Source organism: Colossoma macropomum, unplaced genomic scaffold (genome assembly GCF_904425465.1).
Source record: "Colossoma macropomum unplaced genomic scaffold, Colossoma_macropomum, whole genome shotgun sequence".
NCBI lineage: Eukaryota > Metazoa > Chordata > Actinopteri > Characiformes > Serrasalmidae > Colossoma > Colossoma macropomum.
This window is the reverse complement of record NW_023494799.1, coordinates 9,960,579-10,104,757: the sequence shown is the minus strand read 5'-3', so window position 1 is coordinate 10,104,757 and position 144,179 is coordinate 9,960,579. Positions and strand designations below refer to the sequence as shown.

Sequence of the window (144,179 nt, the reverse complement as noted above, 5' to 3'; positions counted from 1 at the left end):
AGACGGCAGCAAGATAAAGAACAAAATGAAAAACCTACTCAGTTTGGCAATATGCAGCCGTCATGACGAATTGTTCACTCACAAGGAAGCCACCACAGAAGTGCTGAGTCCCTGCTTGGAGAGACACCATGTAGGGTCTGGAGTGAGGTTCAGCCTCTACATGATTCAGTACACCAACCTTAACACTGGCTGGGAACAAGAAAGTAATTCCAAGCTGATTATATCTACAGTTATGCAAACATTAATGTTATAGATGTAGTGTATGTATCCACTGTGCCTCAGGGTACCTTTTGGGGTGGATGTTGTGTGCTCCACTGCGTGTGAACTTGGTGAACTGTGAATGTTTACGTACTGGGTAGAGCACCAGACGTCTCCTTGAAGGCCTCCTGAAATGTACACATATCCGTGGTGATAGATTATCAAGTGGGCTCAAAAACGATGATAAATGAAATAGATAGACTAAGAGGAAAATGGGGCCCATAGAAGGGCCCAGTTGTTTTTTAAGGAAGTGCCAAGAGGCCCATATGTAAGGTGCTGACGTCAGAAGTGGCTGGGCCAATTTGATTGGTAAAACGGTGTAGAACAATGCATTTTGAGAGGAGACAGGAACCTTGGTATGGGAGGCAAATCCAGCCAAAAAAGAAATTAAAATTAAAACCATAAAATGAAAATGCAAACCTCTTTTTGCCATTTCTTTTTCCAAACATCTGCGCAAATATCCTGCCAAAATTGAAAATGAAATGAAATGTCTACATTTGCAATTTCATTTTTCACATGAGCACGAGCCATTTGTGACAAAAATAAAAATAAATGCAAAACAGCTATTTGTCATTTCATTTTAGTCGTTATTCTGGTTTTTCATGGCCAAATCTAAAATGAAAAAGCTAATAGAGAAAAGAAAATCCAAGCTTCACTTTGGCTTTGGCTTTTCTTCATGAAATGCAGAATACGTGTCAAAACTAAAATCAAAATGCAGTGCTCACATTCTCATTTCTTTTTCACAGCAATCGGCTGCAGATCTGACAAAATGAAAATGAAAATGCAAAACGGATAAATCAACAGCAAAGTGACAGTTTGTGATTTAGTTTTCGGTGTGGACGTGCTTTAAGTGTCAAAATGAAAGGCAAATGCAAACGAACATCAGCGCCACCTGCTGGACATTTACTTTTCATTTTCCACTTTTCGATTTCGTTTTCAAACTGACCAACATGCAAATAAATGTTAATTAGCACTAGGCAGGGCTACGGGGTACATTTTAGGACATCCTTAGACCTCTGAGTCAAAATGGCATCATTCCTCAAACTCAGATCTGGTGAAACTAAACGTCAGCATTCTGGGTGCATTCTGTGCAGACTGTGTTCTCCATCTCTTTATGACAATAAAGTGATTAAAGCAGTAAAGAAAACTTCTTTGCACTTGGGGCATTTTTGAGTCCTAAATGGAAAAAAACCTCTCAAATCACACATTTCGAAGTCTCAGTTGTTTAATTATATCGACAACTAACAAGATTTGAAAGTGAACACACTTGCATCACTTTTTGTGATATATTGTGAAATGTACATTTTAAATCAAATAACTGGACATCTGAATTTTTTTAAATATACAACATGAGCTGGAGAATAAGAAAACAGTAACTCATACATATATGTAAAAGTTTGAACACTCCTGATCATATTGTATGTTTTGTTGATTTTTTTAAGTGAAGGGAACAAACTTAAAAATGGCACTTCAGTACACAGTTTCTATTTATTTGCTGAGTTTCGCATATTGGAAAAAATAAAAACGTAAAATACAAAATCTGCCATATCTTTATAACTTTGCACAGGCCACATTTTAACCCATTATGTTTAATTGAGGAAATAAACAGTAATTGTCCATTGAAATGTACTTCCTCTGCATCTTAGAACAAAAAAAGTGGGTGCCTTTTTAGATTTGTGTTTTATTTACAGCCAGATTGAAATGTGTCTTAAAATAAAGCCTAAAAGAGGTTTCTGTCTGTATCACCACAATTCACTGTGGTACCTAATGACGCGTTTGGTGTATATGTGCAATATGATGAATGTTTCAATATATGCCAATATATGCACAAATATGTGTATATATTGAAATATAGGCTTAGATATAGATGAAATATATATGGAAATATATTTCCTTTGCATATTAGAAACTTCATTTAATAAAATGTAAAAAATGGAAATCGGTGAATTCAATTATAAAGCCATCCCTGGAACTTGAAATTGCCTGTAGCTGCAGAAACACCCTTTAGTGGTCAAAGTTAAAACCAAAACCAGAGATCTAATGAGATACCTTCATTGACCATGTTAGATTTGAATCCCAGCCGCTGTCAGACTCTATAACAGTCACGGCACTCAGTAGACAGTAGTTTACAATTACTTTCCATGTGCAAGAACTCTCAACATCACTGCCATAGCACTTTACTGTGTGCAATATCTCAATCCACCATGCGTAGTATATTCACTGCGGGTCATTGTCAACATGTTTACCACCATTATGTGCAATTATGTCAAGTGCAATATTTCTCCATTTATTTACTGTTTATTTATTTGCTATTTTAATCATTGTGCAATACTCACTACAATACATACATTTCTACATTTCTAAATTTAAATTTAATACTTTGTATATTTTTCTTATAATCTTTGTACATATACACATATATCTTTATACTTTTATTGTTTATTCTATTTAAATATTGTTTGTATATTTCCTGCTGCTCTGTCTTCTGTGCTGCTGTAACACCACAAATTTCCCCGTTGTGGGATTAATAAAGGATTATCTTATCTTAAACAGAACATCAGAGCCAGGGTTGTGCTCACCTGCTATAATAGACAGGAGAAGCTATGCGTAGGTGACACTTACCAGAGTGGCCCAGCTGTGGCAGCAGAGCAGCCAGAAGGAGCAGAGAGATGAGAGCCATGGTTCTGTAGTGAGAATTACCTCAGTGAGGGTGAAGATTTTATTTAGCACAGTGGGTGAGATAAGTTCACCACAAATGGTCCCTATCATCAGGCAGCAAGTGCTCTTCCTCAAAAACCCTGCCTTTTCCTGTTTACCACATAGTGGTTTGTTTTCACAGAGATAATATCTGTAACAGACAGCATGTCTGATGTCAGCAAGCTGATGGATCTGACCCCTAAACTGTGGGTCAGTTAGGCTCTATAAAATGTTTGTTTTTTTTCCGTTTTCAGATTTTAGAGAGTGCATCGTTCAAATCTCAAAAAAGCTGAAGTTACCAAAACAGACAGGAATAGCACAAGACAACTCATTTTATTCATGAATTAATGATTAATTATTAATTTTCTTGTTGGGTTAATGACAATCGACAAATTCTAATTTACAATCTCATCAAAATACTGAAATCCTAACCTCTTACTCAGAATTGAAAACTGATGTAGTCAGTTTTATCATCCAGACCACCAGTCAACAATTCTTCATTCGTTCTTAGGTTGTACATTGTTAAAAGAACAACAAAAAAAAAAATGTTAGTTATGGGACTGCCTTAAAGTTTAGAATTAATTGAACTTACAATAATAACTTTACACTTAACAGAGCAAGAATCTGTGTCTTACGATCTGTCAGATTATTATTTGAAGATCAGTTAACTCAAAATTTTAAGGCAGAAAGAGTAACTAACTTAAATCACCAGATTAGATTTTTTAATGCCACTCTGTCAGCCATGGTCATCTTATACCATTGTACCATACGAAAAGAGCACTTTTGGATGTCTATTATGTGCCATTTTGTTCTTTTGCACATGATATTAGTCATTTTAAAGGCCCTTCTGTGCTCCAAAGCCTGTCAAGTCTCAAGCTTTACCCATATGCCTTCAACAGTCTCACAGCTGTAGATGTAAATCTAATGAGTATTTACATTCTCAAAATATATTTAGTTGCACAAAAGTCTGGTGTGCTTCACAACGTCATCGCAGTAACAGTCCAAACCATCCTCACTTATGTGTTTGGATTACACTGCCCTGTGACCAGTTGACCAGTGCAGCCACCCCATTTCACATAATGATGTTTAAAAAGCTGGCAAACACAAAATCTAGGGGAACAATGTGCATTTTGTAAAGCTTTGGCTTGCTGCTTAACTGACTGCATCGCAGGCATTTGACATCACAAAATGCTTTAATACAAGCTGATGTCTGCAAAAGTTTTGGTATCCCTGGTCATTTTGTAAGTAACACATCCTCTACAGAGAACACACTTCTGGACATTTAATACACAAACACAGATTGTTTTCTGAATATAACATATGCAATATGTTAAACTCTGTAAATTGTCATTGTAAATATTTAGCTATGTTCACTGTAGAGGATGTGTTAACTTTTCACTTAGAATATTGAAGCATTAGGGCACCATTTTTGTCAAATTCTACAGGTTTTCCAACACCCACCTCCATATTTCTGTTAGTATTCTAGTATTGTTCTGTCATGGTTAGTTTGATATTCGGCATGGAAATCATTACTGCAGTTTGTGATTTGTGATGACTGTAACATGCTTGCTGCGTGCGCTGATACCACTGATAACACAGCGATTCCCACTGTGCTTCATTTAGCTCTGCTTTTGTAGAAGAAAGGATATTAATGCAGCTTCTTTGCAAACCACTCGCCCCCCCAGTGGGTTGCAACCCACAGTTTGAAAACCTCTGGCCTAGATTACTCAGTACCTCATCTGCTCAGATAAGGGCTGAAGCTGTACAGAACTGAGCTTCCTGCTTTTATATGTGGGGTAAAAAGTTAAAGTTTTGGGTACTGTACCAAAATTAAAAGTGGGTCTTAACAAAAATATACTAGAAAGGATCAACATTTAAACATAGTCATGTATAATAAAACCTGTCCAGGGTGTTTCCGGCCTTTAGCCCAATCAGTGCTGGGATAACTCCACACACATTGCACATTCCTAACACATCACACTCTCCACACACAGCAAACTCCAAGCACATATTATACATTCCAAACAATATACAATCACACCCCACACATCCTGAGACTTTCTCACTCTGCATATCAGACACTGCACATACATCACACATATTACACATACTCCACAAATACACACGCACAGGCACTAGACACATCACAAACTCCTTACATACACCTAGCAACCACCTGGGATATGATAGCAGTGGCCTAGCTACACTTAAATTACATGGGAAAGCATAGCAAAGGACGAGCAACATCTTAGTAACCACCTTGACTACCATACTATAGCAACCAACTGGGGCACCATTGCAAAGGCCTAGCAGCACATTAACAATCACCTGGACCAGCATAGCAACAGCCTAGCAACACCTTCACAAACAACTGGGACACCATTGCAATGGCCTAGCAGCACCTTAGCAACCACCTGGGATAGCATACCAATGGTGTAGCAGCACTTCAGCATCCATCTAGAAAACCGTAGCAGCTTCCTAATAAAACCATAGCAACCCCATGGGATAGCATAGTGATGGCCTAGCAACACCTTAGCAACCACTTGGGATAGCCTAGCAGTGGTTTACAACTTCTTTAACTTTTGAAATGTCATTTGCTGGATTTTTCAAGCCAACTTAAAGCTTATTCACTAAATTGTTAGTGTACTGGCTAAATCTACAGACTCAGTAGCAGGTAGCAGCTTAGCATGCTAATATAATAGCCTCACACACCACAGCACAGTTTTTATTGCTCCACTGACACAAGTTTAGAGAGCAAATACTCAAATCTGAATAAGTGAACTGATGCGTGAGAGGCTATTAGCTTAGCTACTCTTTTTCTACTTTTAGCATTACTACTGCTATAGTTCGAGTTTAAAAGCTCTTAAAAATATAACAGCAGTGTTAAAATGTTTTATGCTGGATTCTTTTACATTAAAAATGTTTAAGCATTTATAAACTATGATTTTACTCAAATGCTCCAAATCAACCCATTCATTTTGGACTCACTCGGGAGCGCCCTCTAGCGTTTGAGAAGACCGGAAGACATTGCAGAGTGGTAATTCTCATCTCTACAAGTTCTCTGGTAGCACATACTATTTCTTATATAATCCTTAGTTACTAAAGTAAATCTGGTTAAGATCAGTTAATCTGGATCTGTGCCCAAAAGGCTTCCCAGCATTCTTAGCAGTTCTGTTGGTTTCTGTTAATTAATTCTTATTTTCTAATTTATAAACATATTTTTTGCAAGATGTCATTTTTGCGTCATAGCATACTCTCATGCTAAATGTGAAGTTTTTGTCATTCTCAGCATGAAGGTGTTTTGAATTCAGGTTTATCAGCTCAGCCTGTCACTATGGATGCCAACAAAATGCCAAACATGGTGACATGCTGAAATGAGTGATTCTAGTCTTATTTAAGCCATTTAGTTATTAGTGTGCAAAACAGTCCATTTAAAATGATGAAGTTGTTACAATAAATTACACAATGAAGAATATTTGATTAAAGTTAACCCTGGGGGGCGCCACATCTACAAAAATGGTGGGGCAAAACACAAAAAAAGCATCTGGCTGAGTGACGCATTGCAATTAGGTCACTGACTAAAATTGCCTTTCATGTCATGCTGTCTTAATGAACCTTTTCAGAGCTGGGTAGTAACTAGTTACATTTACTGATGTACATGTACTTCCATAAAATATTGATGGAAATACTCTCCTGAGTATTTTCAAATCATATTACTTTTACTAACGTGAGTAAAGGAATCTTTTACTCTGTTACATTTTAGCCATTCAGATTTAGTTACTAATTCCATTTTTTGTGTTTGATTTCAATACGGTTTGCTGGTGGCAATAATTGTACTGCATTGACTTTACTAGTTTGAGGGAGTTTCCAAGTCATTGTCACAAAACAGGCCAAGGTCAAATCCAAAACAAACCTAAATAACAAAGTCCAAGGGATGAGGCAGAAAGGCAGAGTCAAAATAAATTGGCAAATGGTTATTAAACAGAAAAACAAACCGGAATGCAAAATGAAACTGCTCAGTAGCTCTTGTGACAGAAGCAATACCTCACAATGTGTCTAAACTAAAGCCCGGGTTTATAAAGCCAGCTAAACATTTCACATGATGCACAGAACAGGTAAGAATAATCAGTAGTCAGGTGAGGCTGATCTCAGATAGGTTATGTGTTGTGGAGTCAGAGCCACATGATCATCCAAGGGGCTCTGGGAATTGGAGTCCCTGCTGGGGAGATGCGTGACAACATCTCTGAAAAAATCCCAAAAAAGAGAAGAACAAAGCTGCACAATCTTCAGTTCCTATGCTGGTAAGTGCAGGATGTAGTAAGAAGTTCCACTGCCGTACTTAGTACTGAAGTAGATTTTTGACCTGCTTCTTATTTCTGCTGAAGTTGTTTTGGGGAAGGTACTTTTACTTCAGTACTGATTTAGGCTCCTCTACAAACATCTGATCATGAACAGTGTCAGTGTTTGTTTTGATGCTGCTTCAGTAGCTGCAGCCTCAGATAGCAGTATTTGTTAGCTAACATCTCTGAAGAACATCAGGCTGTTTTCATACCTAGTTCATTTTCTAAAGTCCACAGCTTTTTTTTATAATATTGTATCTCTTTCCTTTGGTTTGGATGGTGCACTGCAAGGGCTAAAGTGGACTAAATTACACACGTGGATGTTTGTTTATTGATCAGAAGTATTGCGGATGCAAGCGCTCTGTTACTCTCACGTTCAAAGACAGAAAAACAGATTTGACCAGCAAGAGGTGGTTGTTTTTTTCCCTTACCCTTCAGGGACCAGGTGAAAAAATATTGGGGAGCTAAGTGGCTAACAATTTGCATGGGAATGACTATAATTTGGCATGATTTTGACCTGGACCCTGAAGGGTAAGGGAAAAAGCTCCTGCCCCCTGCTGGTCAAATCTGGTGTGTTTTTTTTAACAGGTGAAAGAAATGTTGAAGGAAAGCAATTTTCCCCCCAAAGTAGGGACAGTTCCATTTATTTATAATAAGAGTCTTCTGTTAGAATGCAGGACACTTAAAATGACATTTTGACTATTGTAAGAATTTTAATCATAGGGGCTTTGACCCTACTAAAATCTGCAGTACCATTTAATTTTCTAGTGCAATATTACTCTAAGACATTCAGTGGAGAAGAAGACTCTGAAACATTTATTACAGCTTTATTTTTTGAGAATTGAGACATCTTTTTTATTTATATGATAACTCAGTAACTTTATTTAAGGGTAAAATGAGTTACTATCACATTCAATACATGCAGTTAATTCCAACATCAGGAAAAACTCTTAAGCACCTTTCTTGATCACTTCATCAATCCAGGTTCTGTACTTTGAAATCCGAATGTAGACAGGGGTCACATTCAGATACAATCTCTATTATAAGTGAAAGAGATGATGCTCACTGATACATCACTGCAGCAAAGGCCCACCAGAATCACCCATAAACTTTGCCCTTTTTTCCTTCTGGCCTGCAAATTTCTCAATGACATTCTGGTTAAAGTCAGTCATCTCAGTCATCTCTTCTAAATTGACCGCATGGCTAATGCGTACAGCCTCTCCTGGGTCATGGTGTTTCTCAGAGAAGTCTTAATTCTTAAAGGTTGAGAAGCAATCTCTCCCACTCAAATTAGGTGAAGTCATATGACAAATTTTTCAGAACCTATAAATTTGTCTCTGTGTTTGGGGGAAGTGGGTTTTTACATTCAGTAGGCATATTTCATAAGTCATGGAAATTCATCTTTTAAAGATATGCTTTTTATTATTCTGAGTAAGGGGCGGCACGGTGGTGCAGTGGGTAGCGCTGTCGCCTCACAGCAAGAAGGGCCTGGGTTTGATTCCCGGCCGGGCAACCGGGGCCCTTTCTGTGTGGAGTTTGCATGTTCTCCCCGTGTCTGCGTGCGTTTCCTCCCACGGTCCAAAGACATGCAGTAATTGGAAATGCTGAACTGCCCCTAGGTGTGAATGCGTGCGTGATTGTATATGTATGTCTGTCTGTCTGACCTGCGATGGACTGGCGACCTGTCCAGGGTGTATCCTGCCTTTCGCCCAATGACAGCTGGGATAGGCTCCAGCACCCCACCGCAACCCAGAAGGATAAGCGGTTTAGATGATGTATGTATGTATTCTGAGTAAAAATTAATGAAAAATACTCAGGAGCAAATGTTTAAATAAATGCTTCCACTTGTGAGTTTTGTTACATTCATTCAGGATCATGCTTGTGAGAAGAGAACTTTTCTTTTATGGCTGTGCCCTGCGCTCGTCCTATCGGCAGTGTTCGGGGTTCGAACACTGCCAAGGGTTGCGAGTGACGGTGGGAGGAAGAGAGCAGCCGCCAGAGACGGGAGGAGAACAACGATGGCCATGAGAGGCGCAAAGGCCCAAACTCCGCTGCCCAGGTCTCGCCTCTGCAGCTACGTCGCTTCACTAGACCCCACGTTTGATCCAGGATCCGGGCTACGGGACCAAAGGTGCCATAATAAAGTTGTGACAAAAACCATTCAACACGTTTTCAAAATGTTTCAGGAACATTATTTCTGTGACTTTACAGCCTGACCTCCTTGGAACCTTTTATAAATGTTGCTGAATGTTGTGGTGATGTTCTCTGTTAATTGGGGAGGCTGTGTGTTACTGAGATTGTATCACAGGGAAGGGTGTTCTTAGGCACGAAGCGAAGCGGAGTAAAACCATAGACTGTATATAAGAGTGGACAGTATGGCTGTGTCAGAAATGGCAGACTTCCAAACTAAATAGTATGCCAAAGCAGTATGTTAGAAGTTAGCAAAAGTTTTAAGGTTTTTAAGGTTCAAGTTAGAGATGATAAAATGAAAAAAAAAGTCAAATAATCAGACTGAGGAACAGAAGATGCCCATTTGGTGGAGCTGGGAAATGGTTGGTGGTCTTCCTCTTGTCACCACTCATGTCCTAAATGAATAAACAAATGTTCATAAGATATAAATTAAAACAACACACAAAACTAGAGTCAAGCTAAAGAAAAAATATTTTCTGTTGAGTTTCTTTGTGTTCTAGAATGGCTAAGTTGTACATACCTGTGTTGTAGAACTCTTTTCCTGCATGTTCTTAAAGAAGGTTCAGTTTAGAAAGGATGTAATACAGAAGATAAACATAAACTGCAGAAAAGAATAAAACAAGACTGAACAACAGAAGAGGCCCATTTGGTGGAGTTTCGAGGTGGGCGGTGGTCTTGACTCAGTGGCCGGTTGTAATGAAATAAAGCTGTAACTGATCCAGCAAAGGCAGATAAAACACGTTATTTTGGACCACTTTTTAAAATCTAATTTTTAAAGAGTATTAACTGACATATTTAAGTGTATTGACTTGACTTCATTTGATTTGTTGCTGCTGTGATAATAAATGAAAGCTGAAATCTAAATGGCAAGTTGACTTCAGAATAGATAGGCATGTGGGCCAGAACTGGGCCAGATGCTGGACAGCTGTTTATGGTTTTAACTCATGTCTACATTTAAGGGCCAATTATGGCATGAATATTGTGGCCCAACAGTGTAGATGAAAGAAAGAGGGCCACACGTTTATACTGGAGCAGATCAGTAATCGGTTTATTTACGCCTCAGTACTTTTGGCTCAAGTCTGGCATGTTATAAGTGGCCCATTACTGAAGTTACAGAAAACAACTGATGTTCACCATTTAAGGGTAAAAACCCTCATTTAACGAACTTCCCCACCCATTTTCAAATGGACAAGCCAGCAGGTAACCTAGGTTTGAAGAGAAGACAACTGGAAGAGGGCATTAAGAAGGTAATTCACTTTAAAAAGCACTTTTACATACAGTAACATTATTTGTGATATGTGAGTTCAGTTCAGTGAGATTAGCTATTAAAAATGATAAGGTTCCAGTAGGGAAAATGAAAAGGTGTAACTGTAGCTAGCTAACAATACCATTATGGCATAGCACTTGAAAAGCACAGGCTAGCTAGGTTAATGAAATGAGTCAGTTCAGGGTTTAGTTACGTTACCCTTCATTGCTAATTCGTCGTGACTAAGGTCAACTTATTCCTTTTTAATGTTCAGAGTAGTTAGCTAACGTTAGCTCGCGGCTAGCGCGTTCCCTCAGAGCTAACGCGCTAACCCGAGATGATGCGCTAGCTCAGAGCTGAAGTGCTAACCGCGAGCTAACGTTAGCTAACTAGTCTGAGCATTTAAAATAAATAGGCTGTGCTTTTCAAGTGTTTAGCCATAACGGTTAAAAGGCGTCTAGCATCTATGGTACAGTTCGCGGTTTGCACGTTAGCTCGAGTCTAGCACGTTAGCTCGGGTCTAGGGCGTTTGCTCTGGGTCTTGTGAGGGCAGTAACATCTCCTCTCATCTGCACAGACATCATCCTTCTGTGTAACTCAGCAGAACTAAAACAGTTTACAAACTGCTGTGGTTGTTAAACTGAGGCGATATTTCCTGGTTCATATGAGGGTTCAGTGTCAGGAGTGCTTTACTTTAGTTCAACCTGTAAGTAGCTTAATTTATGGGTTTCTTAATGTTTGTTAGAGCAAAACTTTCTTGTTGTTTACAGAGTTTGCAGTTGTGGAGTTTTTTCCTCATTGTTCAGTTTCTAAAGTTAAACCCATCTATTACAGACAAGCTGTTATTGGAGTTCTGTGACTGCTTACAGTGGAAAAACCTCCAAACGCATTCAGTCTGCAGAGGGATCTGCTGGAAACGCTGATTGTGGTGTTGTTCCAGATTGTCAGGTAAATGGATTTTTGTACAGTTTGACACAAAAACTGTTTTACGTGGAAATGAGTTAAAGATGTAGTTAAATGATAGCTGAATGCTTTTCCTCTTTCCTCAGGCATCAGGAAGTGGACAGGTTTTGAAAGATGTAGAATTTTAGTATTGTTTATTGGTAAATTTTTAACTTTAGAACAAGTATTTTGAACACATTATTATCATTTTACTATTCTTATTAAGGTTGCTAAATAACATCTTTTATTTTAATTAGATATTTGAAAAACAAATTTCAAACTTATGTTACTATTATATGTTACTATAGGTTATGCAATTGACAAAAACTATGATTATTATATTAATAATATCATAATATATAATAACATAAAAGATAAGAATAATTAATCCTTTGCTTCTAATTTTTTGGTACAAAAAATGTTGCTTGTTAAAGGTTCATCTACACTAGACCAAAACATTTCTTTTTTATGTATTTGCTTTTGTGCATTAATATTTTTTTTTCCTTGGAAAATATTTAAAATTTGTGATGCAAAATGAACAATCTGACTACATTATAAATGTTTTTGCTTTTTTTGTTTAAGGGATTCTGCACTGGTGAAAATGAATGTATCTGTGAATGTGCTCATGATGGAAACAGTCTACGTATAACTTCTTAGGTTACTACCACACATTCCAGAAAGGGCCCATGGTTAACATATTACAGGATAAAATCATGCATTTAAAATCATTAGCAAAATGGCAGTTTAATCCAGTTTTGTATTGTTTTCTGTGGAAAACATAGTACTTTTTAACCCAAGGCATTTGTTCTGCAGAATGGCCAGCTGCATATGTCCTTAAAGATGTACAGACAAAGACTGCAGTCAGTGACCTGTCACAAAGATGAAGGCTTTTTCCTTCATGGATGTATTGTTTATTTAACCAAAATCAAAAGAAGAAATATTATTAATATCTTGCATGTTCTACAGAAAATGAGTTTTGCATATATCAGAGTGGACCTGATCATTTTTGCTAACTGGACAGTCAGATAAGAAGATTTTTACCAGTTAAAAAAATTAAACTGATTGATCTCTATTCCCTTGAGCTCTTGTACATCCAAATGTAATTAAATTCATGTATTATTAAACACAGGAAGAGAGGGAGAGAAAGAAGCTGAAGGAGACTGACAGGACTGAAGGAGCAGGTCTGATAGAGGTTAGTGATCAGTAAGAAAGTGAGGGAGAGTTAGTTGTATAAGCATTGGGATAAAATTAATACTGAATTTAATTTAACTGAGGAAATATAATATTTGTCACCACAACCATGAAATTGTCACCTAGCTTATTAAACATGCGTACAGAGCAAAGTCATGCTATTTCTGATTGCACCAATTGAGACTAAACTGATCTGTAATCAATGTATTACAGCTTATCTAAGTGAGAGGAGATCGCACTGCTTGACTTCAGTACCTTTGCTTGATCTGTGCCTGTTGTACGTGGATGATATAGTCATACATACAGAGACACAAAGAGATTTACTGGGAGCCCATTTTGTGATATACTTAACGTGGCTGATGTACTTGACATTTTCTGACTGTTGCTACTCTAAAAGTGCATTATAAACATTTTGGAGCCATTAAAAAATTCTCTTTGGGGACCCCCAGACCCACCTAGTACCTCCCTTCTAGTGACGCCCCTGATGCCTCTAGTTACATTTCCTATCTCCTATTTTACCTTCTCTCTCTCGCATGTTTGTCTTTGATTTTTAAAATGTATTGGTTTGTACTATGGTTTAATTTTCAGTGAATGCACCAAATTTGCACCAAAAATATGTGGTACAGACCTGTTGTTGAATGTTGACAGTCATCTTAAACATTTTAAGATTTTACCCAAACCTAAAAGAAAAGGGACTGTGTTCTTTTTGGGCACTCAGTGAGGGCATTTTTATTCTACAAATGCAGAAGCTGTGTCATCCTAGTTTTATGTATTTTCTCACACATGAAACAGCAACTATTTGTTTGAATTTACTTTGTATTCTATATGCAAATTACATATTACATATTAAGCATGAGATACAAACAAACAGTTGTATATCTGTTCATTTTCGAAGTGAAATAATAAATCAGTAAATAAATTGTGTAAAGGTTCCTCATTAGAGCAATGATATGTTCTGGTTAACCATTTTCCCTGAGAACATTCCAACATTTGCCATGTTCAGCGCAGTCAAAGGCTTGATTTAACTGTACATGGAATGGAAGATGAAATGAAGATGAACGAGGATTCACACCTGTTGCAAGAAACATCATTAACCTTCTATATGTAGATGAAAGGATGATCACAATTATGAGGAAAGTTAAGATGAGATTTCATCACAGCAAATGTAATGACAAAGGGGAATGCCCCTAACCTTACTAGTGATGGTGTGCATATGGAATTGTAGGTTAAGAACAAGGATGAAGAAGAAAATTAAGAAAAAGAAAATATCGTTAAATGTAGCAGTGTTTCTCTATAAGACAAAGATCAGAACTGTCCAGGCTCTGGTCTTTTTACTGTTTCTTTATGAAAGTCAAACCTGGGCAATAAAAAAGCTGCGAAAAATACTGATGACTTTCAACTTTGGTGTTGGTGAAGACTTTTGAGAGTCAGACAAATGGATCGTTCACCAATTCATATCTCACCTCTCGCTGGAAGCCCAGCCAACCAAACTTAAGCTCTCATATTTTGGAAGAACAATTTCTTTGGAAAAGACCATTATGCTTGGAACAGTTAAAGGTAAAAGAGTTGGAGGACAGTCACCAACAAGATGGATGGATAAAATCAGAGGAATCATGAACCAGCCATTAAGAAGTCTGAAGACCCAAACAGTAGACTGGTTGTTCTGGAGCAACACTATTCATATGGTTTTCAGTAGTCATGATAGAAATGACTTGTTATGAATAATAATAATAAAAAAGAAAATAAAAATAAATAATAATAATAATAATAGATAGTGTTCGACTGACGTAATCCTTTTTACTGAGTCTGACTAAAGAAACTAGAGTAAAATTGAAAGTCAGTGCTGATGTCATTCACTTGTGTTTCGCTTAAAATTGTGACCACTGACTTAACAGTTAACATGCGAGTTTGACTTATGACTGTAATGATGTATATGAGAGGTTGTGTGAGGAAGGAAGCACAAAAATGCTGAGGGAGTACAACATTTTCTTTAGAAGGAAATGTGTTTGATTACTTGTGAAAGCAGTGTCTTGCAGCGTGTCACTGTGGTCTTAAATTTGAGATTCAGGTTTGTACATTACTTTTTTAGTGTTTATTAGTCAAGTACACACTCCATAATGTCTCCTACGACAACCTTAATCCAGGGCAGAAATCACTGACGTTGAAGCAATAAGATCTAGACCAAGTTGAATAAAACACTGTAAGTTGATTATTTATATATATATATATATATATATATATATATATATATATATAATAAAAACAACGTACAATTTATCATCAGTGGGAAGTGACCACTGTAGTGCCAATGCTGACCTGTTGTTATTTGGGTGGTGGACTATTCTCAGCACAGTGACATTGACAATATAGTGGTATGGTAGAGTATGTCGTGCTGAGGCATCAGATGCGGTGATACGGGGATCCTCAACTCAGATAACAAATTCTGATGAAGTATTTTATGATGCAAATGAAGTGCAAACCTCAAACAAGATGCTTGATGCTGATATTGATTTGAACATAGATGCTAAAATGTTTGTGATCATGGCTTTACACATCAGAAAGATGCTCTTTCAGCAGATTTTCCCAACAAGACCAACACTCCAGATCTAAATCCAGATATGGGACCTGCAGCAAAAAGCAAGTAATAATTCAATAAAGGTAGAAATGCATAAGTAACAACCAAAGGAGAAATATTCATATACGTAACCAGTAAAAACAAACAAGCAAGTTATTTTTTAACTATTACATGATAATGCCTTACACCTGGAGTAGACAAATATTAAAATTTGCCAAGCCACTGAATCTTGAGGCCAGAATTCAAGCTGGCAATGTACTTCAAATAATGTAAGAATGAAATGAAATTGAATTACTGTTTAATAGGTGAAGCTCGCACCATACAAACTCAAACCACAACATTATTTCAGCCAAAAAGATGTTGTTTTGCTTTGAAACATTGTTTTGTTGATTTTTCTGCTGGCTTGAGAATCTGTGGCCAGAATTATATAAGCATGTTTATCATATATAAATTGTATTTACAATTAACAACCAAGCTTCAGTACAAAGAGGAGGTGTTTGAAAAGCATTACATTCACTACATAGCGTGTAGTGTCAATAGATGTTTACACAACAAACCACAGGCACTTTTCAAATAACTTTTATTTAATAGATGAAAAGTACATTGACTAATTCTTGCCAGAAATAAAATATTTATTTAAAATAATTACAAACAACTCATATTTGTGCGCAAACTGGTTTCTGTGCCAGCGCTTCTGGCTTCTGCCATTTTTTTTATCTGAATTGCAACAGTGCTGACAGGATTGTGGGAAGTGTAAGGCAGTCCATACATCTACCTTTAAAATATAGTCAAATGGAGGAAACTATGCAGTGTTGATTTTTTATTTATGGCATTAAAAAGGCAGGAGGACGTTCTATACTCTTTTATTTTTTGTTGTATAATACTGCATGTGCCTACACTTTCAGCACTTAGTTGTTTGGCATTCATGGTCCCCAAATAATCAACATCTGGTTTATTTCATTGCCCTGGCTGACAGCAAAAGAAAGGAAAATTTAGCTGTTGATGGAATGCTCTACTGAACGCTGCGGTATGCTACCCTTGCTGCCAGGGGTGGCAGAATTTTTGACCACTACTTCACTGAAAACACTAGAATGTCCAGTTCGCCGTCAACCTTCTACCATCAGAATATAAATGGAGCATTAGTTTGGATTTATGGTTTATGGTTATGGTTTAAAAAAAGTCTCTGCAAACTCTCACATCTTATTCATTGAAAACCTCTTTAGGGAACCAAAGTGGTTCATTTCAGGCATCACCCCAAAAAACCCTTCTCGAGAGTGTACTGACTTGCATGTAGGCCTTCTCTTTGATAAAAGCCTTAGTTTTGCCCAGAAAGCATTCCAGTTATTCACAAAGTCTAAGACTGGCTTTACACATTGAAATGCCCATGCAAGTTTAGTTGCTTGAAACTTACATGAAACTAAATTGCACACAAGTTGCATAATGTAAAGTGTCTGGAAACTCCCTTGAAATTCAGACAAAACAGTTCTAAGCATCTGAACTCTGTGAAACAAATTTCATGAAACAGCCAATCAAAGCAGCAACAGGACTTGATGCAATCACGTTGAACAACATGATATTAAAGCAGTAAGCCACGAGAGGCTGTGGGTTACTGCGATTTTATCATGGGGAAGGGTGTTCTTTGGCACAACATGAAGTGGAGTGCCTAAAGCCCCTTTCTCCGTGATAAAATCGCAGTAACTCACTGCCTTGAGTGGCTTATTGCTTTTATAAATCGGCGGCCAATATAAAATATATTAAAATACACAATGTTTTAGATAATTACGTAAGTTATTATTAATAATAATCGACATAAACAAGTATTCCGCCAAAGAAATGTAGTTCCTTTAGATTATGGTATCGTTGCTAAGCAGCCATTGACCACTGAATGAAGAGAAGAGCGTTTGGTTGCCAGTCACTGTAAAATGCAAACATGATTTTTAAAGCATTTTTCTATAACAGTGAACATATGATAACACAGCACTGTTCAGTGCAGTTACTTTCAGTTTATAAGTACTTTTCGGTCACCACATTACAACCGTGAGTTGTCTTCTGCCAGTCTGACGATGTCACTTTTCTCACGCTGGGGCTGAATCTCAAACAGCTTCCTGCTCCCTACATAGTGCTCTAGCTACGTAGGAATTTAAATACTCCTGCAGCCCAACAATGCAAAATATCGCTAAAAATTTATGGATTTAGGATTCATCCACATTCATACTTGACAAGCAGTGCACTATTTGACTGCAGAAGCGAGCTAATTTCTAAACTTAATGTTACACAGCACACTATTTAGGGAGTATGGAGCCGTTTGGGATCCAGCCTGGGTTTGATGCTACTTCTGACTGAAACACGGACATTTGAAGAGTGTAAGCCATTCAGGTGACATTCTTTAGACTTTTATATTGCCGTTTTTCAGTAAATCATATTGTGAGTACTTTAATTCAGGCCTGTGATATTAATGATGGAGTTGTTTAGCATGTTTGCTATCTTTTAGCCTGTTGGTTAGCTGACCAGCCTAGTTCTAGTTACGTGAATAAGTTTTCAGCCCCTCAGAACAAAACAGAACTGGGTTCTTACCTTATCAGTACACTCTGTGCTCCGTGCGAGCAGCATTAGAGTCAAAGATTGTTTCATTAACAGCAGAAAGGTTTTTCGTGCCGTGGCGCAGTGATAGAGTTCAGTTGTTGTGAGGCGGTCACAGCCGTGGTATATTGTGGATTTTACAACGGCTTCGAACGCGGCTCAGCCATTTAGATTTTAGGACTGGAACTGTCTGTTTTAGAATAAACAATTGATTTCACCAGATCAATGGCTTTGGCTAAAACACAAGTGCCATGAAAATATGAAGTAAAAACTGTTCAGATCGAAACCGCTGCAGTAATGAGCTGCACAGATAGAGTTCTAGCAGTTTGTATTCTCAGTGATTCATTTTATTTAATGGCATAGACTAAGTACCATGTTTACTTGCAACTAGCTCAAAATAGAGACTGAGACGAGGTTTAGTATATTTACTATGTTCATTAAAATATTTATTTAATTTAAATATACAGTTATCTTTTTATAGGCTTTGGTAAAACATGATATCAAAAAGTATGTTTTATTCTTTTTTTGTGAATTATACAAAGAATTGCATTTAGCTTTTGCATTTGGCCCAGCTCAAGGTAAGATATTCTTAGCATGTCAGTTGAACCTGTTTTTGATGCATTACCGCTATGAGCTTTTGGTCCTGATACCGAATAGTGTACATTTGTTCCCTAATTAGAGAACGTGCACAATAACACACCCAAGTACACAGGATTTCTTCAAATAAACAAAGTTAAATGTGAGTGTTTCACCAGCTATATCTAACAGACTAACACACTGCCCTGATATCTGGACCATTCTACTGAATTAGTTTAAATTGCAGGCCCACAGTAAAAAAAAAAAGAACATTTGACAAACAAATGTTCAGACCCTAGATATTTACAAAGATTATGTTCTGATCTATTTAAATCCAATGCATTAATTGAGTTAGTAATAAGCTAAATACATACAAAATCATCACTTATAGAGTGCTTTCTATTGGGAAGTGTCTGTCCCAAACCCGAACCCCTACATTTCAGCTTGTGAAAACAAAAATTAAAATTTTGCATTTTGTTTAATGTTGTTTTTAAAAGATCTTTTTTTGATTTATTTTAAAGTGAAATTGACAGATTTAGATTTATCATGAGTTGAATTTTTAAGTGAAACAGCTTAGTCTATAGGTGGAGCCTTATTTTAGCCACACCCCTGCATTTCAGAGCAGGAAGTGAGACTGCATCCCTGTCCCTCATGGCCACATTGTGAGCAGTTAGATCCCATTGTTTTGAAATGTCTCTCAATGTCTGAAAAAATCAGTGTGGAACATTAAGCATTGTCACTACTGAAACACATACTTTGTGCTTAGTAAACTTTTGTGTGTTTTATGAAAAATATTATGACTGTATGTTTGCCAGTCATGTGCTGGCTAGCATGTTTGAGTTCTACTCAAAATGAGTTTGAATTGTCAGTACCGAAACAGTCACTACCTTAAGATTTGGGAAAGTTTTGGTTCTGTTGTGATTGTTTTGGTAGTGATAAATTGAATGTTCAGTTAGTAATTTTAATGAAATAAACAGAATGAAACAAATGAAACACTGTTTCTGAATGATACTGTATTTGTCAGAAATATCTTTTGTATATATATATATATCATTTTGAAATGTCCCTTTTGTGAAAGGCAAAAAAGAAAATAGTACATATTTATTTGTACATAAACAAAGTTTGAGATAAATTGTAATGTCCAGTGACATTTGAACACAGTGTAGTAAATCATGCCTTGATTACTATAATAGAACACAGTCACACATAGGAGGGACAGTAGATGATGTTCTGTACATTCAATATTATCCCTTATCATTTTGATTTTAGTTCTAATCATGGCTGAGATGCATTATGAATAAGAGGGTAACAAGTTGACATCAGGGCTGTCTGTGCAGTGATGGTGGGAGCTAACTGGTGAGATGTTGTTGAGAAATTGTGAGTCATGGGTGGACATGTGTGTCAGTATCTGTATGAAGGAACCAATAAAGATTTTAGGGACCCAGTACAATTGTACCCCCACCAGGCAGGTAGTTATGTGTCGCTGGCTGTAGCATGACATGTATAATGCATAAGCAGGTATGCAGCATTTCTGTCTTACAGCATGTCAGAGAGCCAATAACATTAACAGTATTACTAGTTCATACATAAAATAAGCAACCACAGATCTGCATTCACAACTGATTTTAATGCAAATCAGGTGCTTTATTTTTAATGAAAGAACAAATTTACTAATGTAATGTACTCATTTTCTTTCCATACTTGGCCAGTTTTCAAACTTTTATTTGCTATCAAGAAAAAGGTGATATAAAACCTTTATAGCCAGTCAAACCTTTTTTACTGTGAAATTATTTGTTATGAATCATGAACCACAATTTTATGGTCAAGCCAGCCCCAGTGAACCATTCACAATGCTAACTATTTAATTCTACTAATTATTCCTCTGATCCAGGGCAGGAATCCAGAAATCTTGGTGTAGCCCTGTGGTGCTTTGGAAGTTACACAATTCTTTTCATTGAAGGACATGATTCCGACTGCAGTATTATTACACACCAAAGGACCTCCACCGTCTCCCTGCAACATACAGGTACAATCTTAGCACACTGCTGAGCTGACCTTTATAAAGCTACTGCTAAAAACTGCAAATTCTAAATGTAAAACACTGAACACTGAATGTAAAAGTGGATTCGACACATTTCACAAGCAAAAATCTTCTGTGCAAAAAGCTTTGCCTTATTTATCAAAAAACAGGTTAAGAATCTTAAGAAAAACTTTACCACGCAAAATCCACGATGGGGAGCATCTGTACACAGTGTATTGTTGAATTTCCACCAACGTTTGCATTCCTTGCTGCTTAACATCGTGACATTCGCCTCCATAAGAACATCACTTAGACGTCCACTGTTTTTCATGCGTCCCCAACCAGCTATACTGCAAGTGGTGTTTTGCTCCAAGTCTTCGTCTTTTTCTGGGATGGAAATCCAGGAAGCATTTACAACTGGCTTGGCTAGCTGTAACAAAATCATCAATATTATTAGCAAATGCAGTAAACAGAACTGAATATGATCAATAAAGAGCTGCACATGGTTTGATCAGGTTGTTACACTACAGGGCTCCAGATCTTTTTTCAGAACTGTCCCAGAATCGTCCCGAAAAATATCGCCAGCCACACCAAAGTAAAACTTAACCATCAAAAATATTAAATGGTTTTGTTTACATTACATTTCTTTCTGGAATTATCATAGTACTACCATATTACGATTGCCAAAAATGACAAATTTCAGATAATAGTGCACCAAATAAAAGCTTTAAGCAGTTGTTTTGCAAACCCCCCCCCCAGAATTTTTTTCTATTAATCTGTAAAATATGCAGTTGCTACTTTTTTAGTTAATATAAGGATTTACACAGCAATGAAGTGTGCAGCGATTCAGCAATGGTTATTGGGTCTTCTTAAAAAAGGAAAAGAAACCACTGGGCAGAAAGTGTAAAACAATACCAATAAAACAGAGATCTTCCTCAATGATGCCATTATTAAAATTTCCTTTCTTTCTGTATCAATGTCTTCTACACCCCTCCTTTCTAGTCAATTCAAACCTTGAGAGGAACCAAGAATCAAAAGGGGAACCCATCCTCCTCTGGTCGACACTGGATAGCAAACAGCATTAGTATAAAATATTAGAATACAAAATGGGAAAACAGGTGGAGTAGTGGTTAATTAGATAGACTTTCTAAAGTCCTGCTAGCACATAAACATTTTATCTACAGTTTTTAGATATTTTAAAAGCTGAATAGTAATAAAGTAAAACTCTTCTTGTCTAAAGCCCGACAAGAAACAAAGATCATACAAACAAAGCATTCCATCAGTGTTGTGCCCTCTTATTAATATTACTATTAGAGGTCTGCAGCCTGACAGGCCGGCAAACTCTCAGGCAAACAAAATCAGGCTCGGTTTCAGATGAGTGATTTCTTGTGAACGAGCCGATGTACTTACTTTTATGAGTCAAAATGATTGTTTCATAGTCGACTAAATTTGCCTTTTTACAGAGATTTCAGGCACTCAGGTATTAGGTATTTTCTCCATTGCACTCTGATGTATTGTTGAGCCGGGCTTAAACACAAATGTAAATTCATGCTGTGGATTTTTTGCAGTAACTACTAAAATTACTATATATATATGCTATGCCATGGAAGAAATTTGCAAGATTTTTCTTGTTCTCAGGAATTCTATTTAAATTAAATTTCAATAGAATTACAACCCCATTTCCAAAAAGGTTGGGACGCTGTGCAAAATGTAAATATGTAGCCTGTGTAGTAGAACACCTTCAGCTGCTGCAGAACAGATGTTTTTGGCCAAATATGGCCCAGGACACAGAACAGTGGTGCCAACAGTGTTAAAGATGTGTGGTGGGAAAAGCAGTCCAGCCCAAAGTTCGTGCATATCGGGAGAAAACATTTTAATCTTGACTGACATCTTCACCAAGTATACACAAGCTGTCCCTACTAAAGATCAGCGGGCAAGTACTGTGGCCCAAGCATTGGTACAGCATTGGTTTCATTGATTCGGTACCCCAGCTCGTATACACTCGGATCAAGGGCGGAATTTTGAAAGCACGTTGACTCAGAAGTTGTGTAAAATGTATGGCATACAGAAAAGCAGAACCACACCTTACCATCCCCAGGGGAATGGACAGTACGAACGGTTCAATCATACTTTACACAACTTATTGCGAACATTACCATTGGCAGAGAAGAGACACTGGCCGTGCCACCTGCCCCAGCTGACCTTTGCATATAACACTACCCCCCACCAGACTACTGGGCAGACACCTTATTATCTTGAGTTTGGTTGTCATCTAAGGCTGCCTGTAGGTTTTCTGTTGGGGACTGGAGAAACCATACCAAGTACTGACTTATTGGAGGAATGGATTCGGAAACATCAACAGAGTCTAAGGATGGTCCAAGAGCATGTAAGACAGTGACTGGAGAAGCAGGCCCGCAGGCGTAACCAGAAGAACAATGATCAAGTGAATGATCCTGGGTTTAAAGAAGGGCAGCTCATCTATTTGCAGAATCACGTATTGGGCCGGAACAAGATTCAAGATTACTGGAATTCCTGTGTGTATCGGGTAGTCTGGAGTCCATCAGGAATGGGGGTCGTATATTCAGTGGCTCCGGCTTACGAAGAAGGACCAGTTTGACAGGTGCACCGGTCTGAGCTGAGAGCAGTTCCAGAAGGACAGCAACCCAGGATGGGAGGAGCCACGTCTATGGTTGATAGGGCGGACTCACCAAGTTCACCAGTCCCTGAGGAAAGTGCATCAGGAGATTCAATAGTCCTGTACTGGGAGACGGAGCCCCAAGAGGTACATGAGCCGGTCAGGTCACCTATTCCTGATGAAGATGTCTCGCCTACACACGTTCCCCTACGACGTTCAGCCAGATCCACTGCAGGCCAGCACTCAAACCCACACAGGATCCCACGAACAGCTGTAATCCAGAGGACTGGTGAGGGGGAGCTACCTCTTGACCATTGATATGCTGTGGTAGAAGCTGCCATCGTCAGGCAGCTGAATCGTTTGGAGGGGGTGGATTGTAGCCTGTGTAGTAGAACACCTTCTGTTTGTTTTTTTTCTCTGTGGGGTATGTCGGTAATTAGGATGGGAGCAAGAGCGAACAGAGCCACCTGGGGTCCTAGGGGCAGGCATATATACAAACACCTTGGGGTCTTGGTAGCAGTTTCGGTTCATTGCTGCTAGGCTAAGCCGGCGAGTGTGTTGGAGTCAGCATTCCTTGATGTTGGAACCGTGGGTTCGGTCTTTACTACATAAAGGTATGTTGAGTTGTATATTGCCTACTTTGCTCCTGCTGTAATGCTAGTATTTAGTGATTTAAAGTAAGTTTCTCCTTGGCAAGTGTTGAGGTACCGGTGGACAGGCACAGCTGAGAAGCCTTGGGTCCTGTTAGGTTTAGCCACTTGGAGCTAAGCTAGTGCGAGTGGCGACAGCGTATTAATTGATTTAGTGTGCAATAAGGTATGCTGCCGTGTTCCCCGCCTCATTACTGTGGTCTCTGTTGGTTGAGCCATGGCCAGTAATGTGATGTTCTGTTTGTTCCGTTAGTACCTAGTCAAGTAGCAGGGTGAATCTGGAGCAAAGCCAGCACCAACTGTAGCATCCAATTTACATCGTCGACCTTATTAGTACCCCATGTCAAACTACATTCTACATATAACAACAGCATTGCTCCGTATTAAAAGAGTCCAGGTGCTAAACTGACCAGCCTGCAGTCCAAACCTGTCACCACTGAAAACATCTGGCACATTATGAAATGAAAAATATGACAAATGAGCCCCCGAACTGTTGAGCAGCTGAAATCCTGTATCAAACAAGAACTTTCTAAACTATAGCAGTTGGTTTGGTCTCCTCATTTCCCAAACGCTTACAGAGTGTTGTTAAAAGAAGAGGTGATGAAACACAGTGGTAAACGTGCCCCCGTCCCAACTTTTTTGGAATGTGTTGTTGGCATCAAATTCAAAATGGGCATATGTTTTTCAAAAAACAATAAAATTTCTCGGTTTCAACACTTGATATGTTGTCTTTGTACTATTTTCCTGTAAAAATATGGTTTACTTGATTTGCACATCATTGCATTCTATTTTTATTTACCGTCTGCACAGCATCCCAACTTTTTTGGAAATTGTTTTTTTTTTATTCTTTAACTGTATATTTAAATGTTTAAATGTTTTTTTTTTTTACCTTTTTACTAGTAATACTGTCAGTTTCACATATGTAAAGTGTTGTATTGTTATATTGTTTTATAAAATCCATTATTGTAGCATCCCACTACTGCCTATATGGCAGTACAAGTTTGGGAGGCGTGGCTATGTGAAAAGCCACATGAGGAGGCTCATAGAAGGCACGTGCTTTCCGAAAAAAAGGACTTCTTAATGTTATGTTGTTCGTCCGTTAAAGTTGTGATTTTTGTGCTGGGCGGTGGAGTTAGTTAGAGTGGGTTTGCATGCTTGCCTGCTCTCCCTGTCTGTGTTGTGTGCCTTTCTGCTGGCGTTTCCCTTAAAAAGCACTATTCCAAGCAGAATCATTGGCTCCCCAGTGTCTCACTTTATGCCGACGCTACAATATTATTGAAAGCTAAAACGGCTTGTAATATTATCACTTTAAACACGTAATTAAAATCATGTGAAATTAGTCTTCACTTATTTGGATTCCAACTTCCAAACCCACTTTCCACACACAGGAGGGGGATTCACTAAATATGGAATTAGATCCATTTGTTGCATGTGGGGTGAAAAATGTTTGAAAACATTGTAGAAAATATAATTTAATACATGCGGGCCTCTTAACGGGGAAAATTACAGTTGAAGTGGTTCAAGGGCTGGTCCCATTGGTTTTTTGTGGGATTGTGTTCTGCAAAAATATATTTTATGAATACTTGTGTACTTATTAGGGGTGCGGGAAAAAATCGATTCTTAGATGCATCGCGATGCGGACGTGAACGAATCTGAATCGATTCACAAATGTCAAAAATCGATTTTCAAAATTTTAAATGATAATGTAATGTTGACGGAATGCAAAAGACGGAACCTGGAAGTGCGGAAGTGCAGCGCCCGGACAGTCTGTGGTGCGCACACAACAAAGATACAAAATGGAGGAGCGGGAAATCAAACCAGCTCCCTCTGCATTAAAAGCCAGCGTATGGAAGCATTTTGGCTTCTATGAAGTTGAAGGGAAAAAGGACCTGGACAAGAGCCACACTGTATTCAAGGTGTGTCACACTAAACTAAGATATTTTGGAAACACGACAAACATGCGAAACCACATTACACGTTTTCACCCGGAGGAGGAAGAAAAACGCCCGGTTGTAGCTGCTGCGAACCAGAGGACCATCGAGCAAGCGATGTCAAAGCTTTCACCCAACTCGGAAAGGGCGAAGCGAATTACAAGCTCTATCGCAACTTTTATTGCCAAGGATTTGCGTCCGTTCTCAGTTGTTGAGAACCAGGGCTTTCGTGCTATGTTGCACACTTTGGAGCCGAGGTACAGCGTCCCGTCTCGAAGATATTTCACTGACACAGCGATCCCCACTCTCTACAACAACACCAAAACTGAAGTTATGGAATCGCTGAAGAAAGCAGGTAGGATAGCTGTAACGTGATGCATGGACATCCATTGCCACAGAATCTTATGTCACCGTAACTGCGCATTTTATCACAGATGAGTGGCAGCCAGCGTCTCATGTGCTCCAAACAAGAGTAGTGAACGAGAGCCTCACAGGTGCTAATATGGCTGAGCTGTTAAAGAGTGTTGCAGAGGAATGGCAGATCACTAAGAAAAAATTAGTTTTAGTTACTGGTAATGCACCCAACATGGCTGTTGCTGCTGAACTGGGTAAATTCGTACATGTGAAATGTTATGCCCACACACTAAACCTGGCCTCTCAGCGAGCGCTCAAGTTGCCCACTGTTTCAAGGCTACTAGGGAGAGTAAGACGAATTACTAAGTTTTTCCACCGTAGCCCCACTGCCAAACACCAGTTTGAAGAGAAGCAGAAGCTACTTGGTCTGCCTAGACACAAGCTGAAAACAGATGTGAGTACTAGGTGGAACAGTTCGTATGAGATGGTGAACAGGTTTCTGGAGCAACAGCCTGCAGTCTGCGCTGCCTTACTGTCTCCTCAGGTAAGGAAAGCAAAGTCTGACATCTGCACTCTCAGTAAAGCAGACATTTCAAATGCAGATGATATTATCAAGGCCCTAAAGCCCATGAAAGATGCAACTACTCTCTTGTCAGAGGAGGGCAGCCCCACTATCTGTATGATTGCTTCGTTGCAAGCTCAACTCATCCAGGACACTAAGGACAGTATTGGAGAGTCATCAATGGTCCGGGAGATAAAGCTGGCAATCAATGGGGACCTCAGCAAGAGATACATTAGTGAGCAGGAGAGAAACATTCTTTTGACAGCCTCTGCTCTGGACCCACGATTCAAGGGCCTTCCTTTCATTTCTGAGGAGGAGAGAGTGGAGACGTTTGGAAGAGTGACTGCTGAGGCTGCATCACTAGAGGTAATTCTGCCATTTTTCTTCATGTACAATGTCAGTATGGGCTTTTCATTATTCAACTTTAACATAAACATAATTATTTAACAACTGACCACACTGATAACAAATGTTCCACAACAATACAAGGTTTTTGATAATGACTAGAACAAGTAATTTTTGTTTTGTTAATAATTTTGTTCAAATGTGCTGAAGATATTGACACGGTGATTTAAAAATGTAAGGCTTTTGTGTTTACCTGTTCTTCTCATTGTGTTTACCTACAGCAAGAGGTAAGAGTAGAAGAGGAGGAGAACCCAGAGGACAACACTTTAAGGGAAGAAGGCACCCTGACCACTGAGGAGGAGGAGCACCAAAGCCCTGCTTCCAAAAGAAGGTCGCCATCATCATCTCTGCTAGAGAATCTGCTGGGGCAGACCTTTACTGATGCTAGAGTCCAGCAGCAGCCCATGTCTGCCTATGCCAGAGCTGAGGAGGAAGTGACCAAGTACTGCAGTGCTCCTTCACTCCCTCTCTCTGAGGACACTCTTAGCTGGTGGAGTAAAAATCAAGAGACATTTCCTCTGATTTCCAGGTTGGCCAAGAGATATTTGTGTATTCCCGGCACCAGTGTCTCTGCAGAGAGTCTTTTCTACAGCAGGAGATATAGTAACTGCACAGCGGCGCACACTTGCATCTGAACATGTAGACCAGCTCCTGTTCTTACACAAGAACTTGCACATTAGCACTCACTAGCTAAGCACATTTGCACTGCCATGCACTAGCATGATTTCTTTGTGGCCTTTTTGTATTTTTTGTATGAGAGCCGCTTTCTGTATTGTTTAGCTTTGACATCAGTAAACAGATTGGGAAGTAAACCCAGAGTCTTACGTAGTTTTACTGTACTGCCCTCCACAAAGTATATCAGTGCAGCCATTTACAAAAAGTAAAGACTCGAGATTTTGACTCTCCTTTCTGCAGATGTTTATTTAGTGCCCGAGATCTTTTTTGTATGAAAGCTGTTTTTGATAGTGGCATACAGCAATTTTTTTTTCTTTTCATTTTTTTTTTGTTTTAAATCTGAGGGGTTCTATGCTCAGGATTTTGTTAAAAGTCAGAAGTCTTGCACTCTTTTGTGTATAATGGCAGCTTTTTATGTTATTTATTCAGAATATGCTGATGTCCACAGGAATTATTTCTGTATGGCAGCTGCTGGTATAGAATTCTATAGTTTTGTACGATAGCGGTTTGTGATTTTGGTACAGCAAAATTTTTTTATTTATTTTTTATTTTTTGTCTGAGGGGTTCTATGCTCAGGATTTTGTTTGAAATCAGAAGTCTTGGACTCTTCCATTATTTATTTGAGTATAAGGGCAGCTTTTTATGTTGTTAGTTATTCAGAATATGCAAAAGTCCACAAGCATTATTTGTGTATGAGAGCTGCTGGTACAGAAATCTATATTTTTGTATGAAAGTTGTTTGTGATTTTGGTACAGCAAAATGTATTTTTTTCATTGCACATAACAGGAGGATGTTGGTTAGCAGTTGGATGCTATTTTATATGTTAGTGTTTCAGAATATGCTTAAGTCTGCATTCATTTACTACAAGTATGCTGCTACAGACACACTTTTCCAGTTGGTTGTTTGCAGTTATGGGATATATGCTGGCAAATGTAACGTTCTAGTTGACTTGCCACATTGTTTTATTTAATTTATTAATAAAAGATATTGGAAGTAAATTGATTATGGATCATTACAAATACTTTGCTTTAAAAGTACCAAGCTGTAGAATAAGAAATCCTGTAAAGAAAAAAAAGATGCATCAAGATGCATCGATAATCATTTTATAATCGCATCGCAGCCCTCTGAATCGTAATCGAATCGAATCATGAGGTGCCTAAAGATTCCCACCCCTAGTACTTATATACTTATAATATGTATTTTAGAAATACATTTAACAAATGCATTTTTGGCCATTTTCCTACATTGCAAAAACATTAGATAAATACATGGTATATTTTTTTTCCATATGGGTAAAGTCATAAAGTGTATAGTGCTACCACACTTAACCAGGTCACAGAGAGACCAGGAATGTGGGACATGGGGGTACTGAGGGTGCTGCAGCAATTTGATTTCAGGATAATAATAGTAAAATGTTCTGAACTAAATAATTATTTGAGTTTAGTAGACAATCAAACTGAAGCACTCTTATTTTGAGCATATTCTGTTTAAGATTGCTGTGCTGTTTTTCCTCATCTTTACACATCAGCTGTTCAATTTAACTTTCATATCGTCTTTATTTGCAACTGCCCGCTGTGGCAGTAACCTGTGTTTTTGGCTAAAATAATTATCAGGTTTAAGTTTGTACATCTTTACCTTTGTGTGTTTAACACTGTACATCCCATCCCAAGGGCGGCACGGTGGCGCAGTGGGTAGCACTGTCGCCTCCCAGCAAGAATGGCCTGGGTTCAATTCCCAGCCGGGCGACCGGGGTCATTTCTGTGTGGAGTTTGCATGTTCTCCCCGTGTCTGCGTGGGTTTCCTCTGGGTACTCCGGTTTCCTCCCACAGTCCAAAGACATGCAGTCAGGCCAATTGGACATGCTAAAATTGCCCCTAGGTGTGAGTGTGTGTGTGTGTGAATGTGTATGTCTGTCTGTCTGCCCTGCGATGGACTGGAGACCTGTCCAGGGTGTATCCTGCCTTCCGTCCAATGACAGCTGGGATAGGCTCCAGCACCCCACTGTGACCCAGAAGGATAAGTGGTTTAGATGATGTATGTATGTATGTATGTATGTATGTATGTATCCCATCCCAAACTTAGTTTTGTCCTCATCTCTGTGTAGAAGTTTTGTCTGTGCTGAGCAGAAGGTGCTGCAGTGTTAGCTTTCTGATTGGCTGCTATTGTTTTGTGTCAGGGCAGAAGTGTTGGAATATGTAGGATAATGACTGCACTGATGTTATGAACAGCCTATAGCCGGATGACACTGCAGAACATTAGCGCATTGTGTGTGTGTGTGTGTGTGTGTGGAGTATGAGCTGGTCTGCGTCATGTAACTCCCAGTCTGAAAACCTACTCTGGTCCTGGCCTTACTTAAGGGAAGCACTTGTTATGTTGTTCAGTATTGAAATCAACATTTTTTTGGTAGAGATTTCATTAATTTCCATCTCAAATTCTTGTGAAGGAAATCAAACATGTAAATGTGTTTGAGTGCTCATGACAAGCGGATTTTTGTGGATGATGCCTGCAGTTCTAGTATAAATCATTGTGTGCTTAGTTTGATGGATGTGTACCTCCAATCCTCAATAAAAGATATGTTTAAAAATGAAATAGAAATGATTTTTAAAGAAATACTTTTACTTTTTTACTTTAAGTATATTTATGTGCATGTACTTTTACACTTCTATTTGAGTACAAAATCTAAGTCATACTTCAACTGTTACATGAGTGTTTTTTCACTAGATTACTAGTACTTTTACTTAAGTAAGAGACGTCCCAGAGAGAGACTGTAAAAATCCAACAAACAAAATAAACTGCTACCTAAATGTCTGTAACAAGCTTTAACTGGAAATATATAGCCTTAATTTAAGTACTCTCGAAACACCTAATCCAACTTATAAACGGTTTAAAATTAGCTTTTGAGTTGAATCAGGTGTGTTGAGGTGGGGTTAGGGGGTCCACAGAGCTGGAGTTGGACCCACTGTTTATATTGGAGCAAACATGGCCACTGTGTGAATGAAGCTAAAAAGTAGTGACAACTTTTTGCCCAATGGTTACGTTTAATTTTTTTTTTCACCAAATATTTTAGAGAAGTAGAGAAAATACCCCAGGTCAAATACTAATACTGAAGATTGCCAAATACGCTTCAGAGAAAGGACTGCTGGGATATGTAGTTTTTTGTGAGATTTGGTTAAATGTAGGCATGAATGAAGTACTTTAAACTTGTGTTGCTATTTTCAACAAAAAGCCTCTAAGGGTTAAATTGGAAGGTTGAGATTCTGCTTTAGGCCATTTAAATAACACAGTAAAAGCTTTGTTTGAGTAATTACTGCATTTACCTTAAGCATTTCATCATGTTTTACCAATTTTTCCTTGCACAGATTAATAAACCCAACAAAAATAACTTGGAGTGATCGTTTACCTTCAGCAGCATGATGTTATTTTCTGGGTATTTCTGGTCATTTGTAAAGTTTGGGTGGCTGTAGTGCTCCATCACATGTATGCGCTCAGGGTCATTGTTCGTCAGATTATGAGCTCCTATCACTGCTGTGATATTTCTATTTACGCTGCCAAGAGGAATCAACAGGTAATACCTTATTGTTGTGTATTAAATGTGCTTATTATCTATTGAAATAATTAAATATTTAAACTGTGTTGAATTGAGATCTTTAAATAAAAAAAGTTTTATTAATAACAATGTATGACAATCATTATCTCACCAATTTAGTCGTCTCCAATTCCACCCGCTAGTTAGGACTCCCCCAGTCACACGATACTATCAACGCTAGGAGGGCGAAGGCTAACACAGGCTTCCTCCGAGACCTGTGAAGCGCCACCGCTTCTTTTCGAACTGCCGCTCACGCAACGTCATTGGACAGCTGAATCCGCTCGGAGGAAAGCGCCAACCGCCAGATCTGTTACATCAGTTAGCAGACACCTGCGCTGGCTAGCATCGCGTTAAGTGATGGGGGGAGAAGGAGGGGCCATCCTACCCACCCAGAGAGCGAGGCCAATTGTGCTCTCTTGGACTCCCGGCTACAGATGGCTGTAGCATCACCAGGGATTGTATTATATTTTAAAAATCACATGATATCAAACATAAGCCTGTCTGTACAGAACCCCTTAAACACTTCCTAATTAAATTACTGAATAATTTACTGAGTTATGGAGATTATTGTCTGAAAATAAAAGAAGTTAAAATGCACTGATATTAAGTGTATACCAGACTCTTTCCTACTTGAAGGGGAATTCCACCATCTTCATAAATTTTTTGCAGTTTGATGATTGAGATGCAAACAGTCATTCAGAGTGGTTTGATATAAAATGATGTTTTATAGAGAAATTTACCAACTCAAATTTCTTTACAGTGGTGGTGATAGGAACCAGGGGTCATATTGTCTACAACGCAACTAGAACCATTTTATTTACTATCCAGAATCTCCAGGGAGTGGGTCTTCTGAGTTTTTATATTGATGAAATACCGCTAAAACTGAAAAGGTGAGTTTTCTTTCGGGATAATTTTGCCCTGCCTGTGCTCGTCCACAGGCAGCAATTACAGGCCTGGGAACAACAGAGAGCTGCCCCCTCAATATATCATTGTAAACATAACTATATAATTCTAAAGAACTTGTGCTGATTATAGACGCCAAAATATTAGTTTAAGTTTTGAAAGACACTGCGTTCAGTACCATTACAGAGCGGCGGTTTAAGAAAGGTACTGTCCAAAATTATAGTATTTCAAGAATACTGCACCCAGAAAGTGGAATAGGGTTACATAATGGAGAAAACACAGCGATCAGCACTCATGTTTGCGATATTTATGTGTAGATATGGCCGTGTGGTTGGTGAAGCAAGGATAACTTGGTGTACTTGTTTCTTCTCTGGATTTATATTCAGCTTTTTTCTTTTAATAACCTATGCAGGGGATGGTAACTTGATGTGAAGTAATTGTATTCATTTATGTCATCATATATAACTCATCGGATCTCAGTACACGTGTACTTTTTTTTTTTATTGTTTTTGAATGGATCTTGACCACTCCAACTCCTTATTGGCTCAGACAGAGAACAACAGACAGCACGGCATCTGTGTATTTAAATCTATTACCCAAACACCCTTCGGTGTCCCCTCTAGGAATTGCTTCCTATAATATATAACATATTATATCCGCCCATGTGCTCCTCCACCACAAATGGATTTACAAATATGTACGTTTTAGCTAAAAAGCTTTTCTCAAAACTACTGTAAAACAGGCTTCAGGCAAAGTATTTAAAAAAATTCATGTAATAACTGTATGTGACAAGGCATACAACTCTTCAGACGTCTGAACAATTCTGTCTCACTTTCTGGAGAATGGAGCATTTTACACCAAACCACTCTGAATGACTTTGTTTACTTCTAAACCATTTAATTCTCCACAAAATGTAAAAGATCTGTAAAATTCGTCTTTAATGACTGTCGACCGAAGGCATAGCAAGCAAGACTTGCTCTTGATAGTGTCTGCATTAGAACACTGTGACAGTAACACAGAGAAAATGTAGAAGTTATTTGTTCCCAGTATTATTTCTAGTGCTGGATGACCTGTAGCCCTGCTTCATTACTCACTAATCAAAGACAAATCAAAGACAAATCATTGCTTACTTTAGAATGTTTGGTGAAGCCATTCACAACGCAACAAAGAAGCAACTAAAGACGGCAGCAAGATAAAGAACAGAAATGAAAAACTTACTCAGTTTGGCAATATGCAGCTGTCATGACGAATTGTTCACTCACAAGGAAGGCACCACAGAAGTGCTGAGTCCCTGCTTGGAGAGACACCATGTAGGGTCTGGAGTGAGGTTCAGCCTCTACACGATTCAGTACACCAACATTCACACTGGCTGGGAACAAGAAAGTAAATCCAAGCTGATTATATCTACAGTTATGCAAACATTAATGTTATAGATGTAGTGTATGTATCCACTGTGCCTCAGGGTACCTTTTGGGGTGGATGTTGTGTGCTCCACTGCGTGTGAACTTGGTGAACTGTGAATGTTTATGTACTGGGTAGAGCACCAGACGTCTCCTTGAAGGCCTCCTGAAATGTACACATTATATTATATGTGGTGATAGATTGTGTTTTAATGTGACGCATATGGTGTGAATCATATTAGGTTCAACACATCTGAGTCAAAAACTCTGATGACCCTTAAGGCCTTAATTGACTGTGTTGTATTTAGATTTTAATTAAACAGAACATCAGTGCCAGGTTTGTGCTCACCTGCTATAATAGACAGGAAAAGTTATGTGTAGGTAAGACTTACCAGAGTGGCCCAGCTGTGGCAGCAGAGCAGCCAGAAGGAGCAGAGAGATGAGAGCCATGGTGCTGTAGTGAGAGTGAAAGTTCCCCTCAGTAAGGGAGAAGATTATATGTAGCATGGTGGGTGAGATAAATTCACCACAAACGGTCCCTGTCCTTAGATCAAGCAGCAAGTGCTCCTCTTTAAAAACCCTGCTTTTTTCCTGTTTACCATAAAGTGGTTTATTTTCACAGAGATAATATCTGTAACAGACGGCATGTCTGATGTCAGCAAGCTGATGGATCTGACTCCCGGCCTGTTATTAGAAATGGCAAACAGTTTTGTCTGCATTGGAGGATCTGTTGCTAAGGTTAAAAATATCATAGCTTCTGGCAACGAAACATATATTGTATACAGTGAATTCTTACACTAAGGATCATTTTTTGCCTATCCACTGGCAACAAATACATTTGGCATAAATGTAGTTGATGGTTTGCAAAATTGGCTTTATAGAGAAGAAAGTCTGCTTGATAGCATATGAGAGCAAATTTGTTGCAGTTCCCCTATTGCACTGTGACTGAAGCGGCTGGACTTTGTTGTTTGTGTGTCTCCATATGTTTCGGGGGGGTTAGGGTGAACAGAATTATGTACCTCTTGGTAGAATTTATTCAAGAGGAAACAACCAGTCCATTACCCAAAGATTGAGTCAATGATAGCCTTGCATGATCGCCCTCATATGAGGACCAGTCCAAGTTCCTGAAAAGTGTCAGAAATAGAGGTTCGACAGGCAGAAGAAGGGTGGACGCAGCACCAGATCCGGGTTCTTTATGAATCAGGTAAGCTGAAAATGCAAAACATACACACTCTTAAAACTTGTTCTTAAGGCTAGACGTTAAAATATCAAAACAGGGTAAACATTCAAAGGCAACATGCGTCCTCTACACGACGCACCAGGTTTCAGCACTGTAGCTTATATGGTTTTTGAAATATCCTTTGGGGACTTGTGTCCCCCACGGAGGACAAAAATGAATTGCCAGGTCTCACAAGAATACATTACTATAGGTTATATAATTGACAAAAAAGTACTATGGTTATTATATTACTTAAATTAATCACTTGCTTCTAATTTTTCGGTAAAAATTGTTGCTTGTTTTATCTTGTGTATTCACTAGGCATTGTTAGAGGTTCATCTACAGTAAACCAAAACATTTCTGTTTTGTGTATTTGCTTTTGTGCATTGGCATGTTTTTTTTCTCCAAAAATGTCTGCTTATTGTGCTTCACAATTATAATCTGACTACATTATAAATGTTTTTGCTTTTTGTTTTGTTTAAGGGATTCTGCACTGGTGAAAATGAATGTATGCAAAACAAAGCATTATAATCATAATATACCCACATAAGCTCATGATGAAAACAGTTAAAAGTCTCCGTATAACTTCTTAGGTTACTACCACACATTCCAGAAAGGGCCCATGGTTAACATATAACAGGATAAAATCATGTATTTAAAATCATTAGCAAAACAGCAGTTTATCCAGTTTTGTATTTGTTTTCAGTGAAAAAATCCTCTAGTAGCCATACTAATTACTGCATACAATGCAATAGCCCTGACTCTACACACTGCCCTCTGCCATCTCGACAAAAAGAACACATGTGTGAGAATGCTGTTTGTGGACTACAGCTCAGCATTCAACACCATCGTGCCCTCAAGACTCGACATTAAGCTTCAGGATCTGGGTCTGAACAGTTCTCTGTGCAGCTGGATCCTGAACATTCTGACGGGCTGACGCCAGGTGGTAAGGATGGGCAACATCACCTCCTCCTCACTGACCCTTAACACTGGAGCTCCTCAGGGCTGTGTGCTCAGCCCTCTCTTGTACTCCCTGTACACCCACGACTGCTCAGCCAGACACAGCTCCAATGTCTTCATCAAGTTTGCAGATGACACCACAATTGTGGGCCTCATCTCCAATGACAACGAGGAGGCCTACAGAGAGGAGGTCAGTTTTCTGACACTCTGGTGCCAGGAGAACAACCTCTCTCTCAATCTCAAGAAGACCAAGGAGCTCATAGTGGATACCCCCATCACCATCAACGGAGCCACTGTAGAGAGGGTCAGCAGCTACCTCATCCACATTTCATCAGACTCACTCTGATCTTACTGCACCTTCAGTCTAGCAAATCTGCACATATAGATTGACATCTTGTACATCTTATATCCATATCTTGTATAATCTGGAAGATTTCTATATCAGAATTCTATCCCTGTGTTCCTGCATCTTATTTATTATCTACCCAAGACTAGCTGCACATACGGAAATGTGTACAACAGTACATTTCATGTTTTTTTCATAACTTATTACTGTACAGCTGTACATTGGAATAGTGCAATACTAGTGTATATTATGCATATACTTCAGGGACATACATAACTGTTTTGATTCCACAGACCGCTTAAGTATAATTTTTCAGACATTTTTGTTGTCTCTAATTTAAAATAAAATGTCTGAAAAATTACATTCTAAACCACTTAAACAGACCTTCAACTAACATGTCAGATTTAGCCTGTATTTCAGTGGCCTCTCCACTCAAGAATTTTTTGCCCAGCGTGGTTTAAAATTTGTCCAAAAATTTTGTGAAAAATTTATTTATTCATGTGAAAAACATAATACTCTTTAACCCAAGGCATGTGGTCTGTGGAATGGCCAGCTGTGTATGTCCTTAAAGATGTACACACAAAGACTGCAGTCAATGACCTGTCACAGAGATGAAGGCTTTTTTCATTCATTTACTCTTTTTGTTTATTGAACCAAAATCAACATCGTTCTGAATTATGTTGCTTATTAAGAAGAAACATAAACATTTTGCATGTTCTGCAATAAATGAGTGCTGCATACTCAGGGCCACATCTGGGCCGAGGACCAAGGTGGGTACTCAGCCATAACTGTGTGCCATATATGGGCCAGATCTGGCCCACACCTTTTAAATACAGTCACATTACAGTGTATGAGCCAGACCTGGACTACAGCTGTTAAACATGCACACTTTACAGTATATGGGCCAGATCTGGGCCAGATTCCTCAGTTTCAGTTACTTACTTTACACATCTATTAGTTCTTCTTATTTTACAGTATATGGGCCAGATCTGGACCAGAACACAACTAAGGATGTGTCCCACAAGTGGGCCAGATCATTTTTACTAACTGGGCAGACAGATGAGAAGATTTTTACCAGTTAAAAAAAAAATTAAAGTAATTGATCGTTATTTCCTTGAATTCTTGTACATCCAAATTTAATAAAATGAATGTGTTTTTAAAGAGGAGAGAAAAAAGCTGAAGGAGCAGTCCTGATTGAGGTTAGTGATCAAGAAGAAGGTGAGGGAGTTGTATAAGCATTGGGTTAAAATTATTCCTGAATTTCATTTAACTGAGAAAATGTAATAATGTAATATAATAATATATAATATATTTGTCCCCACAACCATGAAATTCTGTCACCTAGCTTATTCAACATGCCTACAGAGTCAGCAAACTCATGCTCTTTCTGATTATACCAACTGAGACTGAACTGATCTGCAATCTGTGTGTTTATATAATATATTTAGGACCTTGCAGCATATCCTTTCATCATTTTCCATGGTTGGCAGAGCTAAAGGCTTTACAGTAGCCACCCAAACACATGTTGGCTTCTTTGGCTTTTTCAGTTATCTCGTGCATCTCTCTTGTCCTTTTGTCAAAAGACAATGGGCAAAGTAAAAAAAAAGAACAAAAAAACAAAATAAACAAAAAACCCCCAGAAAATACAGTATAGTATAACATCAATGCACCAATATCTACAGCATTGAATATAAGATTTTATAAATGCATAGGAGGATATTTTGGGGTAATTTAACGTTGGTCTAGAAATGATTTTGATACTCAACATCATGCAGTGCAAAATAGGACAAAAATATGCAGAGAAACAGATGGACAACAGTCTGTAGAACTACAAAGTGCACCTATGTGTTAAGGGTTGCTGAACAAATGGACAAATAGTGTAGAAACAAGGGGGTGTACTTCGTTCCATGTTTAAATGTGTTCTCTGTAGAGGATGTGATACTTATTTTCACTTTAATTTAACAGAGCAAGTTATTTAAGCAGGGATGTTCAAACTTTTGCACTTCATGAAGTACACCATATGCTAATAGAAGCAGGACTGGAGGAAGAAATATCATTAACCTATATGTGGATGACATAACAATCACGATCGAAAATCTACCGATGATGTGCATGTAGAATTGTAGGACAAGAACAAGGATGAAGAAGAAAAATAAGAAAAAGAACATTTCTTTAAATGTAGCAATGTGTCTCTATAAGACAAAGATCAGAACTGTCCAGGCTCTGGTCTTTTCAGTGGTTCTTTATGAAAGTCAAACCCAGGCAATAAAAAAGCTGCAAAAAATACTGATGACTTTCAACTTTGGTGTTGGTGAAGACTTTGAATGTCACACAAATGGATCCTTCACCAATTCATATCTCACCTCTCACTGGAAGCCCAGCTAACCAAACTTAAGCTCTCATATTTTGGAAGGACCATTTTATCGAAAAAGACAATTATGCTTGGAACAATTGAAGGCAAAAGAGTTGGAGGACAGTCACCAACAAGATGGATGGATAAAATCAGACGAATCATGAACCAGCCATTAAGAAGTCTGAAGACCCAAACAGTAGACTGGATATTTGGAACAACACTATTGATAAGGTTGTCAGTAGTCATAGTAGAATTGACTTGTTATGAATAATAGTAGTAGTAATAATAATAATAATAATAATAATAATAAAATTGTGTCAGACTGATGTAATCCTTTTTACTGAATGTGACTAAAGAAACTAGAGTAAAATTGAAAGTCTGTGCTAATTCACTTGTGTTTTACTTAAAATTGTGACCACTGACTTATAACAGTTAACTTGCGAGTTTGACTTATGACAGTTATGATGTATATGAGAGGTTGTGTGAGGAAGGAAGCACAAAAATGCTGAGGGAGTACAACATTTTCTTTAGAAGGAAATGTGCCTGATTACTTGTAAAGCAAGGTCTTGCAACATGTCACTGTGGTCTTAAATTTTAGTTTCAATTTCGTACATTACTTTTAGTGTTATTAGTGAAGTACTCACTCCATAACAGCTCCTCCAACAACCTTAATCCAGGGCAGAATTGTGTGTGATTTTGGAAACTGGATTGTTGAGCACTGATGTTGATGCGATCAGGCCTAGACCAAGTTGAATAAAACACTAAGTTGAATTTTTCCCTGAAATCCTCATGTACCCTTATATTTCTCTTAATTCTCTTAAGAGAATTTTCTCTTAAGTAGTCCCTCAAGCTACAAAGTTGGAAGCCCACAGTTCTGTAGAGTGTCATTGCATGTTGTAGCATTAAGATTTCCCTTTATTTGAACTAAGGTTTGGAGTCCAAACTATGAAAAATAGTCACAAACAATTATTCCTCCCTAACCAAACTTCACAGTTGGCACTGAACTGATGTTGCTCCTAGATGTTTGTCTGTGTATGTATGTATCTGGCTCCACCTAGTGCTCGTAATGTCATTTGCAAGTATTCAGCGTGCCCGTCCATCCATCTATCCATCCATCCATCTAAACCGCTTATCCTTCTGGGTCACGGTGGGGTGCTGGAGCCTATCCCAGCTGTCATTGAGCGGAAGGCAGGATACACCCTGGACAGGTCACCAGTCCATCGCAGGGCAGACAGACAGACATACACACTCACACCTAGGGGCAATTCAGCACGTCCATGTGGCCTGATTGCATGTTTTTGGACTGTGGGAGGAAACCCACGCAGACACGGGGAGAACATGCAAACTCCGCACAGAAACAACCCTGGTCACTCGGCCGGGAATCAAACCCAGGCCCTTCTTGCTGTGAGGCGAAGAACTTTTTCTTTTCATCATCCATGGCACAAAATACCATTAAAAGATTTAGACAATCTGGAGAAATCTCTGTATGCATGGGCCAGAAACCAGTATTTGCTGGCTATGATCTTTGGGCCCTCAGGCGACACTGCGTTGAAAACTGACATGAAATTTGAAATATTTTGGAGATCATGGACACTGTGTCCGCTGGGTTACTGACCACTCAGCTTGTTATCAGTACACAGTTCTAAAGCCAGTATTGATAGTATAGAGGTGCATTAGTGCACACGGCATGGGTGACATGCACATCTGTGAAGGCACCATTAATGCTAAACGATATATCCATGTTTTGGCAACATATGCTGCCATCCAGACTTTTTGAGGGAAGGCCTTGATTACTCCAGCAAGATACTGCCAAACCACATTCTGCATGTATTACAACAGTGTGGCTCTGTATTAAAAGAGTCTGGGCTGAACTGGCCTGCCTGTCACCTGTTGAAAACATTTGGTGCATTATGAAATAAAAAATATGTCAAAAAAGACCCTGAACTTGAGTTGAGCAGCTGAAATCCTATATCAAACAAGAATGGGAAACATTTTACGTTCAAAACTGCAGCAATTGGTCTCTTCAGGTCCCAAACAGAGTGTTGTTAAAAGAAGAGGTGATGCAGCACAGTGGTAAACATGCCCTTGTCCAAACTTTTTTGAAATGTGTTTTTGGCATCAAATTCGAAATGGGCATTTATTAAAATTCTCAATTTCAATATTTGATATGTTGTCTTTGTAGTGTTTTCCTTTGAAAATATGGTTTACATGATTTGCATATCATCGCATTCTATTTTTATGTACATTCTTCACAGTGTCCCAACCTTTTTGGAAATGGGGTTGTACTTGATGATGATTGTTTTTCAGTGTATTTTTAAATTTAATCTACACTGTGAAGTCAAAAGTATGTGGACATCTCTCCTAATTATTGAGTTGTTCAGGTATATAAAATCGAGCACATAATGATGCAATCTCCAAGCATTGTCAGTAGAATTGGTCATACTGAAGCGCTCAGTGTCTTCAAGTATGGTCATAGAATGCTGCCTTTGCCTCCATTAATGAAATTTCTACCCTGTCAGATCTGCCACAGTCAACTGTAAGTGCTATTATTTTAAAATGGAAGCATCTAGGAGCAGCTCAGACCATACAAACTCAGAGTCCTGAAGCAGTAAGTACTGAAATTGTCTATCCTCTGTTGCATCACTTAGAGTGATGAGAGAACTACAGAGGTCCTAATTAACCTCTTGGAACCCCTGAATGTCTCAAAATCAAAATTCTGGGGGGTCCCATAAAATAACTTTATTATAAAGTTATGCTATACGTTTGGGAAAAACATGTTCAAATACGAACTTAGGGAAAGCTCATTGTTTAGCTGCTTCACTTACAATTGCTGAGCTTTTGTCTTTGATATTCTTGCCTAACTTGGGATACAGCACTGCTTTGCCTCAGGGTGACACTGTAGCAAATTGGTTCATCCGATTGGTCCTTCATAGCCTAGAGAATGGAACTATGCCCAAGATTACTCTGAAACACTTTACATTATTTCATAGCATATTTGTAAATCTGAAAACATGTCCTATTTTGCAAAAGAATGGTGGAAAGACTGAATTGTTACTCATTTCTTAAACCGAATACAAAACAGCAGATGTGTAAGATCTCAGTCAATGTGTGGAAGAGTGAACTACCAAACTAGAAAAGCACATTTCCAAAAGAAGAATTGTTAAACCAGCCATTAAAGCTAACATCAGTGGCGCTATGGCATGTGAGTTAGCAGCCAGCCAACATGGGACCCCCCCCCAAATACCAGGGGGAATTTAGCATGCTGATGTTAACGCTACAGCATGCAAAGAGATTTTAGAAAATTGTATACTTCCAACTTTGTGGTAACAGTGGGGAACTTTCCTGTTCCAGCATGACTGTGCCCCTCTGCATAAAGCAAGATCCATAAAGACGTGGTTTGATGAGTTTGGTATGGAGGAGCTCCAGTGGCCTGCTCTGAGCCCTGTCCTCAACCTCACTACACACCTTTGGGATGGGCTGGAATGTTGATTGTGAGCCTCACAAATGCAGGCTGACCTCACAAATGCTGGATGAGCACAAATTTCCACAGACACACTCTTAAAATCTTGTGGAAAGGCTTCACAAAGGAGTGGAGGCCGTTATAACCTCAAGGGGGGCATATTAATGCCCATGGTTTTGGAATGGGATGTCCAACAAACTCATATAGGTGCAAGGCTCAGGTGGCCACATACTTTTGGCCACATAGTGTATGTATGAGTTGCCAGCTTAAAAACCACATATCAACACTCATTGATCATTTTAGTGAAATTACAATATACAATTTATCAGGCCCCCTCTACCAAATTCATCATTGGGAAATGACCACTATAGGACCACTGCTGACCTGTTGTTATTTGGGTGGTGGAGCGTGGTGGAGGTCGTGCTGAGGCATCAGAAACTGTGGTGATGCTGGAATCTTCAACTCAGATAACAAATTCTGATGAAGTATTTTGTGATGCAAGTGAAGTACTGACCTCAAACAAGATGCTGATGTTGATATTGATTTCACCCATAGATACTAAAACTCTTGTGAAAGTGGCTTTACACATCACTGTAAACCTGAGGGAAAGATGTTCTTTCAGCAGATTTCCCCAGCAAGACCAACATTGCAGATATAAATCCAGATATGGGACCTGCAGCAAAATGCAAGTAACAGTACAATAAAGGTAGAAATGCATAAGTAACAACCAAAGGAGAAATATTTATATAAAAAGCCAGTAAAAATTTATTTTTTAACTATTGCTTGATAACAGCTTACACCAGGAGTAGACAAATATTAAAATTTGCACGGGCCACCAAGCCAATGAATCTTAAGGCCAGAATTCAAGCTGGCAATGTCAAATAATGTCAGAATTAAATGAAATTGAATTACCATCAAATGTACTTAAAAAGAAATCGGTGTATATTTCAGCACCACTAGAAGCTCGCTCCGTGCCCTGGACCAATCACAGTCAGGTTGAGGTCTCAGAACTAATGATGTTTGAAAAGCTTTACAATTACAAAATATAATGTAGGTGTAGTGTCAATAGGTGTTTACACAACAAAACACAGGTGATGTTTTTTAATTAACTTTAATAGATAACAAGTACATTGACTTTTTTCTCCAGAAATAAAACATTTAGTTATAATAATTACAAACAGCTCATTTGTGCACAAACTGGTTTTTCTGTGCCAGCGCTTATGGCTTCTGCCATTTTTCATCCTAACCGCAACAGCGCTGACAGGACTGTGGGAAGTGTAAGGCAGTGAATCATACATCTACACTGCCTTCAAAATACATTCAAATGGAGGAACCTCTGCATTTAGCAGTGTTAATAGTTTATTTAAGGTGGAAAAAAGGCAGGACGATGGTCTGTACTCTTATTTTTTGTTGTATAATACTGTGTGTGCCTGGATGTGTGTGACTGATCATGTTCATCAAGGTCCCCAAATAATCAGCATCTGGTTTATTCCATTGCTTTGGCTGACAGCAAAAGAAAGCAAAAGAAGGGAAAATGTAGCTGTTGGTGGATCGTTCCACTGACCGCTGCGGTACGCTGCCCTTGCTGCCAGGGGTGGCAGAATTTTTGATCGCTACTTCACTGAAAACACTGGAATGTCCAGTTTGCCATCAACTACCCTCAGAATGTAAGCGCAGCATTAGCTTGGATGTATTGTTCTGTAAACTTTAAAACTTTCCTCCAAACTCTCACATCTTATTCACAACAATCGTTCTTTTAAGAGTCACTCATTGAAAGGGCCTTGGGGAACCATTTCAGGCATCACCCCAAAAACCCTTTTCGAGAGTGTAGTGACTTCGCCTGCAGGCCTTCTCTTTGAAAGAAGCATTCCAGTTATTCACAAAGTTTATGGCTGGTTTTATATGCTGAAATTTCCATGCAATGTTAATTGCTTGAAATTCACATGAAACTAAATTGCATTTAAATTGCATGATGTAAAGTGTCCTGAAACTCCCTTGAAACTCAGCTGAAACAGTTGCAAGCACCTTGACTTTGTGAAACAAGTTTCATGAAACGGCTAATCAAAGCGGCAGTAGGCCTTGATGTGATCACATTGAACAACATAATTTCAAACAGTTGATGTCATCAGATCAATGGCTTTGGCTAAAACACAAGTACCAGGAAAATGTAAAGTAAAACTGTAGCTTCTATCAGGAGCAACGTCCAGATTTACTTCATGACAATTCCTGATCAAATAATTCAGTATGTTACAAAACAGTTTTCAGTTTTAGAGCAAATATAGTTCAATTGGAAACAACTTGGTTTTCTTCATTTTTTGTCTTTCACAACGATTCAAAATGATCATATTTCTGTGAAATTTCTTATGTGACCTGTGTGTCATGACTGGCATCAGACCAAGGGACATGTGGTCGTTACTGTTCAGATTGAAACCTCTGCAGTGATGAGCTGTACAGATAGAGTTCTATCAGTTTGCATTCTCAGTGATTCATTTTACTTTAATGAAATTCACATGAAATAGACCAAGTACCATGTTTACTTGCAACTAGCTCAAAATAGAGACTTAAGAGGATTAGTATGTTTAATATGTTAAGTCCATTAAAACATGTATTTGATGTACACACACAATTTACTTTTTATAGGCCTTGGTAAAACATTTTATCAAAAGCATCTTTACGCTTTTTTGTGGATTATACAAATAATTGCATTCAGTTTAACTACAGCCTCTAGTGAAATGGGTCTGTGCTTCTTTTGCATTTGGCCCAGCTCAAGGCCAAACCTGATGACATTCTTTGCTGATAGACATCAGTTTTGAAACATTTACTGGTGCATTACCAGAATGAGCTTTTGGCCCTGATACTGAACAGTGTACATTTGATGCTTAATTAGAGAACGGGCACAATAACACACCCAAGTATACAGCGTTTCTTTGAATAAACACCTCACAAGTTCCAGCTTATGAAAAAAAACTTGATTTTTTTTGCATTTTTTTTCAGTGTTGTTTTTGAAAAGATCTTTTTGATTATTTTAAAGTAAAGTTGAAAGATTTAAATTTATGATGAGTTGAATTTTCAAACATAAAAACTTCTATAACTTCTGCGTCTATAGGCGGAGTGTTATTTTAGCCACACCCCTGCATTTTAGAGCAGGAAGTGAGACTGCATCCCTGTCCCTCATGACCACATGGTGAGCAGTTAGATCCCATTGTTTTGAAGTGAATGTGTCAGTGTGTAGCATTAAGAATTGTCACGACCGAAACACATACTTTCTGCTAAGTTTTTTTTTTAGAGTTTTATGAAAAACATGATGAATTTATGTGTGTACAGGTGTTTAAAGCTGTGTTTGCTAGTCATGTACTGGCTAGCGTTTTTGAGTTCTGCTCAAAATGAGCTCAAATTGTCAGTACCGAAACAGTCACTACTGAAACATTTGGTTTTGGTAGTGCTGTGATTGTTTCAGTAGTAACAAAATGGAATGTTCATTGATTCATTTTAATAAAATAAACAGAATTAAAGCATGAGGTCATTCAAAGCAAAAGACTTTTAGTCTAAAGTCCGAGTCGGTTACAAGTCTAAAATGAATTTTGAACTCTGACCTTGAACCAATTTAGTAGTTTGAAATAACACTATCCAAACATTTATTTGGCAACAACAAAATAGTGAAGGCTAATTTTTTTACTAGGATCTTTTTCTTAATAATTTAATTTAGTTGTTTACTTGCTTTTGTTATGTTTTAAACAAGTTGAAGTTCTCGTGGCATGACACTCCACCCACAAACATCATTAACCAAAATATTCATGTTATGTATTTAAAATGCAATAAATATTTAGCATAATTAGCTGTCTGAGCTCCCTAAGTCAGTAGTTGTGGTACTGTCCAGGGAATCAGCCATTTTCTAGAGTCTCTCATTGTTAAGATAATTTCCGTGCACTGAAACTTTTATTCCCTGAAAGTTCCCAAAATGCAGCATAAAAACCAGTGAGCATCGACTGTTCACTCCCTGTTCAGCTCAATTTTCTTAAAGTTTCGAAAATCAGACAAACACTGTATGTTACCTCACTTGCAAAATCTAATAGACAGACACTCATCGCCTCCAAGACCAAATGAAATGCTGTTTCTGAATGATCCTGTATTCATGTCCGAAATGTTTTTTGTACATGTATCATTCTAGAAGGTCCCTCTTGTGAAATGTAGAAAGGAAAATAGTACATATTTATTAGTATATACACAAAGTTACTTGCATTGCATTGATTGTGAAGGATTTGTTTAAAAAAGGTTATCATGGATGAGATGCATAATGAATAAGAGCGTGAAAATCAGACATCAGGGCCGTCTGTGCTGTGATGGTGGAAGCTAACTTGTGAAATGTGTTGTAAAGAATTTGTGTCAGTATCTATATAAGGAAATTAATATAGGATTTATCAATGCAAATCAAGTGCCTTATTTTTAATAAAAATTAAATTCTGGTAATGTCCTAATTATATTAAAACACATAAGATGTAACAGGGGTAGGTGTGGTAGGTAGTGGATGATGCTGTGTTACTTATATCAGTAAAGATCGGGAGTTTTCTTTCCACACTTGGTTCATTTTCAACCTTTTATGTTTTATCATTTCACATGTGTAACAAGACAGGATTTACTCTCTAGAAAGTAACACATGAAAGTAACATAAAACTTGTATAGCCAGTCAGAAGCTTCTTTACAGTGGAATTATTTGTTGTGAATCATGAACGACAGTTTTAAGGTCAAGTCAGCCCCGATGAACCCCTCACGATACTGATTATTTCATTTTACCCATTATTTCTTTGATCCAGGGCAGGAATCCAGAAATCTTGGTGTAGCCATATGGTGTTGGGGGAGTTACACAGTTCTTGACATAGAAGGACATGATTCCGACTGCAGTATTATTACACACCAAAGGACCTCCAGAGTCTCCCTGCAACAAACAGGTACAATCTTAGCACACTGCTGAACTGACCTTTATAAAGCTACCGCTTAAAAGTACAAACGCTAAATGTAAAACACTGAACACTGAATGTAAAAGTGCATTCAACAGATTTCACAAGCAAAAAGCTTTGCCTTATTTATCAAAAAAACAGGTTAAGAATCTTAAGAAAAACTTTACCGTGCAAAATCCCCCATGATGAGTGTCTGTACACAGTATGTTATTGAATTTCCACCAATGTTTGCATTTCTTGCTGCTTAACATCGTGACTTTTGCCTCCAAAAGAACATCACTAACAGATCCATTGTTTTCTGTGCGTCCCCAACCAGCTATACTGCAAGTGGTGTCTTGCTCAATGTCTTGGTCTTTTTTTGGGATGGAAATCCAGTCAGCATTTTCGCTGCGTACAACTGGCTTGGCTAGCTGCAACAAAATCATCAGGATTATTAGCAAATGCAGTAAACAGAACTGAATATGATCAATAACAGAACTGAATATGGTTCAATCAGATTGTTACACTGCAGAGCTTTTTTCAGAACCGTCCCAGAATCGTCCCGAAAAATATCGCCAGTCACGCCAAAGTTTACCTTGACCATCAAAAATATTAAATGTTTTTTGCTTACATTACATTTTTTTCCTGGAAGTATCATAGTACTACCATTTTACGGACTCCAAAAAATGACAAATGTCAGATATTAGTGCACAAAATATAAATTTTAAGCAGTTGTTTTGGGATTTCACCCCCCGGATTTTTTTTCTTTAAAGGCAGTTGCTACCTTTTTATTTAATATAAAGATTTACACATCAATGAAATGTGCAGCGATGTTGCATAGGAATTTCTTCTTAGCTATAGAAATTTCAAGAAAGCAAATTAAAAACAGTTTCTGCATTAAACATTTTTGGTGGGCATGGACATCTGGGACCAAATGGCTTAATCATGATTTTATAACTGTTTTACTGACATTACGTTATAAGTTAATGCAAGTTAATTGTCCCTTAAGCATCATTGCATAATTTAAGTATCTGTCTCAAAACACCTAATTGAACTTATGAAAGGTTTATAATTAGCTTTTGAGTTGGATCTGGTGTGTTGAGGGGGGGTTCGGGGGTCCACAGAGCTGCAGTTGGGCCCACTGTCTATAATGGAGTAAACAGGGCCGCTGTGTCAACAAAGTTAGTAGTGACAACTTTTTGCTCAGTGGTTGCATTTTTTAAACATTCAATAAAATGCCTCATATATATATATATATATATATATATATATATACAGTTTTATTTACAAGTTATCATTTTTTAAATTTAATTTAATTTTAATTTAATTTTTAGAGAAGTAGAGAAAATATCACAGATCAAACACTAAAAAACGAAACCACTATGCTATAGTCCCCCCAGAGAGGGGACTGCTGGGATATGTAGTTTTTGGGACCTTTAGTGAGACATACTCACGAATGAAATGCTTTAAACTTTTGTTGCCATTTTCAACAGAAGGTTTCTGAGGGTTAAAGTGGAAGGTTGAGGTTCTGCTTTAGTCCATTTAAAAACTTCAGCAAAAGCTTTGTTTGAGTAATTACTGCATTTACCTTAAACATTTCACCATGTTTTACCAGTTTTGCCTTGCACAGATTAATAAACTCAAACAGAAAAATTTTGGAGTGATTGTTTACCTTCAGCAGCATGATGTCATTTGCTGGGTTTTTTGGGTCATTGGTAAAGTGTGGGTGGCTGTATTTCTCCGTCACTTGTATGCGCTGAAAGATGTTGGTCTTCAGAATATGAGCACCTATCACTGCTGTCACATCTGTCCATTTTTTTACTCTGTTAAGAGGAACCAACAGGTAACACCTTATTGTTGTGCATTAAATGTGCTTATTATATATTGAAATAATTCAGTATTTAAGCTGTGTTAAGTTTTGCATACCCAGCCATCACCATGTCTTGAGATGTCTTAAGACATGTCTAAAGACACATTATGAAGACGTCTTAGGACATCTTGAGGCATGTCTTAAGACATGAAGACATGTCTTTAAGACGTGTCTATAGACACGGATCTTAAGATGTCTTGGCAATAATAACATCTCAAGACGTCTCAAGATGTAGGATGTATAATACGTATTTTTAAATTTTACCTACATTTTTTAAAATAAATCTTTTACTTTTAAATATTTTAAGGGAATTTTAAAATGTAACATTATTTATAGTTAAAATTATAGTAATTATTTTTTTGTTCATTTTTTTGTTCTATGTAGGATGCATAATGGTATCATTTATTTTAATATATTGCATATTATTTTATAAACATACAAACATTACATACATTAGTACATACTACATTTATACATTTCAGAACAAATTTAACAAGTAATAATAATAATAATAGGCACATGGTTCCCAGTCTGTAGCTTTCTCTACAATAAGCCATTTTATATGAAACCACTAAATGATTTTGTTTACATCGCAATGACAGAATTATGCCAAGTTTAGAAAAATGTGGAATTCTCCTTTAAATGTTTCTGTTGCATTAGAAAAGTTTATGGAATCAGTGATATGATGAAAGTTTATTTGTGAGTTCATACCATGCCTTCAACATGGTGGTAGTATGAGGGAAGACTCTTATGCAACTATTTTGTAATACAGTGTTGCAGCAAAATTAAAAAATTTAATTCAGTGCTTTTAAATACCTTTTTATAGTAATTAACCCTTAATGTTTTAACAATGTGGTAAAATGTGTTAAATACATTTTTTACAGACTATTTTACAGTTGCTTCATTTTTTAATGAAGGTATCATTTTATCAACTTTTAAAATAATAATAATAATAAGGAGAACAAGAACAATAATAAGTATGCATAAATTACAGTAAAGTAATTTAAAGGGGTATGGAAAATCACTATTTTACAGTTTTGTATTTCCTTGTTAATCTGTTAAAAATTCAGAATACTTCTACATTCAAATAATTTACTCTGCAATCCAAAGCATAGCCCATGAAAAAGCACCCACATAGCTTTCAAAAAATATAATTACAGTTATTGTTTATTGTTTTTACAACTGTGTATATGCACAGTACAATAGCGTCATCACACTTGATATGTTCTACAGAAAGAGAAAAACATGTTAACTGACTTTGTGTAGAAATTTGAAATATACTGCAATAAATACACAGTTCCACAAACCAATGAATCTGATTTTAAGGTCTGCTGTTATTCCGTATATAAGTTATGCTGAGGTTATTAACAATATAGTACTATGAACAATTATAAATGATAGGAAACAATTTTAAGACAAATTAATATGGACTAAAAAGAAAAACTGACCAACAGAGTAATACAGAGGTCTGAACCCCAGCAGTACTCATAACATACCTGAGCCAGATAATGATCAGCTGTCAAACAATTAATACCAGACTCAGATGTGCTGGTAGCTGGAACAGAGTCAAGCTGTGGACATATGTGGACACAGGAAACAGGACACAGATAACGTCCATGCCGTAATGCCTGAACACTAACATTACTGATATCGCACTGCTAATGTTACCGATCTCTCCTTTCAGAGTTAAATCCGTGATGAGTGAGAGAACTGTCAGATTCACAGCCCATCGCTTCTTCCTCTGTTTTTTGTGTTACTCTTCTTTGTCAGAGATATGAGGAAAATGCATCTGTTAAAAAATCAATTTTAAGACAATAAATTTGAAATTACTTTTGGATCTGCATACACAAGCAGGCTGAATTTAAAGGGGACCTGTTATGCTAATTTCCAATGTTCATAAATTTATTTTTGGGGTCGACTATAATACATTTACATGCTTCAGTGTTCCAGAAACATTATTTTTCTCATACTGTAAATGTTTACTCACCCTCTGTCTGAAACGCTCTGTTAGAGCTCCAGTGTCTTTAAGCCCCTCCTTCCTGATGAGCCCAGTATGCTCAGATTAGTTAGCTCGCTCACTTGGCTCTGACTGATCAAGCACCAGAGCGGTTCCGCCAATACACGGGCTCCGGTAGATGCGTTGCGTTGTGTGAGGGCGTGCCAAGCTCGCTGGTAGGTGGGCAATAAGAATTGTGTTACGGGATTACATCATCTTGTAACAAAGGAAAAGGGCTGGGGAACTCCAGGCCTCAGGCAGCTGAGAAAAGTGGTTTCTGTGGGAAAGAGTTTCTCCCTCTGGCATATACTTTCAGCTTTGTATCTTACATGCACAAAAAGCTACATAACACAGTAAATAAAAGGGAAAGCATTATATATTCCCTTTATAAGTAGAATATAATGTACAGTATACATAATTTTACTCATCTAAAATCAACTCAGGCATTGAGTACACAAAGAAATGTGACAAGGCTTTAAATAATACCTATGCATGAACTCCAGTGTGGCACCCAGCTCACACGCATAGCTGATGTTCAGACAATGATGTTCAGTGTAATGAAAGAAGCATCAGGATGAGGCCACTTGCTTAAGAGCACAGTTGAGTGTTGAGAATGATATGGACTGCCACCATACTGGATGAGGCCCAAAGAGAGGATGTTCCTTGGGAAGGATTGAAAACAACAAAGTTGATTAGATAATTCACAATTCTATTGTTTTCATCCTCTAACATGCCAAAGTCAACACGTGACAGAAATGATCATTTGCTATTGAGGCAGGTGTGAGCTTAGTACTGATATCTGTATCTGTTAAAAGCTGTGTTAAAGGAGAATTACATGATTTTTAAGCACAATTTCATCATTAAGATGCAAAAAAATAGTTTGATACAAAATGTTCCACTGTGGAAAAACTTACAGAGTCAGAGTTGTTCATAGTGGCAGTGACAAGAACCAGGCGTTTGAAGAGTTCAATGCCTCTAATCTCTCACAGAGAATTATTACATGAAATGATTATTAATAAGAGCTAAACTCTATTAGATCGTGTTTACCACATGCTTTATGCTATAAATTGTAGGGCTCTGAGACTTGCAGTATTACACATTAAAGCACTGTGAAGAAGTAAATTCATAAATATTGACACAGTGTTGGTGATATTGCCATATCGATATTTTGAACACAGCTGTAAAGGCAAATAACATATTAATAAATTGAATGAACAAAGCGCAGATATTTGAATATTTGAAAACCCGGCTTTACCTAAACATTCTGCTCTTCTGTATTACCATAAATACTTCATGAATTATATTTGTTTGAAATACCCACCAAATCTAAACATCTGTCTGACATTCTTATAGTTTAATTTAAAAAATTAAAACTTGAGTCTCACCAGTTGCTCAGCTTCAGATGATTTCTGATGAGAAACATCTAAAACAAAACAGACACATGAGGTAAATGCAGCAAAACAACAGTAAGGCATAACAATGAAAAACACAAAACAAACTGGTCATTATATATTACTAATAAATGTAGCCGAGTAAAACAGATTATTAATCTAAAGCACAGATAATACATTTTAAAAATACTCTAGAAAGTACAAATCCACCAAGACGTTACTAGAGTAAATGTAACTGAGCAAATTAAAATTATTACTACCCTCTCTGAACCACACAGACTGACGGACTATGTTCAGTTTCATTGTTGTATTGTTCAGTGTGCTGACCCTGCTGCGCTGTGATCAGTGCGCTGACCCTGCTGCGCTGTTGATCAGTGCGCTGACCCTTCTGCACTGTTGATCAGTGCGCTGACCCTGCTGCGCTGTGATCAGTGCGCTGACACTGCTGCGCTGTGTTCAGTCTTAGGTTTATTTCTGAGGCAGTCTTTCATTTGGAGCGCGTGCTAAGCGAGATCTGACGCAGCCGCGAGGCGTAAACAGACACGCCGCTTAGCCGCTAGCTAGCTAACTACATACGCTAACCTACCGCTGGTGTCTTCACTCGGCAGATCAACCCAGAAATACAGAAACAAAAGTGTACTCCAGCTGACTGTCAGTGAGGCTGCTCATCTCATTTTGTCACTACTCACCTTTTAAAAGCAGACTCTGACCGCTGACCGTTAGTCAGCTACGCAGCTGAAAATCCTCGTTTCTGGGAGGCGGCGCTGTCTTAGTAAGGAGTGTAAGAGAGTCTTATCAGGTTTAACACTCGCTAAACAAACTCGATAAACTGCCCGCGGTAGCGACCTGAGAGACCCGCTCACTGTAACGGCTGTAACGGCCGCGTTTGGCTTTAAACGGAGGAACGGCGGAGAGCGCTCGCGCTTCAAAACCGAACGTCCAAGCGGCGGAGTCCCGCGCTCTGATTGGTCTAAACTCCCGCCAGTCTTTTGTTTGTCCTCCCATAGATCTTTTTTTTTCTGGCTCGCACGGCTCTGCTGTACTGAATGAACTGTGCTGTTTTGTTTTTGTTTGTTTTTTTAATCTAGACACAGAATAAAAAACTGCAAACCCTTGAAATACATAAGACAGCTGTGCAGCATTATCATACAGCATCACTGGAGACCATGTCTTAATATATTAAAGTCGAAGTATGAAGTTGGACATTTAAACAAAAATCTGTTTATTATGTAATTTTACGTGGTGAAACAATATAGCTCTTTATATATTACTACTCAAATACATTTGTTTATTATTGTTCGTGTTTTCCAAATACTGGAGATAATAATTTTGAAAGTTATACAAATTGAAAGTCTAACTTTGGGCAGCCCTGATCTGCTTAAGAAAATAAACAGAAGTGTAGATGTTGAAGAGAGTGAACCAAGTGCTTTTTTTTTGCATTAAGTTTTGGTGGTATGAGATCTCTAAAGTACTCAGGTTAGCTGTTAAGTACATTTACTTCCTATTAGCTCAAAGTTGTTTTATCTTGGTTCCTAGCTTGTTGTTTCTGGTTACAGTTGTACATTTGAAAATAGATCAATGTTGTTTTAATCATAGCATGTTTTCTGCAAATGAGCAAAAGGTTGTGACTGACTGTGATTATCTCCTTTGGTAAATGTTACAAATTAAAAGTTATTCTACCATGAACTTCAATGATATAAGGAAATGAGTTTAAACATTTTAAAGTAAGGTAAATGGTTTAAGAATTGTTTTTTTCTTTTGCTATTTTGCCACTGTAAACACATTTCTGAAAAAAAAAAGAATCACAAAAGTACAGCAAGTAAAACCTTAGTGAATGTTCTTTTAGTAATATCACACAAAAACCATAAGATTACAGCAGGCTGTTTCTTGAGGACATACTTATATTCTCTCTTATATAGTTATATTCTCATTATATTGTACATTAGGCAGTGCTGTGGTAATCCTGGTAATCCTCAGTAGTAATTTTCAGTTTGGCAGTATCACAGGAATACCACACTCATACCACAGGACCTTTTGTAATGGACCACTCTTTGGTCTCAACTGAACTGTCTTAAGACACAACATCTCTATGTCTTAAGACAAAGTGATGTCTTAAGTCATGCCTCGTCTTCAAGACACACAAAATAATCACTTACCTAACTTACTTAACTTTCATGTCTCAAGACAAAGACAGTGTCTTCACTCATACGTCTTAAGACGTTCTTGAGACGTCTTGGCATAAAAAAATGTCTCAAGACATCTTATAAATACTGTCAAGACATCTTAAGACATCTTAATACACAGTGACAGCTGAGTATGTGATGTCTTTGAATAAAAAAAAAGTGTGTTGAATTATGAATACTAATGTATGGCAATCATCATATTTCAAAAAATCACATGATATCAAACCTAAGCCTGTCTGTACAGATTTAAAAATATTTTAAAGGTCTGAACCCCTTATACCCTTACTAATTAAATTACTGAATAATTTACTGAGTTACAGAGATGCATATCTGAAAATTAAGATGGTATAAAGCACTGATATTAACAGTGTTTACAAAACTCTCCTCTGCTTGAAGGGGAATTCCACCTTCTTCATACAGTTTTTTACAGTTTAACGGTTGAGGTGGTGCCCACCTTTCCAGGGAAGAACAGAGACCTGCCCCCCACAATATATCATCGTAAACATAACTACATAATTCTAAAGAACTTGTGCTCATTATAGACACAAAACTATTCGTTTTTAAGTTCTGAAAGATCATCACCCCCTTCATATGCCTCACAGTGGTCCACTGCCTCTCATCCCTGAACCATAGATGTACACACATAGATGCTGCTATGGGTTCAGCCAGGCACGTCAACGGCGCCGCCATTTTGGAGTGGTCAACATCGCTGCCCAACTGTGTTCAGTACAATAACAGAGTGTGTCCCCTCCAGAAATTGCTCTTGAATTTTTTTTCTATTTATTGTCCCCCAACAGTGAAGTAAAATATCCGCCCATGTGCTCCTCCACCATTAATGGATTTACAAATATGTAAATTTTAGCTAAAAAGCTTTTCTCAAAACTACTGTAAAACAGGCTTCAGGCAAAGTATTTTTTTAAATTTTCATGTAATAACTGTATGTGACAAGGCAACTCTTCAGACGTCTGAACAATTCTGACTCACTTTCTCTACAACAGAGTATTTTACACCAAACTACTCTGAATGACTTTGTTTACATCTAAACCATTTAATTCTCCACAAAATGGGAAAGATCTGTGGAATTTCTCTTAAATGACTGTCGGCCTAAAGCATAGCATGCATTTCTTTTATTCTCTCGATAGACATTAGACACTGTGACAGTAATGGTAAAAATGTAGAAGTTATTTGTTCCCAGTATTATTTCTAGTGCTGGATGACCTGTAGCCCTGCTTCATTACTCACTAATCAAAGACAAATCATTGCTTACTTTAGAATGTTTGGTGAAGCCATTCACAATGCAACAAAGAACCAACTAAAGACGGCAGAAAGATAAAGAACGAAATGAAAAGCTTACTGATTTTGGCAGTGCGCAGCCGTCATGACGAATTGTTCACTCACAAGGAAGCCACCACAGAAGTGCTGAGTCCCTGCTTGGAGAGACACCATGTAGGGTCTGGAGTGAGGTTCAGCCTCTGTGCCATTCACTATACCAACATTCACGCTGGCTGGGAACAAGAAAGTAAATCCAAGCTGATCATACTTAGTTATCCAAACATTGTTATAGACTAACTTTGCTACTATATTTTTCATAAATAGGTGACTATTGATATTTGGGCATTTTTGAATCTTAAAGGGAAGAAACTCTCAAATCACACATTTCCAAGTCTCAACTGTTTAACTGTATTGACTGCTAACAAGACTTTAATGTGAACACACTTGCATTACTTTTTGTGATATATTGTACACTTTTTTACATTTAAAACGAATAATTAAGTTATTGTAACAAAAATAATTTGGTCCTGACATCTGAAAATGTTTAAATATACATCATGAGCTGGAAATAGCAAAATAATAACAAAGAAAAATTATAAAACAGTAACTCATACAGTCGTACATAAAAGTTTGAACACTCCTGGTCAAATTTTATGTTTTGTTGATTTTCTAAGTGAAAGGAACAAACTTAAACATGGCACTTCAGTACACAGTTTCTAGAAAGAATAAAACATAAACCCAATGAACCTCGATATTTGTAATTGAGCAAATAAACAGTAATTGTCCACTAAAATGAATGTGTTAGATATTTGTATTTTAATTGAAGTCGGATTAAAGCTTGTCTTAAAATAAAGCCTAAAAGATGTTTGTCGGTATCACCACCATTCATTCTGTGGTGGAAATGACATATTAACAGTTTTTAGTATTGTCAAAATCTCTTATCATTCTAAGGCTAATCAATAGCTAGCATATAGTGTATCCTAAAAGCACACAATGATTCTTTTTTTAATGTTGTGACATAATTTTACATAATTTTAAAATTAAAAAACAAGTGATGAAGACATTTTAAAAAGTATCCAGTACTGTCTTAATGTGACCCATATGGAAGAGAAATATATGTATATATTTTATCAGATTAAATATGTATGTGCAACATAATTGATATTTTAAAAAATATACACTGATCAGCCATAGCATTAAAACCACCTCCATGCTTAAGCATTTATTGTCTGTTTTATCAGCTCCACTTACCATTTAGGTTCACTTCATAGTTCTACATTTACAGGCTGTAGTCCATCTGTTTCTCTGCATGCTTTGTTTAGCCCCCTTTTACGCTGTTCTTCAATGATCAGGACCCCCACAGGACCACCACAGAGCAGGTATTATATGGGTGATGGATCATTCTCAGTGCTGCGGTGACACTGATGTGCAGTGACACTGTGTCAACTCACTGTCCACTCCATAAGACACACCTACCCTGTTGGCCCACCATATAAATGTAAAGTTACAGACTGTAGCTCATCTGTTGCCGACGCTGCCCACAGGACACTGTTGGCTGTACATTTTTGGTTAGTGGACTATTCTCAGTCCAGCAGTGACACAGCAGTGCTGAGAATGATCCACCATCCACACAATACCTGCTGTGTCGTGGTCCTGGCCATTGAAGAACAGTGTGAAAGGGGGCTAACATAGTATACAGAGAAACAGATGGACTACAGTCTGTAATTGAAACACTACAATTACAGACTGCAGTATTGTTAAGTGGAGCAAATGAAAGGTACAAAGAGTGTAGAAACAAGGAGGTGTACTCAATGAAGTGGTCGATGTACATGTGCAATATGATGGATGTTTTAAATATTTGCCAATATATGCAAATATATGTCAATATATTAAAATATATACTGTTTTAGTGTTCAACACATCTGGGTCAAAACTTTGATGTCCCTGAAGGCCTTTACTGACCATGTTAGATTTAGATTTAGATTAAACAGAACATCAGTGCCAGGGTTGTGCTCACCTGCTATGATAGACAGAAGCTGTGTGTAGGTAACACTTACCAGAGTGACCCAGCTGTGGCAGCAGAGCAGCCAGAAGGAGCAGAGAGATGAGAGCCATGGTGCTGTAGTGAGAATATAGTGGGTGAGATTATATGTAGCATGGTGGGTGAGGTAAGTTCACCACAAGTGGACCCTGTTCTCACATCAAGCAGCAAGTGCTCCTCCTCAAAAACCCTGCTTTTCCTGTTTATCATATAGTGGTTTATTTTCACAGAGATCATATCTGTAACAGACGGCATGTCTGATGTCAGCAAGCTGATGGATCTGACCCCTGGCCTGTGTTAGGCTCTATGAAATGCTTGTTTTCAAATTCTAGAGTCAGAAATAACAGAATAGATAACTCATTTCATTTGTGGATTAATGATTAATCATTAATTAATTAAGTTATTTGTAGGGTTAATGACAACTTACAATTCCTAATTTACAGTCCCACCAAAATACTGAAATTCTAACGTCTTACTCATAACTGAAAACTCTGTCACTACATATTATGTTTTACTTCAGTTTGAAATAGTCAATTTTATCATCCAGACCACCAGACAATCATTCCACCAGCTGTGGTTGTCTTATACCTTTGTAACATGCAAAAAAGCACTTCTAGTTGTCTATAATGTGCCATTTTGTTCTGTTCTCACATGATATTAGTCATTTTAAAGGCCCTTCAGTGCTCCAAAGCTGTCAAGTCCACATTCTCAAAAGAAATTTAGTTTCACAAAATTCTGGTGTGCTTCGCAGTGTCATTGCAGTAACAGCCCAATAAACACAGAATGAACTGCTCAGTATCTCTAGTGACAGAAGCAATACTTCACAAGGAGCTTGACTAAAGCCTGAGCTAATGCACTAACTACAACTAGCCATATGACAAACAAGGCAGGTGAATCAGATCAGTATTGGCTGTGGATGTGACAGTCATGTGATCTCCCAGGGATTTTGGGAAGTGGAGTTTGCTGAAGAGTGAGGTCTGGAGGAATGCGTGACATTAAACATATGGCAAGATTCATTTTTGGTGTTTGAGAGATGACCTGACTTGTGACCAAAATATTCTGTGCAGTTATTTGGTGCATAAATAAATAACAGAAAGTTGCCCAGAGTCAACAGTTAAGGTGCATCAAACCATACTTGCTCTTGGCAAACAGTAAAATCTTTGAGAACCTGTTCGTGGGCAACACATTTCATTCATAATTAATTGTGATGACATTTGTTTGATTCTGAAACTTACAAAAGGTTTTGAGCCGTCACAGATTTCTGTGTTGTTTTATACACAAAATACTGCTTATGTTAGTTATTTTTGCCATGTGTAGCATGTCTAGACTTTTTTTTTGTATAAATGGGCAGAGTATGGTGACTTCAGATACTTAGATGACAGTTGACTAGCTTTCTGATTCTGGTCTACTATTTGCTGCATTTTGGCATATTCACATACATTGACCAGCCTAGGAAAAAAGTTTGTGGTGGGGTGAGTGTGGGGCGGTTTGAGGCGTAAGATCTTCAGAACAGATAGCAATGTGTAAAGAACTTGCTAAAATATTTCAACATTAACCTGATACACACAAACCCATGAGATTATGCCTGATATTAGCAAATACAATTTTTAAGTATTTAGCAGTTACTACAAACACAGGCCTGTATGATATGGAGAACACTGGTCGAATGAGAAAAGCATATGAGATAAGCTAGTTGGCTGTGTCTGATGTTCATGTTCAAGGTTCAAGGTTCATGTTCATCACTGTTGACCCCAAAGAGCCTTGCAGGATGATTGTCTAAAAAAACCTACATAGTTAAAGTAACGTTTGCTTAAATTTCCCTGACCTGTGATATTATTCTGTCATTTTAAGCTAAAACATGGTCATTTTTGGCTAAAAAGTCTTTGGTAGTGTCCTTCAGTGCCTTGCAAAGCAGCTAGCCTAACAAGAGCAAACTTCAGTAGCAGTAGAGTGGGATGCTCTGGAGCAGCTGCACATGAGCCCAATGCCACCATGGCCAAAGTCAGTTGTCGGCTATGGGGTATAAAGTCCCTCAGCATTGGGCTGTGGAGCAGTAGACTGCGTTCTCTGGAGTGATGGTGCTCCATCCATTAACTCTGGGATGAGCTGGAGTGATCCAGAACTAATCATCCAACATCAGTACCTCACTTGACTAATGCTCTTCTGTCAGGTTGCAATCAGATTCTCACAGCAATGTTCCAACATCTAGTGTAAAGCCTTCCCATAAGAGTAGAGGGTGTTATCGCAGAAAAGGGGGACAAACTTCTTAGTAAAACCTTTGATTTCGGAAGAAACACTGGAAGAGCAAATGTCTACAAACTTCTGGATGCTAGTAACATTTCTGTGGAAGTCACAGCTGTCAAGGTATAAGAGAAAGAGAAACTAAAGCTGTGTTTAATCTTGCAACACCAATGGTGAATCACCTTTGAATATTCTCTTTAGTCTAGGTTTAAGCTTAATCTGTCTCTCTACAACGGACCATATATGTTTTAGTGCAGGTTTACCAGCCAGGGATTAAGCCTACACACCATTTTGAGTGGATATTCTCCACTGAAACCAAAACGTAGTCCAGGACTAAGCTTAATCTCTATCTAAGATACTGACCCCTCAGGTTTTCAGTGGGGTCTAGGTAACAGGACAGGGACAGGGGACTGTAAAAACGTGATTCTGTAATCAGTGAAATGTTTTGTTTTGTTTTTTTAACATCCCTTTGTTCATTGGTCTACTGAAAGATACTTTGCATTTGTTAGAGATGACTTGTATTAATGCGCAATTTCTATTTATTTACTGATTTTAATAAAACATAAAGCAATAAATGTGCCATAATTTTTGCACAGGCCACATTTTATGCTTAATTGTTTATCCAGTATGATCAGTTCAGCAAATAAACAGTAACTGTGCATTAAACTGTGCAGAAGTGTGTTCTCTATGGAGTATGTTAACTTACTTAGAAAATCAACAAAACATGTCATTTGGCCTGATGTGGCCAAAGTTTTACATACAACGGTATATATGCATGTGATATGTTGGGTCTGAGAGAGGCCTGAGAGTTTCAAGTGACTAATTCGATATAAATCAAGTGTAAAGGTAATAAATTACTGTGTGAACTAAGAATTCATTAATGAAAAGTCTCTGAAGGTAACTGGATCCTTGTTTTCCAGGGCAGAAGTTCAGTGTAATTGAAGGAAGAAAAATGCATGTTAAAATAGACTAAATAAAGAAATGAATGAATAAATCAATCAATCAATCTATCAATCAATCAATCTTCCTCAATGTGCAGAGCATGCAACCAGTCAAACCCACCACACTCAGTTCCATGAATATATATATTCAAGATGTTATTGTGAAACCGACTGAGGGCAGTGGTAACTGTCAGTCAACTGCAATGACTCAAGGACAATTTAATTGTGATTTGCAAATTTTTTTTATTTATTTTTTATAATGACATGATAAAGCACAGCTCAAATAAAAAAAAAGCAAAAGAAAAAAATTAGGGAATGCAAAAAGAAAACATTTTGTTTATTGATTGTTTCATTGTGTCATTGATGATTTCCTTGATCCAGGGAAGAAATTGCGATATCTTCGTGTAGACGTTTGGCACTGTCGGTTTGTCACAGTTCCCACTTTCATGGAAAGACATGATGCCGACTGCGATATTATTACACACCAAAGGACCTCCGGCACCTCCCTGTAAAAACACCTATGTTAGTACATTGATTAACTGACCCCTCATTAAGCTGCTGTAAAGCACATTAGATAGCTTTTATAGCTACAGCGAGAGAGAGAGAGAGAGAGAAAGAGAGAGAGAGAGAGATTTGGCACTTTACCCTACAAAATCCACGGCCGGAACCTGCGCACAGCATACTTGATTCTGAGAAATATTGTCCCCAGTCACTTTTGCATTTTTTTGTTTCTATGACGCTGACGTCTGCCTCCAGAAGACGGGAACTTGAAGGGCCTTCAGATGAATTTTTTCCCCAACCAGCTATGCTGCAAATAGTATTGGCCTCGACATCCTTATTTGTTTTGGGGATGGAGATCCACTCAACAGTTTTGCTCCTTTGGGCTGGTTTTTCAAGCTGAAACAAGATCACAATTATTAAATAATGAAGTGAATAGATGCTACACTTCTCACAGAATGACAGACCCAAGTACAAACATGAATGAGGGGGACTGATTGTCAGTCTGTTTACCTCCAGGAGCATGATGTCATTGTAAAGACGCCTGTAACCAGGATAGACATGGTAGAACTTCACTGGTATGCGGTAATAGTTACAGTTGTCCAGATCATGAGCACCAATCACCACTGTCAGATTCATCCCACTGTTAAGAGGAATCAAATGATAGAAACTTGATGACTTTTGTTTTGTACTGAAGTATACAAATTCTTTAATTATGCTGTTCTGAAACATCATCTCCTGCTGATTTATATATTTATTAATATGTTCTCATCATGGACCCAAAATACTACTAGCATTAAAACTATGAAGCAGAAGTTAGTTTCTTATTCTCCAGTTTTATTTTTCCATTCCATCTTAAATGGTGCAGAAGTATTATAGTACCTCTGGCATTAGAATGTAACTGCTGCATCATTTAAGGTGGAACAGGAAAATTCAAAGAAGAAGCTGGCAAATGTCCTTATCAGAAAATGTTATCAAGGGGTAAGCAGTAATAGTAAACTGAGTCTGTATTGAACTAACATTATTAAAATTTGCAAAAGAGTTGCAAAGCTGTAGTAATGATATAGGATAAATTGTTAGTATACAGGCTACGGCAGTTGGATCACTTTGTGGTTTGCCTGCCTTCTTTGACCAGAAGAGTATTAAAAGAGGTGAAAACCACTGTCAGTCTGGTCATGTTGAGCAGTGTTGCCTGAGTGCAGGTCAGCTTGTAGGGCTAATTTACCTTACTATTAATTAGTCTGATGACGTAGATTTAGTGCACAGTAGCATGAGCTTACATGTAGCGATATTCCTATACTAACCTCTAGGTAATCATCAATTTTCAAAATTGACAAGCTTACCAGCTCTGTGTCAGATATTTCTCAGTGGATGTCACAATTTTAATTAGAAATAAAAAAAAAACCTAAAGAGAAAATACTAAAATACTGATTTATTATTACAATAAATAATAACAAGAAGCTGTTTTTGTGTCACATACCAAGCGTGAAAATGAAACCTGGCCATATCCTTAGACATGGAGCTCTGTTTTATTCCGTAAACACAATCACTAAATTTGAGAAATATTGATAACATTCAGCCTTTTCTACCTCAGAGCGATGCAGAGAAACCTGTTCATGCATTTGTCACAATCTGATTACTGTAAAGCTCTTTTTACTAGGTTTCCTTACAAAACAACACATCCTGTATAACTACCAAGCACAGCTACCTAACTACCTAACAAAAACAAAAAAGAGCTTATATTACACTCATTTAGAAACAACTGCACTGGCTGCTTTTAAAGGTCTTTTACTAGTTTTTAAAGCTCTAAATGGCCTTAAAGCACCTGCGTACCTCACAGAACGTCTGTTCATGTTCCAGCATGTAATCTTAGATCTGCAAAATCTGGCCTTCTGCAAATACCTTCCATGGAATATAGACAACGTGGCGAGACTTTTTCTGTTACTGGGCTTCTAATGTGTGGAATTCCATCTTTTATTAGGCAGTGATGCTCAGTAAACTTTGAAGAAACATTTGAAAATGTATCTCTAATTTAGCTTTTAATTAAAATTTATACTCTTAACTTTCATTTATTTATTTATTTTTCCCAAAATTGCCATTGTAGAACATCATCTATAATAGAAGAAAATCAAACTCAACTTTAATATCTTCTATTACTCTTAAAGTTTAACCTCTGTCTGTAAAGCACTTTGAGCTGCCACCAGTATCCGGTATGAAAAGCGCTCTATAAACAAAGTTGTTGTCGTTGTTGTTATTATTATTATTATTATTAGTAGTAGTAGTAGTAGTAGTAAGTTCATGTTTCATGTTGTGTGTTGAATTTTATTTTCAATTTTATTTTGTTATCAGGCACTGAGTTCAGCATGAAATATTCAGTGACACTGGATGATTTTGTCAATTTTCGTATTTGTGTAAAAGTATGTCATCAAGTAAGCAAAAGCTTGTGTTACGCCATCATGTTACAGCTGGTGCTGGTGAGACTTTATTTTGATTGGTCCTTTTTAGATGAAACAAACACTCAACAGACTCTCAATAACATCAACAACATATCAGTGATGTAGCAGCAGTGAATACATTCAGACTTTCAAGATTTTAATGAACTGCATGAATAAAATTTGCTCATTATCTGCTCATTGATGGCTTCAAGATTTTTAACTCTGTGAATTCAGATGCTGCACAACTGCTATTTCAGTGATATGTTGATGTGTTACTGACACTCCTTCAAGAGTTTATTAATCATCTACAAAGGACCACCCAAAATAAAGTGCTACCCTGTTGCACAGTGACTTTTTTCATGGTTTTCATTTTTCATGGCCATGGCAGTAACGCAGATGCATTTCCTGTCTTTGTAGCCCTCTTTCCAGCTGTTTGATGCTTATCTGGTCAGTCCAATGGTGATCCCTTTCCACTGATAGATGTAGTAGATTGACTAATAAATAGTCCCTCGACAGATGAGCTAGTCATTGTAAACCTACAAAGAGCATCTATATGGTAGATGTTTCTGATAAAATGGCCAGCAAGTGTACTAAACAGGTGTACCTAATAAACCTCAGTATATAAGCCGAGGCTATTTCTGCTCAAACCTGTCTCTGTTTGAGATAAATATGATTTCATTATTCTGTGATCACTAAAGAATCATTGTGTAAGTGTAGCGTACTTTTCCTCAGTGTTACAGATCACATGATCACAAGGATAAAGATCATTCTTAGAGCTAAAACACAGTGAGAAAACATTGGGTTGAAGAAAAGAGAGGAAAAAAACAGCTTACTTGTTCCAGCAGTGCGCAGCCGACATGACAAAGGATTCAGACACAAGAAAGCCACCACAGTGGTGTTTCCCATTTTCCTGAAGAGAAACCATGTAGGGTCTGGAGTGAGGTTCAGCCTCTGTGCCATTCACTATGCCAACACTAACGCTGGCTGAGAGAGAAAGAGTGAAGCCAACCTGGTTAGAATTAGACTAAAATGAATGTAACTGCCTTGTTTCTGCACTAGACATCTCAAAAGCAAAATTAAATGATATACATTATTTCATATTTGAAAATGAATACCTGACACAAATGAAACATCATAAGATACAGGAGGAGGAGGCCTGGAGTGAGAGGATACATACCAGAATGGCTCAGACATGGCAGCAGAGCAGCGAACAGAAGCAGGCAGGTGAACACCATGGAGCAGAGCAGAGCGAGTGAGTTCTGCTCAGAGAGAAAGAGGAGTTTAAGTAGTGCAGTGCATCAGTCTCGATCACTCTGCATTTCCTTTTACAAAAATGCCCTTAACTGCACACAGTACTGTGCAAAAGTCACAGGACACATGTCATTGTTTAATTTCCTCTCAAGCTATTCATTTTTAAACATCAAGACAAAGGATATTTTTAAACTCATATATTTAACAGAAAATTACACAACTTAATATAACAACTAAATATTATATCAAAGTTTCATGTCCATGCGTTGTCTTCACTACAGCTTTTATTACTACTTTTATTTCAGACTTATAGTGCTGAGTTGTCTTCTTACAGTGTAAGGATGGACAGAAATACGTGTGGATCTTTTCAGATCTGAAGTAAGAATGGAGCTTGATTTTCTCCTCTCTCTCAAAGATGAAAGGTAAGTACTTTTTATCTGTTGGTGACAGTTGTGGTGGTCTACTTTTTCTCTGTATCTGTTAATTGTAACTCCAGTTTTTTCACTATATTTTTGCTTAAGAAGCCCAAGCTAGAATTTCTTAATATGAATCACTGTGTTGCAAGTATATTAGATATACATACCTTGTCCCTACAATCACTGGCCATTTTATCAGAAGCACAGGTGCATTTTATAGATTTACAGTAACTGACTGTAGCCAATCAGTTGCCACACAATTTATCAGCACCCCCACCCCTCAATCTTGTCCATTAATGGAAAGAGTAGTAGTACCACCGCAGACCAGAAATTATTTGAATCATGGATGATTATCAGCACAGCACATGGTAGTAAACCACTTAGTAGATGTGTCCAGATATAGACCATTTGTTGAAGATGCGATATTTACCAAGTGTTTTAATTTGCCATATGAACTGCTTTAGCCGATGCTGTACAAATATTAATGCATAGTTGGTAATATTACTAGAAAGGCTAAGAGTAAGGCAGGTCAAGAGTAACTGCTCCACTACCAACTGTGTTGGTACCCTCTGTACCACATAACTGTACCATATTCTGCTCCAGTTATATATTTATAGTAAGTCCAAACACCCTCTCCTAACTCCACACTTTTTATTTTTATAGGTACACAAGGTACAAATATGCACATTTCCCCAGAGTAAGTGAGTGTAGTGTACCTTTAAAACTTATTTAGGTACACAATGAGGCCTTGAGGCAGGCCCAGCCACAGGGAGTCATGTAGTGCCCCACCAACTAATCATCACGGCCCCCTGCTTTTTATACATGCTTCTATAGCTGCAGGAAGAAAAAAAAGAACAAACTGAACCTCATGTGTGCTACTCTTCTTGCTGCGTGTGCCTAATATAAAAGGCTACATCAGTTAACATGGGAGGATTTGAATGAGTCACTCTGTGTTGGCTGCATTACAGGAATGTGGTTTATGTTGTGGGAAGATAAATGAGTAGATTTTCTGAATGAGTGGACCTTTGGTGATCTGCTGTTGATTGTTTGTTTGCAGTGGTGAATCATGACAGTTAGAGCAAGGCCTTCAACATAAGTTGAAAATAGTACAAAGACAACATATCAAATGTTGAAACTGAGAAATTTTATTGTTTTTTGAAAAATATATGCCCATTTTGAATTTGATGCCAACAAATGTTCCAAAAAAGTTGGGACGGGGGCATGTTTACCACTGTGTTTCATCACCTCTTCTTTTAACAGCACTCTGTAAGCGTTTGGGAACTGAGGAGACACTGCTGCATTTCTGAAAGTGAAATGTTTTTCCATTCTTGTTTGATACGGGATTTCAGCTGCCCAACAGTTCGGGGTCTCCTTTGTCGTATTTTTCATTTCATAATGTGCCAAATGTTTTCAGTGGTGACAGGTCTGGGCTGCAGGCAGGCCAGTTTAACACCCAGACTTTTTTAATACGGAGCCATGCTGTTGTAATACATGCAGAATGTGGTTTGGCACTGTCTTGCTGAAATAAGCAAGGCCTTCCCTGAAAAAAAGGTCAGCTGGATGGTGGCCAAAACATGTATATATCGTTGAGCATTAATGGTGTCATCACAGAGGTCCATGTCACCCATGCCATGTGCACTAATGCCCTCCTATACCATCATGAATACTGGCTTTTGAACTGTGCACTGATGACAAGCTGAGTGGTCTTTAGCTGGGAGGATACGGTGTCCATGATTTCCAAAAAGAATTTTTGATTCATCGCACCACAGGACACTTTTCCGCTTCCCCTCTACTTTAAATGAGCTCAGGCCCAGAGAAGGTGGCAGCATTGCTGAATCCTGTTTATATTTGGTTTCTTCTTGGCATTTTAGAGTTTTAACTTGCATTTGTGGATGCAGTGATGAACTGTGTTCACAGACAGTAGCTTTCAGAAGTGTTACTCAGCCCATGCAGTGATTTCCACTACAGAATCATGTCTGTTTTTAATGCAGTGCCACCTGAGGGCCCAAAGATGGTGGCCAGCAAATACTGGTTTTTGGTCTTGTCCCTTGCATACAGATATTTTTCCAGATTCTCTGAATCTTTTAATGTTATTATGTACCGTAGATGATGAAAAGCAAAAGTTCTTTGCTATTTTACGTTGAGAAACGTTATTCTTGAATTGTTGCACTATTTGACCGTGTAGTCTTTCACAGAGTGGTGAACCCCTCCTCATCTTTACTTCTGAAAGACTCAGCCTCTCTGGATGATCTTTTATACCCAATCATGTTACTGACCTGTTGTCAATCAACTACCAGGTGTTTTTTTTTAGCATTACACAACTTTATCAGCTTTTTGTTGCCTCGTCCCAACTTTTTTGGATCGTGTTGTTGTTATTGAATTCAAAATGTGCATATATTTTTCAAAAAACAATAAAATTTCTCAGTTTCAACATTTGATATGAAAGTTTCAGAATTTCAATGGATTATTATGTTCCCTGACTGAAGATACTGAGATGTACCCTTGAGGGTACCACCCCAGTGACAAGGGTTACAGCCCCAATAACAGTTTCACACCTTTATTTCTGAGAGTGTCTGTAGATCACAGTGTTCAGAAATCTTCTTTGATTTAGTTGAGAAGTTGAAACTGTAATGAGAGGAATCAGGAGATGCTTCTTATACTGTTAATGTTTTGTACCACCAGTTCTTATTTGTGGGCATGATAATGGATGAACAGAGCATATTTCCACTGTGATCGTAAGTGCATTAACACCTCCGTGTTGCCCACTCACACAGCTTACATGATCATACACTTGGCAACAAGGTGTAGGTGCTCTTCTTACAAATGCTGCTGTAGCTTCAGCATTTCTGCATGCACGAAATGTCATTGTGTCATCCATCTGTACTGCTATGTTTATCTCACCATCAATCTGACTTTGCATCACTTCTGCACTGCTAGCTGTGATGTGGTTTTGTCACGTGCTACACATACTCGAATGAGTGTGACATTTATCAGATTAATCAAAAAGCTTAACTGATCGAAATACAAGAAGGTTGAATTTCAAACTGGACATTTTTAGAACCAGTATGCTGCTGTGTCACTCTGGATTAGGCTTCTAAATCCAGAAATCTACCTGTTAGTCAAAGGTTGTTTAGGGAACCACTTGGTGGGGCTTGTTTGAATGGCCTGCTTCATTTTAGCACTTCAATGAGGTTGAAAACAGGACTCTGACTTGGCAATTACAGATTATGCAATTACTTGGTTCTGAACACAGAGACTAACCATTCTAATGGCAAAGTGTTCTCTTACAAACTGTGTCCAGCATGGTTTTCTCACAGTTCCGTTCAGTGCTGCAAAATGGTTTGGGGGGCTGCCATTACGCTGTCGAATTTCCCAATACAGCTTGTAATTCACAATTCAATGACTGTGCTGTTCCTGATGCAGTAAAGCAACCTCATGCTGCTATAGTCCCTCCACCATGCTTCACAGTTTGGAGGAGGCTTTGGTGCTGCTTCAGAGGGCTTTGTGTTCTCTCCAACAACTCACTCAACAGATTTGAGATGAAATGGAATGCAGGCCTCATCACCCAGCATCTGTACCAGACTTCACTAATGTTCTTATAGCTGATGGAACTATGGAACTGGATCCCTGCAGCAGTGTTCCATAATCTAGTGTGAACCTTGACACGACAGTAAAGGCTGTTACTGCATGGAAGGTGGGACAAACTCCAACTTCATCATTTTTGGCACTATGTTTTTGGGAACTCTTAAGGTGTATCAGAATCAGGCTTTATTTACCAAATTTGTTTGCACATACAGGGAAAATGAATTCGTGTAGCAAACGTGGAATTCAAGCCAGCTCGGGTGGCGTTAAAGCAAAAGGGGAAATTCTAAAATTCATGTTCAAACCTGGTAAGACTCTAATTTTCAGGCAAATTCTGTTATGCTGGAAATATAATTTGTAAGAAAAAAGAACTATATTAAATTTTTGTACCCCTAAATACCTGCCCCTTTATGAGACACTATATTGCCAAAAGTATTCGCTCGTCTGCCTTCACACGCATATGAACTTGAGTGACATCACATTCTTAATCCATAGGGTTTAATATGATGTCGGCCCACCCTTTGCAGCTATAACAGCTTCAACTCTTCTGGGAAGGCTTTCCACAAGGTTTAGGAGTGTGTTTATGGGAATGTTGGACCATTCTTCCAGAAGCGCATTTGTGAGGTCAGACACTGATGTTAGACGAGAAGGCCTGGCTCACAGTCTCCGCTCTAATTCATGTTGGTGTTCTGTTGGGTTGAGGTCAGGACTCTGTGCAGGCCAGTCAAGTTCTTCCACACCAAACTCGCTCATCCATGTCTTTATGGACCTTTGTGCACTGGTGTGTAGTCATGTTGGAACAGGAAGGGGCCATCCCCAAACTGTTCCCACAAAGTTGGGAGCATGAAATTGTCCAAAATCTCTTGGTCTGCTGAAGCATAAGAGTTCCTTACACTGGAACTAAGGGGCCGAGCTCAACTCCTGAAAAACAACCCCACACCATAATCCCCCCTCCACCAAACTTTACACTTGGCACAATGCAGTCAGACAAGTACCGTTCTCCTGGCAACCACCAAACCCTGACTCGTCCATCAGATTGCCAGACGGAGAAGCGTGATTTGTCACTCCAGAGAACACGTCTCCACTGCTCCAGAAACCAGTGGCGGCGTGCTTTACACCACTGCATTTGATGCTTTGCATTACGCTTGGTGATGTAAGGCTTGGATGCAGCTGCTCAGCCATGGAAACCCATTCCATGAAGCTCTCTACGCTGTTCTTGGGCTAATCTGAAGGCCACATGAAGTTTGAAGGTCTGTAGCAATTGACTCTGCAGAAAGTTGGCGACCTCTGCGCACTATGCCCCTCAGCATCCCCGGCCCCACTCTCATTTTACGTGGCCGACCACTTCGTGGCTGAGTTGCTGTCGTTCCCAATCGCTTCCACTTTGTTATGATACCACTGACAGTTGACTGTGGAATATTTAGTAGCAAGGAAATTTAATGACTGGACTTGCTGCACAGGTGGCGTCCTATCACGGTACCACGCTGGGATTCACTGAGCTCCTGAGAGCAACCCATTCTTTCACAAATGTTTGTAGAAGCAGTCTGCATGCCTAGGTGCTTGATTTTATACACCTGTGGCCATGGAAGTGATTGGAACACCTGAATTCAATGATTTGGATGGGTGAGTGAATACTTCTGGCAATATAGTGTATGTTGAATAAATTGTACATAATGACTGACACTGGACATCGATTAAATGAAAGGTGGTCTCTCACTGTTGTAATGTTTTTTTTGGGAATTTTGAACATGTTTCTTGCAAGTTCTGTCTTGGTTTGTGTGATACTCGGGGTGGAAATCATTACTGCAGTTTGAGATTCATGACGACTGTAACATGCTTGCTGCATGCACTGATACCACTGATAACACAGGAGAGCTTTGCAAGTTGCAGCGGCATCCTACAGACGCAGAGCAATTCCCATTTCTGATCTACACTGTGCATTTAGCTCCGCTTTTGTAGAAGAAAGGACATTAGTACAGTCTTCTCACAAACCACTCATCCCCCCCCAGTGGGTTGCGACCCACAGTTTGAAAACCACTGGCCTAGATTACTCACTTCCTCATCTCTGTTCAGATAAGGGCTGAAGCTGTACAGAACTGTGCAGTTATGAGCTTTCTGCTCTTATATGTAGTGTAAAAAGTTAAAGTTAGGGTACAGTATCAAAATCTTAGGCCCACTTAATTAAAAGTGGATCTTCGGAACAAAAATATCCTATTTATTATATATAAGTATATGTTATTATATATAAGTATAATAAAAACTGTCCAGGGGACTTCCAGCCTTCTGCCCAAGGAACGCTGGGATAGGCTCCAGCATCCCCTGTGACCCAGGGGAATGAGTGGCTTAGATGATGAGTGAATGAGTGAATGTATATACTTTGAACATACATATATATTACACACACACACACACACACACACACATACAAATATATATTATATATATATATATATATAGATAGATAGATAGATAGATATATAGCTAGATAGATAGCTAGCTAGATAGATAGATAGATAGATAGAGAGAGATAGAGATAGAGGCAGCACGGTGGCGCAGTGGGTAGCGCTGTCGCCTCACAGCAAGAATGGCCTGGGTTTGAATCCCGGCCGTGCGACCAGGGTCATTTCTGTGTGGAGTTTGCCTGTTCTCCCCGTGTCTGCGTGGGTTTCCTCCGGGTACTCCATGACAGCTGGGATAGGCTCCAACACCCCACTGTGACCCAGAAGGATAAGTGGTTTAGATGATGTATGTATATATGTAATCACACATATAATGTATGTGTGTATATATAAAATCACAAGCACATTTGGTGATGTTGAGGTCTGGACACCTGCTTTTTCAGTGATTTTCTTAAGCAAGTGGATTATGCAATATCTGATCTCCTCAGTAACATTTTCTGAAAAAAAAAAAAAGAATAACTTGGACTCAAACATTCTGTCTAATTACTTTAGTTTCTGTAACCTTGACATACAACATCAATGACTTTGAAACTGATGCAGATTGTCCTGGCACAGTGTTTGGAATAACCTGCGCTTTTGTTATAATTAACATTTAAACAATTAAATATATCTCAATCTAACTAAATTTAAATTTAAATTTAAGTTTATATTCTAAAGTAAATACTACACTGTTGGTGCCTTAAAGCTTTAGAAGCTGTGATGTTTGCTTTTGTCTTGCTTCTATCATTGTAATGTTGTAGTATGATTGATGGGCTGTCATCATCTGCTGCCACCCTGTGGATAATAAAATACATAACTTTCAATTCACAGTTAAAATACTTGCTGAACCTGAGAAATTTCTCTCTCATTCACATACAGCTGGTTTTCTTTCCTTCTTACTCATCCAGTGATGAAGCAGAAGGTGTCAGCAGTCTACTTTTAATGGCATTCAGGCTTTTACCAGCACACAGTGATGAACTGTCTACCAAAATAATTTATCTTGAGTACCTGCCCAGATGAGTCACATGTATAATCCGGGCACTCGGGGCAGGTTCTCAAGTTCTAATCTGCAGCCATACTGAGCCACAATCCGCTCTGAGTTGGTTTATCATCCCCTGATCCTCTTTTAGACTCCCATTCATTTTTTTAACAACACTTAATAAAAACCCCCTAACCCCCACCTAGCAACACCCTAGCAACCACCTAGGACATCATAGCAATCCTCTAGCAACACCTTAGCAACCTACTGGGATACCATAGCAACCTAGAAACACCTTAGCAACCTAATGGGATTCCATAGCAACTGCCTAGCAACACCTTAGCAAGCACCTGGGATGTCATAGCAACCCCCTAGCAACATCATAGCAACCACCTGGTATACTATAGCAGCTGCCTAGCAACCGCCTGGGATACCACAGCAGCCACTTAGCAACACATTAGCAACTACCTGAGATACCATAAAAACCTCTTAGCTACATGCTAGTAACCATCAGGGACACCATAGCAACTGCCCAGCGACACCCTAGCAGTCACTTAGGATACCATAGCAACCTCCTTGCAACACCATAGGAACCACCTGGAATACCACAGTAACCAACTCCAGCGAAGGCAGTAAAACACATTATTTTGGACCACTTTTTAAAATCTCATTTTAAAGCGTATTAACTGATATATTTGAGTGTATTGACTTGACTTCAATCCTGCCTTCCGCCCAATGACAGCTGGGATAGGCTCCAGCACCCCACCGCGACCCATAAGGATAAGCGGTTTAGATGATAGATGGATGGATGGACTTGACTTCATTTGATTTGTTGCTGCTGTGATAATAAATGAAAGCTGAAATCTAAACGGCAAGTTGACTTCAGAATACATAGGCATGTGGGCCAGAACTGGGCCAGATGCTGGACAGATGTGTATGGTTTTAACTCATAACTACATTGAAGGGGCAATTATGGCATGAATATTGTGGCATGCAGTGTAGATGAAAGCATGAGGGCCACCCTCAATGTTCTCTGAGATTAAATAAAGGTTGATTGATTGATTGGTCGATTGATTGATTGATTGATTGATTGATTGATTCTCCATAGACAGCTGCAGTAGGCCCACAGCACCACAACAGGCTCTGAACTGTTCCTTGCTGTAGATGAGACTAAGCTTTGTCTTCAGCTTTCATCCGTTTGGCGAAGGCCTTCAAGGTGTTGCTCAGTGCATCTTCAGAAAACACCATCTTGTACAATTCAAATCTGTTCTCCTGCAGCAGGGTGGCACTGAGAAGTTGGTCTGAGAAGGAGAAACGTTGCATGTTGTGTCTCAGTATGGTATCACAGACCTACAGAGTGCAGGATAAAACGTTAAAATTATGTAGTGATGACAAAACGTTGATTTCACCTACAACCTTTAAAATGACCAACCAACAAGTATTCAGTCCAAACATGGAACAACTAAAGTAATTTTTACTGCCACTGTTACAGATTATGGAACCTTAAAGAAAGAAGGGAGATATTTCTATCATTAACTCTGATTTACAGAACATTTGCTGCCGTCTTCAAAATGTGTTAGTATTATGTTTTTCTTTTGAGGGGGGGTAAGATTTTACAATACTTAGGAACAAAATGCATGAGAGAATATTTTTACTGCCCATCATCTATAAAGTGCAGTGCAGCCAGAACATTTAAAATACTTTCCTGAAGAACAGATTAAGCTAACAATGCTACATCAAAAAGGCAATAAATTGTGGTGAAGAAAAAGTAAATGTACATGACCAGTCCAAATCATCTACTATTCACAATACGCTGTAATAGCAGGACGTGACCTGGGGAAGGCTCTAATGCAGCACTGCCTCTGCTGGACAACCAGAGATTGACTAACGTAACATTCAGCCAATCATATCAGACCTCATACGTTGTAAGTAGGGGTGGGAATCTCTAGGCACCTCACGATTTGATTCGATTACGATTCAGAGGGCTGCGATGCGATTACAAAACAATTATCGATGCATCTTGATGCATCTTTTTTTCTCTGCAGGATTTCTATTTTCTCACTGTGTGAGGACTTGGTACTTTCAAAGCAAAGTATTTGTAATGATCCATAATGAATTTACTTCCAATATCTTTTAGTAATAAAAGAAATGGAAGTGATGTGGCAAGTGAACTAGAAAGCTCTCATTCACTGTTCTTGTTTGGAGCACATGAGACGCTGCTGCCACTCATCTGCGATAAAATGCGCTGTTACGGTGACATAAGATTCTGTGGCACTGGGTGTCCACACAGCACATTACAGCTGTCATACCCGTTTTCTTCAGCGATTCCATAACTTTGGTTTTGGTCTCATTGTAGAGAGTGGGGATTGCTGTGTCAGTAAAATACCTTCGAGACGAGACGCTGTATCTCGGTTCCAAAATGTGCTTCTCAATGACTGAGTGCGGAGGCAAATCCTTGGCAATAAAAGTTGCAATAGAGTTTGTAATTTGCTGCCGAGTTGGGTGGAAGCTTTGACATCGCTTGCTCGATGGTCCTCTGGTTGGCAGCAAGTACAACCGGACGGAAAAGGGGTGGAAACATGTTTGTCGTTTCCAAAATATTATAGTTTAGTGTGACACAACTTGCATATAGTGTGGCTCTTGTCCGGGTCCTTTTCCCTTCAACTTCATTGAAGCTAAAGTGCTTCCATACACTAGCTCAGGGGTCGGCAACATACGGCTCTTTTACTGCCCTGATAAACATAAAATAATCCTCATTTGCAGCAAAATAAAGCTCTGCTGATCGTTCTAACACTGTTTTAACAATAGATGGTCTTAATCGCTGCTAATTCACCACCCTATAACCCTGAAGGCTGGCGTGCAGACTGCAGGTCACATAGCAATGTCTCGCCTAGCTAGTAGCTAACGAAAAGGCAAAGAGAGATTTGAGACAAATGGACTTATTCGCATTTCTAAGCACCGCGGTTGGCTTCTTGGTACTTTTACACTAAAAAGTTGCAAAGATGAAGTCAGCTTCTCGTTAGAATTGTTATGGTGGAACGGGAAAATTCGAAGCTGGAGAGTGAGAAGCGACTTCAGCCTCGTAAAACTCGAACGTTGAGAGACGTTTTACAAGAAACTGATCTACTTTTGAAGAAAAGTTTTCTGGCAGAGATGGGAAGGACAGTGGCTATAGCTAAAGCTTAAAGCAGACCAAAGTAAGTCTGTGTTTTCACTTATATTTTTTAGCCTATACTAGGACATCAGCGCATACTGAGACATATTGGACATTAACTAAATGTTGTGGCTCCCAAGGTGGTTTGATTTTTGTTGAAAGGACAACATGGCTCTTCTTATCATTTGGGTTGTCGACTCGACCTAACCTGGCTTTTAATGCAGAGGGAGCCGGTCTGATTTCTCGCTCATCCAGTTGTGTTTTTGTTATGTGCCATTACAGACTGTCCGGGCGCTGCACTTCTGCACTCCAGTTTTGCATTCCGTTATAAATTAAAATTTAGAAAATTGATTTTTGACATCTGTGAATCGATTCAGAATCGTCCACGTCCGCATTGCGATGCATCTAAGAATCAATTCCCCCCCCCCACGTCTAGTTGTAAGCCAATCATATCAGACCTGGGGGAGGGGCTCTCTGTGCACTGCAAAGTAACCGGTAACCGAGCTGAAGACAGGGTTTTGGCTAAAAGCTCACTAAAATGAACATTAGACCTTATTCAACATCTATAATATACAGAGTGAAACTGTACCGTCTAACCTCATTGGAACCTTTTTAAAAATGTTGCTGAACATTGTGGTGATGTTCTCTGTTAGTCAAGTCAGGAGGCTTTTATTGTCATTCTTTTATTTGTTTTATTGTCATAGTTGAGGAGAGGCTGTGTGTTACTGAGATTGTATCACAGGGAACGGTGTTCTTAGGCACGACGCGAAGCAGAATAAAACCATAGACTGTATGTAACAGTGGACAGTACAGCTGAAATGGCAGTGTCCGAAATGGCAAGCTTCCAAACTACATTGTACGCCAAAGGAGTTTGTGAGAAAAGTTAGCAAAAGTAAACCTCACAACTCTTCCATTGCACAGGTGTGTTCTTTATTTAAGGTTCAAGTTAGAAATGACTAAATAAACTGAGAAAAAGGTCAAATAAACAGACTGAGGAACAGAAGATGCCCATTTGATGGAGCTGGGAGATAGTTAGTGGTCTTCCTCCTGCCGATGCTCATGCCCTAAATAAATAAACAAATGTTCATAAGATATCAACTAAAACAACACATATAAAACTAGAGTAAAGCTAAAGAAACAAGATTTTGTGTTGAGTCTACTTTTGCTGGTTGTGTACTAAGCTGTGTGTTCTTGTGTTCTAAAATGGCTAAGTTGCACATACCTGTGCTGTAGAACTCTTTTCCTGCATGTTCTTAAAGAAGGTTCAGTTTAGAGAGGATGTAATACAGAAGATAAACATAAACTGAGGAAAAGAATAAAACAAAAAGGCTGAAGAACAGAAGAGGCTTGTTTGGTGGAGTTTCGAGGTTGGTGGTGGTCTTTCTCCTGCCAGCGCTGGTGTCCTAATGCTTTTTGGTCAGCTTCTCGCTGGCTTCTGTCTTGGTACAAAGTGTGGTGGTTCTGGCGCACAGATCTCTGAGGTGGGGCGGTCCAGGAGTCGGTTTGTGCAGGTCAGGAGCGACGGCTGAGTTCATGCCTTTGTTCCAGCTCTGTTCTCTTCCACCACTTAAGGGGAGTCTCTGTGTCCTGTACAGCTTTTCCACAAGGCTTCTATATGATTCCAACAAACTGGCGCTGTTGTGAAGGTCTTTGTTGTGGAATGCTCCAGGAATCAGGTGCAGGTCAGCTGTGAAAGTTACTTTCTTGTATTTTTCCGATCCATTTTTAACAGAGCTCATGGGCACCCTCTTGTGGCCATTAGTGGACGTCTGGCTGTGTGGAGAGGAACTGGGTTCAGTAACCAGAGTTTGCACACCTGTGTCATCATTTCGTCTAGTAACGTCCTTTCCTTTTTCATTCTGTCCATTTTTTCCAGCTCCTGATTTGCTGACCAGTCCAAGGGCTCTCCTGAAGAACGATGTCTTTGGTTCCTTTTTGAGTTTCAGCTTTGGTGAAGTCTGGTTCTGGTCGTGCAGGGTTCTAATGCGGTCGGTTGATTTAAATGAAGCTTGCAAAGCTCACACGAACAGCTCAAGTGTCAAACTTGAAATGAAACACAAAGTGCAGAGTTCGAGGTTCTATAGGCTTCGACCATTGCGACATCACAAGGTCACATTTCTCGCGCGGCCGCATCATCATGTGACATCAGCAGGAGCTTCTTCAGGCCTGTTAGGTGCATTGTGACATCACCGTTGCCTGATTGGCTGAGCTTGCCTTACATACTAAATATGAAATTTGATGTATGTAAAAAATAAAACCCTCATTTAGAAATGCAGCTTCACGAGCTCAAATAGAAGAACTTAATCAATCAAAAAATTAGATATGAACAGTCTAACGACTGTAAAGTAACAATAACAGCCCATTTTAAATATATATTAAAAATATAGCAACACACACACTTTCTAAGCCACTTATCCTTCTGGGTTGCTGGGGGGAGCTGGAGCCTATCCCAGCTGTCAATGGGCGGAAGGCAGGATACACCCTGGACAGGTCGCCAGTCCATCGCGGGGCTAAAAAGCAACCAATAAAACAAAAAAGATTGAAAGATTAAGAAAGAGTTGAAGATTGAAACTGGAGAGAGGAAAAAAAGAAAAAAGAGAGAAAAGAATGACAGAAAGAAAAAAGAATGAAAGGAAGAAGGAAAGAATGAAACGAAAGAGGAAAGAATGAAAAGAAGAAAGAAAGAATGAAAGAATGACAGGAGAGGGGAAAGAATGAAAAAGTGAGGAAAAAAGAAAGTAGGAAAGAATGAAAAGAGAAGCAATAATGAAACAAGTGAAGAAAGAATGAAAGGAAGAAGGAAGGAATGAAAGGAAAGATAAAATAATGAAAAAAGGAGGAAAGAATGAAATGAAAGAGGAAAGGATGAAAAGAAGGAAAGAGCAGAAGATGGAAATAATAAAAGGAAGAAAGAAAGAGCAGAAGATGGAAATAATAAAAGGAAGAAGGAAAGAATGAAGGAGACCATCAATAAAATCAATGTTAAACTCAGTAAACAGTGCAGATTCTATCACTGGACACAATAAGACTAAACACACTTTCATTCAGCTGAGCGCGAGATCACGCACAAACTCTCTCGCGCTCCCTGCACTCCAACACCTCCTCTCAGCTCGCTGCTCTCTGAGAGACAATATTTTAATATCTAACATCATTTTAGTGAGTTAGATGTTCGAGTTCTAGACAACGTTGTCTGAAAACTGAATGTTGGTCCTTTTAAAGCGTTTATTGATTCACTTTACGGAGGTAAACTCTCCGCTCAGCACTGAACATATATAGTATTCCGATTATGCCACAACTGCATGATGCCGCCATTTTGGTTGGCAACTTCAAGCTCACTTAGCGGTTGTAATGAGATAAAGCTGTAACTGATCCAGCAAAGGCAGATAAAACACATTATTTTGGACCACTTTTTAAAATCTAATTTTTTATTAACTGACATATTTGAGTGTATTGACTTGACTTCATGTGATTTGTTGCTGCTGTGATAATAAATGAAAGCTGAAATCTAAATGGCAAGTTGACTTCAGAATAGATAGGCATGTGGGCCAGAACTGGGCCAGATGCTGGACAGCTGTTTATGGTTTTAACTCATGTCTACATTTAAGGGCCAATTATGGCATGAATATTGTGGCCCAACAGGACACACGTTTATACTGTGGCAGATCAGTGATCGGTTTATTTACACCTCAGTACTTTTGGCTCAAGTCTGGCATGTTATAAGTGGCCCATTACTGAAGTTACAGAAAACAACTGATGTTCACCATTTAAGGGTAAAAACCCTAATTAAACGAACTTCCCCACCCAAGTTCATCATTTTCAAACGGACAAGCCAGCAGCTAACATAGGTTTGAGGAGGAGACAACTGGAAGAGGGCATTAAGAAGGTAATTCACTTTAAAAAGCACTTTTACATACAGTAACATTATTTGTGATATGTGAGTTCAGTTCAGTGAGATTAGCCATTTAAAATGATAAGGTTCCAGTAGGGAAAATGAAAAGGCGTAACTGTAGCTAGCTAACAATACCATTATGGCATAGCACTTGAAAAGCACAGGCTAGCTAGGTTAATGAAATGAGTCAGTTCAGGGTTTAGTTACGTTACCCTTCATTGCTAATTCGTCGTGACTAAGGTCAACTTATTCCTTTTAAATGTTCAGAGTAGTTAGCTAACGTTAGCTCATGGCTAGCACGTTCCCTCAGTGCTAACGCGCTAACCCGAGATGATGCGCTAGCTCGGAGCTAAAGTGCTAACTGCGAGCTAACATTAGCTAACTAGTCTGAGCATTTAAAAGAAACAGGCTGTGCTTTTCAAGTGTTTCGCCATAAAGCTCGGGTCTAGTGTGTTCGCTCTGGGTTAGCGCTGTCTTGTGAGAGCAGTAACACCTCCTTTTATCTGCACAGACATCATCCTTCTGTGTAACTCAGCAGAACTAAAACAGTTTAAAAACGGTGCTGTGGTTGTTAAACTGAGGCGATATTTCCTGGTTCATATGAGGGTTCATTGTCAGGAGTGTTTGACATTAGTTCAACCTGTAAATAGCTTAATTTATGGGTTTCTTAATGTTTGTTAGAGCAAAATCTTTCTTGTTGTTTACAGAGTTTGCAGTTGTGGAGTTTTTTGCCTCATTGTTCAGTTTCTAAAGTTAAACCCATCTGTTACAGACAAGCTGTTATTGGAGTTCTGTGACTGCTTACAGTGGAAAAACCTCCAAAGTGACCGAGCACATTCAGTCTGCAGAGGGATCTGCTGGAAACGCTGATTGTGGTGTTGTTCCAGATTGTCAGGTAAATGGATTTTTGTACAGTTTGACACAAAAATGTGCTGGATATCAGTTAAAGAAGTAGCTAAATGATATCTGAATGCCTTTCCTCTTTACTAAGGCATCAGGAAGTGGGCAGGTTTTGACTGATGTAGAATTTCCGTATTGTTTATATATGGTACGTTTTTAACCTTAGAACAAGTATTGAAAACTTTATCATTTTTACTATATTAAGGTTGCTGAATAACTCACTATCTAGTATCTATCTATTAACTATCACAATCTAGTATTTTAATTAGATCTTTGAAAAATGTATGTTAATGTTACTTATTATATATTACTATAAGTTATGTAATTGACAAACTATGATTATTATATTAATTATATACTAATATATAAAAAATGGAATAATAATAAATCCCTTGCTTCTAATTTTTTGGCAAAAAATGTTGTTTAACTTGTGTATTCACTACCCATTGTTAGAGGTTCATCTACAGTAGACCAAAACATTTCTGTTTTGTATTTGATTTTGTGCATTAGAAATGTTTTACTCCGAAAATGTTTAGAATTGTGATGCACAGTAAACCATCTGACTACATTATAAATGTTTTTGCTTTTTGTTTTGTTTAAGGGATTCTGCACTGGTGAAAATGAATGTTTGTGAAACAAAGCATTATAATCATAATATACCCACATAAGCTCATGATAGAAACAGTTAATAGTCTCTGTATAACTTCTTAGGACACTACCACACATTCCAGAAAGGGCCCATGATTAACATATTACAGGATAAAATCATGTATGATTTGTGTGCAGCATCTTTCATCTTAGATTCACAACCAAGTATTTTCCCTTAGGACATTCCATCATTTTCGATGGTCGGCAGAGTCAAAGTCTTTACAGTAGCCACCCGAACACATGTTGGCTTCTTTGGCTTTTTCAGTTATCCAGTGCATCTCTCTTGTTCTTTTTTTCTAAAGAAAATGGGCAAAGGGAAACAGAAAATACAGTGTTGTATAACATCACTTCTTTTGTCCCACCAATATCTACAGCACTGAATATGAGATTTTATAAATGTGTAGGAGGGTATTTTGGGGTAATTTAAATGGTAAATTTTGATACATCATGCAGTGCAAAAGAGGACAAAAAATATGCAGAGAAACTAGGGCTGGGCGATAAAACGATAACGATAATTATCGCGATATAACTTTTCCTCGATAGAGCAATAAAAAATGTTAGGTAAGTTTTCGATATAATACACCATTCTCACACTTCCACGTTCTAGTGACAGCCCTGGTGGCGTTTTCTACTGCAAGGAAAGCGACACTTCTCTGCTGTCGCCAGGAGAGGGCACACTTCTTAGTTTTTCGACATGATTGGAGAGGAGGGGGGTGACGAATAAAAAAAGGGTCACCAAATATACTTTAGCAATGTCTGAAACATGGAGTTATACATTCCCTGTTTGAGTGGAGCAACCGGCGATCTGTTCTCCTGTGACCAAGTGTGAGTGACTAGATAAGTGGTATAACTGTTCTGTCCTACAGCGAACTTACCTCTTTCTGTACATCCGAACAAGCTTTAACAGCGTTAAATCACAATCACAATCCTCACAACTACAGCGCTGTTACAGCGCTCAGTCATATTCAAGTAGTAGTGCATTCCCAGCAACGAAAGTGATAGAAAGAAGTGGGTTCACGTAAATTACAGCCCTGATTTAAACCTAAGTAAACTGAGGAAGCTGCGAGGCATTGGAGAGCGAGAGAGCACTATCTTCCCAGGCTAGCTGTTTTTAGCAGCTGGCTAACTTGAAGCAGCGCTCCGTCACTCGCACAACACGGCGAATTGATGATACTGTAGATCAAACAAGACACAAAAGCACCGCTTTCAGTTTAAACATACGTAAAAGGAGGACTCTGACTGATGTGAGAGAGTCACACTGCAGTTAATGCTTTTACACAGTGAGTGTCAGATATATTGCAGTTCACCCCTTAAACTACTCTGATAGAGAAATCCAGTCGTCTGCTAGCTGGTGTTTGAATACTGTGATATGCTCTGATATGGATGTAGTAGGAGTGATGCCATTAAGGCGGTGTGATCCATCACTGACGTGCCGAGCCAGCTAATGTTTGATGTTGTTGAGAAACTAAACAGTTTAGCACTGTTGTTGGCCACTTGTTTAGCATTTGTAATGGGATAGCCTAGCACTCGTCACCCTGATTATAAATCTCCAAACCTTAGTTCAAGTGAAGGGAAATCTTAATGCTACAACATGCAATGACACTCTACAGAACTTCCAACTTTGTAGCATGAGGGACTACATAAGAGAAAATTCACCAGTTAAGGAGAAACATAAGGGTACATGAGGATTTCAAGGAAAAATTCAACTTAGTGTTTTATTCAACTTGGCCTAGGCCTGATCGCTTCAACATCAGTGCTCAACCATCCAGTTTCCAACATCACACACATTTCTGCCCTGGATTAAGGTTGTCGTAGGAGCCATTATGGAGTGTGTACTTGACTAATAAACACTAAAAAAGTAATGTACAAACCTGAATCTCAAATTTAAGACCACAGTGACACGCTGCAAGACATTGCTTTCAAAACTAATGAAGCACATTTCCTTCTAAAGAAAATGTTGTACTCCCTCAGCATTTTTGTGCCTCCTTCCCCACTCAATCACTCATTTACATCATTACCGTCATAAGTCAAACTTGCATGTTTACTGTTATAAGTCAGTGGTCACAATTTTAAGTAAAACACCAGTGAATTAGCACAGACTTTCAATTTTACTCTATTTTCTTTAGTCACATTCAGTAAAAAGGATTACATCAGTCTGACACAATTTTTTTATTATTATTATTATTATTATTATTATTCATAACAAGTCAATTCTATTATGACTATTGACAACCATATGCATAGTGTTGCTCCAGAACAACCAGTCTACTGTTTGGGTCTTCAGACTTCTTAATGGCTGGTTCATGATTCGTCTGATTTTATCCATCCATCTTGTTGGTGACTGTCCTCCAACTCTTTTACCTTCTAACTGTTCCAAGCATAATGGTCTTTTCCAAAGAAACGTTTCTTCCAAAATATGGGAAATGACAGCTTTAGCGCAAGTTCTGCCAGGAAGACTCCAATGCTACGTCACTCATTACTCTGCCCAATCACAAGCTTCCACCTGTCTTTAAAATGACTCGACTTACACACCTGCTTTGCTGCTTTCAGATGCTGACGTTTCGTCGTTCCTTTTCGAGTCAATTCCCTTGGTGTTGCTACTCGCAAGTATTCTGGCAAGAAGCGGCTTGTTTTTGATTTGTCTTCTCCTCATTCAGATCTGGTTGCTAGTGTGAACGAATGCTTTCCTCTCGAGCCGTTCTCCCTGTATCATGCCTCTGCTGATGATGCTATCTGGTTTATTAAGGTTGCGGGTCGTGGCGCTCTGCTGGCTAAAGCAGATATTACGGACGCCTTTAAAATGTTGCCTATTCACCCATCGGACTGGCCTCTCTTTGGCGTTAAGTGGGAGTCCAGGTTTCATTTTGCCGTCCGGCTTACTTTCGGTTGCAGGAGTAGCCTCGTATTTTTGATTGTCTTTCCGAGGCTTTGTGTTGTTCCTGTTGAACGTCTGTGACTTGCCTTTCGTCCTCCATCTCTTGGATGATTTTTTGCTCGTGAACTTTCCGTCTTCTCGTCGTTCTGTGCTATATGTCCTCAAGGGCGTTTTTGTGAATTGGGCGTTCCTCTCTCTGCTGAAAAGACTGTCCTTCCACCAGTCTCGAATTTCTCGGCATCGTTTTGGATTCTGTTGAAATGCGTGCGTCTCTCCCCGCAGATAAGCTCACTAGGATTAGATCGGTTTTAGGAGCTTTTCTCTCAGCTTCGTCTGTTTCTAAGCGTGACGTTCTCTCTCTTCTCGGTCTGCTCAACTTTGCTATGCGCGTCGTTCCTCGGGGTCGTTCTGTTATTTCTCGCTTACTCCGTAGTTAATTTGCGTGATGTCGTTGCCCTTGACGATGGCTGCCGGTTCTATCTGTGGTTCTGGTCTCGGCTCCTCGAGCAATGAAACGGCATCTCCTTTTACTCCGACGTGGTTGAGTCCTCGGATTCTCTTGCTTTGTTCACTGACGCCGCTCCCTCAGTTGGTTTTGGGGGGTGCTTCCAAGGGGGGTTCACAGAGAAATGGCCAGCCGAATTCTCTGAATTTGCCCTTGGATCTGCTTCCTCGGCACTGCACGAGATTTATCCCACCGTCGTCGCTAGCATTCTGTGGGGTGAGGCTTGGTAATCTTTTTTTTTTTTGCGACAACGAAGCCGTGGTTGCCATCATTAACAAAGGAAGGTCATCATGTAGCACTTAGACGTTTAACATGGCAGTCGGTCATTCATAACTTTATTGTGACAGCTGAACATATTCCTGGCCATTTTCGATCTTGTTTACAGGAGTTCAGATGCCTCTGCCCCTCGGCTTACATGGACCCACACCTTGCCCTCTTTTCACCCTACTCATTTTGGACTAAACAACTATTGTAACGCCTTGCTAGATTCAGCCAAATATTGTATGTCACAAGGCTTAGCCCCTTCCACTCTTAAAGCTTATAACTCCAAGTGGGCTTGGTTTGTTCTGTTCTGTCTTTCACTACAAATTCTGTTTTTTTTTTCCCATACTCTTGACAACAGTTTGCACATTCATCGTTAATAATTATCAGACTCGCAATCTTAAAGCCGCTTCAATTTGCGAATGTTAGCAGGTATCCAATTCCATGCTAGATGTAATGACCCCGACTATCCTAGTTTATTCTCCAACCCAGCTATCCGCTTGCTTCTTAAAGGTTTAAATAAATCTACACTGCAAGTTTCAGATAAACGTTTACCCATAACTCCTGAAATACTGCAGATGCTTATCTCTGCTCTACGCGAAGGTCTTTTTACACCTTTCATTAACACTTTACTTGAGGCTGTTTTTCTCGTGGCTTTTTAGGGTTCCATGCATCCAGGGGATTTCACTTCTAACACTCAGTCATTCGATCCCACACAAGGTCTCACACTGTCTGATATACGCTTCTCGCCTCACTTCTTTACCATCTTCCTTAAGCACTCTAAGACAGACTTCTCTGAAGCTGGTGTTTCTATTAAAATCTGTAGACTAAACACCTCCTTCAGTCTCTATTCCTCTATGACCCGTTATCTGAAACTACGCCCACCTACTCTCAACTCACCTCCGTTTATATTACCAAACAGCCTTCCTATGACTGCACAATGGTTCAAAATGTGGACTGTCCATATCTCACTACATAGGCAATTCCTTTAGATAGGAACAGCTACAACCGCAGCTAAACTTGGTCTACCCATCAATTCAATCAAGCTGCTTGGGAGATGGTCCTCGTCTGCCTATGAATCCTACATAAAGCTAGATGCACAACTCATCATGGATGCTCAGTTGGCTCTCTTAAAATGTGTCAAGGTATATTTTATTTCTTGCAACTACTGGTGGCGGCTACTGATCTTTCAATTGAATGAACACTGCATGATTTAAGTTAAAAAAAAAAAAAATAAAAAAATAAATAAATCTTTGCTTAACTCTCTAAGCAGTACCTCTTTAACGTTATGCATTTTAATCTTTGGCAATCGGTGCTTTTGTTCTGCATTTATGAGCTCATCTGCCAAGCCATTGCATGCCTATATGAGCTCATTGCTGAGCAAATGCCTTGCAATCTCAATACATAAATGGGCCATCATCATAACAAACACTTGCATATATGGACCAGTCACCTGAGCAAACGTTATGCTTATTTTGGCTCATAACCTGTGCAAAACGCAGCAATTAATGTGAGGGCACGTCGCCCCAATGAAAGCTATGCATGTGAGCGCCTGTCGCCCAAGAAAAAAGGCTATGCATGTGAGGGCGTGTCGCCCTAAAGAACACTATGCGTGTGAGGGCGCGTCACCCTAAAGATCGCAATGCATGTGAGGGCCCATCGCCCTAACGAACGCAATGCATGTGAGGGCGCGTCGCCCTAACGAACGCAATGCATGTGAGGACGCGTTGCCCTAATGAATGCTATGCATGTGTGGGCCTGTCGCCCAGCGAACATACTGCATGTGTGGGCTCGTCGCCCAACCAAACATAGTGCATGTGTGGGCTCGTCATCCAACCAAACATGGTGCATGTCCCTTGTATCTGATGTTTACATAGTAAATACCGCAGTACTCCTTACGTAATGTAAGCATGAAATTGTTGCTCTCTGCAAACAGTTTACAGCATCGAGGCCTCGGCCTCTAAAACTTGAGTTTTGTTTTAAGCTGATGAAAACTTTAAGCTTAAAGCCGCTTAGGTACTCCAGGTGACCTATGCGTTAGAACAACTAAGTTCTGTCATTTATTACACCACCACAATGGTATTTAGAATGATGAGCCCATTCACTTATTACTCCATTTTAGCATATGCAATAATTAAAAGCACTTAGTACACTTAATCAGTAATTTAATTGCACTTGTTACTAATACCCATGATCTGTACTTTTATTGGATATATACTGATGCATCTTGCTAATATCTCTTATGTTCCATTTCAGACTAGTCAATCCAGGTAAAGCCTTTCCCGGTGGGTATCCATTATCTCTTACAAATCTTTTGGGGTATGCTCCGCCCCCTGCCGTCCCTGTACAGCAGGATCTGCGAAGCTCTACACGTCAAAATACCTGGGCTGATGACGGGGCCCGCGCCAAGGATTTTAACTTACAAAATTTTGTTATCTATGGAATTGTTAAATACTATTAGATTAAACTATTTTCCTTCCTTCACGTTCGTCTCTGGAGTCTTTCTGGTAGAACTTAAGTTTGGACTTTAAGTGAGAGATGAGATTTTAATTTAAAGTCTTCACCAACACAAGTTGAAAGCCATCAGTGCTCTTCCCAGCTTTTTTATTGCCCAGGTTTGCCTTTCATAAAGAAACACTAAAGACCAGAGCCTGGACAATTCTGACCTTTGTCTTATAGAGACACATCACTACATTTAAAGATATTTTCTTTTTCTTATTTTCTTCTTCATCCTTGTTCTTGTCCTACAATTCTACATGCACATTATCAGTAGATGTTCCGTAGTGATTGTTATGTCATCCACATATAGGTTAATGATGTTTCTTCCTCCAGTCCTGCCTCTTATATAATATGTTCAACATACATGATGTACCTCATGAAGTGGCCGTTCGGTGCACAGTCTAATGCAAAAGTTTGAACATCCCTGCCCAAATTAAATGCTCTGTTAAATTTAAGTGTAAATAAGTATCACATCCTCTACAGAGAACACATTTACACATGAGACAATTTAGTGCACGTTAATTAAGTACACCCCCTTGTTTCTACACTATTTGTCCATTTGTTCAGCACCACCTAACACACAGGTGCACTTTGTAGTTCTACAGACTGTAGTCCATCTGTTTCTCTTAGAGCTGGGCGATATGGCCAAAAATATTATCATGATAAACAAAATTCATATCGTTCGATATCTATATATATCGCAATAAATGTTAAATCATTATTTCTTTCAAGTTTGAAGGCTGATTTTTGCTCCTGGGTGGTTAATTGTTGTTTTACACTATCCTTTATGGTCGGAACACGACGGACACTCGCCAAACAGTGGAACATTTCACAAATCTGTCATGGGAGAGTGGGAGAAAGTGTCTGGTGAGCTGTTATCAGCTGGAAAAGCATGGCCGCAGTTTGCCGCATAGCCTAGACCAAGTTGAATAAAACACTAAGTTGAATTTTTCCTTGAAATCCTCATGTACCCTTATGTTTCTCCTTAACTGGTGAATTTTCTCTTATGTAGTCCCTCATGCTACAAAGTTGGAAGTTCTGTAGAGTGTCATTGCATGTTGTAGCATTAAGATTTCCCTTCACTTGAACTAAGGTTTGGAGTCCAATCTATGAAAAATAGTCACAAACAATTATTCCTCCCTAACCAAACTTCACAGTTGGCACTGAAATGTTGTTGCTCCTAGATGTTTGTATGTATATGTATATATGTATGTATCTGGCTCCACCTAGTGCTCCTAATGTCATTTGCAAGAATTCAGCGTGCCCAAAACCAACCAATCCAAGCCATGAGGCGTGTCTGACAGAGTGTCAGTCACTGCTCATACACGCGCTGCGTGTAGACGCCCTCCACCATGTGTGCGCATGCTCTCACTCTGTCAAGCTCAATGTCTTCACTGAGCATCTTCAGAAAAAGCAAATGCAATGGTGGATAAATAACCACCAGCAAGAAGTTATTTGATCTGATTGATAAATCATTATGGTGAAAAACTGCTTGTTTCTATGTGACACACATGACACTAGCTAGCTGAACAGAAAACAGACGACTAAATTTACACGCCAAATTGAAACCAAAGCAAGCATGCTAATCAAAGTTCATAGAAAAGACAGCAAAAGCTATTTGAGTCATTCATATAGGCAGAGCTCAGGTCTTGTTTAAACTGAGGTAAAGTAGTAAGTTAGCCTGGTATGCTACTCTACTAAAACTGGAGATTAAGGGCTGAGTGATGGCCTGTTGATGCTTATTAGAATTGGGCTTGTTTCCAGCTTACAGAGATAAACTTGATTTCAGAAGCTTCCTAAATAAAATGTGCAAGTCAGCCTCAAACCAAAAGACAGTTTGTGGCTAGCACTAGTCTAGCACTAGTCTAGCACTTTGCCTATCTATGACTCATCTGTGCACATCATGCACACAGAGTGTGTATGCTCTACCCTATAATTTGGTCTATAGTATGGAAAATTTCCATTTTGTTATGTGTCTTTGGTACATAGAACCACAAAAACATGATTAACGTGGATCTCGAAAAGGAAAAAAATACACAAATAAAGTAGAAAAGGGACCCTTGTAGAATATTCTTTTTTAGCCACTATAATGGCAGTAAGTTGTGAACGGTTGTGTTTTCCTTTAAAAATATGGTTTACATGGTTTGCATATCATTGCATTCTATTTTTATGTGCATTCTGCACAGCGTTCCAACCTTTGGAAATGGGGTTGTACTTTTTTTCAGTGTATTTTTAAATTTAATGTATACTATGAAGTCAAAAGTATGTGGACACCCCTCCTAACTATTGAGTGGTTCAGGTATATAAAATCGAGCACATAATCATAGAATCTCCAAGCATTGTCAGTAGAATGGGTCGTCCTGAAAAGCTCAGTGACTTCAAATATAGCACTGTAATAGAATGCTTCCTTTGATTCCGTTAGTGAAATTTCTACCCTGTGCTATTATTTTAAAATGGAAGCATCTAGGAGCAGCTCGGACCATACAAACTCAGAGTCCTGAAGCAGTAAGTACTGAAATTGTATATTCTCTGTTGCATCACTTAGAGTGATGAGAGAACTACAGAGGTCCTAATTAACCTCTTGGAACCCCTGAATGTCTCAAAATCAAAATTCTGGGGGGTCCCATAAAATAACTTTATTATAAAGTTATGCTGTCAGTTTGGGGAAAACAGATGTTCAAATACGAACTTAAAGAAAGCTCATTGTTTAGCTGCTTCACCTACAATTGCCGAGCTTCTGTCTTTGATATTCTTACCTAACTTGGGATACAGCACTGCTTTGCCTCAGGGTGACACTGTAGCAAATTGGTTCATCCAATTGGTCCTTCATAGTCTAGAGACAGTAACTATGCCCAACTATGATACCGCTGAAACACTTTACATTATTTCATAGCATATTTGTAAATCTGAAAACATGTCCTATTTTGCAAAAGACTGGTGGAAAGACTGAATTGTTACTCATTTCTTAAACTGAATACAAAACAGCAGATGTGTAAGATCTCAGTCAATGTGTGAAAGAGTGAACTACCAAAGCGCATTTCCAAAAGAAGAATTGTTAAACCAGACATTAAAGCTAGCATCAGTGGTGCTATGGCATGTGAGTTAGCAGCCAGCCAACATGGGACCCCCCCCAAATACCAGGGGGAATTTAGCATGCTGATGTTAACGCTACAGCATGCAAAGAGATTTTAGAAAATTTTATACTTCCAACTTTGTGGTGACAGTGGGGAAGACCCTTTCCTGTTCTAGCATGACTGTGCCCCTCTGCACAAAGCAAGATCCATAAAGACATGGTTTGATGAGTTTGGTGTGGAGGAGCTCCAGTGGCCTGCTCTGAGTCCTGTCCTCAACCTCACTAAACACCTTTGGGATGAGCTGGACTGTTGATTGTGAACCAGGCCTTCTCATCCAACATCAATTGGATGAGAAGGCCTGGCCTCACAAATGCAGGCTGACCTCACGAATGCTGGATGAGCACAAATTTCCACAGACACACTCTTAAAATCTTGTGGAAAGGCTACCCAAAGGAGTGGAGGCCGTTATAACCACAAGAGGGGCCATATTAATGCCCATGGTTTTGGAATGGGATGTCCAACAAACTCGCATAGGTGCAAGGCTCAGGTGGCCACATACTTTTGACCACATAGTGTATGTATGAGTTGCCAGCTTATAAAATACATCAACACTCATTGACCATTTTAGTGAAATTACAATATACAATTTATCAGTTCATCATTGGGAAATGACCACTGTAGGACCACTGCTGACCTGTTGTTATTCGGGTGGTGGACCATTCTCAGCACAGTGACACTGACATAGTAGTGGTATGGTAGTGTATGTCATGCTGAGGCATCAGAAACTGGTGATGCTGGGATCTTCAACTCAGATAACAAATTCTGATGAAGTATTTTGTGATGCAAGTGAAGTACTGACCTCAAACAAGATGTTGATGATGATATTGATTTCACCCATATATACTAAAACTCTTGTGAAAGTGGCTTTACACATCACTGTAAACCTGAGAGAAAGATGCTCTTTCAGCAGATTTCCCCAGCAAGACCAACAATCCAGATATAAATCCAGATAAGGGAACTGCAGGCTCATCACACTCCACTTAGTAGAGCACTGCACAGCAAAAAAGCATATAACAATTCAATAAAGGTAGAAATGCATACGAAATCACCAAAGGAGAAATACTCATATACGTGACCAGTAAAAACAAACAGGTTATTTTTTAACTATTGCATGACAATAGTCAGGAGTAGACTAATATTAAAATTTGCACTGGCCACATGGGCCACCAAGAAAGTGAATCTTAAGTTCAGAATTCAAGCTGGCAATAAACCAAATGAAATTGAATTACTGTTGAACAGACGGTTTTAAATGTATTTAAAAAGAAATCAGTGTATACTTCAGCACCACTAGAAGCTCGCTACGTGCCCTGGACCAATCAGAGTCAGGTTGAGGTCTCAGAACTGGTCTGGTGAATGGGTCACACCATACAAACTCAAACCACTACATTATCTCAGCCACAAAGATGTTGTTTTGCTTTAAAAGTTTTCTGCTGGCTTAAGAGTCTGTGGCCAGAATTATATAAGCATGTTTGTCATATAAATTGTATTTACAATTAACAACCAAGCTTCAGTACAAAGAGGAGGTTTTGAAAAGCTTTACATTAAAAAAAACATAATGTAGGTGTAGTGTCAATAGGTGTTTACACAACAAAACACAGACACTTTTTAAATAACTTTTATTTAATAGATGAAAAGTACATTGACTTATTCTCCAGAAATAAAACATTTAGTTATAATAATTACAAACAGCTCATTTGTGCACAATCTAGTTTTTCTGTGCCAGCGCTAATGGCTTCTGCCATTTTTCATTCTAACCGCAACTGCGCTGACAGGACTGTGGGAAGTGTAAGGCAGTGAATCATACATCTACACTGCCTTCAAAATACATTCAAATGGAGGAACCTCTGCATTTAGCAGTGTTAATAGTTTATTTAAGGTGGAATAAAGGCAGGAGGATGGTCTATACTTTATTTTTTGTTGTGTAATACTGTGTGTGCCTGGATGTTTAACACTGATCATGTTCATCATGGTCCCCAAATAATCAACATCTGGATTATTTCATTGCCCTGGCTGACATCAAAAGAAAGCAAAAGAAAGGAGAATTTAGCTATTGGTGGATTTAATCGCTACTTCACTGAAAACACTGGAATGTCCAGTTAGCCATCAACCATCTACCATCAGAATGTAAGCGCAGCATTAGCTTGGATGTATTGTTCTGTAAACTTTAAAACATTCCTCCGAACTCTCACATCTTATTCACAACAATCGTTCTTTTAAGAGTCACTCATTGAAAGGGCTTTGGGGAAACATTTTAGACATCACCCCAAAAAACCCTTTTCGAGAGTGTAGTGACTTCGCCTGCAGGCCTTCTCTTTGAAAAAGCATTCCAGTTATTCACAAAGTTTATGGCTGGTTTTATATGCTGAAATTTCCATGCAACGTTAGTTGCTTAAAATTCACATGAAACTAAATTGCATTTAAATTGCATAATGTTGTCCTGAAACTCCCTTGAAACTCAGCTGAAACAGTTGCAAGCACCTCAACTTTGTGAAACAAGTTTCATGAAACAGTTAATCAAAGCGGCAGTAGGCCTTGATGTGATCACATTGAACAACATAATTTCAAACAGTTGATGTCATCAGATCAATGGCTTTGGCTAAAACACAAGTACCAGGGAAATGTGAAGTAAAACTGTAGCTTCTATCAGGAGCAACGTCCAGATTTACTTCATGACAATTCCTGATCAAATAATTCAGTAAGTTACAAAACAGTTTTCAGTCTTTGAGCATATATAGTTCAATTGGAAACAACTTGGTTTCCTTCATTGTTTGTCTTGCACAAAGATTCAAAATGATCATATTTCTGTGAAATTTCTTACGTGACTTGTGTGTCATGATGCCTGTGTAGGCACCACCAGCATCCTAACACACCTCCAAAGAAGATAACAGTAAACACATCATTAATTGGTTTAATCTGGCATCAGACCAAGGGACATGTGGTCGTTACTGTTCAGATTGAAACTTCTGCAGTGATGAGCTGTACAGATAGAGTTCTATCAGTTTGCATTCTCAGTGATTCATTTTACTTTAATGAAATTCACATGAAATAGACCAAGTACCATGTTTACTTGCAACTAGCTCAAAATAGGCTTAGTATGTTTAATATGTTAAGTCCATCAAAACATTTATTTGATGTACACACACAATTTACTTTTTATAGGCTTTGGTAAAACATTTTATCAAAAGCATCTTTATGCTTTTCTGTGAATTATACAAACAATTGCATTCAGTTTAACTACAGCCTCTAGTGAAATGGGTCTGTGCTTCTTTTGCATTTGGCCCAGCTCAAGGCCAAACCTGATGACATTCTTTGCTGACAGACATCAGTTTTGAAACTTTAACTGGTGCATTACCAGAATGAACGTTTGGCCCTGATACTGAACAGTGTACATTTGATGCTTAATTAGAGAACGGGCACAATAACACACCCAAGTATGCAGGGTTTCTTTGAATAAACAGCAAGTTAAATATGTGTGTTTCATTCATATACAGTGTACCTGTTATATCTAACAGACTAACACACTGTCCTGATATCTGGACCACTCTACTGAAATAGTTCAAATTGCAGAAAAAAAAGAATATTTGAAAAACAAATTTTTACAAGGATTATGTTCTGATTGAGATAGTAATAAGCCAAGTATATACAAAATCATCACTTATAGGGTGCTTTCTATTGGGAGTTTCAGCTTATGAAAGTAAAACTTGATTTTTTTTTTTTTTTTGCCTTTTTACAATGTTGTTTTAGAAAAGATCTTTTTGATTATTTTAAAGTGAAATTGAAAGATTTAAATAGTTGTCTGACATGCTACTGGCCAGATAAGAAGGTTGCGCTTTTGCAAAACTATGCAAAAGTTTTAGGCACCTGAGAAAATTAGATTTTAAAAATATTTATCTGGTCAATAAGCATTTATTTGCTCATAGGAAACAGTAATGTACAAGAAATACAAAGATTACCAATACAATAAATAGTGGGTGTGTCTCAAAGAGCTCCCTAGGTCAGTAGTTGTGGTACTGTCCAGGGAATCAGCCATTTTCTAGAGTCTCTCATTGTCAAAATCATTTCATTGCACTGAAACTTTCATTCCCTGAAAGTTCCCATAGTGCAGCATAAAAACCAGTGAGCATCGACTGTTCACTCCCTGTTCAGCTCAGTTTTCTTAAAGTTTTGAAAATCACGACAGCGTTACATAACACTGTATGTTACCTCACTTGCAAAATCAAATAGACAGACACTCACTGCCTCCAAGGCCAAATGAAATGCTGTTTCTGAATGATCCTGTATTCATGCAGAAATGTTTCTGTCCCTCTTGTGAAATACAGTAAAGAAAATAGTACATATTTATTAGTATATACACAAAGTTACTTGCATTGCATTGATTGTGAAGGATTTGTTTGAAAATGGTTATCATGGATGAGATGCATTGTGATAAGTAGACATCAGGGCTGTCTGTGCAGTGATGGTGGGAGCTAACTGGTGAAATATGTTCTAAAGAAATTGTGAGACATTTGTGTCAGTATCTATGTGAAGGAATTGATGAAGATTTTTTATGCAAATCAAGTGCCTTATTTTAATAAAAACTTCTGGTAATGTCCTAAATATATTAAAACACATAAGATGTAACAGGGGTAGGTGTGGTAGGTGGTGGGTGATGCTGTGTTACATATATCAGTAAAGATCAGGAGTTTTCTTTCCACACTTGGTTCATTTTCAAACTTTTATTTTTTATCATTTCACATGTGTAACAAGACAGGATTTACTCTCTAGAAAGTAACACATGAAAGTAACATAAAACTTGTATAGCCAGTCAGAAGCTTCTTTACAGTGGAATTATTTGTTGTGAATCATGAACGACAGTTTTAAGGTCAAGTCAGCGCCGATGAACCACTGATGATACTGATTATTTCATTTTACCCATTATTTCTTTGATCCAGGGCAGGAATCCAGAAATCTTGGTGTAGCCATATGGTTTTAGAGGAGTTACACAGTTCTTGACATAGAAGGACATGATTCCGACTGCAGTATTATTACACACCAAAGGACCTCCAGAGTCTCCCTGCAACAAACAGGTACAATCTTAGCACACTGCTGAACTGACCTTTATAAAGCTACCGCTTAAAAGTACAAACGCTAAATGTAAAACACTGAACACTGAATGTAAAAGTGCATTCAACAGATTTCACAAGCAAAAAGCTTTGCCTTATTTATCAAAAAATCTTAAGAAAAACTTTACCATGCAAAATCCCCCATTATGAGTGTCTGTACACAGTGTATTGGGGTATTTCAACAAAGCTTTGCATTTCTTGCTGCTTAACATCGTGACTTTTGCCTCCAAAAGAACATCACTTGCAGGTCCACTGTTTTTTGTGCGTCCCCAACCAGCTACACTGCAAGTGGTGTTTTGCTCAAAGTCTTCATCTTTTTCTGGGATGGAGATCCAGGAAGCATTTACAACTGGCTTGGCTAGCTGTAACAAAATCATCATAATTATTAGCAAATGCAGTAAACAGAACTGAATTTGATCAATAACAGAAGTGAATATGGTTTGATCAGGTTGTTACACTGCAGATCTTTTTTCAGAACCGTCCCAGAATCACCCTGAAAAATATCGCCAGCCAGACCAAAGTAAAACTTAACCATCAAAAATATTAAATGTTTTTTATTTACATTACAGTTCTTTCTGGAATTATCATAGTACTACCACATTATGGACTTCAAAAAATGACAAATGTCAGATGATAATGTGCACAAAATAAAAGCTTTAAGCAGTTGTTTTGCAATTTCACCCCCCAGAATTTGTAATTAATCTGTAAAATATGCAGTTGCTACTTTTTTTAGTTAATATAAGGATTTACACAGCAATGAAATGTGTAGCCATTCAGCAGTGGTTACTGGAGAAATGGATTTTTTTTAAAAAGAAAGAAAAGAAACCACTGGGGCAGAAAGTGAAAAACAATGCCCAAAATGGAAAATGGAGAGCTTCTTCAGTAATGCCGTTTTTAAACTTTCCTCTCTCTCAGCATCAGTCACTTCTACACATTTTCTCTCTAATGTCCTGCTAACACAGAAACCTTTTATCAAGTTTATTATTATTAATTGCATGTAAAATCCTAAATGTGTTAAAATGTGACTGTGAGTGTGATGCAATCAGTCAGAGACTGTAAAAATCCAACACAATAAGAAACTGTAAAATAAATGTGTGTTACAAGCTTCAGTTGATCATGTTTAAGGTAGATAAAGCTAAAAAGGGGCTAAAAATGTGGATGCAATGTTTTGATGCTTGGTTGTTTGATTCCTGTTGCATAGGAATTCCTGCTCACAGGCTAATTGAAGTTAGCATTATGCTAGCTATAGACATTTCAAGAAAAAATTAGATTTATAAAGCAAATTAAAAACCGTTTCTGCATTAAACATTTTGTTGGGCATGAACATCTGGGACCAAATGGCTCAGTCATGATTTTATAACTGTTATTAAGTTTAAGTTAATGCAAGTTAATTGTCCCTGAAGCATCCTAAAGCACTTTAAACATCGTCCTGTGCACTATTTTTATCCTTTTATCAAAATACTACTTATCTGCAAATCACTAATGGCCTGTTTCCCAGACATGGATTAAGTCTAGTCTTGGGCTAAATTACAGTGTCAGTGGTGAATTACTAATGGAAATTCTTTCTAGTCTAGGATTAAGTTTAATCTGGGCCTGGGAAACGGACCTTAAATGGACTAGGGTCTATTTACATTGCTGACAAGCTGGAAAAATACAGCCCTAATTTAAGTATCTGTCTCAAAACACCTAATTGAACTTATGAAAGGTTTATAATTAGCTTTTGGATCAGGTGTGTTGAGGTGGGGTTTGGGGGTCCACAGAGCTGCAGTTGGACCCACTGTCTATATGGAGTAAACAGAGCCACTGTGTGAACGAAGCCAAAAGTATTGACAACTTTTTGCTCAGTGGTTGCATTTTTTAAACATTCATTAAAATGCCTCAAATTTGTATATATACAGTTTTATTTACAAGTTATCATTTTTTAATTATACATTTTTTTCACCAGACATTTTAGAAAAGTAGAGAAAATATCACAGGTCAAACACTAAAACACTAAACCACTATGCTATATGGTTTAGGGAGAGGACTGCTGGGATATGTAGTTTTTATATATCTTTAGTGAGACGTAGGCATGAATGAAATGCTTTAAACTTTTGTTGTCATTTTCAACAAAAGGTCTCTGAGGGTTAAATTGGAAGGTTGAGGTTCTGGTTTAGTCCATTTAAATAACACAGTAAAAGCTTTGTTTGAGTAATTACTGCATTTACCTTAAACATTTCACCATGTTTAACCAGTTTTGCCTTGCACAGATTAATAAACTCAAACAGAAATATTTTGGAGTGATTGTTTACCTTCAGCAGCATGATGTCATTTGCTGGGTTTTTGGGGTCATTGGTAAAGTTTGGGTGGCTGTATTTCTCTGTCACTTGTATGCGCTGAAAGTTGTTGGTCTTCAGATTATGAGCTCCTATCACTGCTGTCACATCTGTCCATTTTTTTACTCTGTTAAGAGGAACCAACAGGTAACACTAAAAATATTTTAAAGGTCTGAACCCCTTAAATCCTTAATTATTGAATAATTTGCTGAATAATTTACTTAAATTATTGAATAATTTATTGAGTTACAGAGATTTATATCTGAAAATTAAGAAGTTAAAAAGCACTGATATTAACAGTGTTCACAAGACTCTCCTCTACTTGAAGAGGAATTCCACTGTCTTAATACATTTTTACCGTTTAATGGTTGAGGTGGTGCCCACCTTTCCAGGGAAGAACAGAGAGCTGTCCCCCTCAATATATCATTGTAAACATAACTACATAATTCTAAAGAACTTGTGCTGATTATAGACATAAAACTATTCGTTTTTAAGTTCTGAAAGATCATCACCCCCTTCATATGCCTCACAGTGGTCCACTGCCTCTCATCCCTGAACCATAGATATACACACATAGATGCTGCTATGGGTTCAGCCAGGCATGTCAACGGCGCCGCCATTTTGGAGTGGTCAACATCGCTGTCCAACTGTGTTCAGTACCATAACAGAGTGTGTCCCCTCCAGAAATGCTCTTGAAATTGTTTTCTATTTATTGTCCCCCAACAGTGAAGTAAAATATCCGCCCATGTGCTCCTCCACCATTAATGGATTTACAAATATGTAAATTTTAGCTAAAAAGCTTTTCTCAAAACTACTGTAAAACAGGCTTCAGGCAAAGTATTTTTTTTATTATTTTTATATACTAACTGTATTTGACAAGGCATTCAACTCTTCAGACGTCTGAACAATTCTGACTCACTTTCTCTAGAACAGAGTATTTTACACCAAAATGACTTTGTTTACATCTAAACCATTTAATTCTCCACAAAATGGGAAAGACCTGTGGAATTTCTCTTAAATGACTGTCGGCCTAAAGCATAGCGTGCAAGACTTGCTCTCGATAGACATTAGACACTGTGACAGTAACAGTAAAAATGTAGAAGTTATTTGTTCCCAGTATTATTTCTAGTGCTGGATGACCTGTAGCCCTGCTTCATTACTCACTAATCAAAGACAAATCATTGCTTACTTTAGAATGTTTGGTGAAGCCATTCACAACGCAAGAAAGAACCAACTAAAGACGGCAGCAAGATAAAGAACGAAATGAAAAGCTTACTGATTTTGGCAGTGCGCAGCCGTCATGACGAATTGTTCACTCACAAGGAAGCCACCACAGAAGTGGTGAGTCCCTGCTTGGAGAGACACCATGTAGGGTCTGGAGTGAGGTTTAGCCTCTGTGCCATTCACTATACCAACATTCACGCTGGCTGGGAACAAGAAAGTAAATCCAAGCTGATTATACTTAGTTAAACAAACATTGTTATAGACTAACTTTGCCACTATATTTTTTTATAAACGGGTAAATATTGATCTTTGGGCATTTTTGAATCTTAAAGGGAAAAAACTCTCAAATCACACATTTCAAAGTCTCAACTGTTTAACTATATTGACTACTAACAAGACTTTAATGTGAACACAATTGCATTACTTTTTGTGGTATATTGTACATTTTTTTTACATTTAAAACAAATAATTAAGTTACTGTAACAACAATTTGGTGCCGACATCTGAAAATGTTTAAATATACATCATGAGCTGGAAATAGCAAAATAATAACAAAACAATTATAAAACAGTAACTCATACAGTCATATGTAAACGTTTGAACACTCCTGGTCAAATTTTATTTTTTTGTTGAATTTCTAAGTGAAGGGAACAAACTTAAAAATGGCACTTCACTACACAGTTTCTAGAAAAAATAGAACATAAACCCAATAATTGAGCAAATAAACAGTAATTGTGCATTAAAATGTACTTCCTCTGCATGTTAGAATAAAAAAAAAATGAGTACCTTGTTAGATATTTGTATTTTTAATTGAAGCCAGATTAAAGCTTGTCTTAAAGTAAAGCCTAAAAGATGTTTGTTAGTATCACCATCATTCATTCTGTGGTGGAAATGATATATTAACAGTTTTTGGTAAAAAAATAATAAAAAAAAAATAATAATAATAATAATTCAGAATCTCTCATCATTCTAAGGCTAATTAATAGCTAGCATATAGTGTATCCTAAAAGCGCACAATAATTCTTTTTTTCAATGTTTTTGACATAATTTTACACAATTTTAGTTGTAAAAAACAAGTGATGAAGACATTAAAAAGTATCCAGTACTGAGAAATGTGTGTATATATTTTATCAGATTAAATATGTATGTGCAATATATGTGCAATGTATTTGATAATTTGAAAATATACACCGATCAGCCATAGCATTAAAACCACTTCTATGCTTAAACATTCGTTGTCTGTTTTATCAGCTCCACTTACCATATAGGTTCACTTCATAGTTCTACAATTATAGACTGTAGTCCATCTGTTTCTCTGCATGCTTTGTTAGCCCCCTTTTACCCTGTTCTTCAATGATCAGGACCCCCACAGGATCAACAGAGCAGGTATTATATGGGTGATGGATCATTCTCAGTGCTGCGGTGACACTGTTGTGCAGTGACACTATGTCCACTCACTGTCCACTCTGTAAGACACACCTACCCTATTGGTCCACCATATAAATGTAAAGTTACAGACTGTAGCTCATCTGTTGCTGATGCTGCCCACAGGACACTGTTGGCTGGATGTTTTTGATTGGTAGACTATTCTCAGTCCAGCAGTGACACAGCAGTGCTGAGAATGATCCACCATCCACACAATACCTGCTGTGTCGTGGTCTTGGCCATTGAAGAACAGTGTGAAGGGGGCTAACATAGTATACAGAGAAACAGATGGACTACAGTCTGTAATTGAAACACTACAATTACAGACTGCAGTATTGTTAAGTGGAGCAAATGAAAGGGACAAAGAGTGTAGAAACAAGGAGGTGTACTCAATGAAGTGTTCGATGTACATGTGCAATATGATGGATTTAAATATATGCCAATATATGCAAATATATGTCAATATATTAAAATATATACTGTTTTAATGTGACCCATATGGTGTTCAACACATCTGGGTCAAAACTCTGATGACCCTTAAGGCCTTCATTGACCATGTTAGATTTAGATTTAGATTAAACAGAACATCAGAGCCAGGGTTGTGCTCACCTGCTATGAAACAGAAGCTATGTGTAGGTGACACTTACCAGAGTGGCCCAGCTGTGGCAGCAGAGCAGCCAGAAGGAGCAGAGAGATGAGAGCCATGGTGCTGTAGGGAGAATGAAGGTTCACCTCAGTGAGGGAGAAGATTATATGTAGCATGGTGGGTGAGGTAAGTTCACCACAAGCAGACCCTGTTCTCACATCAAGTAGCAAGTGCTCCTCCTCAAAAACCCTGCTTTTCCTGTTTATCATATAGTGGTTTATTTTCACAGAGATCATATCTGTAACAGACGGCATGTCTGATGTCAGCAAGCTGATGGATCTGACCCCTGGCCTGTGTTAGGCTCTATGAAATGCTTGTTTTTTTTTTTTATTCTACAGAGTGCATTGTTCCAACCTCAAGAAAAGCTAGTCAGAAATAACAGAATAGATTACTAATTTCATTTGTGAATTAATGATTAATGATTAATGAATTAAGTTATTTGTAGGGTTAATGACAACTTACAATTCCTAATTCACAGTCTAATCAAAATACTGAAATTCTAACATCTTACTCATAACTGAAAACTCTGTCACTACATATTATGTTTTACTTCAGTTTGAAATAGTTTTATCATCCAGACCACCAGACAATCATTCCACCAGCTGTGGTTGTCTTATATCTATGTAACATGCAAAAAAGCACGTCTAGTTGTCTGTCAGAATGAACCGCTCAGTATCTCTAGTGACATAAGCAATACTTCATAAGGAGCCTGACTAAAGCCTGGGCTAATGCACTAACTACAACTAGCCATATGACAAACAAGACAGGTGAATCAGGAGTGAATTGGAGTTCGCCAAAGAGTCAGGTCTGGAGGAATGCGTGACATTAAACATATGGCAAGTTTCATTTTTGGTGTTTGAGAGATGACCTGACTTGTGTCCAAAGTATTCTGTGCAGTTATTTGGTGCATAAATAAATAAAAAAGTTGCCCAGAGTCAACAGTTAAGGTGCACCAAACCATACTTGCTCTTGGCAAACAGTAGAATCTTTGAGAACCTGTTCTTGGGTAACACTTATAACATAATTAATTGTGATGACACTTGTTTGATTCTGAAAGTTACAAATGGTTTTGAGCCGTCACAGATTTCTGTGTTGTTTTATACACAAAATGTTGCTTGTGTTAGTTATTTTCTTACCTTTCTGATTCTGGTTTACTATTTACTGCATTTTGGCGTATTCACATACATTGACCAGCCTGGGAAAAAAGCAAACTTTGTGGTGGGGTGAGTGTAGGGGGTGGGGGTGGGGGTTGGGGGGTTGTTGAAGTGTAAGATCTTCAGAACAGATAGCAATGTGTAAATAAAGAACTTGCTGAAATATTTCAACATTAAGCTGATACTCACAAACCCATGAGATTATGCCTGATATTAGCAAATACAAGCATTTTTAAGTATTTTTTTTAGCAGTTACTGAGAGAAAACTGTTTGAATGAGAAAAGCATACAGGATAAGCTACTTGGCTGTGGCAGATTATTTTTCAAATGGAATTTCACCTCAAGTGTATATATTATATATATATATATATATATATATATATATGCGTTGTTTTTCTCTGAAATATGATGTTCATGTTCAAGGTTCAAGGTTCAGGGTCATCACTGTTGACCCCAAAGAGTTTTACTTTGACAGATTTTGAACACCCTCTGTGGTTCATAAGAACATTCTAGCTAGTTAGGTTAAAATGTCGGACTGGGAGCTCCTGAGTTGTGTAACCATTGAAGAGCTGGCCTTATGGCCTTATTTACCTGGCTCTCTCTGGGTAGATTGGATGGCCCTCTCTCTCCCTCATCACTCAGCGCAGCTGCAAGTTAATATAACATAAGTGACAGCTAGTGTTCTTTCCAGCTGTCCAATAATGTTGCATTAGCAGCAGTTACAAAAATGTGCTTCGTGTGTCTTGGTGGAAGCATTCACTAACCTTCACCCTCCAAGCTTGGTGGCATCATGTGAGACCTAGCTAGTGGGTGGAAATTGGCTATGACTAAAATTAGAGGGAAATTGAATAAAAATAACTTGTTGAACTGAATCATAGAAAGAATTTTTAATGAATTGAATTTTTATCAGGTCATGTTGTCTGTCCTGATGTTTTGCACCAAAGGTTCTCAATCTCTAAGAGGCCTTGATGAGCAGATATGGAACCCCTATGGTAATAAAAAGATCACATTGTCTTTCCAAAGAATTTGTGATGCGAGTTATTAATTCACATGTTAAACATATATGGCTTTATCAGTTTCACCACAAAACCATGACAAAAGCAGCACTTTGTGGCTTCCATCTTAATGGTTCTGTGAGCTGGTGAACATCCGAAAGGAGACCTGGCGGTGGGCAGGGTGGTAGGGAGGGGGCATGTCCCTCCTACTTGGTGAAATCACGCATGGTCATTTTTAGGTGTTCCAGGATGATTTACAAAAAATAAACTGCATAGTTAAATTAACATTTGCTTAAATTTCCCTGAACAGTGATATGATATTGTCATTTCAAGCTAAAATATGGTCACTGTTGGAGTGAAGACATGCTGCAAATTTAGCTAGCAGTAAGTTTTGGCTAAAAACTCTAAAAAGTAGTGTCCTTCAGTGCCTTGCAAAGCAGCTAGCATAACAAGAGCAAACTTCAGTAGCAGTAGAGTAGGATGCTAGAGCAGCTGCACATGAGCCCAGTGCCACCATGGCCAAAGTCAATTGTCAGCTATGGGGTACAAAGTCCCTCAGCATTGGGCTGTGGAGCAGTAGACTGCGTTCTCTGGAGTGATGGAGCTCCATCCATTACCTTTGGGATGAGCTGGAGTGATCCAGAACTAATCATCCAACATCAGTAGCTCACTTCACTAATACTCTTCTTTTTGCTCTTTTGCTCTTCTGATTGCAATCAGATTCTCACAGCAGTGTTCCAACATCTAGTGTAAAGCCTTCCCATAAGAGTAGAGGGTGTTATTGCAGAAAAGGGGAGACAAACTCTGTACTAATACCCGTGATTTCAGAAGAAACACTGGAAGAGCTAATGTCTATAAACTTCTGGATGCTAGTAACATTTCTGTGGAAGTCACAGCTGTCAAGGTATAAGAGAAAGAGAAACTAAAGCTGTGTTTAATCTTGCAACACCAATGGTGAATCACCTTTGAATATTCTCTTTAGTCTCTATACAACAGACCATATATGTTTTAGTGCAGGTTTCCCAGCCAGGGATTAAGCCTACACACCATTTTGAGTGGATATTCTCCACTGAAACCAAAACATAGTCCAGGACAAGACTTAATCTCTGTCTGGGAAACTGACCCCCTGGGTTTTCAGTGGGGTCTAGGTAACAGGACAGGGACAGGGGACTGCAAAAACGTGATTCTGTAATCAGTGAAATGTTTTGTTTTGTTTTTTTAATATCCCTTTGTTCATTGGTCTGCTGAAAGATACTTTACATTTGTTAGAGATGACTTGTATCCTAACAAGATTTCCATAGAGATCTATTTGCAGTTTTGTAGTATTAGATTCTTTATGATGCAAAGATGCAGTTGTTGTGCAATTTTCTAAATGTAATCCATGGACAAAGTGTTCCTTCTCAAACCATATATATTTTTTGGAAAATTCAATTTCATGGTCAAAGCTGCATGTGACACATGCAAAAGTTGCTGGTGAAATTATGTCTTCTTAACTTTCTAAGTGAAAATAAGGTCACACACCACAGCGAACAAACTCGAATTTGGCATTTTTCAGTAGAATTTAATGCACAATTTCTATTTATTTGCTGATTTTAATGAAACATAAAGCAATAAATGTGCCATAATTTTTGCACAGGCCACATTTTATGCTTAACTGTTCATCCAGTATGATCAGTTCAGCAAATAAACAGTAACTGTGCATTAAACTGTGCAGAAGTGTGTTCCCTGTGGAGTATGTTAACTTATTTTGACTTAGAAAATCAACAAAACATGTCATTTGGCCTGATGTGGCCAAACCTTTACATACAACTGTATATATGCATGTGATATGTTGAGAGGCCTGATAGTTTCAAGTGACTAATTCAATGTAAATCAAGTGTAAAGGTAATAAATTACTAGGTAATAAACACACTATTATTAGTGTGAACTAAGAATTAATTACTTTAAGTGCAGAGCATACAACCAGTCAAACCCACCACACTCTGTTCCATGAATATATATATTCAAGATGTTTTTGTGAAACTCTGAGCTAACCGACTGAGGGCAGTGGTAACTGTCAGTCAACTGCAATGACTCAAGGACAATTTAATTGTGATTTGCAAATTATTATTATTTTTTTTTTTGTAATGACATGATAAAGCACAGCACAAATAAAAAAGGCAAAAAAATCATTAATGCATGCAAAAGGAAAAGATTTTGTTTATTGATTGTTTCATTGTAAGTCATTGATGATTTCCTTGATCCAGGGAAGAAACTGAGATATCTTCGTGTAGACGTTTGGCACTGTCGGTTTGTCACAGTTCCCACTTTCAAAGAAAGACACGACTCCGACTGCGATATTATTACACACCAAAGGACCTCCAGAATCTCCCTGCAAAAACACTTACGTTAGTACATTGATTAACTGACCCCTCTTTAAGCTGCTGTAAAGCGTATTGGGTAGCTTTTATAGCTACAGCAAGACAGAGAGAGAGAGAGAGAGAGATTTGGCACTTTACCTGACAAAATCCATGGCCGGAACCTGCGCACAGCATATTTGATTCTGAGAAATATTGTCCCCAGTCACTTTTGCATTTTTTTGTTTCTATGACGCTGACGTCTGCCTCCAGAAGACGGGAACTTGAAGGGCCTTCAGATGAAATTTTTCCCCAACCAGCGACGCTGCAAATGGTATTGGCCTTGACATCCTTATTTGTTTTGGGGATGGAGATCCGCTCAACAGTTCTGCTCCTTTGGGCTGGTTTTTCAAGCTGAAACAAGATCACACTTATTAAATAATGAAGTGAATAGATGCTACACTTCTCACAGAATGACAGACCCAAGTAAAAACATGAATGAGGGGGACTGATCGTCAGTCTGTTTACCTCCAGGAGCATGATGTCATTGTAAAGACGCCTGTAACCAGGATAGACATGGTAGAACTTCACTGGTATGCGGTAATAGTTATAGTTGTCCAGATCATGAGCGCCAATCACCACTGTCAGATTCATCCCACTGTTAAGAGAAATCAAATGATAGTATCTTGATGACTTTTGTTTTGTACTGAAGTATACAAATTCTTTAATTATGCTGTTTTGAAACTTCTTCTCATGCTGATTTATATGTAATAAACGCTAATTTGAGTTCTTAATATGTTCTCCTCATGGACCCAAAATACTACTAGCATTAAAACTAAGAAGCAGAAGTTAGTTTCTTATTCTCCAGCTTTATTTACCTATTCCACCTCAAATGGTGCAGAAGTATTATAGTGCCTCTGGCGTCAGAAAGTAACTGCTGCACCATTTAAGGTGGAATGAAAAATTCACAGAAGAAGCTGGCAAATGTCCTTATCAGAAAATGTTATCAAAGGGTAAGCAGTAATAGTAAACTGAGTCTGTATTGAACTAACATTATTAACTCCAAAATATGTTTAAAACACTGAGTTACTAAGCTGTAGTAATGATATAAGATAAACTGTTAAAATACAGGCTATGGCTGTTGACACTTTGTAGTTTGCCTGCCTTCTTTGAGCATGACCAAAAGAGTTAAAGTTAAAGAAGGTGAAAACCACTTTCAGTCTGGTCATGTTGAGCAATGTAATATGAGTGCAGGTCAGCTTGTAGGGCTAATTTACCTTACTATTAATTAGTCTAATGACATAGATTTAGTGCGCAGTAGCATTAGCTTACATGTAGCGATATTCCTACAATATATGGACAGAAGTATTGGGACACACCTATTAATCATTGAATTCAGGTGTTTTATTCAGTCCCATTGCCACAGGTGTATCAAATCAAGCACCCAGCCATGCAGTCTGCCTTTACAAACATCTGAAAAAATGGGTTGTTCTAAAGAGCTCAGTAAATTTGAGCGTGGTACTGTAATAGGATGCAGCCATTGCAACAAGTCAGTTCATGAAATTCCACGATCAGTTGTGAGTGGTATTATTGAACAGTGGAAGCATTTAGGAACCACATCAACTCAGCCATGAAGTGTCAGATCACGTAAAGTTACAGAGTGGGGTCACTGAGTAGTGAGGCACATAGTGCATATAAGTTGCCTACGCTCTGCTGACTCAGTAACTGCAGAGTTTCAAACCTCCTCTGGCTTTAACATCAGCACAAAAACTGCACCAGGAGCTTCATGGCAGGCTTTCCATGGCCAAGCAGCTGCATGCAAGCCTTACATCACTGTGCACAATGCCAAGCGTTGGATGGAGTGGTGTCCGTCACTGGACTCTGGAGCAGTAGAAACGTATTCTGTGGAGAAACGAATCACGCTTCTGTATCTGTCAGTCTGATGGACAAGTCTGGATTTGGTGAATGCCAGGAGAACGTTTGGTGGAGGAGTGATAATGCTATGGGGTTGTTTTGCAGGGGTTGGCCTAGGCCCCTTAGTTCCAATGAAGAGATATCTTAATGCTTCAGCAAACCAAGACATTTTGGACAATTACTGTATATGCTTCCAACTTTGTGGGAACAGTTTGGGGAAGACCCTTTCTGTTCCAGCATGACTGAGCCCCAGTGCACAAAGCAAGGTCCATAAAGGCATGGCTGCGTGAGTTTGGTGTGGAAGGACTTGACTGGCCCACACAGAGCCCTGACCTCAACTCCATCCAACACCATTGAAATGAACTAGAACAGAGATTGTGAGCCAGGCCTATGAATTGAGAATGGGATGTCATAAAAGCTCCTGTAGGTGTAATATGAAGGTATCCCAATATTTTTGCCCATTTAGTGTATTTTGACGCTACATTCCAACACTACACTACCACGCCACTCCTATGTCAGTGTCACACTGGTGATAATTGTCCAACAGCAAAATAATAGGGACTTCACTAACAGTTCTGTGCATGCATTCGCTGCTTCTTGCAATCACAGCCTGCTGTGCTACTACTTTGCTGTAGTCACTAAAATGTGAGGTTTTGGTAAGTTAATTTACCTAACGAGGTTCAATTTTGATTGGTCCTTTTTAGATGAAACAAACAGACTCTCAATAACATCAACAACATAGTGATGTAGCAGCAGTGAATACATTCAGATTTTCAAGATTTTAATAAACTGCATGAATAAAATTTGCTCATTATCTGCTGAATTCAGTTGTTTTTCACTTTGTTTGGAGAGTCCAAATTAATGTCTGTAGATGTTTAACCTGAGAGGTCACTGAACATGTACAGATCATCTCAACATCCTCAACAAGCTGTTATAGACATGCTGCTGACACCATTCTGTAACTGAATCTTAACGAGATTAGGATTTTGTTAAGGTTAGGGTTAGGATTGGGGCCATGATTATGGTTGGGCTTTGGCTGGAAAGGTTGGAAAAGGTTAGCTTTTGCTTGATAGAAGGAACATATTACATCTACTTCTTGTACCATATCAACGATACATCTTCTTAACGCAAGTAATCTATCAACAGTATGTCTTCAAGATATTTACCTTCGTGAATTCAGATGCTGCACAACTGCTATTTTACTGATGTGTTGATGTGTTACTGATACTCTGTTAAGAGTTTATTAATCATCTACAAAGGACCACCCAAATTGAAGTGCTACGCTGTTGCACAATGACTTTTTTCATGGTTTTCATTTTTCCCGGCCATGGCAGTAACACAGATGTATTTCCCGTTGTTGTAGCCTTCTTTCCAGCTGTTTGATGCTTAATATCTGGTCAGTCCAATGGTGATCCCTTTCCTATTGATGGATGTAGTAGATTGACTAATAAATAGTCCATCAACATATGAGCTAGTCATTGTAAACCTAGTGTACAGTGGTGTTTCCCATTTTCCTAAAAGAAAGAGTGAAGTCAGCCTCGTTAGAATTACACTAAAATGAATGTAACTGCCTTGTTTCTGCACTAGACATCTCAAAAGCAAAATTAAATGACGTACATGATTTCATATCTGAAAATGAATACCTGACACAAATGAAATATCATAAGATACAGGAGGAGGAGGCCTGGAGTTAGAGGATACATACCAGAATGGCTCAGGCATGGCAGCAGAGCAGCGAACAGAAGCAGGCAGGTGAACACCATGGTGCAGAGCAGAGTGAGTGAGTTCTGCTCAGAGAGAAAGAGGAGTTTAAGTAGTACAGTGCATCAGTCTCGATCACTCTGCATTTCCTTTTACAAAAATGCCCTTAACTGCACACAGTACTGTGCAAAAGTCACAGACCACATCACTGTTTAATTTCCTCTCATGCTATTCATTTTTAAACATCAAGACAAGGATATATTTGTACACATATATTTAACAGAAAATTACACAGTTACACAAGTTTCATGTCCATGCTTTGTCTTCACTACAGCTTCCATTTTATTAAGAGACCTGCTTTTTTCAAAGAAAACTGGAAGGATGTTTTTTTCACACTCCAAAAGTTCAGTCTTAGAAGTTGGTTGCATTTTCTGCTTCTCACAATTCAAGTAATGCCAAACATATCTAGTGATGTTGAGGTCTGGACTCTGGGGCGGTCAGTCTGTTGTTCTAAGGACACCAGTAGCTTCTGTATTTCTTTCTTATTTCAGTCTCATAGTGCTGAGTTGTCTTCTCACAGTGTAAGGATGGACAGAAATACATGTGGATCTTTTCAGATCTGAAGCAAGAATGGAGCTTGATTTTCTCCTCTCTCTCAAAGATGAAAAGTAAGTACTGTTTATCTGATGGTGACAGTTGTGGTGGTCTACTACCAAACAATTGCTAGGAGTCCTATTTTCTCTGCATCTGTTAATTGTAACTCCAGTTTTTTCACTATATTTTTGCTTAAGAAGCCCAAGCTAGAATTTCTTAATATGAATCACTGTGTTGCCAGTATATTAGATATACGTACCTATTGTCCCTACAATCACTGGCCATTTTATCAGAAGCACAGGTGCATTTTATAGATTTACAGTAACTGACTGTAGCCAATCAGTTGCCGGACAATTTATCAGCAACCCCACCCCTCAATCTTGTCCATTAATGGAAAGAGTAGTAGTACCACTGCAGACCAGAAATTACTTGAATCATGGATGATTATCAGCACAGCACATGATAGTAAACCACTCAGTAGATGTGTCCAGATATAGACCATTTGTTGAAGATGCGATATTTACCAAGTGTTTTAATTTGCCGTATGAACTGCTTTAGCCAATGCTGTACAAATATTAATGCATAGTTGGTAATATTACTAGAAAGGCTAAGAGTAAGGCAGGTCAAGAGTAACTGCTCCACTACCAACTGTGTTGGTACCCTCGAGGGTACGTCCTCTGTACCACATAACTGTACCATATTATGCTCCAGTTATATATTTATAGTAACTCCAAACACCCTCTCCTAACTCCACACTTTTTATTTTTATACATGCAAAGTTACACAAGGTAGAAATATGCACATTTCCCCAGAGAAAGACTCATTTAGGTACACAATGAGGCCTTGAGGCAGGCCCAGCCACAGGGAGTCATGTAGTGCCCCACCAACCAATCATCACGGCCCCCTGCTTTTTATACATGCTTCTATAGCTGCAGGAAGAAAAAAAAGAACAAACTGAACCTCATGTGTGCTACTCTTCTTGCTGCGTGTGCCTGATATAAAAGGCTACATCAGTTAACATGGGAGGATTTGAATGAGTCACTCTGTGTTGGCTGCATTACAGGAATGTGGTTTATGTTGTGGGAAGATAAATGAGTAGATTTTCTGAATGAGTGGACCTTTGGTGATCTGCTGTTGATTGTTGGTTTCCAGTGGTGAATCATGACAGTTAGAGCAAGGCCTTCAACGTAAGGTATAACTGTCAAAACTTGGTCAAAGCATGAGGAAAAACTCGCCTCTATGATAATGCTAATTTCTAATTGCGCCTCTGTGGGAATTTAGTTATTTCTTAGCACTAAGCTAATGGTGTGATCATTTTGTCCATTCTAGATTAAACACAGACATTTGAAGCTTCTAAAACACATTCCATGTTTTACTTGAAGCTTGTGACATACATATTAGCATATGTTTTATCTTGAAGCAGTTTGACACTGATGCTTTCTGTAGAGAGCCTTATTATGGAGCTGGCACTGCTGTTTTCCATTTCTAACAACTGACTGATTATACTGTGACTCGTATTCACAGTAAGTGACATATTTAGGACTACTAGAAGGCCTAGATTGGCTTTGTTTTCTCTCTGCCTATTGGAAATCAAAATGTGATTGGTTGATTCCACTGTCACTTCATAATTATGCTGGCAGTTACACTAATGTGTTAGGCCTTCAGCTCTTGAAGTCCTAGCCAATAAGAGAGCTCCTTTAGCAGAAGAAATCACAACTCTGCATCTGTTCTAAAGGACTAAAATGTCTTCATTGTATTTTAAACCCTTAGACTTCAAGAAATATTAGTCATTTTTCTATACTGTTTAAATGCAATTATACAATTGCATTTACATTCGATTTACATTTGTATCAACAAGTTTGAATTTGTACTTCTGACATTTTGCAGTTTCAAACCTGTCGATACAGAATGTAATTTCAAATCTGTCGATACATAATGTAAACTGAATATTTTGAATTTGCTCTTCTTACATTTTGCAGTTTCAATTTCCATAAATGACAAAAAGTACTGAATTGTTTTTCTTACTGGAACAAAGTAAACTCTTGTATACACAACAAGAACTTTTATATTATATTTCTCTTCTACTTATAAACACAAGCATGGAATCAATTGGAAGTGCAGAATATGTACAACCCCATTTCCAAAAAAGTTGGGACGCTGTGCAAAATGTAAATAAAAACAAAATGCAAAACAAAATGCAATAATGTGCAAATCAATTAAACCCTATATTTAATTGAAAATAGTACAAAGACAACATATCAAATGTTGAAACTGAGAAATTTTATTGTTTTTTGAAAAATATATGCCCATTTTGAATTTGATGCCAACAACATGTTCCAAAACAGTTGGGACGGGGCATGTTTACCACTGTGTTTCATCACCTCTTCTTTTAACAGCACTCTGTAAGCGTTTAGGAACTGAGGAGACACTGCTGCATTTTTGAAAGTGAAATGTTTTTCCGTTCTTGTTTGATACGGGATTTCAGCAGTTCGGGGTCTCCATTGTCGTATTTTTCATTTCATAATGCGCCAAATGTTTTCAGTGGTGACAGGTCTGGACTGCAGGCAGGCCAGTTTAGCACCCAGACCTTTTTAATATGGAGCCATGCTGTTGTAATACATGCAGAATGTGGTTTGGCACTGTCTTGCTGAAATAAGCAAGGCCTTCCCTGAAAAAAATGTTGTCTGGATGGCAGGTTATGTTGCCAAAACATGTATATATTGTTGAGCATTAATGGTGCCTTCACAGAGGTCCATGTCACCCATGCCATGTGCACTAATGCCCTCCTATACCATCACGAATACTGGCTTTTGAACTGTGCACTGATGACAAGCTGAGTGGTCTTTAGCTGGGAGGATACAGTGTCCATGATTTTTTCAAACTGGACATTTTTATAACCAGTATGCTGCTGTGTCACTCTGGATTAGGCTTCTAAATCCAGACATCCACCTATTAGTCAAAGGTTGTTTAGGGAACCACTTGGTGGGGCTTGTTTGAATGGCCTGCTTCATTTTAGCACTTCAATGAGGTTGAAAACAGGACTCTGACTTGGCAATTACAGATTATGCAATTACTTGGTTCTGAACACAGAGACTAACCATTCTAATGGCAAAGTGTTCTCTTACAAACTGTGTCCAGCATGGTTTTCTCACAGTTGCGTTCAGTGCTGCAAAATGGTTTGGGGGGCTGCCATTACGCTGTCGAATTTCCCAATACAGCTTGTAATTCACAATTCAATGACTGTGCTGTTCCTGATGCAGTAAAGCAACCTCATGCTGCTATAGTCCCTCCACCATGCTTCACAGTTTGGAGGAGGCTTTGGTGCTGCTTCAGAGGGCTTTGTGTTCTCTCCAACAACTCACTCATTCAACAGATTTGAGATGAAATGGAATGCAGGCCTCATCACCCAGCATCTGTACCAGACTTCACTAATGTTCTTGTGGCTGATGGAACTATGGAACTGGATCCCTACAGCAGTGTTCCATAATCTAGTGTGAACCTTGACACGACAGTAAAGGCTGTTACTGCATCTCTTAAGGTGTATCAGAATCAGGCTTTACCAAATTTTTGTAGAATTTGTGTAGCAAACGTGGAATTCAAGCCAGCTCGGTTGGCGTTAAAGCAAAAGGGGAAATTCTAAAATTCATGTTCAAATCTGGTAAGACTCTAATTTTTAGTAAAATTCCCAGACTTGTCCATCGGATTGCCAGACGGAGAAGCGTGATTCGTCACTCCAGAGAACACGTCTCCACTGCTCCAGAAACCAGTGGCGGCGCTTTACACCACTGCATTTGACGCTTTGCATTGCGCTTGGTGATGTAAAGCTTAGATGCAGCTGCTCGGCCATGAAAATCCATTCCATGAAGCTCTCTACGCTGTTCTTGGGCTAATCTGAAGGCCACATGAAGTTTGGAGGTCTGTAGCGATTGACTCTGCAGAAAGTTGGCGACCTCTGCGCACTATGCGCCTCAGCATCCGCTGACCCCGCTCTGCTTTTACGTGGCCGACCACTTTGTGGCTGAGTTGCTGTCGTTGCCAAACACTTCCACTTTGTTATAATACCACTGACAGTTGACTGTGGAATATTTAGTAGCGAGGAAAATATATATATATATATATATATATACATACACACACACACACACACACACACACACATATATATATATATATATATATATATATATATATATATATATACATATATATATATATATATATATATATATATATATATATATATATATATATATGCATATGCACACAACAGGGGATGCTGGAGCCTATCCCAGCGTTCCTTTGGCAGAAGGCTGGAAGTTCCCTGGACAGTTTTTATTATACTTAAGTATGTTTATGTCTAATTTAAGTATGTCTAATGTCCTTTCCTCTACAAAAGCAGAGCTAAATGCACAGTGTAGATCAGAAATGGGAATTGCTCTGCGTCTGTAGGACGCCGCTGCAACTTGCAAAGCTCTCCTGTGTTATCAGTGGTATCAGTGCATGCAGCAAACATGTTACAGTCATCACGTATGACAAACTGCAGTAATGATTTCCACCCCAAGTATCACACAAACCAAGACAGAACTTGCAAGAAACATGTTCAAAATTCCCCAAAAAAACATTACAACAGTCAAAGGCTGATTAACTGAACATCTCGCTAGTTTCAGGTTAATAATGTTACAGTGGGAGCTGAGTTTCATTTCCGCTCCATCACATCTGCTGAATCTGTTCAGGCATAAACAGTTGGCTCGGTCACTAAAGTACATTTACTATAGGTACTGCAGGCAAAGTGGTGGGGAAGGGGCGGGGCTTGAAAACAGGAAGCAAGCATGCTTTTATAAGGTGCATATTTATCAATATTCATTAATCATTATATGCTTAACAAGTGTAGCGGTTTAGTGATGCTTCCATGTCATTTTATTAGTGTGTTAAACATAACAATAACACAAACATATTCAATGATCAGCATAGATTTTTTTTCATACATATATAGATATGTGTGTGTGTATGTATGTATCTGGCTCCACCTAGTGCTCCTAATGTCATTTGCAAGAATTCAGCGTGCCCAAAACCAACCAGTCAGAGCCAGGAAGAGTGTCTGGCTGAGTGTCAGTCACTGCTCATACAAACGCTGCCAGTAGCCCCCCTCCACCATGCCTGTGCATGCTCTCACTCTGTTAAGCTCAATGTCTTCATTGACCAGCTTCAGAAAAAGCAAATGCAATGGTGGATAAACAACCATCAGCAAGTAGTTATTTGATCTACACTACCTAGACAAAAGTATTGGGACAGCAACACATCAAAAATAATAAGCAGAGCTCAGGTCTTGTTTAAACTGAGGTAAAATAGTAAGTTAGCCTGGTAAGCTACTCTACTAAAACTGGAGATTAAGGGCTGAGTGATGGCCTGTTGATACTTATTAGAATTGGGCTTGTTTCCAGCTTACAGAGATAAACTTGATTTCCTGTGCTTGTCTGGAAAGCTTCCTAAATAAAATGCAAGTCAGCCTCAAACCAAAAGACAGTTTGTGGCTAGCACTAGTCTGGCACTAGTCTAGCGCTAGTCTAGCACTAGTCTAGCACTTTGCCCATCTATGACTCATCTGTGCACATCATGCACACAGATGCATGGTCCTCCCTATAAGTTGGTCTAATAGTATGGAAAATTGGCATTTTGTTATTTGTTTTTGGTACATAGAACCACAAAACACTATTAAAGTGCACCTCAGGGAAAGGAATAAAATATACAAATAAAGTAGGATATGGGGTCTTGTATAATATCCTTTTTCAGCCATTGTAATGGAAGTAAGTTGTGAATGGTTGTGAGGTGTCACTGTGTCACTGTTTTTTGTTTGTTTTTAAATTTAATGTACAATATATGGACACCCCTCCTAATTATTGAGTTGTACAGGTATATAAAAAATTTCTACAATATTAGATCTGCCACGGTCAACTATAAGTGCTATTACTGTAAGATGGAAGCGTCTGGGACCATGCAAACTCAGAATACTGAAGCAGTAAGTACTAAAATTGCCTATCCTTTATTGTATCACTTACTACAGAGTTCCTGACTGCTTCAGAAAGCATCATTAGCAAAAGAACTGTGTTGGGAACTTATTCAAATATTGTTTCCGTGGTCAGGCAACTGCACACAAGCTTAATATCACTATGCAGAAGGATGCTTTTTGGCCACATAGTGTATGTACTGAGTTGCCAGCTTAGATACCACGTATCAATCGACCATTCCTCTTTGGGAAATGACCACTGTAGGACCACTGCTGACCTGTTGTTATTTGGGTGGTGGACCATTCTCAGCACAGTGACACTGACATGTTAGTGGTATGGTAGTGTATGTCGTACTGAGGCATCAGACACTGTGGTGATGCTGGGATCTTCAACTCAGATAACAAATTCTGATGAAGTATTTTGTGATGCAAGTGAAGTACTGACCTCAAACAAGATGTTGATGTTGATATTGATTTCACCCATATATACTAAAACTCTTGTGAAAGTGGCTTTACACATCACTGTAAACCTGAGAGAAAGATGCTCTTTCAGCAGATTTCCCCAGCAAGACCAACAATGCAGATATAAATCCAGATAAGGGAACTGCAGGCTCATCACACTCCACTCAGTAGAGCACTGCACAGCAAAAAAGCATATAACAATTCAATAAAGGTAGAAATGCATACGAAATCACCAAAGGAGAAATACTCATATACGTGACCAGTAAAAACAAACAGGTTATTTTTTAACTATTGCTTGATAACAGCTTACACCAGGAGTAGGCAAATATTAAAATTTGCACTGGCCACATGGGCCACCACGCCAATTAATCTTAAGGCCAGAATTCAAGCTGGCAATAAACCAAATGAAACTGAATTACTGTTGAACAGACTGTTTTACATGCACTTAAAAAGAAACCACTAGAAGCTTGCTCCGTGCACTGGACCAATCAAACTCAAACCACTACATCATCCAGCCAAAAAGATGTTGTTTTGCTTTGAAAGTTTTCTGCTGGCTTAAGAGTCTGTGGCCAGAATTATATAAGCATGTTTATCATATAGAAATTGTATTTACAATTAACAACCAAGCTTCAGTACAAAGAGGAGGTGTTTAAAAAGCTTTACATTTAAAAAAACATAATGTAGGTGTAGTGTCAATAGGTGTTTACACAACAAAACACAGACACTTTTTAAATAACTTTTATTTAATAGATGAAAAGTACATTGACTTATTCTCCAGAAATAAAACATTTAGTTATAATAATTACAAACAGCTCATTTGTGCACAATCTGGTTTCTGTGCCAGCGCTTATGGCTTCTGCCATTTTTCATCCTAACCGCAACAGCGCTGACAGGACTGTGGGAAGTGTAAGGCAGTGAATCATACACTACACTGCCTTCAAAATACATTCAAATGGAGGAACCTCTGCATTTAGCAGTGTTAATAGTTTATTTAAGGTGGAAAAAAGGCAGGACGATGGTCTATACTCCTTTATTTTTTGTTGTGTAATACTGTGTGTGCCTGGATGTTTAACACTGATCATGTTCATCATGGTCCTCAAATAATCAACATCTGGATTATTTCATTGCCCTGGCTGACAGCAAAAGAAAGCAAAAGAAAGGAAAATGTAGCTATTGGTGGATCGTTCCACTGACCGCTGCGGTGCGTTGCACTTGCTGCCAGGGGTGGCAGAATTTTTGATCGCTACTTCACTGAAAACACTGGAACTTATTTAAACTCAGCTGAAACAGTTGCAAGCACCTCAACTTTGTGAAACAAGTTTCATGAAACAGTTAATCAAAGCGGCAGTAGGCCTTGATGTGATCACATCGAACAACATAATTTCAAACAGTTGATGTCATCAGATCAATGGCTTTGGCTAAAACACAATACCAGGAAAATGTGAAGCAAAACTGTAGCTTCTATCAGGAGCAACGTCCAGATTTATTTTATGAGAATTCCTGATCAAATAATTCAGTATGTTACAAATCAGTTTTCAGTCTTTGAGCATATATAGTTCAATTGGAAACAACTTGGTTTCCTTCATTGTTTGTCTTTCACAAAGATTCAAAATGATCATATTTCTGTGAAATTTCTTACGTGACTTGTGTGTCATGATGCCTGTGTAGGCACCACCAGCATCCTAACACACCTCCAAAGAAGATAACAGTAAACACGTCATTAATTGGTTTAATCTGGCATCAGACCAAGGGACATGTGGTCGTTACTGTTCAGATTGAAACCTCTGCAGTGATGAGCTGCACAGATAGAGTTCTAGCAGTTTGCATTCTCAGTGATTCATTGTACGTTAATTCACATGAAATAGACCAAGTACCATGTTTACTTGCAACTAGCTCAAAATAGAAACTGAGAAGAGGATTAGTATGTTTAATATGTTAAGTCCATTAAAACATGTATTTGATGTACACACACAATTTACTTTTTATAGGCTTTGGTAAAACATTTTATCAAAAGCATCTTTATGCTTTTTTGTGAATTATACAAATAATTGCATTCAGTTTATCTACAGCCTCTAGTGAAATGGGTCTGTGCTGTTTTTGCTCAAAGCCAAACGTATTGACATTCTTTGCTTAGAGACGTCAGTTTTGAAACTTACTGGTGCATTACCACTATAAGCTTTTGGCCCTGATACTGAACAGTGTACATTTGTTGCCTAATTAGAGAACGGGCACAATAACACACCCAAGTAAACAAGGTTTCTTTAAATAAACAAAAAGTTAAAAATGTTTCACCAGCTGTTCATATACAGTGTACCTGTTATATCTAACAGACTAACACACTGTCCTGATATCTGGACCACTCTACGTAAATAGTTCAAATTGCAGAAAAAAAGAATATTTGAAAAACAAATGTTCAGACCTTAGATAGTTACAAGGATTATGTTCTGATTGAGATAGTAATGAGCTAAATATATACAAAATCATCACTTATAGGGTGCTTTCTATTGGGAGGTGTATGTCACAAACCCAGAGTTTCAGCTTATGAAAGTAAAACTTGATTTTTTTTGCATTTTTTTCAATGTTGTTTTAGAAAAGATATTTTTGATTATTTTAAAGTGAAGTTTAAAGATTTAAATTTACGATGAACTGAATTTTCAAACATCTACACATAATCTAAACATAACTTCTGCGTCTATAGGTGGAGCCTTATTTTAGCCACACCCCTGCATTTTAGAGCAGGAAGTGAGACTGCATCCCTGTCCCTCATGGCCACATGGTGAGCAGTTAGATCCCATTGTTTTGAAGTGAATGTGTCAGTGTGTAAGTGTAACATTAAGAATTGTCACTACTGAAACACATACTTTCTGCTTACTTTTTTCTGTTTTTTTGAAAAACATGATGAATTTATGTGTGTACAGCTGTTCAAAGCTGTGTTTGCTAGTCATGTACTGGCTAGCGTTTTTGAGTTCTGCTCAAAATGAGCTCAAATTGTCAGTACCGAAACAGTCACTACTGATACATTTGGTTTTTGTAGTGCTGTGATTGTTTCAGTAGTAACAAAATGGAATATTCATTTATTCATTTTAATAAAATAAACAGAATTAAAGCATGAGGTCATTCAAAGCAAAAGACTTTTAGTCTAAAGTCCGAGTCGGTTACAAGTCTAAAATGAATTTTGAACTCTGACCTTGAACCTTTGATAACAACAAAATAGTGAAGCTTAATATTACTAGGATCTTTTTTCCCCAATCTGAAAATTACAAAATGGCAATGTAATTTGCTTGTTTACTTGCTTTTGTTGTTTGTAACAAGTTGAAGTTCTCATGGCATGACACTCCACCCACAAACGTCATTAACCAAAATATTCACGTTATGTATTTAGAATGCAATAAATATTTAGCATATTTAGCTGGCTGATGTGTCACTGGCCAGATAAGAAGGTTACGTACATTTCTGAGAACATTTGCTTTTGCAAAACTATGCAAAAGTTTTAGGCACCAGAAAATTAGATTTTAAAAATATTTATCTGGTCAATAAGCATTTATTTGCTCATAGGAAACAGTAATGTACAAGAAATACAAAGATTATTAATATAATAAGTAGTGGGTGTGTCTCAAAGAGCTCCCTAGGTCAGTAGTTGTGGTACTGTCCAGGGAGTCAGCCATTTTCTAGAGTCTCTCATTGTTAAGATAATTCCCGTGCACTGAAACTTTCATTCCCTGAAAGTTCCCAAAATGCAGCATAAAAACCAGTGAGCATCGACTGTTCACTCCCTGTTCAGCTCAATTTTCTTAAAGTTTCGAAAATTAGACGAACACTGTATGTTACCTGACTTGCAAAAACAAATATGGCAGCTGGTGAGACAGACACTCACCACCTCCAAGACCAAATGAAATGCTGTTTCTGAATGATCCTGTATTCATGTCAGAAATGTTTTTTGTACATGTATCATTCTAGAAGGTCCCTCTTGTAAAATGTAGTAAAGAAAATAGTACATATTTATTAGTATATACACAAAATTAATTGCATTGCATTGATTGTGAAGGATTTGAAAATGGCTATCATGGATGAGATGCATTGTGAATAAGAGCGTAATAATAAGACATCAGGGCTGTCTGTGCAGCGATGGTGGGAGCTAACTGGTGAAATAAGTTGTAAAGAAATTGTGAGACATTTGTGTCAGTATCTATATGAAGGAATTAATGAAGATTTTTTATGCAAATCAAGTGCCTTATTTTTAATAAAAGAACAAATTTCTGGTAATGTACTAATTATATTAAAACACAAGATGTAACAGGGGTAGGTGTGGTAGGTGGTGGGTGATGCTGTGTTACTTATATCAGTGAAGATCAGGAGTTTTCTTTCCATACTTGGTTAATTTTCAAACTTTTATTGTCTTATCGTTTCACATGTGTAACAAGACAGGATTTACTCTCAAGAAAGTAACACAATAAACTAACATAAAATCTGTATAGCCAGTCAGAAGCTTCTTTACAGTGGAATTTGTTATGAATCATGAACCGCAATTTTATGGTCAAGTCAGCGCAGATGAACCCCTCACGATACTGATTATTTCATTTTACCCATTATATCTTTGATCCAGGGCAGGAATCCAGAAATCTTGGTGTAGCCATATGGTTTTAGGGGAGTTACACAGTCCTTGACATAGAAGGACATGATTCCGACTGCAGTATTTTTACACACCAATGGACCTCCAGAGTCTCCCTGCAACAAACAGGTACAATCTTAGCACACTGCTGACCTGACCTTTATAAAGCTACTGCTAAAAACTACAAACACTAAATGTAAAACACTGAATGTAAAAGTGCATTTGACAGATTTCACAAGCTTAATCTTCTTTGCCTGATTTATCAAAAAACAGGTTAAGAATCTTAAGAAAAACTTTACCATGCAAAATCCCCCATGACGAGTGTCTGTACACAGTGTATTGGGGTATTTCAACAAAGCTTTGCATTTCTTGCTGCTTAACATCGTGACTTTTGCCTCCAATAGAACATCACTTGCATTTCCACTGTTTTTTGTGCGTCCCCAACCAGCTACACTGCAAGTGGTGTCTTGCTCAATGTCTTGGTCTTTTTCTGGGATGGGGATCCAGGAAGGATTTACAACTGGCGTGGCTAGCTGCAACAAAATCATCAATATTATTAGCAAATGCAGTAAACAGAACTGAATATGATCAAAAACAGAAGTGAATATGATCAAAAACAGAACTGAATATGATCAATAACAGAACTGAATTTGTTTTGATTAAGTCGTTACACTGCAGAGCTTTTTTCAAAATCGTCCCAGAATCACTCTGAAAATATTGCCAGCCAGACCAAAGTAAAACTTAACCGTCCAAAAATATTAAATGGTTTTTGTTTACAATACAGTTCTTTCTGGAATTATCATATTACTATTATATTATGGACTCCAAAAAAAGACAAATGTCAGATGGCAATGAACAAAATAAAAGCTTTAAGCAGTTGTTTTGGGATTTCACCCCCCAGATTTTTTTATTAACTTGTAAAATGTTCAGTTGCTACCTTTTTTATTTAATATAAGGATTCACACGTCAATGAAATATGCAGCGATTCAGCAGTGGTTATTGGGGCTTATACATGTATTTTTTAAAAAGAAAGAAAAGAAACCACTGGGGCAAAAAGTGAAAAACAATGCCCAAAACGGAAAATGGAGAGCTTCTTCAATAATGCCGTTTTAAACTTTCCTCTCTCTCAACATCAGTCTCTTCTACATATTTACTTTCTAATGCCCTGCTAATACAGAAACCTTTTACTAAGTTTATTATTATTAAGTGCATGTAAAATCCTAAATTTAAAACATGACTGTGAGTGTAACACAATCAGTCAGAGACTGTAAAAATTGGTCAAAATAAGAAACTGTAACCTAGGTGTGTGTTACAAGCTTTAATTGATCATGTTTAAGGTAGATAAAGCTAAAAAAGGGGCTAAAAAATGTGGACGCAATGTATTGATGCTTGGTTGTTTGATTCCTGTTGCATAGGAATTCCTACAGTTTCTGTATTAAACATTTTTGGTGTGCATGGACATGTGGGACCAACTGGCACAATCGTGATTTTATAACTGTTTTACCGACATTATGTTTTAAGTTTATGCAAGTTCATTGTCCCTGAAGCATCCTAAAACAGTTTAAACATCGTCCCATGCACTATTTTTATCTTCCCTGAGAAGAGATTCAAAATACTATGTGTCTACAGATCACTAATGGCCTGTGTCCCAGACATGGATTAAGTCTAGTCTTGGGCTAAATTACAGTGTCAATGGTGATTCACCAGTGAAAATTCTTTCTAGTCTTGGATTAAGCTTAATCTGGGTCTGGGAAACGGACCTTAAATGGACTAGGGTCTATTTACATTGCTGACAAGCTGGAAAAATACAGCCCTAATTTAAGTGCCTGTCTTAAAACACCTAATCCAACTTATGAAAGGTTTATATTTAGCTTTTGAGTTGGATCACGTGTGTTGAGGTGGGGTTAGGGGGTCCACAGAGCTGCAGTTGGACCCACTGTCTATAATGGAGTGAACAGGGCCGCTGTGTCAACGAAGCCAAAAAGTAGTGACGACTTTTTGCTCAGTGGTTGCATTTTTTAAACATTCATAAAAATGCCTCACATTGCTATATGGTTTAGAGAGGGGACTGCTGGGATATGTAGTTTTTGGGACCTTTAGTGAGACATACTCACGAATGAAATGCTTTAAACTTTTGTTGCCATTTTCAATAGAAGGTTTCTGAGGGTTAAAGTGGAAGGTTGAGGTTCTGCTTTAGGCCATTTAAATAACACAGCAAAAGCTTTGTTTGAGTAATTACTGCATTTACCTTAAACATTTCACCATGTTTTACCAGTTTTGCCTTGCACAGATTAATAAACTCAAACAGAAAAATTTTGGAGTGATTGTTTACCTTCAGCAGCATGATGTCATTTGCTGGGTTTTTTGGGTCATTGGTAAAGTGTGGGTGGCTGTATTTCTCCGTCACATGTATGCGCTGAAACTTGTCAGTCTTCAGATTATGAGCTCCGATCACTGCTGTCACATCTGTCCATTTTTTTACTCTGTTTTCTACCCTGTTTAGAGGAACCAACAGGTAGCACCTTATTGTTGGACATTAAATGTGCTTATTATCTTTTAAAATAATTACATTTAAATAAAAATATTTTATTAATAAAAATGTATGACACCTTGTTATTTTTTAAAAATCACATGATAAGCCTGTCTGTACAGATTTAAAAGATTGTTCTTGAGAATTTTTTCTATTTATTGTCCCCCAACAGTGAAATAAAATGTGCTCCTCCACCATTAATAGTTTTACAAATACGTAAATTTTAGCTCTTCTCAAATTTTAGCTCTTCTTCAAACAGCTTTTCTCAAAACTATTGTAAAACAGGCTTCAGGCAAAATATTTTTGTGACAGTAACACAGTGAATTACTCACTAATCAAAGACAAATCATTTCTCATTTCAGAATGTTTGGTGAAGCCATTCACAATGCAACAAAGAACCAACTAAAGACGGCAGCAAGATAAAGAAAAAATTGAAAAGCTTACTGATTTTGGCAGTGCGCAGCCGTCATGACGAATTGTTCACTCACAAGGAAGCCACCACAGAAGTGCTGAGTCCCTACTTGGAGAGACACCATGTAGGGTCTGGAGTGAGGTTTAGCCTCTGTGCCATTCACTATACCAACATTCACGCTGGCTGGGAACAAGAAAGTAAATCCAAGCTGATTATACTTAGTTATGCAAACATTGTTATAGACTAACTTTGCTGCTATATTTTTCATAAATGGGTAAATATTGATCTTTGGGCATTTTTGAATCTTAAAGGGAAAAACTCTCAAATCACACATTTCAAAGTCTCAACTGTTTAACTATATTGACTACTAACAAGACTTTAATGTGAACATGCTTGCATTACTTTTTGTGATATATTGTGCATTTTTTTTACATCTAAAACGAATAATTAAGTTACTGTAACAACAATAATTTGGTCCCGACATCTGAAAATGTTTAAATATACATCATGAGCTGGAAATAGCAAAATAATAACAAAACAATTATAAAACAGTAACTCATACAGTCGTACGTAAAAGTTTGAACACTCCTGGAAACAAACTTAAAAATGGCACTTCAGTACACAGTTTCTAGAAAAAATAGAACGTAAACCCAATAAACCCCGATATTTTTTAATGAGCAAATAAACAGTAATTGTGCATTAAAATGTACTTCCTCTGCATCTTAGAATAAAAGATTGAGTATGTTGTTAGATATTTGTATTTTAGTTGAAGCCAGATTAAAACTTGTTTTAAAATAAAGCCTAAAAGATGTTTGTCAGCATCACCATCATTCATTCTGTGGTGGAAATGACATATTAACAGTTCTTGGTTAAAAAAAAAAAGGTCAAAATCTCATCATTCTACGGCTAATCATCCGTGTGTCCTAAAAGCACACATTGATACTTCTTTTTACATTTTTGACATAATTTGACATAATTTTAGTTGTAAAAAAGAAGTGATGAAGACATTTTTAAAAGTATCCAGTACTGTCTTAATGTGACACATATGGAAGAGAAATATTTGTCTATATTTGATCAGATTAAATATGTATGTGCAACGTAATTGATATTTTGAAAATATACACCGATCAGCCATAGCATTAAAACCACCTCCATGCTTAAGCATTCATTGTCTGTTTTATCAGCTCCACTTACCATATAGGTTCACTTCATAGTGCTACATTTACAGAATGTAGTCCATCTGTTTCTCTGCATACTTTGTTAGTCCCCTTTTACCCTGTTCTTCAATGATCAGGACCCCCACAGGACCACCACAGAGCAGGTATTATTTGAGAGGTGGATCATTCTCAGTGCTGCAGTGACACTGATGTGCAGTCCATTCCTTAAGACACACCTACCCTGTCCACCATATAAATGTAAAGATACGGACTGTAGCTCATCTGTTGCTGTTGAAGAACAGGTGAAAGTGGGCTAACACAGTATGCAGAGAAACAGATGGACTACAGTCTGTAATTGTAGCACTATGAAGTGAAACTATATGGTAAGTGGAGCTACAACTACAACTACAATTACAGACTGCAGTATTGTTAAGTGGAGCAAATGAAAGGACAAAGAGTGTAGAAACAAGGAGGTGTACTCAATGAAGTGTTCGATGTACATGTGCAATATGATGGATATTTTAAATATATGCCAATATATGCAAATATATGTATATATTAAAATATATACTGTTTTAATGTGACCCATATGGTGTTCAACACATCTGGGTCAAAACTCTGATGTCCCTGAAGGCCTTCATTGACCATGTTAGATTTAGATTTAGATTAAACAGAACGTCAGAGCCAGGGTTGTGCTCACCTGCTATGATAGACAGAAGTTATGTGTAGGTGACACTTACCAGAGTGGCCCAGCTGTGGCAGCAGAGCAGCCAGAAGGAGCAGAGAGATGAGAGCCATGGTGCTGTAGGGAGAATGAAGGTTCACCTCAGTGAGGGAGAAGATTATATGTAGCATGGTGGGTGAGGTAAGTTCACCACAAGCGGACCCTGTTCTCACATCAAGTAGCAAGTGCTCCTCCTCAAAAACCCTGCTTTTCCTGTTTATCATATAGTGGTTTATTTTCACAGAGATAATATCCGTAACAGACGGCATGTCTGATGTCAGCAAGCTGATGGGTCTGACCCCTGGCCTGTGTTAGGCTCTATGAAATGCTTGTTTTTTTTTTTTAATTCTAGAGAGTGCATTGTTCCAACCTCAAGAAAAGCTAGTCAGAAATAACAGAATAGATAACTCATTTCATTTGTGAATTAATGATTAATGATTAATGAATTAAGTTATTTGTAGGGTTAATGACAACTTACAATTCCTAATTCACAGTCTAATCAAAATACTGAAATTCTAACATCTTACTCATAACTGAAAACTCTGTCACTACATATTATGTTTTACTTCAGTTTGAAATAGTTTTATCATCCAGACCACCAGACAATCATTCCACCAGCTGTGGTTGTCTTATATCTATGTAACATGCAAAAAAGCACTTCTAGTTGTCTATAATGTGCCATTTTGTTCTGTTCTCACATGATATTAGTCATTTTAAAGGTCCTTCTGTGCTCCAAAGCTGTCATGTCTCAAGGTTTATCCATAAGACTCACATGTTTTTGCCTTGTAAAGCTCATGAGTTTTCACATTCTCAAAAGAAATTTAGCTTCACAAAATTTTGGTGTGCTTCACAGTGTCATTGCAGTAACAGCCCAATAAACACAGAATGAACTGCTCAGTATCTCTAGTGACGGAAGCAATACTTCACAAGGAGCCTGACTAAAGCCTGAGCTAATGCACTAACTACAGCTAGCCATATGACAAACAAGGCAGGTGAATCAGATCAGTATTCAGGCGAGGATGAACGACAATTGGCTGTGGATGGTGGTGTGACAGTCATGTGATCTCCCAGGGATTTTGGGAAGTGGAGTTCGCCAAAGAGTCAGGTCTGGAGGAATGCGTGACATTAAACATATGGCAAGTTTCATTTTTGGTGTTTGAGAGATGACCTGACTTGTGTCCAAAGTATTCTGTGCAGTTATTTGGTGCATAAATAAATAAAAAAGTTGCCCAGAGTCAACAGTTAAGGTGCACCAAACCATACTTGCTCTTGGCAAACAGTAGAATCTTTGAGAACCTGTTCTTGGGTAACACTTATAACATAATTAATTGTGATGACACTTGTTTGATTCTGAAAGTTACAAATGGTTTTGAGCCGTCACAGATTTCTGTGTTGTTTTATATGCAAAATGTTGCTTGTGTTAGTTATTTTCTTACCTTTCTGATTCTGGTTTACTATTTACTGCATTTTGGCGTATTCACATACATTGACCAGCCTGGGAAAAAAGCAAACTTTGTGGTGGGGTGAGTGTAGGGGGTGGGGGAGGGGGGGGTTGAAGTGTAAGATCTTCAGAACAGATAGCAATGTGTAAATAAAGAACTTGCTGAAATATTTCAACATTAAGCTGATACTCACAAACCCATGAGATTATGCCTGATATTAGCAAATACAAGCATTTTTAAGTATTTTTTTTAGCAGTTACTGACAGAAAACTGTTTGAATGAGAAAAGCATACAGGATAAGCTACTTGGCTGTGGCAGATTATTTTTCAAATGGAATCTCACCTCAAGTGCATATATATATATATATATATATATATATATATATATATATATATATATATATATGCGTTGTTTTTCTCTGAAATATGATGTTCATGTTCAAGGTTCAAGGTTCAGGGTCATCACTGTTGACCCCAAAGAGCTTTACTTTGACAGATTTTGACCACCCTCTGTGGTTCATAAGAACATTCTAGCTAGTTAGGCTAAAATGTCGGACTGGGAGCTCCTGAGTTGTGTAACCATTGAAGAGCTGGCCTTATGGCCTTATTTACCTGGCTCTCTCTTGGTGGGTTGGATGGCCCTCTCTCTCCCTCATCACTCAGCGCAGCTGCAAGTTAATATAACATAAGTGACAGTTAGTGTTCTTTCCAGCTGTCCAATAATGTTGCATTAGCAGCAGTTACAAAAATGTGCTTCGTGTGTCTTGGAGGAAGCGTTCACTAACCTTCACCCTCCAAGCTTGGTGGCATCATGTGAGACCTAACTAGTGGGTGGAAATTGGCTATGACTAAAATTAGAGGGAAATTGAATAAAAATAACTTGTTGAACTGAATCATAGAAAGAATTTTTAATGAATTGAATTTTTATCAGGTCATGTTGTCTGTCCTGATGTTTTGCACCAAAGGTTCTCAATCTCTAAGAGGCCTTGATGAGCAGATATGGAACCCCTATGGTAATAAAAAGATCACATTGTCTTTACAAAGAATTTGTGATGCGAATACTTAATTCACATGTTAAACATATACGGCTTATATTCACCACAGAAATATAACAAAAGCAGTGCGCTTTGTGGCTTCCATCTTAATGGTTCTGTGTGCTGGTGAACATTCGAAAGGAGACCTGGCGGTGGGCAGGGTGGTAGGGAGGGGGCATGTTCCTCCTATTTGGTGAAATCACGCATGGTCATTTTGAGGTTAAAGTAACATTTGCCTAAAAATACCCTGACCCGTGATATCATATTGTCATTTCACGCTAAAATATGGTCACTGTTGGAGTCAAGACGTGCTTCAAATTCAGCTAGCAGGTTTTCGCTGAAAAGTCTTTGGTAGTGTCCTTGAGTGCCTTGCAAAGCAGCTAGCATAACAAGAGCAAACTTTAGTAGCAGTAGAGTGGGATGCTCTGGAGCGGCTGCACATGAGCCCAGTGCCACATGCCCAGAGTCAATTGTCGGCTATGGGGTATAGAGTCCCTCAGCATTGGGCTGTGGAGCAGTAGACTGCGTTCTCTGGAGCGATGGAGCTCCATCCATTATTCTCCACTGAAACCAAAATGTAGTCCAGGACAAGACTTAATCTCTGTCTGGGAAACTGACCCCCTGGGTTTTCAGTGGGGTCTAGGTAACAGGACAGGGAAAGGGGACTGCAAAAACGTGATTCTGTAATCAGTGAAATGTTTTGTTTTTTTAATATCCCTTTGTTCATCGGTCTGCTGAAAGATACTTTGCATTTGTTAGAGATGACATGTATCCTAACAAGTTTTCCAGACATCTGGAAATGGAATATTCTCTCAACATCATGGATACTTCACCATAGAGATCATTGGCTTCTTTACATCAAACCTCTGGCATTGGTTGCTGTAAAGCCCAATTTTTTGTGCCTCACTGGGCCGTAGAACACAATTTTGTTCCATATTTTAGTAACCAAATTACATGCATATTTACTCAACTGTAAGCACTTACATTTGTAATTTCTGAATATTTTGCTATTATAGAGATCTAATTGCAGTTTTGTTGTATTAGATTCTTTAAGATGCAGTTGTTGTGCAATTTTCTAAATGTAACCCATGGACAAAGTGTTCCCTCTCAAACCATTTTTTGGGAAAATTCCACTTCATGGTCAAAGCTGCATGTGACACATGAAAAAGTTGCTGGTGAAATGATGTCTTGTTCTAAGTCAAAATAAGTTCACATACACTACAGAGAACAAACTCAAATATGGCGTTTTTCTGCAAATTTTAATGCACAATTTCTATTTATTCACTTATTTTAATAAAACATAAAGCAATAAATGTGCCATAACTTTTAGGCCACAGTTTATGCTTAATTGTTCATCCAATATGATCAGTTCAGCAAATAAACAGTAACTGTGCATTAAACTGTGCAGAAGTGTGTTCTCTGTGGAGTATGTTAAATTATTTTCACTTAGAAAATCAACAAAACATGTTATTTGGCCTGATGTGGCCAAACCTTTACATACAACAGTATATATGCATGTGATATGTTGGGTCTGAGAGAGGCCTGATAGTTTCAAGTGACTAATTCGATATAAATCAAGTGTAAAGGTAATAAATTACTGTGTGAACTAAGAATTCATTAATGAAAGTCTCTGAAGGTAACTGGATCCTTGTTTTCCAGGGCAGAAGTTCAGTGTAATTAAAGGAAGAAAAATGCATGTTAAAATAGACTAAATAAAGAAATGAATGAATGAATGAATGAATGAATCAATGAATCAATCAATCAATCAATAAATCAATCAATCAATCAATCTTCCTCAATGTGCAGAGCATGCAACCAGTCAAACCCACCACACTCAGTTCCATGAATATATATATTCAAGATGTTATGGTGGAACTCTGACCTAACTGACTGAGGGCAGTGGTAACTGTCAGGAAGGACAGCTGTATTCCAAAAATTCAGTCAACTGCAATGACTCAAGGACAATTTAATTGTGATTTGCAAATTATTATTTTTTTATTTTTTATAATGACATGATAAAGCACAGCTCAAATAAAGCAAAAAAAAAAATCATTAATGCATGCAAAAGGAAAAGATTTTGTTTATTGATTGTTTCATTGTAAGTCATTGATAATTTCTTTGATCCAGGGAAGAAACTGAGATATCTTCGTGTAGACGTTTGGCACTGTCGGTTTGTCACAGTTCCCACTTTCAAAGAAAGACACGACTCCGACTGCGATATTATTACACACCAAAGGACCTCCAGAATCTCCCTGCAAAAACACTTACGTTAGTACATTGATTAACTGACCCCTCTTTAAGCTGCTGTAAAGCGTATTGGGTAGCTTTTATAGCTACAGCAAGACAGAGAGAGAGAGAGAGAGAGAGATTTGGCACTTTACCTGACAAAATCCACGGCCGGAACCTGCGCACAGCATATTTGATTCTGAGAAATATTGTCCCCAGTCACTTTTGCATTTTTTTGTTTCTATGACGCTGACGTCTGCCTCCAGAAGACGGGAACTTAAAGGGCCTTCAGATGAAATTTTTCCCCAACCAGCGACGCTGCAAATGGTATTGGCCTCGACATCCTTATTTGTTTTGGGGATGGAGATCCACTCAACAGTTTTGCTCCTTTGGGCTGGTTTTTCAAGCTGAAACAAGATCACAATTATTAAATAATGAAGTGAATAGATGCTACACTTCTCACAGAATGACAGACCCAAGTAAAAACATGAATGAGGGGGACTGATCGTCAGTCTGTTTACCTGCAGGAGCATGATGTCATTGTAAAGACGCCTGTAACCAGGATAGATGTGGTAGAACTTCACTGGTATGCGGTAATAGTTATAGTTGTCCAGATCATGAGCACCAATCACCACTGTCAGATTCGCCCCACTGTTAAGAGGAATCAAATGATAGCACCTTGATGACTTTTGTTCTGTAATGAAGTGTTCAAGTTCTTAAATATGCTGTTTTGAAACATTTTCTCCTGCTGATTTATATGTAACAACCGAAATGTTAGTTCTTAATATGTTCTCGTCATGCACCCAAAATACTATTAGCATTAAAGCTACGAAGCAGAAGTTAGTTTCTTATTCTCCAGTTTTATTTTTTTCCATTCCGCCTTAAATGGCGTCAGAATGTAACTGCTGCACCATTTAAGGTGGAACAGGAAAATTCAAAGAAGAAGCTGGTGAATGTCCTTATCAGACAATTTTATCAAAGGTAAGCCTTAATAGTAAACTGAGTCTTATTGAACTAACATTATTAACTCCAAAAAATGTTTAAAACACTGAGTTACTAAGCTGTAGGATTGATATAGGATAAATTGTTAGTATACAGGTTACGGCAGTTGGATCACTTTGTGGTTTGCCTGCCTTCTCTGAGCATGACCAGAAGAGTATTAAAAGAGGTGAAAACCACTTTCAATCTGGTCATGTTGAGCAGTGTAGCCTGAGTGTAGCCTGAGACATCAGTTTTCAAAATTGACAAGCTTACCAGCTCTGTGTCAGATATTTCTCAGTGGATGTCACAATTTTAATTAGAAATAAAAAAAACCTAAAGAGAAAATACTAAAATACTGATTTATTATTACAATAAATAATAACAAGAAGCTGTTTTGTGTCACATACCAAACCTGAAATTGAAACTCTGTTTTATTCCGTAAACACAATCACTAAATTTGAGAAATATTGATAACATTCAGCCTTTTCTACCTCAGAGCGATGCAGAGAAACCTGTTCATGCATTTGTCACAATCTGATTACTGTAAAGCTCTTTTTACTGGGCTTCCTTACAAAACAACACATCCTGTATAACTACCAAGCACAGCTACCTAACTACCTAACAAAAACAAAAAAGAGCTTATATTACACTCATTTAGAAACAACTGCACTGGCTGCTTTTAAAGGTCTTTTACTAGTTTTTAAAGCTCTAAATGGCCTTAAAGCACCTGCGTACCTCACAGAACGTCTGTTCATGTTCCAGCATGTAATCTTAGATCTGCAAAATCTGGCCTTCTGCAAATACCTTCCATGGAATATAGACAACGTGGCGAGACTTTTTCTGTTACTGGGCTTCTAATGTGTGGAATTCCATCTTTTATTAGGCAGTGATGCTCAGTAAACTTTGAAGAAACATTTGAAAATGTATCTCTAATTTAGCTTTTAATTAAAATTTATACTCTTAACTTTCATTTATTTATTTATTTTTCCCAAAATTGCCATTGTAGAACATCATCTATAATAGAAGAAAATCAAACTCAACTTTAATATCTTCTATTACTCTTAAAGTTTAACTCCTGTCTGTAAAGCACTTTGAGCTGCCACCAGTATCCGGTATGAAAAGCGCTCTATAAACAAAGTTGTTGTCGTTGTTGTTATTATTATTATTATTATTAGTAGTAGTAGTAGTAGTAAGTTCATGTTTCATGTTGTGTGTTGAATTTTATTTTCAATTTTATTTTATTATCAGGCACTGAGTTCAGCATGAAATATTCAGTGACACTGGATGATTTTGTCAATTTTCGTATTTGTGTAAAAGTATGTCATCAAGTAAGCAAAAGCTTGTGTTACGCCATCATGTTACAGCTTTTGCTGGTGAGACTTTATTTTGAATGGTCTTTTTTAGATGAAACAAACACTCAGCAGACTCTCAATAACATCAACAACATATCAGTGATGTAGCAGCAGTGAATACATTCAGACTTTCAAGATTTTAATGAACTGCATGAATAAAATTTGCTCATTATCTGCTGAATTCAGTTGTTTTTCACTTTGTTTGGAGAGTCCAAATTAATGTCTGTAGATGTTTAACCTGAGAGGTCACTGAACATGTACAGATCATCTCAACATCCTCAACAAGCTGTTATAGACATGCTGCTGACACCATTCTGTAACTGGATCTTAACTAGATTAGGATTTGGTTATGGTTAGGGTTAGGATTGGGGCCATGATTAGGGCTGAAAAAGGAAAAGGTTAGCTTTAGCTTGATAGAAGGAACATATTACATCTACTTCTTGTACCATATCAACAATACGTCTTCTTAACGCTAAGTAATCTATCAACAATATTACTTCAAGATTTTTAACTCTGTGAATTCAGATGCTGCCCAACTGCTATTTCACTGATATGTTGATGAGTTACTGATACTCTGTTAAGAGTTTATTAATCATCTACAAAGGACCACCCAAAATAAAGTGCTACCCTGTTGCACAGTGACTTTTTTCATGGTTTTCATTTTTCATGGCCATGGCAGTAACACAGATGTATTTCCTGTCTTTGTAGCCCTCTTTCCAGCTGTTTGATGTTTATCTGGTCAGTCCAATGGTGATCCCTTTCCTATTGATGGATGTAGTAGATTGACTAATAAATAGTCCATCAACATATGAGCTAGTCATTGTAAACCTACAAAGAGCATCTATATGGTAGATGTTTCTGATAAAATGGCCAGCAAGTGTACTAAACAGGTGTACCTAATAAACCTCAGTATATAAGCCGAGGCTATTTCTGCTCACACCTGTCTCTGTTTGAGATGTTTGAGAAATATGATTTCATTGTTCTGTGATCACTGAAGAATCATTGTGTAGGTGTAGCGTACTTTTCTTCAGTGTTACAGATCACATGATCACAAGGATAAAGATCATTCTTAGAGCTAAAACACAGTGAGAAAACATTGGGTTGAAGAAAAGAGAGAGAAAAAAAAAACAGCTTACTTGTTCCAGCAGTGCGCAGCCGACATGACAAAGGATTCAGACACAAGAAAGCCACCACAGTGGTGTTTCCCGTTTTCCTGAAGAGAAACCATGTAGGGTCTGGAGTGAGGTTCAGCCTCTGTGCCATTCACTATGCCAACATTAACGCTGGCTGAGAAAGAAAGAGTGAAGCCAACCTGGTTAGAATTACACTGAAATGAATGTAACTGCCTTGTTTCTGCACTAGACATCTCAAAATTAATTGACATACCCAATTTCATATCTGAAAATGGATACTTGACACAAATGAAAGATCAAAAGATAGAGGAGGAGGAGGCCTGGAGTTAGAGGATACATACCAGAATGGCTCAGGCATGGCAGCAGAGCAGCGAACAGAAGCAGGCAGGTGAACACCATGGTGCAGAGCAGAGCGAGTGAGTTCTGCTCAGAGAGAAAGAGGAGTTTAAGTAGTACAGTGCATCAGTCTCGATCACTCTGCATTTCCTTTTACAAAAGTGCACTTTACTGCACACTGTACTGTGCAAAAGTCACAGACCACATCACTGTTTAATTTCCTCTCATGCTATTCATTTTTAAACATCAAGACAAGGATATATTTGTACACATATATTTAACAGAAAATTACACAGTTACACAAGTTTCATGTCCATGCTTTGTCTTCACTACAGCTTCTATTTTTTTTCAAGAGAACTGCTTTTAATTTTTTCAAAGAAAACTGGAGAGATATTTTTCCACACCTCAAAATATTCAGTCTCAGAAGTTGGTTGCATTTTCTGCTACTCACAATTCAAGTAATGCCAAACATATCTAGTGATGTTGAGGTCTGGACTCTGGGGCGGTCAGTCTATTGTTCAGAGAACACCAGTAGCCTCTTTATTTTTTATATTTTGCAATTTCTTTCTTTTTTATTTCAGACTGTTAGTGCTGAGTTGTCTTCTCACAGTGTAAGGATGGACAGAAATACGTGTGGATTTTTTCAGATCTGAAGCAAGAATGGAGCTTGATTTTCTCCTCTTTCTCAGTTTATCTGATGGTGACTGTTGTGGTGGTCTACCACCAAACAGTTTTTAGGAGTCCCCTTTTCTCCGTATCTATGAATAGTAACTCCAGGTTTTTCACTATATTTTTGCTTAAGGAGTCCAAGGTTGAATTTCTTAAAATGGATCACTGTGTTGCCAGTATATTAGGTACGCATACCTTGTCCCTACATTCATTGGCCATTTTATCAGAAATACAACTGCAGGTGCATTTTCTAGATTTACAGTTACTGACTGTAGCCCATCAGTTGCCACACAATCTTTTGTTGTATTTTTCTTTTCATAATGCATGAAATGTTTTCAGTGGGTTACAGGTCTGGACTGCAGGCAGGTCAGTTTAGCACCCAGACTCATTTACTACGAAGCCATGCTGTTGTATATGAGCAGAATGTGGTTTGACATTGTCTTGCTGAAATAAGCAAGGCCTTACCTGAAAAAGATGTTGTCTGGGTGGCAGCATATGTTGCCAAAACATGTATATCGCTCAGCATTGATGGTGCTTTCACAGATGTGCATGTCACCCATGCCATGTGCACTAATGCACCCCTATACCATCATGAATACTGGCTTTTGAACTGGGCACTGATAACAAGCTGAGTGGTCTTTATCCCGGAGGACGCAGTGTCCATGATTTCCAAAAAGAATTTCAAATGTTGGTACGTCGGACCACAGGACAATTTTCCACTTCCTCTCCGTCCATTTTAAATGAGCTCGGGCCCAGAGAAAGTGGCAGTGTTTCTGGATCCTGTTTATATGTGGTTTCTTCTTTGTGTTCTAGAGTTTTAGCTTGCATTTGTAGATGCAGTGATGAACTGTTTTAACAGACAGTGGTTTTCAGAAGTGTACTTGAGCCCATGCAGTGATTTCCTTGCGCCTTTCACAGATTGGTGAACCCCTCTACATCTTCTCAGCCTCTCTGGGATGCTTTTTTAATACCCAATCACGTTACTGACCTGTTGCCACCAGGTGTTTTTTAGCATTACACAACTTTACCAGCCTGTTGTTGCCCCTGTCCCAACTTTTTTGGAATGTGTTGTTGGCATCAAAATTCAAAATGGGCATATATTTTTCAAAAACAATAAAATTTCTCAATTTCAATATGTGATATGTTGTCTTTATACTATTTTCAATTAAATATAGGGTTTAAATGTTTTGCACATCATTGCATTTTGTTTTTATTTACATTTTGCACAGCGTCCCAACTTTTTTGGAAATGGGGTTGTATTTAGGACAATCAGAAGTCCTGGTGTAACTTTTTCCTCTGCCTATTGGAAATCAGAACCTGATTGGTTGATTCCATTGTCACTTTGTAATTATGCTGGCAGTTACACTAATGTGTTAGGCCTTCAGCTCTTAAAGTCCTGACAAAGAAGTGAGCTCATTTATCTACACCTAGATGCCACAGAAAAAAAAAACAATTCCTGATTGGCTAATTATTCCCTCAGCTTTTGAAGGTTTTAACCTTCCAGAACCTAACAATAAAAGTAGTACTACTTGCAGAGTTTAAATGTAAGTGTTATTCTACCTAATAAAAATGAATAAAAAATTACAGACATGTATTTTTCAGTTTCCAGAAACCATTAGGTCTTCTCTGAAGGTCTTGAAGTGCCATGAGGGTTCCCCACTGTTGATTTGTGGCTCTCCTGTTGATTCATTCCAGAAAGTGTGGCTCCTTTGGACAGATCTACCATACATTTCTCTCCTTGCATCTTCTTAGTTGGCCTCGTATTTCCTTTAGTCCTGGTGTCAGGCCTGTCTTAAGGACCATGGTGTACATTTGAGGTTACATTTACATTGCTTGTAGCTTGGGGATCAAAATTCAAAAAAAGTTGCGATGGGGGCGACAAAAGGCTGGTAAAGTTGTGTAAAGCTTAAAAAAAACACCTGGTGGTGAATTTTTTTGGAAATCATGGACACTGATTCCTCCAAGCTAAAGACCACTCAGCTTGTTATCAGTGCACAGTTCAGAAGCCAGCATCCATGATGAAATGGGGGTGCATTAGTGCACATGGCATAGGTGACGTGCGCATCTGTGAAGGCACCAGTAATGCTGAATGATATATACATGTTTTGGCAATACATGCTGCCATCCAGACAACATCTTTTTCAGGGAAGACCTTCCTTATTTCAGCAAGACAATGTCAAACCACCTTCTGCATGTATTAAAACAGCATTGCTCCATATTAAAGGAGTTCGGATGCTAAACTGGCCTGCTTGCAGTCCAAACCTGTCACCACTGAAAACATTTGCTGCATTGCGAGATGAAAAATATGACAAAGAAAACCCTGAACTGTTGAGCAGCTGAAATCCTACATCAAATAAGAATGGGAAATCATTTTACTTGCAAAACTATAGCAGTCGGTCCTCCTCAGTTCCCAAACGCTTACAGAGTGTTGTTAAAAGAAGAGGTAATGCAGCACAGTGGTAAACATACCCCTGTCCCAACTTTTTTGGAACGTGTTGTTGACATCGAAAATAAAATGGGCATATATTTTTCAAAAAACAATACAGTTTCTCAGTTTCAATATTGATTTGTTGTCTTGGTACTATTTTCCTTTAAAAATGTGGTATACATGATTTGCGTATCATTGCATCCTATTTTTATTTATATTCTGCACAACATCCAAACTTTTTGGAAATGGGGTTGTATTTTAATCTCTCAATCAGACTCTTCAAAGTTAATTCAGCTTTACTAGCTGTGTTGAGTAACATGAGCAGTGCATATTTTGGCCTTTGTTGGGCAAAAACAGATACATCTACTATACTTCTAATCAGGAAATCCTATAAGCGGTCTGCAGTTTTTATTTCCAGAAATGACAAAAAAGTACTGAATTGTTTTTCTTACCGAAACAAAGTAAGCTCTCGTATACACAACATAAACTTTTCGTGCAAATCATAAAAAATCTCTCTTCTACTTCCAAACAAAATGTGGAGTCAATTGGAAGTTCAGAATATGTACTTTCCCTTTGAATTTCTATACTTGTTTCAATGAGCTCCAAATGAAAAACACATCATTAGGTCTTAATTAGCCTAAAACCTGCCAGGAGAAAAGTGCTTTGGTTTGGTATGTCTGAGTGCAGCACTTTGTCAGTGCTTTCTCAGTGGTCAAAAAAGATGTCCACTGATGTCCAGCCTTCTTGCATAACCCTTATCCCTCTACTTTTGAAGATTCATCATGTGGCATAATCTTCTGATAAACTGTTAGAAATAAAGGTTCTGTCCAGGTACATTTTTTGTTCAACAAGCTACAAACAATGTAAAAGTACCCTCAAAGGTACAACAGTGGTTTTAGGGTCCAATTGTGTACCTTAAATAAGTTTTTCTCAGGTGAAAAGTACATATTTGTACCTTTTCATAACCTAATCTTTTAAAACAATAGAAGAAAAAGTGTGGAGATGAGACGGGGTGTGTGGAGTCGATACAACTTACAAAATATAATTTAAGTGGATTATGGCATAATTATATTCCCTGGGTACTGAGATGTAACCTTGAGGGTATCAGCCCAGTGACAAGAGGGGTACTGCCCCAGTGACAGTTTACTACCTTTATTTCTGAGAGTGTCTGTAGATCACAGTGTTCAGAAATCTTCTTTGATTTAGTTGAGAGGTTAAAACCGTAATGAGAAGAATCAGGAGATGCTTCTTATACTGTTAATGTTTTGTACCACCAGGTCTTATTTGTGGGCATGATAATGGATGAACAGAGCATATTTCCACTGTGTTCGTAAGTGCATTAACACCTCCGTGTTGCCCACTCACACAGCTTACATGATCATACACTTGGCAAAAAGGTGTAGGTGCTCTTCTTACAAATGCTGCTATAGCTTCAGCATTTCTGCATGCAAGAAATGTCATTGTGTCATCCATCTGTACTGCTATGTTTATCTCACCATCAATCTGACTTTGCATCACTTCTGCACTGCTAGCTGTGATGTGGTTTTGTCACGTGCTACACATACTCGAATGAGTGTGACATTTATCAGATTAATCAAAAAGCTTAACTGATCGAAATACAAGAAGGTTGAGTTTCAAACTGGACATTTTTAGAACCAGTATGCTGCTGTGTCACTCTGGATTAGGCTTCTAAATCCAGACATCCACCTATTAGTCAAAGGTTGTTTAGGGAACCACTTGGTGGGGCTTGTTTGAATGGCCTGCTTCAAATTAGCACTTCAGTGAGCTTGAGGACAGGACTCTGCCTTGTCAATTATAAATTATGCAACTACTTGGTTCTGAACATAGACAGTAGCTGTTCTAATGGCAAACTGTTCTCTTACAAACTGTGCCCAACATGATTTTCTTATAGTTCTGTTCAGTGCAGCAAAACTGTTTGGGTGGGATGGTCTTAGATCACATGTAGACAGCCTGTTATTACTAGTGTGAAGCCATGACAGAATAGTAAAGGCTGTTACCGCATGGAATTTCATAATTTTTGGCACTTTATCAGAATCAGGCTTTATTGACCAATTTGTTTGCACATACAAAGAAAAGAAACTTGTGGAGCAGACATGGAGTTCAAGCCAGCTAAGGTGTCATTAAAGCTAAAGGGGAAATTCTGAAATTCATGTTTAAATCATGTTTAACTCTAATTTTCAGTCAAATTATTCTATGCTGGAAATATAATTTGTAAAGAAAAAAAAACTGTATTATATTTTTGTACCCCAGTATAAATGCCTGACCTTTTATGATCTTTTATGTGCGTATAAGGCTATATATAAGATTTCCATATGGGATGGCACAGTGGGTAATGCAGTCACCCTTCATACAGATAAGTGGACAATATAACAAGCAGGTTCGATGCAAATTCAGCATCAGAGATAAAAAAAAATCCAGTGGTTTTGCACATCAATCACCATTTTTTCCAGAGAGGTTATTAAGCTATGTGGGTGCTTTATTAACCAAACCAAACTCATTTAAAAAAGGAGGCTAAGATGCTACTTAAACTTGTTTATTTTATTGTCAGACACTCCATTGGCAAGTAATTTACCAACTGCTGTTGCCATCTATATGTCAAAGACTACTAAACTGAATAACATCTTTATAAACATCAGGTTTGGCCTGGCAAAAATATTTTGGTATAAGAAAAAAGATGAAATGAAAATTTAGTTTGTAGATTCTTAAAGGAGGGGTTGGGTAAGATCAAAGACGTGCTTGGCGTCTTAAAGGCCAGCGTGCACCGGACACACCGCGTAGCACTGTGTTGACGCAGCAGAGCGCTGTGATAGAATGTTGGCAGGGAGAGATGATAAACATTCAAGTTAATTTTAACACTCTACTCTTATTAACTGACTGAAATAAAACTTTCAACATCTCTTATTACCAGGGATGGGAGAGTAGCTAAGTAGCGCTCTACGTTTTGTAGCTAACTACAGATTTTTGTAGCTAATAGCTGTAGCGCCTACAAATTTTTGCTACAATTTCGTTACAGGCTTCAGGCAATCCATGCAAAATTTGAACCATAGAATGTGGTCGTTAACTGGGCTGGTGGTGATTGCGCAATCCTGACTGAGCCACAGACAGTTTGAGTGAACGGTCACACACTGGCCCCACATGCTGATCACCCCTTACTAGTAGGCTTAGTTCAGGGGTCGGCAACCAAAATGTTAAGAAGAGCTGTTTTGTCCTTTCAACAAAAATCAAACCACCTTCGAAGCGAAAACATGTCATGTCTGTTTTACCATCATGGCTGTAAAAATGTTTCAGTATGTGCTGATGTCCTAGTATAGGCTAAAAATATAATACAAACAAACACCCAGACTTACTTTGCTCTGCTTTAACCTTTAGCTCAGCTGTAGCCGCTTTTCTCGCATCTCAGTCAGGAAACGTTTTTGCGAAAGTAGAGTTTCTTGTAAAATGTCTCTCAACATTCGACTTTTTCCGAGGCTGAAGTCGCTTCTCATTCACCAGCTTCTCGTTTGAATTGTCTCGTTCCACCTTAAATGGTGCCTGAGGCGCCAGAATGTGCTGCTGCGCCATTTAAAGTGGAACAAGAGAATTTGAATGAGAAGCTGGGGAAAGAGAAACTGACTTCAGCTCCTCGACTTTGTGTTTGACAGTTTCTCGTTGCAGATTAAACATATCAGGAAATCAGATCAGTGCTTATAAATGCAAATAAGTCCATTCCTCTCCAAATTATTGATGTTCATCTTCAGATCTGTCAATCTTTCTCTTTACCTTTTCGTTAGAGCTGGGCAAGACTGTTATCTGTGTTGCTGTGTGACCAGCAGTCTGCACATTAATCTTCAGCGTTAAAAGTTGGCGAATAAACATTGAGAGCATTAACTCCAGCGTTTACGACCATTTACTGTGAAAACTGTGTTAGAACTGTGTGTTATAATGATCAGCAGAGCTTTATTTTACAGCAAAGGAGGATTATGTTGTTTTACCTAGAAGTCTAGTGCTGCTGTGGAGCTGCATCAGGGCAGTAAAAGAGCCGTGTGGTGCCAACCCCTGACTTAGCTAAAGCGGAAAAGACATTTTTGTAATGGACTATTACTAACAGTACTGCGCATCAGCCACTGATGAGAATTTTGAGGCTAAAGTGTTGCTGAAGTTTAACAAACGACTCTGAATGTCATGTCTGTACAGATCTTGCTGAAATGTTGGAGCAGTTTTATTTTAACAGTTAACAGCGCTTTGCACAAAGTTGTGTGGTTTGTATTCAGTTATTTTTGTTGATTTCTGTTAAGAAAAACCTGGAATGATTGACTTTGCCTTTACTTAGTCTAAGTTTTTGTTGAATTTCACACCTTTAGATGTGTAAGTTTGATTGTTGGCTACACTTAAACTTACTTGTTGGTGATCTTTTTGAATATTTGCAGCTTTTCAATTGTATGTTTCTTTCTGGCACATGATTAAATGCAGTGTCTTGTTCACACTGTCAGTTGGGCCTGTTTGTTGTGTCAGTTGGAGATTCACAAACATTCTGACAATCACACTTTGAAAGTAGCTAAACAGTACTGCACTACTTTTCAAAAAGTAGCTAAAAAAAATAGCCTCTACCTTTTCTGCAAAAGTAGCTAAATTGTAGCTAGCTACACATTTTGGGAAAGGGTGCGAAAAGACTAGCCTAGTAACGTTAGCTGAGGTAACAGACCATTAGCATTTGTGCGTTTTTCTAAAAGACTGTCCACATGTTATCTACTGTGGCTTTCTGTAGTCTCGACATGCCTTTAGTTTAATGTCGCAATGGCAAAATACTGAGTGGTGAACTGTGACACAGAGTTGGCGAGTGCTGCCGTACCTCCATTAAAAACAATGGTTTCAAATGTTTAGACTGTGTGTGGTGGCCTTTAGTTTGCTAGTCTTGGCTAATGATTTTAGGTGCTATATAATTCCATTACTTGTTAGCTACCTTACTATTGTAAAACAGTGCAAAACTACCAGTTATGTCAATTAGATCATTTTTTTAATAAACTATTGCATTAAGCAGTGGACTGTACCCTGTGTACAGAGTCATGTAACTGTGTCACTCTGTGCCCTCTATTTTGCGAACTTGCCTGTGTTGTCTACAGTTATTTTGTAGAACGGAGAACTTCTGCCCATTTTAATGCACAATTATTGTTTATTTATTGAACTGCAAAAAAAAATGTGGCCTGTGCAAAAGTTATTTATACTGTATGTTTTTTCCAACTTGTAAAACTCAGCAAATAAATAGAAACTGCACTAAACTTTGCAGGAAGCCTTATGTTTGTTTTCTGTAAAGGATGTTTTTACTTTTTTTCACTTAGAAACTCAACAGACATGTAATTTGACAAATGCAGTCTATGTGATCAGCCTTTATGGTTCTGATCTGGCATACTTTTTGCTCTGTTCTAGCATTTTCGCCTTCATTCAGCAGCCTGGTCAACAACAGCAGGCCTTTAGCCGGAAAACTATCTTCAGCACAGATAACAATCTGTAAATGTTGCTAAAATATTGCAAGATGGAGGTGATTATGATGACAGCTTTAAACACGAGATTGTGTTTGATAACAAGCTGTTCTAGTGCTTCCTTTTTTGGATGTATCTGAACCGGTTGGTATCAAACACAAGATCGCGTTTGATACCAGCCTGTTTAGGGCTTCCTTTTTTGGGCATCTCGGGACCGTTTAGAATGTGCAAGAACATCTTTATCATTCCATCTATATACAAGTATTGAAAAAAAGCATACAAACTTGCGTGCAATGTCAGTGTTTTCACAAACATCCGTTCACTGGAAAAGACAGAAAACTGAGCTCTCTAAATCTCCAGCTTGAGGATTTTCTAAAAGCTTTGTTTTTAATGGCCTAAAACACCATTTTTAACCTTTGACTACAGTTTTTGCGGTTTCTAAAAGCTTTGTTTTTAGTGACCTAAAACACCATTTTTAACCTTTGACTACAGTTTTTTAGCGGTTTCTCACCTTTAGCGGTTTGTCATGCTCTGCAGTGAATGCATTTATCTAGGTCCTCACACATGACAGTCGGCTGCTGTCCAAGGTGGGCTCAGTTTTACGCAACTTACAGGAAACTATCTTTTTAGTTGATGTTAAAGTAAAATGTTCCCATGTTTTTTTAGTCATAGACCAAATTTGCATACATGCATAACCCTGAAATGTAGTATCCATGTCTGTGTTCTCACTCTTCCATTTAAGTGATGTAAATATGGAATGCAAATGTCAAGACAACTAATCGATAATAAAATTTATTGCCGACTATTGTTTATTACCAACTTCATCAATAACATCAATTATTTGTTACAGCCTTACCCATTTTCACTTAGAAAATCAAGAAACATGCTGCTGATTACAAATTTTGCTTGATTTATTGAGGTTTAAGCAACCGATTGTGAGAATCCTCTGCTTTTTAAAATCATGCATAGATTTGAAACGTGCTGAACGAACATATGTACTGACAAAAAAGCAGTGTTTTAACCAGTACCGAACAGTGACAGTTAGAGCTAGGCCTTCGTTTTGTGCCATAAATGTCAATACTTTGCAAAAATGAGTGTGATAATGCTAATTTCTGCAAGCAGTGATTTTGGCCATTCAACAGGGACTTTTAGAGCTTGTAAAACATTCCACGTGTAAGTCCAAGTTTGTATATCAACATACATTTAACCCTGAGGTAGTTTTATAGTGACTTCAATAAAGAGTGCTAGCATACAGCTGCCACTGTTTTCTATCCAACTAAAACAGTCACTTTATTTGACACAGCTTGACACATGTGGCCTGGAGTGACCTTTTTTTTTTTGTTCACCTATTGTAAACCAAAACATGATTGGCTAAATTCTCTGTCAGTTGCTAATGTTGCCTGTTAATGTAG

At 38.2% G+C, this 144,179-nt stretch overlaps 6 protein-coding genes and 1 long non-coding RNA gene across 8 annotated transcripts in view; all 7 read right to left on the bottom strand.

Annotated features, from left to right (window-relative positions):
- LOC118819551 (mast cell protease 4-like) overlaps positions 1 to 2,988 on the bottom strand; it is an 11,686-nt gene extending 8,698 nt beyond the window's left edge. For both annotated transcript variants that reach the window (XR_005008166.1, XM_036587399.1), the window contains exons 1-3: positions 2,881 to 2,988; positions 288 to 386; positions 39 to 189 (exon numbers count right to left, since the gene is read on the bottom strand). Coding sequence is in view for 1 of the 2 variants with exons in the window: in XM_036587399.1 (XP_036443292.1) it covers positions 39 to 189; positions 288 to 386; positions 2,881 to 2,938 (308 nt within the window). In the remaining variant the exon portion in view is untranslated. The remainder of the gene's footprint in view (positions 1 to 38; positions 190 to 287; positions 387 to 2,880) is intronic.
- A 16,676-nt stretch (positions 2,989 to 19,664) lies between these two features.
- Positions 19,665 to 34,293, bottom strand: LOC118819149 (granzyme B(G,H)-like). Its single transcript, XM_036586824.1, has 6 exons — positions 34,109 to 34,293; positions 33,784 to 33,882; positions 33,535 to 33,685; positions 31,228 to 31,372; positions 20,812 to 21,045; positions 19,665 to 20,608 (listed from the first exon to the last, which is right to left on the bottom strand). Exons 1-6 carry the CDS (start codon positions 34,221 to 34,223, stop codon positions 20,453 to 20,455), a joined length of 900 nt encoding a protein of 299 aa, XP_036442717.1. The 5' UTR covers positions 34,224 to 34,293; the 3' UTR covers positions 19,665 to 20,452.
- Positions 34,294 to 43,000: 8,707 nt separating this feature from the next.
- On the bottom strand, positions 43,001 to 57,996 carry LOC118819286 (mast cell protease 1A-like). Its single transcript, XM_036587006.1, has 5 exons — positions 57,901 to 57,996; positions 55,783 to 55,967; positions 48,661 to 48,844; positions 47,177 to 47,419; positions 43,001 to 46,987 (listed from the first exon to the last, which is right to left on the bottom strand). The coding sequence occupies exons 1-5, from the start codon at positions 57,994 to 57,996 to the stop codon at positions 46,832 to 46,834; spliced, it is 864 nt and encodes a 287-aa protein (XP_036442899.1). The 3' UTR covers positions 43,001 to 46,831.
- On the bottom strand, positions 50,008 to 53,268 carry LOC118819150. The gene is made up of 5 exons (XR_005008135.1): positions 52,935 to 53,268; positions 52,240 to 52,277; positions 51,341 to 51,516; positions 50,846 to 51,027; positions 50,008 to 50,647 (listed from the first exon to the last, which is right to left on the bottom strand). It is a non-coding gene; the product is annotated as an uncharacterized LOC118819150 (long non-coding RNA).
- A 3,198-nt stretch (positions 57,997 to 61,194) lies between the features above and the next one.
- Positions 61,195 to 65,772, bottom strand: LOC118819155 (granzyme B-like). The gene is made up of 5 exons (XM_036586830.1): positions 65,034 to 65,772; positions 64,690 to 64,840; positions 61,935 to 62,064; positions 61,569 to 61,820; positions 61,195 to 61,429 (listed from the first exon to the last, which is right to left on the bottom strand). Exons 1-5 carry the CDS (start codon positions 65,089 to 65,091, stop codon positions 61,232 to 61,234), a joined length of 789 nt encoding a protein of 262 aa, XP_036442723.1. The 5' UTR covers positions 65,092 to 65,772; the 3' UTR covers positions 61,195 to 61,231.
- Positions 65,773 to 94,950: 29,178 nt separating this feature from the next.
- Positions 94,951 to 101,189, bottom strand: LOC118819130 (mast cell protease 1A-like). The gene is made up of 5 exons (XM_036586789.1): positions 101,101 to 101,189; positions 99,081 to 99,231; positions 97,781 to 97,931; positions 95,618 to 95,851; positions 94,951 to 95,440 (listed from the first exon to the last, which is right to left on the bottom strand). The coding sequence occupies exons 1-5, from the start codon at positions 101,156 to 101,158 to the stop codon at positions 95,285 to 95,287; spliced, it is 750 nt and encodes a 249-aa protein (XP_036442682.1). The 5' UTR covers positions 101,159 to 101,189; the 3' UTR covers positions 94,951 to 95,284.
- Positions 101,190 to 105,420: 4,231 nt separating this feature from the next.
- LOC118819284 (transmembrane protease serine 3-like) lies at positions 105,421 to 134,301 on the bottom strand. Its single transcript, XM_036587003.1, has 10 exons — positions 134,199 to 134,301; positions 133,861 to 134,011; positions 130,913 to 131,042; positions 130,547 to 130,798; positions 130,269 to 130,417; positions 125,707 to 125,903; positions 123,842 to 123,992; positions 106,112 to 106,241; positions 105,746 to 105,997; positions 105,421 to 105,618 (listed from the first exon to the last, which is right to left on the bottom strand). The coding sequence occupies exons 1-10, from the start codon at positions 134,254 to 134,256 to the stop codon at positions 105,460 to 105,462; spliced, it is 1,629 nt and encodes a 542-aa protein (XP_036442896.1). The 5' UTR covers positions 134,257 to 134,301; the 3' UTR covers positions 105,421 to 105,459.
- Positions 134,302 to 144,179: the final 9,878 nt, after the last annotated feature.

What these genes read in the sequence shown, in the direction of transcription:
- LOC118819284 (XM_036587003.1), bottom strand. Translation starts at nt 134,256, where the DNA reads ATGGTGTTCACCTGCCTGCTTCTGTTCGCTGCTCTGCTGCCATGCCTG. An exon ending in ATGACATCATGCTCCTGCAG is followed by an intron (nt 130,799 to 130,912) that starts GTAAACAGACTG and finishes ATCTTGTTTCAG; the next exon opens with CTTGAAAAACCAGCCCAAAG. An exon ending in ATCAAAGAAATTATCAATGA is followed by an intron (nt 125,904 to 130,268) that starts CTTACAATGAAA and finishes TATGATAAACAG; the next exon opens with GAAAAGCAGGGTTTTTGAGG.
- LOC118819149 (XM_036586824.1), bottom strand. Translation starts at nt 34,223, where the DNA reads ATGCTACATATAATCTTCTCCCTTACTGAGGGGAACTTTCACTCTCAC. An exon ending in CACAACATCCACCCCAAAAG is followed by an intron (nt 33,686 to 33,783) that starts GTACCCTGAGGC and finishes TCTTGTTCCCAG; the next exon opens with CCAGTGTGAATGTTGGTGTA. An exon ending in ATAACATCATGCTGCTGAAG is followed by an intron (nt 21,046 to 31,227) that starts GTAAACGATCAC and finishes ATTTTGTTACAG; the next exon opens with CTAGCCAAGCCAGTTGTAAA.
- LOC118819130 (XM_036586789.1), bottom strand. Translation starts at nt 101,158, where the DNA reads ATGGCTCTCATCTCTCTGCTCCTTCTGGCTGCTCTGCTGCCACAGCTG. An exon ending in ATGACATCATGCTGCTGAAG is followed by an intron (nt 95,852 to 97,780) that starts GTAAACAATCAC and finishes ATTTTGTTACAG; the next exon opens with CTAGCCAAGCCAGTTGTAAA. An exon ending in ATAATGGGGGATTTTGCATG is followed by an intron (nt 95,441 to 95,617) that starts GTAAAGTTTTTC and finishes TGTTTGTTGCAG; the next exon opens with GGAGACTCTGGAGGTCCTTT.
- LOC118819286 (XM_036587006.1), bottom strand. Translation starts at nt 57,996, where the DNA reads ATGCCGTCTGTTACAGATATGATCTCTGTGAAAATAAACCACTATATG. An exon ending in GCTGCGCACTGCCAAAATCA is followed by an intron (nt 48,845 to 55,782) that starts GTAAGCTTTTCA and finishes TTAATGCACAAC; the next exon opens with AATAAGGTGTTACCTGTTGG. An exon ending in ATGACATCATGCTGCTGAAG is followed by an intron (nt 47,420 to 48,660) that starts GTAAACAATCAC and finishes ATTTTGTTGCAG; the next exon opens with CTAGCCAAGCCAGTTGTACG.
- LOC118819155 (XM_036586830.1), bottom strand. Translation starts at nt 65,091, where the DNA reads ATGGTGTTCACCTGCCTGCTTCTGTTCGCTGCTCTGCTGCCATGTCTG. An exon ending in GCCATGTCTGAGCCATTCTG is followed by an intron (nt 64,841 to 65,033) that starts GTATGTATCCTC and finishes TTTCTCTCTCAG; the next exon opens with CCAGCGTTAGTGTTGGCATA. An exon ending in GCTGCGCACTGCTGGAACAA is followed by an intron (nt 62,065 to 64,689) that starts GTAAGCTGTTTT and finishes TCCTCTTAACAG; the next exon opens with TGGGATGAATCTGACAGTGG.